At 41.9% G+C, this 141,869-nt stretch overlaps 9 protein-coding genes and 1 non-coding gene across 14 annotated transcripts in view; 4 read left to right on the forward strand and 6 right to left on the reverse strand.

The window, feature by feature from the left end:
• The first annotated feature begins 25,065 nt into the window (after positions 1–25,065).
• Positions 25,066–27,958, forward strand: LOC121317921 (probable G-protein coupled receptor 101). The gene is made up of 2 exons (XM_041254017.1): positions 25,066–25,569; positions 26,273–27,958. Exon 2 carries the CDS (start codon positions 26,379–26,381, stop codon positions 27,696–27,698), a length of 1,320 nt encoding a protein of 439 aa, XP_041109951.1. The 5' UTR covers positions 25,066–25,569; positions 26,273–26,378; the 3' UTR covers positions 27,699–27,958.
• Positions 27,959–29,692: 1,734 nt separating this feature from the next.
• Positions 29,693–45,557, reverse strand: LOC121318863 (transmembrane 9 superfamily member 2-like). 2 transcript variants are annotated; one of them, XM_041255998.1, is made up of 17 exons: positions 45,154–45,557; positions 42,715–42,782; positions 42,397–42,490; positions 42,030–42,157; positions 41,549–41,678; positions 40,907–41,034; positions 40,091–40,205; positions 39,907–39,986; positions 39,318–39,423; positions 38,613–38,745; positions 38,069–38,188; positions 37,836–37,893; positions 37,222–37,381; positions 36,790–36,941; positions 36,537–36,648; positions 35,948–36,119; positions 29,693–30,605 (listed from the first exon to the last, which is right to left on the reverse strand). In XM_041255998.1, the coding sequence occupies exons 1-17, from the start codon at positions 45,286–45,288 to the stop codon at positions 30,538–30,540; spliced, it is 1,959 nt and encodes a 652-aa protein (XP_041111932.1). In that variant the 5' UTR covers positions 45,289–45,557; the 3' UTR covers positions 29,693–30,537. The 2 variants fall into 2 exon arrangements, with proteins under 2 accessions (XP_041111932.1, XP_041111933.1); XM_041255999.1 differs by lacking the exon at positions 45,154–45,557 and adding an exon at positions 42,993–43,068.
• Positions 45,558–47,027: 1,470 nt separating this feature from the next.
• LOC121318865 (RNA-binding motif protein, X chromosome-like) lies at positions 47,028–52,862 on the forward strand. Of its 2 annotated transcripts, XM_041256000.1 has the most exons (9): positions 47,028–47,096; positions 47,928–48,059; positions 48,449–48,555; positions 48,645–48,792; positions 48,957–49,058; positions 49,462–49,579; positions 49,703–49,837; positions 49,962–50,053; positions 50,812–52,693. In XM_041256000.1, exons 2-9 carry the CDS (start codon positions 47,951–47,953, stop codon positions 51,126–51,128), a joined length of 1,128 nt encoding a protein of 375 aa, XP_041111934.1. In that variant the 5' UTR covers positions 47,028–47,096; positions 47,928–47,950; the 3' UTR covers positions 51,129–52,693. The 2 variants fall into 2 exon arrangements, with proteins under 2 accessions (XP_041111934.1, XP_041111935.1); XM_041256001.1 differs by lacking the exons at positions 47,028–47,096; positions 50,812–52,693 and adding an exon at positions 52,748–52,862 and having other exon boundaries at positions 47,155–48,059.
• LOC121319066 lies at positions 49,295–49,370 on the forward strand. Its single transcript, XR_005950652.1, has one exon. It is a non-coding gene; the product is annotated as a small nucleolar RNA SNORD61 (small nucleolar RNA).
• A 1,363-nt stretch (positions 52,863–54,225) lies between the features above and the next one.
• LOC121318866 (rho guanine nucleotide exchange factor 6-like) lies at positions 54,226–85,908 on the forward strand. 3 transcript variants are annotated; one of them, XM_041256002.1, is made up of 22 exons: positions 54,226–54,602; positions 57,698–57,781; positions 59,205–59,289; positions 62,080–62,201; positions 62,790–63,009; positions 63,455–63,525; positions 70,314–70,408; positions 70,757–70,852; positions 71,289–71,411; positions 74,450–74,588; positions 76,408–76,467; positions 77,725–77,871; positions 78,892–78,978; positions 79,637–79,718; positions 79,847–79,962; positions 80,333–80,512; positions 81,357–81,377; positions 82,546–82,642; positions 83,994–84,083; positions 84,749–84,848; positions 85,276–85,330; positions 85,571–85,908. In XM_041256002.1, exons 1-22 carry the CDS (start codon positions 54,438–54,440, stop codon positions 85,691–85,693), a joined length of 2,358 nt encoding a protein of 785 aa, XP_041111936.1. In that variant the 5' UTR covers positions 54,226–54,437; the 3' UTR covers positions 85,694–85,908. The 3 variants fall into 3 exon arrangements, with proteins under 3 accessions (XP_041111936.1, XP_041111938.1, XP_041111939.1); XM_041256004.1 differs by lacking the exon at positions 81,357–81,377; XM_041256005.1 differs by lacking the exons at positions 54,226–54,602; positions 59,205–59,289 and having other exon boundaries at positions 57,544–57,781.
• Positions 85,909–93,300: 7,392 nt separating this feature from the next.
• Positions 93,301–99,683, reverse strand: LOC121317922 (CD40 ligand-like). Its single transcript, XM_041254019.1, has 5 exons — positions 99,461–99,683; positions 96,683–96,820; positions 96,547–96,592; positions 96,085–96,180; positions 93,301–95,653 (listed from the first exon to the last, which is right to left on the reverse strand). Exons 1-5 carry the CDS (start codon positions 99,626–99,628, stop codon positions 95,265–95,267), a joined length of 837 nt encoding a protein of 278 aa, XP_041109953.1. The 5' UTR covers positions 99,629–99,683; the 3' UTR covers positions 93,301–95,264.
• A 7,226-nt stretch (positions 99,684–106,909) lies between these two features.
• LOC121318867 (transcription cofactor vestigial-like protein 3) lies at positions 106,910–110,850 on the reverse strand. The gene is made up of 4 exons (XM_041256006.1): positions 110,646–110,850; positions 108,948–109,204; positions 108,226–108,606; positions 106,910–107,964 (listed from the first exon to the last, which is right to left on the reverse strand). Exons 2-4 carry the CDS (start codon positions 109,183–109,185, stop codon positions 107,921–107,923), a joined length of 663 nt encoding a protein of 220 aa, XP_041111940.1. The 5' UTR covers positions 109,186–109,204; positions 110,646–110,850; the 3' UTR covers positions 106,910–107,920.
• A 2,468-nt stretch (positions 110,851–113,318) lies between these two features.
• Positions 113,319–122,689, reverse strand: htatsf1 (HIV-1 Tat specific factor 1). The gene is made up of 10 exons (XM_041256007.1): positions 122,591–122,689; positions 121,718–121,888; positions 121,047–121,245; positions 120,790–120,837; positions 119,864–120,018; positions 119,275–119,438; positions 118,861–118,960; positions 115,771–115,860; positions 115,263–115,400; positions 113,319–114,838 (listed from the first exon to the last, which is right to left on the reverse strand). Exons 2-10 carry the CDS (start codon positions 121,886–121,888, stop codon positions 114,521–114,523), a joined length of 1,383 nt encoding a protein of 460 aa, XP_041111941.1. The 5' UTR covers positions 122,591–122,689; the 3' UTR covers positions 113,319–114,520.
• A 4,331-nt stretch (positions 122,690–127,020) lies between these two features.
• LOC121317880 (phe13-bombesin receptor-like) lies at positions 127,021–130,124 on the reverse strand. Its single transcript, XM_041253976.1, has 3 exons — positions 129,703–130,124; positions 127,913–128,264; positions 127,021–127,371 (listed from the first exon to the last, which is right to left on the reverse strand). The coding sequence occupies exons 1-3, from the start codon at positions 130,122–130,124 to the stop codon at positions 127,021–127,023; spliced, it is 1,125 nt and encodes a 374-aa protein (XP_041109910.1).
• Positions 130,125–135,568: 5,444 nt separating this feature from the next.
• LOC121317882 (adhesion G-protein coupled receptor G4-like) overlaps positions 135,569–141,869 on the reverse strand; it is a 9,051-nt gene continuing 2,750 nt past the window's right edge. The window contains exons 6-10 of the mRNA XM_041253977.1: positions 141,717–141,860; positions 141,150–141,272; positions 136,615–136,736; positions 136,039–136,307; positions 135,569–135,681 (exon numbers count right to left, since the gene is read on the reverse strand). Coding sequence (XP_041109911.1) covers positions 135,569–135,681; positions 136,039–136,307; positions 136,615–136,736; positions 141,150–141,272; positions 141,717–141,860 — 771 coding nt within the window. The remainder of the gene's footprint in view (positions 135,682–136,038; positions 136,308–136,614; positions 136,737–141,149; positions 141,273–141,716; positions 141,861–141,869) is intronic.

Genomic DNA, 141,869 nt, shown 5'->3' on the forward strand with positions numbered 1-141,869 from the left:
GTGGTTGTTCTCCGGGGGGATTTCACAGAAGCAGCGGGGGACGCAAGCAAGAGTTCCCCGGCTCTCCACGTTCCCCGGACCGGCTTTGATGTTTCTACAAACTAAACTTGCTACCTTTACCCTCTTTGCGTATGTGTGTTTTTTTTTTCTGGATGAAGACTTTGACTGGGATATTTCAAAGCATTTCTGAGTGATTGCTTTCTTACAAGTGGACATGCAAGCTGTGTCTATGAAGCCTTTCTGCCTCGCAATAGCATTGCCCTCTCTACACAAGTATTTTAAACATTCACTGCACAGGGGCTGGTTTCACATCACCGTACGTGATCTAGTAACTTACATCACAGCCCAGATCTGTGAATGATGTCAACTTTCCGAAGCTATTCAAATTACGCTAAGCTAAGTCATGTAAGTGGAGACTACTTGTGCGTTAGGAAACTGCACTGAAAGACACTAACCATTTTAGTGAATCAGTTCGAAATGCACGCCAATCATCTAGAAGAAGAAACAAAGACATCTGTCCGACCTTTTGGCGCCTCAAAGGTCAATGTCATTTTTTTGGCCTGAACGAGTTGGATTCGGTGCAGAAAATTATTTCCAGATTTTCACACCTAGGGCCCAGATTTACAAAAAACCAAAACAGGCAAATTATATTTTTTCATATTTACCTCAACAGTATAACTGAGCAAAACACAGCCTTTAGTAACACATTGTTTTGAACAAACTGTGCACTAAAATAGTTAAAAGCTAGCCAAAATTCCATTTTCATTTCTATAGACATTGAGCTTTACAGAGTTACACACAGGGGCAGGAAATTGTACCACTTTTCCAGGAGAATTCCTTGAGGACCCTAGCCATAAAGCATTAGCACACTTATAAATGCATGACAGCATGGGTAACAGAACACATTAAAACATTGCACATGTATCTTAAAAAGAAAAAAAGACTTTACTTTTTATTTCTGTACTCCAATTTTTGTAATGCTCTAGAGCACCCATCAAATGCCTTAAGGACATGAATAATATAAATGATGACTGTATTAACACATTTAGAATTAGACTGTTCAAAAAAATGTGACACATAATATGAAACGAATATCCTTGTTATAATCTAATAAATGCATATGATCCCTAACCTCAATACAGTAGCTGGCTCCTTTCTGTCTGAAAGGTGGGGGGCCAGCACAGTATCAGCAAATCAAATTAAGAAAAGCCCATTTGCATTGTAAAAACCCACGGATAATCCTGTTTGACCTGGGAACCTGTTTTTTTATTGCCTGTCGGCCAGCTGTCCAATAGCAACTCAGCATATTAAATCCTGATGGTACAGTGCAAGGAGGCTTCCTGGAGACAGTGGTATCTTTTGACCTTTTCCCAGAGGTCAAAGAGAATTTAACACAGAGATCCCAGATTCTTCCATGGAGATAACTGGCAGTTTTTCCCCGCGGGGGGTGCCGCGTAGGGGATAAACACACAGCATGCATTTAGACTCCGCAAATATTACAGCAAATGAATGATTGCATCAACTACAAATTGACAGCATGTGTCACCAATTGCATCAATTCTGTTTTATTTGCTTCCAAGCCGGGGAAGTCCTGCTTGCAATCCCGAGTACGTAATGTTAGCTACTTCATACTTATCTGCTTTTTAAATAGAGACATTAAGCGGCTCAATGCAAGTTTATTAAGAGTCATGAGTGGGAGTTTTTCTGCCCTATCTAATTATTCCTTCAATCATGTTTTCCCCTGGTGGAAGATGATGAATTGCACGTACTGGAAACAGGAGCTCCCTATTTATCCACAGGTCAGACTGCGGGGCGGCAGAATCCTCTAGAAGCAACGTTAAATCTGTTCCGGGGACCTTGCCTGTCCAAATGGGATTTTTGCAGGAAAGGTCAAAGCTTAATTAACACAAGCTATCTGCAACACAAAAGAAGACATTTAACAGAAACAGCATCAAAATGTGAATACACCCAGAGTGTGGTATTCAAAATGAAGCAAGGAATGAAAGACGTTTAATTACACAGGCATTGCAATAATGACTTTGTGCTGGGTGAGATAGGGAGGTTAACCCAGAGCTTTAAATTGATATGTCTCATTGTTTAAAATGGTAAATGGCTGGTTACAGAGCAGGTTTATCCATCAGCCATAGATTTAAAGCCTTTCTTTAAACACTCAATAATAAAACGCTGATGCAAAACTAAATGAACAAACTGCCCTTGTTTTCGGATTCCACGCTGTCTGCTTGGGGTGGCGGTGTACAGTGGCCTGCTACTATTAACAGTATTTCTGAGAACTGCTAAATCCCGGAATACAGTAAGTGGCAGGGAGGCTGTGCGTATCTGTGGCTCTGCTCAGGTTACTGGCACAGCAACCCGTTACCAGGCTCTTTCAGCAGCTTCATCCTTTTGTAGGTTTTGTGCTTTATCTATACTTTCACATTTCTTCTTAGGCCTGCCATCTGACATCCCATCTTGCGGCTGGGAGTTATAAGCCAGTCCAGCGTGATGGCATAAACAGAAAAGAGCCCCTTGATTTGAGGAGAGCGCTGCTCAGACACTAAGCTAGATAATTGCAGGGCTGGAATTTCCAACAGCTCTTGTCTGCCCTTAGACTTGGATTGTGGACCGACAAGAAGAAGATTAAGATATATTTATATGCTTGTATGTATTTATATGCACTTGGGGAGGTACAAACATCATACTAGAAATGACGAACTTCTGTGTATGTATATATATATATATTAAAAAGACTATTCAATAGCATTTCCCAGAAGGAAGGTATGTGGCTATAGCCATGCATGCAGGTTATTTTCATTCAAATCTTATTTTATCCAAGGTCATAAAATGTCTTTTAATGCTATGACAAAAAAAATATTAAAACACCCAATATATTCAGAAATCTCAATAGTCAACCCTAATCACTACTAAGCAGCGGCAGTATAAAGCAGCCAATGCGTATCCAGACACATCACACACATCCCTGCTTTACCATATGAAATGTGACGCTACAAATACACCAGTGAACACAAACGCTGCCTGTGCATGTGAGCCTCATTAACAGTCCTTCCAAACTGATGCTGCTGATCAAGCACTTTGCAGAGCCCTGTCAGACCAATGCAAACCAGCCGGTTAACTCTGCAACAACAGATAGTTTCCCTTTACCCTGATGTAACCCCCTCCAGTTCTGATAACGCAGGTGCTTCCCCTGGCACGCTCTTGAACTTGTATCGGTGTTTGGCCCCCGCAACCCCCCCTCCCGGGACAGGGCCTGTCGTCTGTCTTGGGATTCAGCTCGGTCTCGCCCGACGCCTTCCACTACTGCACCTGTCAGCCATCAATAGACCTCCCCCTAGGATCTTTCAGCGGTCAGAGGACACGGTGATGCTGAACAACCTGCTTAACTCATCACTGCAGGACCACAAAGCAGCAACACCGTTTACCACATCACAGAGTCTGCTCTGTTATTAATTCAACAGTCTCAAAACTTATCACTTGAAACTACTTGTTTTTCGTGACTAGAGTGGGTGTGTGTGTGTGTGTATATATATAATATTAACAAAATATTACGGTTCAAGCAGCATATTAATATTTTATAAAAAAAAAAAAAATGCAGCATATAATAAAAAAAATAAATGTACAAATGTATAGGTTTCCCCAACTATGCAAATGTGTTTGGTAGGCTGTAGCACCTTGTAGTCTTTCTGTTTCATAAGAGAAAACAACTAGTCACCCCTCCCTCCCTTGCATGTGCACTGACAAATACACGCACGCGCACATACACACATGCACACGCACATACACACGCTCACACACACACACACGCACATACACACGCACACGCTCACACACACACACACACACACACACACACACACACACACACGCACACGCTCACACACACACGCTCACACACACACAAAGCGCAGGGAACAGGTCATCACCACTGATTCCCTTAAGAACGTGTGGTAAAAAATGACTGTGCAAAGTTTCATCACAATGGACAATTAGCTCTGAAGAGTTAGGTGTGTGACATACATGCATACATACACCTCCACTACACCCCCCTGCAGACTGTTCTACAGTTTATAATAAACTATAACCTCCAGATGTCTTTAGTTTTCTGTAGGCAACATAACTAATGGGAGAGAAGAGAGAGAAGTCTGCATAAAACCCTGGCTGGGATAAATCTCTGCAATGCCATGCCTGATATGCTACTATCAAACACAGTTCCCAACACTTAGCTGCTCACCAGCAGTTGCTGAAATGTTCTGCTGGGATATTAAGTAAATCAACCCGATGGCAATGCGCAGCACTCTCCCACACGCATTCTTAAGATTGCCAAATGTGGCGCGTTTAACACAGACACCTCCGTGCATTTTCTGATCACACCAGCATGCATGCTCTGAAGCTGGCCTAAACTGTCACCTTCATCGGTCTGCGTTTCTCGCAGCTGTCACCTGACACAAACATAAACAACTCTGCTTCCGAAGCGGCGTCATCTGCATTTAAACAGGAGGCCAACAACAACACCACCACCACAAACAAACAAACAAAGCTGCAACCGCTTTCACTAGCGGTGCAGTGAAAGACCACTACTACTTAAATAGAAGTACGCTGTTTGCCAGCAGCACATGTCCTGCGTTACGAGACAGTCCCTGTCCATAAAGGAACTCTTGCATTTGCCCTCCACAGCGTACCATACATAGTGCACCTGGACTCATCTGCGATGCGAGATGATAGCGTTATCTACTCAGTTAGCATGCGTGTGATTGTGACGTACAACTACAGCACTCTAAACTGACGTTTACGTTAACTTTACCATTCTGACTCCCAAAATCCCGACCTACAGTTTTCGTTTTGACCCGCAGGTGTCACTTCCTGTATGAGTTGCTGCATAATAAAAGTTAAAAAAAATAAAATAAAAAAAAAAAACACAAATCGACCGACGTTTTTTTTTTTTTCTTACTGTGTTGTTTTGGATAGTGTTAGTTATTCTTCAAACGCACGTCGACAGATGCGCTATAGCAGACTGGATCACCTTTAGGGTTTAGTTGTCATTCACATGAATTGATTTTAATGTAATGTTTTATGGTGTTGCAATAAATTATCCCGTAAATACCTGGAAGGTTTATAACTCAATTGCGACACAAATAATAATGTCCATTAACCGATAGGGGCTATAATAATGACAGGTTGGTCACACACACAATCCCCCGCCGGCAAACAGACGATTAAATTGAGCTTTAAAACGACAGGCAGTCCCATTTATCACCTCTATATGAAACAGATACAGCTTATGGAATGCGATCTACAGTGTATTACCCGATATAGAGGTCTGTATTCATTGTGCGTATTCTTAGGTTACGCATTTGAATTTTGGGTGCTATTTGTTGTTGTGATCTAAATCAGAAATTAACCTGAAAACAAATGTGTTCTAAGTTTATTTTATTTTATTTCTTAAAGGAAAGTATGAGTACTTAGAAAAGTGTATTTGCACCCCGGGGGAAAAAAAAAAAAAAAAGCCATGATAATGAATGATGATAACAAGAAAACAACTTGCCATATTTTCAAAGGGTTTAGTCCAATCTTTATCACCTCTGCTTTTAGAGATCGTTTATTAGGTGTAGCTTGCATTGCATTCTATAATTCACCTTCCTGGGCTTGCAAAGGAAATGTGTCATGTCACATATGCAATTAACCACAATGTGTCTGTCAGCCTGTGTAACATTATTCAAGTAGTTTGGATACCTTATAAAATAATATCTCTAACTCTACATAGGTCTCCCAGTCTTTGGATGTTTTTCTTTTTATTGAAGCAGGAAACGACCAAGACTGAAAAAAACATCTTCAACATGCATATGAAATTTGAGCTCCAATGGCAGTCTAAGGCTAGACAGGTGCACTCATGGCATATCTATTGACTGGTTATTAACATGGAACTAAACTTCAGCAAGTGGTTCATTGCATATTCAATACTCATTTGTGCCACCCAAACTAAAAAGTTCACAGAAAAATTATAACAAAAAGTATTCTTTGCACCAGTAAATAGTTACCTACCTAAAAACTTTTACTGGGTTCTGTATTATATATCTTGTTCTTTAATCTTGTGTGTTGTGTTTTATTGAGGACGTGCGTTGCAGCCTTGCAGCTGTAAGTATGATATCGCGAGGGCCTTTATTGAATAAGGGTTGGAGCGTAAGGGTTGCTGTAATGAATACCAATTACATTTTGAAATGAACATGTGAACTCAAATGAAAAGCTCTGCATGTCAAATAAGATGTGATTAAAGATAGCAGTGCTGTTGCAGAGCACAGATTTCCAGCGCTTTCTCGATTACACACACCTTCACATACACGTTATATCCCAAGGCAGCACCATGCAGAACACATAGCATGCCACGACTCCAGACACGTTGAATCATTTCAGATGAACACACCCTTCTATTGCAGGTTGTAATGACGCTTGGATCAGCAGAGTTTGGATCAGTTTCCCGCTGAAGAGCAAGGTAGCTCCTCTAACTTCATGTGTTGTGTTTTTAATAGTGTCTGTTGTAAGTTTTACTAATTGTGTATCCTCAATCCTTGTCATGTGGTGTTCATAATGCACGCCAGACCGCAACTCTGCTTTGCTGTTTCACAAGGCACAGTGCAGCTTCTGCATTTACCCTGTGGAAGACTGCTTTGCAGTGCAGAAAGGAACCCCTCAATCCACGAAACGTAATGATAATAAAAGCCCACATGTCATTTTTGTGCAGCTTGCTCTTTGGTAAGTTGCAAAGAGATTTTGCTTCACTTAGCCCACACTGTGATGGTGTCAAGTGTGGCAGGATGCCAGCACACAGGCATGGTGAAAACTCTGACAGCGCGGCCCCGGGGAAACCAAAAACAAGAGCATTTCAGAAAGTGCATGAGAGAGATAAAGGTCTCATCATTTTAGAGGATTTGCACAAGCACCCTCCTGGCTGGTAAATCATTCTCACTGCTTACATTTTTACAACTGCTGTGACAAAACTCGTTACTCGCACTCAGAACTGTCTTCATGAAGAATTTCTAGGCAGGTATTCCGTGAATCCATTCACTACCGTGTTGATTTCAAAACAAGAAGAGATGTCCTTCCCTCACCTTTACAATTGAGCATCAATCAGTGGAAATTCACCTCCGCATTGAATGTTTTAAAAGCCGATTGGAAGATTATTTCCCTCTCATCTGGCGTACCCAGGCCTGAAACTGACAATGAAAAGGACAAAAGAGGAAAATGAAAAAGAAAGGCATTCTAATTCAAATTCTCTCAAAACAAACCTTAAATATATTGCAATATTCTGAAAAATATATTTGCAATATATCTGTAATTTATTTTGTTTCCGCACTTTCTAAAATGCATTCGTGGTTGGCTCAAGGTGTGGTTTGCCTTAACAATGTGTTCTTATAGTGCTTACTCAGGAGCGCATGCTTTATGAAAATGTCTTTTTGATGTATGAGGTACGAGACTGAGATGGTTCAGTAAAGAAAACTGATACTAAATGTTTTACCATTGCAGGAGCTGGTGTGATAGACACCCTGCTTCAGAATCACCAGGGGATAATCATCAATGGCAAACCTGATATTTCCTGTCAGCTATTTAGTCCTGCGTGCAGAGGTAAGCAGTTACCAGTCATGTGATCCTCAGACAGAACCCCTGTGAGGAGGCTTGTCCCGTTTCCTGCCCGTACACATTCTTCTTTACCTTTGAACCGGGCTCTGCAGCCCATCTGTGAGCATCACGGGCTCCCCTTACACAACCCGCACACATAGTGTGGATGATAAATGGCCATTGACTTGCCAATGCGGCACAATATTTCAATTTCCTGCCTGGGTTGAGGTATTTCAGAGGTTGACTGGAGTTCATAGGCACAGTATGGTGCCCACTGCTCTGTGAGGCTGTCATTGGTTGACTTGAACCAAAACCTGAACACATCACTGAGCGCATTCCAGGGGCAGCTTCAGAGGTTGCCAGCTAACCACCAACAGGGCAAACGCCATGCTTCTGTAGCTCGCTGATTCAGTCTGTCTTTAATGTGGGCAGGGATATGTTAGACAGATGGATGGATGGAGAGATAAGTAGATATCACAAGTGCAGGTATTGTAGTCTGCCTGCATATATATTCAACTCTCAACTTGAATAAGAAGTTTTCTAAAAAAAAAATCCTTTCTTTCTTTCTTTCTTTCTTTCTTTCTTTCTTTCTTTCTTTCTTTCTTTCTTTCTTTCTTTCTTTTTTTTTTTCTTTCTTTCTTCTCCCATCTGCTTATGTGTGTGTGTGTGTGTGTGAAAGTGTGTGTGTCTGTGTGTGTGAGTGGTGCGTGCATGCATGTGTGTGCACATGCGTGTTTGTGTGTGTGTGTGTGTGTGTATGTGTGCATGCGTTTGTTTTGTTCTATATTTGCTTTAATAATGAATGGTCTGGAATTGTGCCTTCAATAACACGCTCCTGCCCAGTGTCAGTACAGCAGACAGAGTGATCCTCTCAAACCATACCAGCGCACCCCACTTACTGCCCTCTGCTCGCTCCTCCCCAGTGTCAGTACAGCAGATAGAGCGATCCTCTCAAACCATACCAGCGCACCCCACTTACCTGCCCTCTGCTCGCTCCTCCCCAGTGTCAGTACAGCAGACAGAGCGATCCTCTCAAACCATACCAGCGCACCCCACTTACCTGCTTACCACAGGTCAATGTACCAGAAATATCATGAATTGAGACCCACAGGCAGGTATTCCCACACAAAAACCCAGTCTATGCCAGGTACTGTCATACATTGATTCAAGTGTAATCTATAATATGAGTGTCTTTGGTTTCAACTGGAAACTCAATGGTTTCCATTAAAATGAGCATGGTAATGTGTGAATTTCTATGTTTCCAGCAAGCGCAGTGACTAGGGAAGCAATGTGGATGACTAGGTGGTGGTGAGTACATGCTTAGAGATGCTCAAACCGGCTGCCACAGCTCAGGTCCTGCCCCACCCAGTGACAAGGAGCCAGGGGGCTCTGGAGATCCTGTGGAGTCAAGATGTCCTGGTTTCGAATCCCCTTATAGTAAAGCACACATCAAATGCACCAAATAGGAAAAAAAAATGAAATTATTAAAATAAAACGTGTCTGTCTAAGATCCCCTTAGCTAGCCATGTCACTCACAACAAAAGGGCTTAAATGCTCCAAAGCCCAGCTGCAATTAATGGACCAGCAGCAGGAACTGACTGGAAGCGTTCAGCCGGAAATTTCACGCAGGCTTCCCTGGGTCTGCTCTGGTCAATCCCAGCTCGGATTATCAGAGAATTCCAGACTCATTGGAAGGGGGCTGGGGAGGGAGTTGCAGGGCACCCTAAAGCTGGGTTTGTCATCCACACAGCAGCACAGCAGTCCAGTTCTCCTGTATAGGGATTGATAATAAATGACAACATTCCTAAAAAAATAGCATGCATGTATACAAGCACTTTGATTATTAATGAGCTCAGAGCAGGGAGGGGTTGGGGTTCTTCGAGAGGAAGGGTTGGGAGGAGGGCAATATCCTGCTGTCGCTTGGATGGATATGGAGACTGTATGGGGAGGGGAGGTATGAGTGGAGCTCGAAGGAGTGGATTAAGAAGGAAAATACTGCAATACAAACGTGAGCCTTGAGTTAGGGTATGGAAAGGGGTTTGGTGATTTTGTTTCTAATTAAGCTATTATATTGCTTATTAGTTTTTGCCATTTTTATTAGGACAGACTTTTTTTTTTGAAGGAAACGCTACATCAGCTGAAGTTTGATGACGTGGCAACCGCCAGCCAGCCGGCCGGCCAGCTTTCAGAAGGATCAGCTTGCCAGAAGTACATCAGTCCTTGATGCTCGTGGACACCCTGGAAGGCTAATCGCCTGTCTGTTTTTTAATGAGCTCTTTCTTGATCAAAGGCCTTCCTCATTAGAATAGTGTAACCTAGTAAAGTTTAATAGTGTGGTGATGTAATACAATGTGGATATAAGCAGACTGATAGAGCGATCATTGTTAATGTGTAACAGCATGTGAGTGTATGTACACCATGTATATATACAGAGAGAGGGAGAGAGAGAGAATAATAGAGGGGCTTCAGTAAGTTACAGGAAAATAATTCCACGAGGGTTTCTGTGACGTCATAAATTACCAGACCGAAGGCCGAGTTTCTAAACTGTCTCGGAACCCCGAGATGGAATTGTTTTCCTGTAACTCACTGAAGAGGCCCATCTATTATTTTTTATAATTCATGGGTACCCTTGTGATGCTGATATTAAAGAAGTCTAGGTAGCGTAGTGTTTCAGTGCTCTCCAGACGCTCTGTGTCCTTATCCATTTCTCCAGTTTCTCTGAGGCACGATTGTACCAGCTTTACATCTTACATATTATTTTTTAGCGTATTCTCATTTTGTTGATCATTAATGAACATTTCTGTGCTGTGGGTGTTGTCAAGTGATTGAAAACGAGACATTTAGTGTTTGAATTGAAAGTGACGGTCTCGAGGAGTCAAAAGGGTCAAAGTTCAAGTATATTTTCCTCTAGAGGAATTATCACTGAAGTCACTACTGGTATTATGCCTTTTTTTAGAATGGCTCAGGATGCAAATCTAGCCTTCATCCATATATATATATATATATGTGTGTGTGTGTGTGTGTGTGTGTGTGTGTGTGTGTGTGTGTGTGTGTGTGTGTGTGTGGGTGTGTGTGTGTGGAGTGTGTACCTCTAGGGGTGTTTTGTTTTTTTATAATGTATGGGGTTTTTTTGTGTGTGTTTTAAATTTTTTTTTATAGTTATGCAATCAGGTCAAAAAAAAAAAAAAAAAGACAACAGCAGGGTAGCCAGAATGAATTTTCCGCTGTTCAAAGAAGAAAAAAGTGATTTTTTGGGGTTGTTTTTTTTTGTTTTGTTTTTTTTAACAGTATCACATAAGCTTAATTATATGTGCGCCCACCTTTGTTAAAGTCTCGTTAATGCCAGGGGCGTGCCTTAAAACTGCTAGTGTAGCGGTTTCTCATTTATTGTCCTCCTCTGCGGTGTCTGCGTTGCACGCTGGCAACATTTAAAAGGAAACATAAAACTTGATGTGGCCATGTATCTCTGACTGGGCTTGTAGCTGCTTTCAATGGAGATTAAAGCACCACAAACACAGTAGCAAGTACTGGCAGGCAGAGCTGAAACCATCAGGCCTCCTGGCAGGAGTGCAATGAGAAAATACACAGGCTCTGGACATGGAGTTGAAGGTTATAGCCCCTGTGCTGGATATTCAGAAGCAAAGTGCCCGTCTCATGTGTGGACAGTAAAGAATACGTTGGGCAAGCTTCACACAGCTTTCAATAGCACCTTCAAGAAAGGAAAACACACCCCATACAGTCACCAAATCAGAAATATAAACGACTCCCACATTTCATTTAGGGGTTTGTCAGTAGAACTGTAATCGGCGGGTTTGTTCTTCTATTTCGACTGCTTAAAACAACCTACAAAGCATTGTCTATTTATTTGTTGTGTTTATAATAAATGTGTTAATTGCTGGCACAGCCTCTGTCGTTTCTGCAGTGTAATTTGAATATGAAATTGTGTTCTGCAGCAATAGCCAAGGCAGACTCTGAACAGCGTTCACATCTCGGTACTCAGATCTAGCAAGAAATCCCTTTCAATGTAATTGAAGATGCTGAAGCTGAGACGGTGGCTGTGATTATTTTTCCTTCCCAAGAGCTGGCTAGCGATTTAAGGGAAATGAATTGGCTTTGAAACAGCAACACGCATGCAGGGTCAAACAAAATACAGTTAGGGATTCATAAATAACCTTTGAGAGTTAGGGGTTTCCTGTACACGAGAATCCACTGCACCCCCGCCAAGGAAACAAATAGCACGTCCAATAAACACATTGAATCTGCCGTCTAGATTTCAGAACGTCACAAATGATCTGTGCAGTGAGTTCCACTGCCCCAGTGGTGCAGAGCAGCTGAAAGCAGGGTGAGGGTTACAGTGTGGTTTGAGGGTATGAAAGTGACTATCGTGGCGTCAGTATAGAGGCATCATGAAGGAGCTGGTGCCAGCATGGTGCTGGGGGGGGGGGCAACGTCACAGCCTTCTCCACCCCAGAAGCCTTGTGGATGAGAAGTGGAATCTGGAAGATCCTGTTTTTCAGATCAGCTGCATATCCATGAATCATTCCCCCCACCCCTCCAGGCATTTCATCCTCTTGTATCATTGCCTTAAGAAGTGGCCAGCATTACTGCAGCACTAAGGGTAGCACAGCAGGATTTGTTTTCATATGCTTGTCCTTTGTTGTGAAAAAAAGAGAGATGTCTCTTGATCTGCGATTAAGCCCCCAAACCAAAATGATTTTAAAGCTAATCTGGAGTTAATTACGGTATTCATTATTTAAATGATAATTTTTTTTTTTTTTTTTAAATTAGTATTCAAGGTGGGTAGAACCAAGCAGTTAACTCACACTGACTGGTAAATCCGTGCCTTTTTCATTCAGATGTCTTATTTCACCTGGATCTTCTTGTCACTCTTCCTCCATGGCACTCTTGGTAAGTTTCATTAATTAAGATGTTATTAAAAATGAATATCGCCTGTTTTCTGTTTAGGTGCTGTTGAAAAGTTGGGGATGTTGCACCCATAATGGGCAGGAATTCTTCGATGGCATTTATTTCAGAGTGTAAGAGTGATATATTAGTAAGTATGTTGCTCAAGTCAGATTTAACCTCAGTCCTCTAGAGGTGCAAGTCGAATGTGTTTCATCTGTACTGGCAGACCACCTGGCTTGTTAATAAATTTAAGATACAAACAAGGGGCCCTGTGCCCTGATCATATCCCTCATTCATAGAGTTTATCCATCTGACATGAGCACGATGGCAGGGTTAGTTATGTAACCTTTCCCAGCTCTTCAGCTAACCCCTTATCAATACTACGCTACGGGCAGTGTTGTAAACTGTCAATGAGCGTCAGGGATGGGATCTGCCTGTTTTCTAGCATGCCTCCCCCTCATGCTAATAGCCCAAGTTTAGCTTGAAATTGAACTTATCCATCACAATCCTTTTTCAGTCCCCTGTTAACATGTGAATCCTTTCTATTTGCATGCATAAGGCTGCTTACAGGCCCCAGCTCTTCCACAGGCCCCCAGCATGGCAATGGTCTTTTGTTTCTTTCTGCATCAATCTAGATCAAGGCCATTAGAGGATATTTGCACTTCCTGCGTGCTTCTGGTTTTCACAGGCATGGGGGTCCGAGCGCTGCCCACCGCTCAGGGAAAACATATATACTGAGGATTGAGCTGGAGATCGGACAGGGGCTCCTCTCTTGTCAAGTAATGACGGATGATGATGAGGTTTGTCTTAGCTGCTGACTGACTGATTGATTGAGCCAGTTGCCCGGGGGTGGGGGGGCTGTGATCTCAGCAGGTAAACTCTTGTTCTCCAGCTGTTGCAAACCATTTCAATTTTAATTGCCTTTTTTTTTGGGCGGCCCTGTGTTGAAGCACATTTTCAGAGAGGATTAAAAGGATCAGCAGCCCGCAGCACTAAACCAGCAGAAAGTTACCAGCTTTTTTTACATTTGCTATTTGCAATATTGCAGTTTCTCTTTGAAAAAAAAAAAGCCTTTGCATTTGCTTGAAAAGCAGGCCCTCTGCATTTGTGTGCGCGTAGAAATGTTTCTCTATTTCTCTATATTGTAAGATAGTGTTATGAAAGCGTTACTGAATTCATTAGAATTGCATTATGCTGTCTGTACTATCTCAATAAGAGGGTTATGCAATGACCCTTCAGAGCCACGCTGTAGAGAGAGGGAGCTGGAGGGGGAGAGAACAAGAGGGCAGACAGAACAGTGTGACAGATATAGTACGTTATTGTCCCAAATTAATAAAAGTTACTGTTTTAGAAGCAAGACAGCCTCCGGTTTCTATACAGAAGTGAATCTAAGCAAGCAGCTAACATGTGGCTGGAACATACCTTATATTTACAAGTGTGCTTCTGCTAGTAAGTGCCCGCTGTGGTGCTTTGTGCATTAGAGAAATGCAGGTATATTGAGGACACTGGAGCTACACACCTTTGTCACATTACTCTTTAGCCTCACTTGCAGCACAGTAGATGGTAGCCGCAGTGGGACTCATTTAAGTCCCGTCTTTTTTTGTAATCAGACAGGCTGCTGCCCGGATGCATGTGTCTTAAGATCAACAGATCAAAATCAACAGACGCACGCTTGTGTTCGGGTAATGTGTTCAGTGGCTATAAAGTGACTTTGTGGAAACACATGTCCAATAAAAAGCAGCAGGTAGAGGTTCCAGGCTGTGAGAGGTGGGGTTGCAGGGCAGCTGAGTGCCTGGAGGTGTTGTTCCATTACCTTCTCAGTAGGGCCACACCGTTTGTCTCAGTGTGTCTCCATCCTCGGTGTGACGGCAACATTTTAACAGGGACACTCAACACCTCTTGATTGACGCCGTCCATAAATCCAGCTTGTCTTGTTGGGTCGTGGCGTGCTTTTACTGGGAGCAGGGCTCCTTCACTTCCTTTTATCCCAGGAGCTGTAGGAAAAGAAAAACTCCTCCCCTGGACACAACACTGGGAATCTTAAGTGATGAGAACAAACTAACAAAACCTCCATGAAGCATTTACATTTTATAAAACAGTTTTGCGAATAGAGCCCAGTATTTCTTTTGAAATGTCGGCCGCTATGTTGAAAATGTTTAGAGAAGTTTGTTTTTTTATATCTGTTGTGTGCAAAATCAATGGAAGACAAAACTAAACGCTGTGAATAGCTGGTTGAAGGATCGTGTAACGTACAGCCCTGCTGCTGGAACTTCTCCTTTCTGGAGGAATGCTGATTGAAGCAGGGAGAAATCTTGATTTAATTAAGCAGGAGTGGAAAGGCTTGCTGTCGCTGGGTACCTGTGGGGCAGCTCCTACTGGGATAAAATCTGGTCCAGACAGCTCCCAACGTGTTCATTAGACTCTGATTAGGTTTTCCGCAGGTGGGAAAGGTTAGCCGGCTCTGACAGTGAATAGTACTGATTGTGTTCAGCATAAAACACCATCTGTTTCGACAGGGGAAGAAGTGGGGGGGAAGTCTCAGCTACCAGTCTGTGAAAGGTCGGCTTTTTTTTCTTTTCAAAAGCCGTGCCCACATGGCTGGGTACAGAGAGAGGAGAGAGAGCGGAGAGGGAGAGAGAGAGAGAGGGGGGGGGTTGGGCTGGTGGCACTGCCATAGAAAATAAATCAAGGTCTTTACTGAGCTCAGGGGTCATTTTTAATAGGCTTGTTCATGATGAATACAAAATAGGTTGAAAACATGTCATGAGATTCTGTAGATTTTCCTTTAATTTAATAGGAGGGAATTGTACAGCACTGCATTTGAAGTAGTGTGCTCTTTTCACACATTGAGGACTGTTTTAAGGAGATTTTAGTTAGGGACTTAAAATACTGACCCCACAAAAGCGTGGAGGATCTGAAGTTCAGGGACCTTGGACTCTGACCAGCGCTTAGAAGCTAAGCATGGTTGATCCTGGCCAGTTCTGGAAAGGGTGAATGCCAGGAAAACCAGGGACTGTGTATAATACTGGTCAGTATTTATACCTTCTTGAGAGGTTTGCAAATCAGACTAGCAGTGAACTTTTAATTTCATTTGCTTTAAGAGAAAAGGACAGTTCCTTTTGCAGATGAATCCTTTTCAGTGTAGCTTTTGTTTGAAGTATTAAACGGCTGTTGGCAGAAGAACTGAGCAGGTTTGGGGATGAGAAACACAGAGATGAAGTTGTGCTTCTCCTTCTCGTGCATACAAATCAAACCCGATCCTTAAAACAGATTTTGTTATCTCTCTGTGTCGAGTCCACTTGTCTCCAAGCTTCATCTCTTTAGCGGGAGACACAGGAGAGTGTTTGAAGAAGCTTCTGGATTGAGTGCTAGGCTGCATTGCCAGGAGAGTGTTTGAAGCAGCTCCTGGATTGTGTGCTAGGCTGCATTGCCAGGAGAGTGTTTGAAGCAGCTCCTGGATTGTGTGCTAGGCTGCATTGCCAGGAGAGTGTTTGAAGCAGCTCCTGGATTGTGTGCTAGGCTGCATTGCCAGGAGAGTGTTTGAAGAAGCTTCTGGATTGTGTGCTAGGCTGCATTGCCAGGAGAGTGTTTGAAGAAGCTTCTGGATTGTGTGCTAGGCTGCATTGCCAGGAGAGTGTTTGAAGCAGCTCCTGGATTGTGTGCTAGGCTGCATTGCCAGGAGAGTGTTTGAAGCAGCTCCTGGATTGTGTGCTAGGCTGCATTGCCAGGAGAGTGTTTGAAGCAGCTCCTGGATTGTGTGCTAGGCTGCATTGCCAGGAGAGTGTTTGAAGAAGCTCCTGGATTGTGTGCTAGGCTGCATTGCCAGGAGAGTGTTTGAAGCAGCTTCTGGATTGTGTGCTAGACTTTACACATGCATTGAAACTGTGCATCAGCTACATTATATATGACATATATGCAGACTCCATGCATTTCTGGGGATAACAGTCTAGCAGGTATTTTTCTTTCCTTTGTATTCTGATATATTGGAGTCCCTGCAAACCAAAGGGACCAGTGAAACTGGCCTGATGAAGCGCTTGTGGTAATAATCAAACAAACGGACTGCTGTTGTTCTCCCACTGAAGCACCGGATGGCAGCAGAGGGGCACTCTGCAGAGCTGCCAACAGGGAACAACATGAAGGGGCTCCAGAGCACAGAATAGCAGGAACCATAGGGTGTGGTGGATTATGAAAAGTATCTGACCCACGGAGGACAACCAGGGTATGCTGGGAGATCATGGGGTCACCCTGCACTGGTGGGGTATGCTTTTTAAACTCCATCCTCCCCCGCACACCCCCATGGATTCTCCTCTATTTATACCACTCCTGATCTACAGTGCAGTGGTATGCTCTGTTCTTCTCCAGTACTCCCCTCTCTCCTTGATACAGTGCTCAAGTCCACTCCAATTCCTTTTTAAAACCAATTCTCAATTCCAATTCCAATTCCTTTTTAAAATCAATTCTTAATTCCAATTCCAATTCTCCTAATTGCAATTTTGATCAACGATGTGCTGGAATTGAGTAAAGGGGAACAAGAATTAGGATTTGATTTTAAAAAGGAATTGGAATTGCAATTGATTTGAAAGAACTCGGATTTCATTATGGACACTGGTCAGGTGTTCAGCCTGGATTTAAGCAGGCTGCTAGTTGGCGTCTGAGGCAGGTTGTGATTAATTGTGATATTCCTTCTCTCTACCCTGACACTCTCTAAGTTTTGGCAGGACAATACGAATATAACTCATTTCCAGCTAACCCCACGGCCAGATGTTCTAAAGATGAAGAAAGAATCCCACACTGTAAATGCTCGCCATTCCCTGAATCCGCATTCCTCTTCTGCTTCATGCTTCGTATTTGGTAACATTTTTAAGTTGTTGTGACAAACTCTGAGTTGCTTAGAGTTGACTTGGTTTATTGAGGAGGGTTAAGAGAAACAAAAAAAACTCCCTCAGCACATTAAGACATGTCAGCCTGATTTCAGACAGTCTGAAATGTGTGTACATAACCGTGCCATGGCTGAGCGCCCCTGCTGGGAAAAGGCACAGCAAAGCTTCTCTAACTGGCATACCTCTGGGATCGCTAATGATTAATTAGTGAGTGTCATTAAGTGAAGCAAATGTCACCCTAGCTTCCTGGGGAAGCTGTCACTCCGTTTCAGAGGAGTTCGGATCCCAGGGCAGCACAGTCTCCAGCCTGCAAAAAGACAGCGCAGTCTGACATCTGCTGGCAGCTAGAAGAACTGCAGCACTTTTTTTTCTCAACACAGGGCTGTTATCGCAGCTCAACAAAAAGCCCTAAAGAATGAAATAAACTCGTACATTTCCTCCAAAGCGTTACTTGTTCACAACCCCTATTGGAAAAGCAGGCACAGTATGCTGTTTATAATACGTTGAGGTGAATTGATTGTTTGGCCACCTCAATTTAACAATACAGCAAAAAAAATTAAATGTGTTACAGCTGTTTCTGCAAGTTGTAATGGTTCCTAAGGAATCAGTCACTCGTTTGTTTTGCAGCAGGAATTTAACATTAGCTTTGCCTTGACTCCCTGTGCTTTACAATACTTTCATTATGTGCAAAAGCGTTGCTGTTTGCAATCAAAATACCACCCAGGCTATTATTTCTCTCAGCTGACAGCAGTCCTGTCCATTTGAAGAGGTTTGCTTCCCCAGTTATTGATCTTGACCGGATACTAAGTGTGATCCCTTGCCTGCTGCTCTTGAACCCGTGTCCCGGGGTGCTGCGGTCCTCAGCTCGGTCCTCCGATTGTGATCCAGTCAGATCTGATCAGATGAACAGGACAGACTGGGTCAGTTCAGAGCTCCTGATGGGAGACCTGTGAGCAGGGATTCTCCCTGAATAGAGAGCTGCTTGCTGTTCTTATAACTCCTATTTTCTGAAAGGAGACATTTTCACTTTAACATTGACAAAACTAGAACCAAACGACCCAGTCGTCCAACTAAAGGCGTCTTACGCAATCTCATGCTGGTGGTGTTGTTGTGTTTTGGTTTTAAATTTAAATACCACTAGCTGTTGTATTTTCAAAAAATAGGACTTAATATGAAAATAGGTCTCTGTACAATGCAGACATACACACACACACACACAGATACACTGGCACACACGCACACACACACACACACACAAAGCAATATGTGACGCCTCAGCTGTGCAGATAACTAATCTTCCTAAAGACTAAAAGGCAGGTGTGTGCCGTGGACACAAAGGCGGAGATAAATAGGGGGCGGCTGCAGCAATAGGGATCCCACTGAGAGCCAGCATCCCCTCTTCCTGCACCGCTAACCACTCACGCAGAGCTCAGGCAGCCTGGGGAAGAGGCTGGGGCTCACAGGAAATTGCCCCGCTCTCTTTGCTCGTGCTCAGGGTAGCATGTGGCCACCTGCTCAATGGGTGACCCCTCTCCTTTATCTGGTTTGCACCCAAGTTCAAGTGCAGCAACAGTTTGCGAGCTCGGGACAAGAGAGACAAGTTCATTGGGAGTGATGGGCTGTCAGCCTTTAATGGGAATTAAAGGGGGGCCGTCAGCCCATCCCCTCTCTGCAAGTGCGTCTAATGGGGCTGTGCAATTCAACCGGGCTTTCTTTGTGTTTTAATTATTATTTTTTTAAATGTTGGTAGACACTCTGGTCTTGTGGTTGCAGGGTTGGACCTTGGAGAAAGTGTGGCCGAGGGAGGCAGTGTGGCATGGACTGGTCTGGGAGTTAGTGTTGCCTAGCGGTTTAAGCTGTGTGGCTTGGTTGTAATGGTTTGAGCTGAGAATCTCTCTGGCTGTATCTCGACCTATTGCCATGGTCATTAAAAATGTCTGTCCACATCTCTGGTTTACGACAGACAACTTCTATCATTAGGAAACTTTTTTTTTTCAATTAGATTTTTTTTGCAGCCTTCATTTTTGTGGTTAATGATTACCGTGTTTGTCATGCTTTTGCTCCTTGATTTAATACAGATTGACAATAGCGTTTGTTCACAGCTTGCCTGTGGTAGGATCAAACCAGTTAACACACTGGCACCATGCCCAGCACTGTGCGCAAGGTGGGTAGGTGAGTCTGCAGACCCGGCCAGGGACGCTATGAACGGCAGACGGAGCATTTTGAAAGGTTTGCTTGTCTGATAGTTTCAGCTCCTGTTTACTGTTCCTGCAGCAGACACAACAAGAAGCCCAAAGCATGTTTTGCAAATAAGTGAGGCCACCTAGCATGCCAGAGGCAGCTGTTTGATTTGGTCTTAGGATGCGTATTTTCAGGGAAGTTTGTCAGCTAGAAAGATTTAATTAAAGCGCACTTTGTTCTATTCTAGTGCCTGCTCTGCGCTGCCTGTCATGCTCTCTGTCTGTCTGAAATGAATGAGGCACCGGTGCTCAGTAGCTGCTCTAAGGATACTCAGTGAGAGGTCGATGGGGGGAATCATTCTCCCCTGAATGGGGTTTACATCTAAGAAGACACTTTATTTTTCTACACTTGAAGTTTGTTGTCTTTTGTGTCCATTATCCTATTCAGCTGTGGCTTTCATGCAGCTGTACTTCAACTAAAAAGTCTTTGTGCAGCATCCATGAATGCAGCGAATGTGTCTGTGGCAGGTAGTCCGTACACCAAGTTAATCTCTTGAAAGGGGCTATACAAGCACTTTTAAATTCTCTGTTCCTGATTGAGTGCGATCATCAATCGGGCACTTCTCTCCTTTGTCAGCCCAGACCACTTCTATGAATGTTAAGCACGGACAGTGACAATGGGTGCCAAGTGTAGCAGAAATAACCATCACCGCAGCCAAAGGAAAAACAGAAGTAATTACTTAAAGATTGTTTGGGGATCTGAAACCAACGCTATTGTGCAAGCAGGAGAAGGGCCCTTTTCAAGACAAGCATCGGTGTGTTAAAAAAAAAGAAGAAAGCAAAAGGAAAAAAAGCTTGGCTTTATTCTTTAAGAAAATAGATCCACTCTTTCAAACTCCAAACTTTGCTCCTGTAACAACACTTGTCAACAGGCTGGACTCTGATGATAAAGCTCAGTCAGTGCTATTGGCATGTTGTTTCCTGGGATAGTTTAAAGGAGAAGTGATGGATAGCTCAGGCATCATGGTATCTGGTCAGGTCAAGGGTTTGATCCCTGCCCTGGTTAACCAGTGATGGCTGGCTGCTTCTCCAAAGGGCTGCTGAATCCCATCCAGTCCCACAGCCTTCCTGAGGACGACTGGGGTCTGGCTGCAGCACAGACCAGGGGACCCTCATCAAGGAGTTGACCCAAGCAGAATGAACTCCAGCGCAATTCCTTCATGCATTTGCAGGCAGGGTAATGCTTTATGAATACAGCCCTCAGTTATTAGTATGCAAAATGTTGATTTTGCCCCAGTGAATGAAAAAAAGGGGATGAAATTCAACTCAATTGTTTCTTACACATGTTACACCAAAATAACTTAATAGTTTTCATGCCTTGCGTTCGGACACCCATACCGTAGTGTTCTCTCTGTTGAAACCCAGCCTTGGATTCAATCACAATTATAGTGGCCCTACAGAATTGTCTTCAGTGGCAATGCACACAGACAGTAGCACTACAGGGGCAATGCAATGGCACAAGGAGTGGCACCGCAGTGTAATACTTCTGTACTTTGACAATGATACCTCAGTGGCACAGTTATCATTCATTGCAGTGTTATTGTACCATGTCAGTACACAAAACATCCTTGGCAATGCTATGATCTGTTCATGGTTTTCCACTGGAAATATCATGACAACCAAATGGTATGGGTTTTCAGCTTTTCTGTGGGATGGTGAAGTACAAGCATGCCCATCTATGCTCTCGTATGCACCCCCTAACACACGCACACACACGTACACAGTGTTTCACACACACACACACAGTGTCTCACACACACACACACACACACACACACACACACACACACACACACACACACAGTGTCTCACACACACACACAGTGTCTCTCTCTCACACACATACACACACACAGTGTCTCTCTCTCTCTCACACACACACACACACACATTAACTATACATATCTTTCTCTCCCTCCCTGGCTCTCTCTCTCCTGTCAAGCTGCGACAATTCCTTTCCCCCTAAAAAGCGCTCTCTTTATCCGGTGCAGCAATTAACTGGTTGAAAAGTATAATAAGGGAAGCAATTAAGAGGTGACAAAGTAAAATGAACACCCCGTTTGCCATTAGAGGTCAAGTGAGTGTCCTTGCCAGTGAGCGCGGCAGCAGCGGCACGCCCTCTTTGAAAACCTGTGGTTTTCCTGAGCATCCCCACGGTCCCCTTTCCTGAGCTGTGCCGTACCGCTTGTCTCGGCCCCCACAATCTGAATCTGATGATGAGAGCTAATTAGGGGCTGTCTTCCCTTAAACAGGCTGCGCTAATTGCAGTTTGTTCCTCTCATTAGTGTCAAGGAAAACAAAAATGTGTTTCTTGTGCAGCAAGACAATGTGTAAGCAAGCCACGCAAACGTGAATACCTACTCTTAGAGATTTCCTGGCTGTCATCACAAGCTTGACTGCCCTGTTAATCCGCATTACATCATATAGCAGGAGATTTGAGGGGCCTCGCCTCACATGCTCACTTCTTATAAAACAAATTCCCTTCCAAATAACGTTTCAATCGTTTCAATAAAACACTGTCCAAAAATCTATAGATTGCTTTTGCAATGTGTTTTTTTATATATATATAAGAGGGCTCATTTATAAAGCTTCTGAATGTTTTGTTGCATTTCTTTTGTGCTTTCGGGTTCAATTTAAAATAAAAGAACGTGTTTAATCAGATTTTAATTCTGGACGCAAACACGATATAGTCTAAAGAAGCACATTATTGTAAAATGCTTTACAACTTTACACAGAAGAGTCGCTTTATATATTCAGCTCATCCTCTTAGACCTTATTTGTGCACCCAGCGCCCGAAGTGGGATATCGTTTAAATATGTCATAATATACCATGCAATAATAACAGAGATGTCCAAAAGTGCGCATCATTTATGGGCATAATTAAAAAAATGATCTTACCACCCTCACGTAACTTTGCTGTGCTTTATGCTTAATGGTGCAATGGTGCCATCTAATATAAACATGTTAATGCTAGTTCTGTCTGTAGAGCTGGTGCCTTTCTTATGAAGTGCAGTCCTTTCCAAGAAAGAATAAACATGTGCATCCCATCAGGGTCCAGACACCACTGCGTTTGGCATTGTCAGCCCCGCCCCCCCAGTTCTTGAGCTATTCTGGGGTGTTGACTTGTGCCCTGCCAGGACAGGGTGCTGTTCTCTAATGAAAATAAGCAGCCCTGTGATTCAGGTGTGCGCCTTGCTGTGATTAATTAAGTGTCACAGCTGCAGGTCATGTTGGCGCCCTGGGCACGCTTCTCCCTGTGTCTCTTCATCAGAGCAGCTTGACTTGAGAGATGCTTCTGTAGGAGAGATCCGCTGAGTCACGCCACCCAGAATACAGGGGCTCCTTATCCCACCTGTCTGTTTGTTAGGGCAGGGAAGGAGGTTTGATTGGTTCAAAGACCAGAAGGAACAACATTGGCCACCTCTGTCTTAAGCAGATCTCTCAGCCCTGTGCAACACTGAAACAAGTCCCCCAAATGGAGAGTGCAGTGTTGCACCAAATCAAGCCCCTCTGCCCTCTGCTTCACTGACAGAAACCGTTGCATTGCACAGCGCTGTGTAGCACTGAATCATTCCCCCACTGGCGCTTACCTCACGGCCATGTCGTGTGTCGTCTTGATTTCGACCCCCCTGACACTTCTGGTGGGTTGGAGGCCCCAACCCCCCTCCCCCCTGGAAAACTCTTTGTTGATTTCTCGATACAGAGGGAGAACACACAAGTTCAAACCAGTGTGACGTTAAAGATCTGTTTGCCTCTCCTAACAAGTGCTCACGTGATTTCTCTCTGATGATGGAAAATGGTTTGGATTGTTTCGTTTTATTTCTTTAGTGTTTTCAGGGTGTTCATTTTTTTATATTATATAAAATGTGTCTCATCTGATTTCAATTCTCGACATAAACGTTGAGCAGGGGGTAATCGTGTCCTATTGCATCACACACTAAACAAACACGGCAGCAGAAGCTTCACTTCGTTAGTCCTGTACGTATTCAATAAAAGACAGCATGAGCACTTCTTAACAGCTAGGATAGTGCTGAGTGATTATTTTCTAGCAGGGAAAATAAATATTAAATATAAGGCAAAAGTAATTTGCCTCAAACTGCTTACCATTGGTCAATGAAACAATTTAGAATAGGGTGGGAACAAAGACCAGGACTGGATGACGCAACTTTGGCCATCATTCCTATAGGACAAGAGTGCACAAATCCGGTCCATTATACCATAATCCTCCAGGTTTTATAGCTAGCGTTAAATAGTTAACTGAAAAAGCCCTGAACGGAATTAAGTAATTCAGCGCAATGGTGGCACAATGATCCGGAGTGCTCCGGACCTGCAGACCAGGATTGTGCTCCTCCTGGACTCTGGTCATGTTTCCAATGTAGCTCAGAACACACAGCTGTAAGCACATCGCTGATGGATCAATACATTATAAACTGAAGAGAATCGTGAAAGCAAATCATCTCTGAGTATAGCCCTGTATTTACAGATCCGGCCGTACTGTGGTTTCAGGTACTATGCTTTTAAATGCATGTAGGAATATGTACAGCATTACAATCTTTACAGAAAAAAAAAAACTATGATAACTAATTAGGAACATGTGGGGATGTACCATCCTGGACCAGGTTTTAATCGGGGCAATGCAATTATTAACTAGCAAGAACATAGCTGTCACAAAGACCTGGTCTGGACCAGCCCGTGCCCAGTTTAGAGGAATGTTTCAAGTCTATTTTGGAACAGTTGGTCTAGAGTGATAATTATAGGAATCCTGAGTCTGTAGCCCTACCCACAATGCAGTATTGATGAGAATGACCCACTGAGCCATTCACATTGTATCAATTACAAGCCTTAGTTGTATTTACTGGGGAGGGTGGGGGTTGCTTATGTGTATGTTGGTTTGTTTGTCTGTCTCTCTCTCTCATATATATATATATATATATATATATATATATATAATATATATATATACACACACACACACACACACACACACACACACACACACAAACGTTACAGGACCCCGGTCAATACAGGAACTGTGTGCATTCCTACAAATACCCTCGACTGCGAGTGTTTTTCTTTTAGCATTCTGTGTATGATATATGCTAGGCCGGTTCACACGAATCAAACACGAGTAACTCAGCAGTTAGACAAGAGGATTACCAAACTGGTTTAAAAACGCAGGTGTTAGCAAACTCCACAGAAACCACAGGGCTAGTATTTCTATTCACCACACACAATAAGTCTCCGGTGCTGTGTATAGCCACGTTTAAGCAATAATTAGGGCTAATTAAGTATGATGTAAAGTATAACAGGGTGCGGGCACGACATGAGCTAACAGCAGTCTCAATCTGATTGTATTGCATTTGTCTTTTCCGTTTTATTAATGCAATTTGAAAACACGGGTTGCGAATGAAGGATTCCTCGGTTTAAAGATAGCTCTTTTTTGTGCTGTGTCTTAAAATAGCATCCTCCGGAACAAGCCCTTATAAACCTCTGGGTCTCTGATGGTACACTCCCGTTGTTTAAAGACACAGATGCTACTGTTCTCCACAGATAACCTAAGCCATTTGGAAGGGGGGATAGCACCCAGAGAAGAGACCGTGCCGTTTTCAGACGAGCTAGCCAAAACCTACGCACCTGTGTGGTGTATCCTGAGGTTGACTCTCTAAAAAGAAAAGAAAAACAAGTAACATCTTCTGACTGTTAGTAAATATGCTGACAGTAATTGGGATTAATATTGACGAGCAGCACTCCAGCGCTGGCGACTAAAATGGGAGCGCTGTGTTCTAGCCATAGCAGGGCGCCGCAAGCGGGAGAGTCCTCAGGTTTGGGGGAGTGAAGAGATTCGTTCACGGCACCATCAGCATCAAACTCACAACAAAGCAGTAAGACACCCATAAAAAAAAATCCACCGGCAGGAGGTAAGATTACATTATTACCAGTTACTTACAAATATGCATGTGTGTTTTTTGTTTTTTTCTTCTATGTCCGGCTGATTTAATCCGATCTGGGAAATGGACAGGTTACAGTATATATCCCCATCCCTGATAATGCTTATCCTTTTTTTTTTTTTACCCCCGTGAATTAAAATGTAATTTTCCTTAATGCAATCCTACATGTGGAACACCATGCTGTTAATCGTTAATAGTACAGTCTATATAAAACGATACAGCCTAATAAAACAAGGGTGTGTGATTCAGCGTTGTCCGGCATGGCATACAGTGTAAAGCCATGTATATTGACAGCATGTATACATTTTTAAAAAATGATATGCATGGTGTATTATTTACTGTCAGCACTGTCACAGGCTTGTACACAGGTTCCAAATCAAAGCCCACACTGACAATAACAAGAGAGCTCGTTTCAGTGATGGCGCACAGCGTTGACTAGAACGACACATCCAGATGTGCATGCTTTCTGAACACCTGTCCTTAATGATTGTATGTATCGCCGAATGCAGTATTGCAGTTTCACGTTATACAGGAGCCTATAGTCCTGTAACAGTGAAGTTATAGCGTTAAAATTGCATCTGTATATTGATGCAGTGTATTTACATTATTTCAACTGCATACATTGACTGTACACCTATACAATCCTATGTTTTTTTTTTCTTTTTTGTGATAGGTTGCTGGATGAAGATTTAAAAAGAAAACACACACCTTACTGAATGTGGGATTTACTTAAGTTATATTTATTTGTGTAATTTAGCTTTTATTTACTTTGTAATTCTATGTGTTGTATATATTTAATATTCAACTGTACAATGCCCAGCTTTTTCGATCCCCCGCGTCGTTACAATTCCACTCCAGGCCGCTGGGATGCGGGTGGCGCGGCCTCTCTGTCCTCCTCATTGGTGAACAGCGTGGTGAAGATGGCTCTGCTCTCCCTCATTGTCTGCACCTCCCTTTTCGGGAACGTGGTGGTGCTGCTGGTGTTCCAGCGCAAGCCCCAGCTCCTGCACGTGGCCAACCGCTTTGTGCTGAACCTGCTTACGGCGGACCTCTTCCAGACGGTCCTAGTGATGCCCTTTGCTATCGTCGCCACGGTGCCCAACGTGTGGCCCCTGGACCGCCGGCTGTGTCAGGCTCTGGTGGTCCTTATGCACTTGTTTGCCTTCGCCGGGGTCAACACCATCATTGTGGTGTCTGTCGACAGGTACCTGGCCATCATCCATCCACTCTCCTACCCGGCCAGGATGACCCCTCGCCGGGGGAACAACCTGATCGCCTGCACATGGGTCCTGAGCGTCCTGCAGAGCACCCCGCCACTCTACGGCTGGGGGTCCATTGACTTCGACCGGCGCCACCACTCCTGCACGCTCGTCTGGTCCGCCAGCTACTCCTACTCCGCCCTGGTATCCATGTTCTCCTTCTGGGTGCCCGTCTGCATCATGCTGGGCTGCTACTGGATGGTGTTCAGGGCTGCCAGGAGGCAGAACAACCTAGTTCACCCGGTGCAAGCTACCAAGCACAGCCACAGCACTGCTGATAACCACCAGTGCCAAGAGAAGCATCAGCAGCAGCCGCCCCCGGAAGGCTCTGTCTACCCCATCAGGGCGCGCCACAGACGCTTCCATTATCACTGCAAAGCGGCCAAAGTGGTCTTTGTCATCATGTCTTCTTACATCTTCAGCATGGGCCCTTACAGCGTCCTCGGCATGCTCTTCATCAGCCCTAGCGTTCCCGTCCCGCCCTGGATCGTCTCCCTGGCCCTCGTCTTGTTCTTTTTCCAGTGCTGTATCCACCCCTACATCTACGGCTACATGCACCGCAGCGTCCGCAGGGAGTTCCTGGCCCTGCTCTGCGGCTCCTTCTGCCAGCAGGTGCGACCGCCGCGCAGCTCCGGAGCGGACAGCTGCTTCACGGTGACCGCCGGGCGGCCGACGCACACCCACTTCCCCGGCGCGGCTGCCAGGATCTGCCCCCTGAGGACCTGGGAGGAGGGCACCACGTCGTCCTCCCCCACCGAGGGCATGTCCAAGGACAGCAGGAAGGACACGACCTCGATCAGCTTCAGCTCGGAAAAAGAACTGAACATCCTGCCGAAGTGATAAGAACCGTATACAAAGCCACATGCTGTATCATCACCCGTACAATTTCGCAAGCCTCTTGCAGCTATAACATCTTGTACATGGCCATGCAGAGTCTACAAGACGTTGAGAGGCACCCTGAGTAATCTCACAAAGCCTCAGGGAGAGCAGCGTATGCGCCATGCAGTGCTGTAGGCTGAGGAGCTCCTAAAACCAGGGTATCCAAGAAGGCCATTACAGGTATTATATTATAATATTAAAGGACTAGGTGCTTTAGGGTTAAATTGGGTTGGCTGTTTAATCAAATCAACTAAACCTCCACTTTGACCCTATGTAGTCAACTACTTAATTTCACCTACTAAACTTGGACTGTTACTGACCAGGACCAAAATTTGGTCAGATCTAGATGTATACTAATTACATCCAAGCTTGCATGTATCTACATGTATTGTACAGCTTAAATGCTGGTGTACATTACCTGAAAAACCTGATCTGGTTCACATTATTAATAGTGTTTGAAAGTCTCACTGGTAGGTATTAGTGACTTTCACTATTAACTCCTCTGTTCTTCAATTTATACTGTTTTGATTCAATTGGTTTCAACACACCGGCCCATTGACAAACTCAGCAACCCCTGAATTAAGAAACGAGGACTGTACAGTAGTTTTTATACCCCTTGACTGGTTCGGTTTCCAAATTTCTACCATTGCCTCCCACAGAGTTGTCGCTGGGGATCCATGTTTTGGCAGGGATGTTTCTAGTCCTGTTAAGTGCCACACATATATATATATATAGTCTCTGTAATGTCTGTACATTTGTAATTTCTCAGAAAAAAGTCACGTCCAAGTATATTATATAATGTTTTATAAATAAGAACGATTTGTAAGAACTGGATTTTTTTTTTTCTACAGTATTTACCACTGTGAAAGTGTTTTGGTAGGAATGCTCTGGTGACATTATTGAAACCTGACAGCATCCAAGTGCCAATGAGTCTGCCCTCCTACACACTATTTCATTTACTCACTTGCTTATTTTAAATGAGGGAAAAAAAGTTTCTAATGCAATATCTGGAAGTTTATCTAATCTATTTAAATCAAAGAAAGTGGATATTGGTAAATATTAGCTTTTGTAGAAAAGTACCATATTACAGCTACACTTTATTTATATGTACAGTATATCATTTCTGTGTTTTCTATGGTTTACAACTTATGGCTAAACTGTTTATATGATGAACTCTTGTATGTTATTTTAATCTGAGAATTTTCTTTTCAAAAGATATGTCGACTTCCTGCGTGGTTCATAGGCACACAGCCATTATTGGTTGTGTTAAACAGGGTATTGGCAGGACTTAACAATTAAGACTTATCAGCTTTCAAAACAATTTGGATTACCATGTTCCTGTTACTGCTGAGAGGACTTTACATAACTGGGATGGAGGTTAACGATTCAGGTCTGCAGAGTGAGATTAAACAGAGCGCTGTGTATTCCATAAAAGAAGCATCTGTTTTATAATAAAACAATAAATAATAGAACGTTAATGCAAATTTGAGAGAGTGCATAAGCTAATCAAATCTTTCCATTCTCAGTCTCCTTCTACAAACCTAGCATATTGTCCACAAAAAAACCAGAGTCCTTGCAGTAGGGTCAATTTGTGTCATCTCTGGTAGATTGCAGAGATTTGCTTTTAGCACTAATTGGAGTGTGGAGACGAAAAGCTCAAGCAGAGACACACTAATGTACCTGTTCCCACGGACAAGCAGAGGCAGTATTTTCACCATCAATGTCAAAGAGAGGCGCTGCTCATCTGCTCCGCGGTGGGAGAAGGGCTGCTCTGTCAGTATGTACTTTGAAAAGATGCTTTCGTTTGAAATGCATGGGAGACAGAGTGGGGAAAGGTGCGTGTATAAAGCAGTGCTGTTCAGGCTTTCTGCAAGCAGAGTCCGTGAAAACATACAGCTTGGTGTACAAGTTTGGAACATTATTTCAATAAATAAATAAAAGCACAACAACTTTGGTAAAGGGCACTGGCATTTTAAAGAAATAAAAAAGGTTATTAAAGTATACAGGGTATTATTTACACGTATTCATCAGCTGCATATTGATGGGTAAAAAAAAAAAATTATATAAAAAACACACAGCAAAAAGAAAGAAAAAAAAATCACATTTTAAAAGACTTTTTAGCAGAGCAGTTGACATTATTTCCCCTTGAATAAAGGGAAGTATTTAATAAAAGGCTGAAGTAGTCTACTGTCCGATTCTCAGATGACGGCCTCGCGCAGGTAAACTTCATAATGTTGCGGGACAGACACCAATAGAGTGTATAGTGCATGCATTTAGATACCTGGTACTCATTAAAACATCAGTTGCAACTGTGGCTGACAGATAACCAAGTAAAGACTGTAGTTGTGAAAAGCTTTTGAGTTATTCTGCAAGAAAAAAATAAATAAAGAGTATATATGTCTCAATGATTTAAAAAAAAAAAAAAAAAAAAAAGCTGCTTCAATTTAAAATAAATTGATACATTCAACCCCCTCCCCAAACAATTTATAGAAACGGAATCTTTGGAGCAAACACAACCAACCAACACAATGCTTCAGAGAAAAAGAAAAAAAGAAAAAAAAAAAAACACCCCCCCAAACACACACAAAACTGTAGCAATAAAAACACTAGAATATCATTTTAGACATTCGCCAAACAAGTGACAAAAGTATCTTTAAATCTTAAATATGTCATGTTTTCATACAGTCTTACAAACTCCTCCTAATTTATACCAGTTACTGAAAAACAAGTGTGCACTGAACTTCCCCACTGGAAACTAAAACCAGGACCAAGGCAAGGCTGTCCGGGACAATGCAGAGTTTCAGTCCACCTTGACCACGCTGTAGATCTTGTTTACGAACCAGAAGCATGCGAAAAACCCAATTGTGCCTGAAAATAAAAGGAAAGGAAAACAAAACAAGTTACATGTGGTGTCTGCAGGGAAGCAACACCGGTCTAAATAATGCTAAGTTACATAAGGTAGGACAAGATTAGTGCGAGCCAACACATTAGCAATCACTCCATATGTGGAATAAGTTCTTGCAGAACTGCCTGCAGATTTATCTATATGGGTTCTAAAACGCTCTTCATTTGGTCAAAACTGTGACTAAAGTAAATTCATACAGAAATAAAAAGCACTACCAGCCAAGTTTCATCATGTCAGCATCAAGGTTAAGAACTAATAAAAGGCTCAGATTGCTCACAGCTTGTTACAGAAAACTGATTACTGGAGAGAGGCCCTGAACATATCCGAACATCACTTTCATCCTATTTGGGACAGGATACTGAGAGTAGCAAACCCCCTCTTTAAAAACACAACCCATTAAAATCACAAAGAGATGTGTCCCTTAAAACAAAATTCATGGCTGCTCAGACAGTCCTCAGAATGAATGAATTTCTAAGGATCAACGTGTGTTCCGGTACTTAAGCGCTGAGCCAGGAGGCCTTGCGTTGGAAAACAAAGGAGAGTGCTCTCGGTACTAACTGTCATACCATGCGGATTGTGAAAACAGAAATATGCACTGTAAAACTCTGTAAAATATATAGGTCTACAGAGAGACTCAGCATTTTATTTATGTAAATGGTAAAAACGAAGCTGATATGTAGCTGCACTGAGGATGCATGTATTTATATTGTAGATCTACTGAGGCTGTATGTATTTATATCGTAGATGTATGGAGTAGGTATGTATTTACATAGTAGATGTATTGAGGCTGTATGTATTTATACTATAAATGTATTTTGTAGGTATGTATTTATATAGTAGATGTACTGAGGGTGCACGTATTTATATTGTAGATGGACTGAGTAGGTATGTATTTATATTTGTATGGTACTTTCCAATATTAAAATAGGTTCCAGCCAAGCACTTTATATCCATACTTCTGGGAGTTGTATTTTTCTGCAATTAATTAAAAGCAAGACTTTCAAAATCCCTCCTCTTGTTTAAATGGGTTTTGCAGTTGTCGTTCTGTGTGCACTGTTCGTATTTCCGCTAGGTCATCACGAGGGTGGATTAAAAGCACAAGCAACATGGAGGCAGCCTGGTTATACATTTAGAAAGTTATTTTAAAAAAGAACAGTTATCTCAGCACAAGTAAAACTATTGCATCTTTCAACTGAGAAATGCGTCTCGTAACCCGTCAATCTAAACACTCGTCTTCTTGAGTGAAGCTATGAGAAACTACCATCAAAGCAGCCAAGCACCTCCGCCATGGTCTTCTTCAAGCTGCATTGACCTACATAAAAATAGGTTATACCAGAACAAACACGACCCCCAGCTGGAACGCCCTTATCTGGACCAGGTGCACAGGGAAAGGTATTTCAATAAACTCTGCAAACGTCGCTGCAACGCGAACATCACAGATCTTTTGTTGTTATCCATCTTCGTGTTTCGAGTGCAGGCCAGAGACGTTGCCATAACAGCAGCAGTCTAGGCTCCTGATGAATCTATTATAATTCATGGCAACAAAAAAAATGCTACTCTTGAAATATTTTTGAAGCATGGGAGAGAAACGCTTTGAATGAGACCCTTTCAAGCAGTCTTCTCTTAATGGTATCATTAGGGTTGTACATGACTACAAGGATGCTTTTAAAATATAGCCTGGTTATACTAGGTAAACAGGGAAAGTAAAAAGGGGTATCTGAACTTCTTTTTTTTATTATATATTTTGTTCTTGTTTTTCTTCTGCACTTACTTTAAAATGCTGCCCGCACACAGAATATATAGATCATCTCTTGGTATCGTTCTCTATAAAATACAATTCACTGTGTTCTTCATATGCATTCAATGCAGTGGAAAGCACCAGTCCTTTGTTTTTTTACATTTTCAGCAAGCCTTTTTTATTGCTTTGATGTGCTTTTGCATACTTGCAAATACGTACATACATACATTAAAATATGCATTATCAAGGGCTCATTGAATCATGCAGAGAATGGGGTACAGATAATATTTTTGCAACGCTGGTAAAGGGGAGAATTTAAATTCGACTGTGGCCGATTCATGCTCTTTTAAACCTCTGGTACCTTCAGATAAGGCTTGTGGAGATGCTGTTTTGCACGCTGTACAGCCGAGATGGATTCAGAGGAACACAGAGCCTATTGTCTAAAAAAACAAAAAAAAACCTCCACAGCTGTGGTGACTCAGTCACTACAAACACATTCTGCAGTTACTAAAAATACATATTTGTATACAATCAGTTTCCATTGAGCTTCAAGTAAGCCGGTTTCCATGTTTACCACATCTGAAAATATGCTGGCTTTTTCAGCTGAGCACACAAGAGAAGGCAAACCTGGCAAATAGTGACAAGCAGCGATGACAGGAACGGCTGGAAATCTGTGGCCGTGTATTGAACACCTGACGGGATCAAATTCCACTAAAACATTGTGGACTTCTTTGTTAATACCATGAAGTATACCGTGATTTATCTCTTGAATAAAACTGTTTTTTTTTTTGTTTTGTTCTTGGATTTACCTTTATTTTTTGGCAGGGGACTGGGACAGTATTAATGCAATGCATGCACCTACTATCTACACTCCCTTATAGCCATCAGGTGGAAGAAGACACCAGATACACACTTAAATTAAGGAACTGTAGGTCAGCACAATACTGATCACAATGCATGCATCTACTGTCTACACTCCCTTATAGCCATCAGGTTGAACAGGACACCACATATGCACTTAGTCTGGGAACTGTAGGTCAGGATAGAATACTGATCATGCTTTGTGAGCAAGTCAGTTATTGCATATACTGGACTCACACACACACTGTACACTGCAGCAAAACAAACAAACACTGCACACCTGTAGCCAGACTGCAGCAGCACTCTTGCCGTATAAAACATTATTCAGATAGAAAGCACTGGGCACGATTTCCATGGCATTATTATTATTATTATTCCTAAAAATGTTTTCCCTTCCGTCTACCAAAAGACTTCAAAGGTTTTACAGCAATACACTCAGCTACGCAACTCCTAAAAATAGACACCCCCCCCCCCCCCCCACCAGCTAAAAAAAAAAAAAAAGAAGATTTACACTTAAAAAGAACCCCACTCCACCACTGCATAATAATAAAAATCTACTCCAGGCACAGCACTGATAACGGGTGCAGATGAGTTCTTTGTGCTAAACTGTGACATCATGTACCTTGCTTGAGCCCTGCAGGTCATCTTAGTTTCAATCACAGGGTGTAGTGAGGGGCTGCAATACCCCTCTATAACCTCCCGAAATTAAAATGGCCACTTCAAAAAGTGCTCCTTGGAGAGGGATTCTAATTTAGATTTCAACACACATACACTAAAGCAATTATTTATATATTCCTCTCCAAAAAAAAAAAACAGGTCACTGCAGGAGCAATCCAGTGTAGCTTCTGTTTACTTATGTATGTACACTTGCTAATGCTGAGGAAGTATTTGCCTTTAAAGCTTTAACAATAATAAGACTCTGGGGTTTCTCCCACCCAAAATGAAGCTGGCTTTCCATTTCATTGCCACTGGTTAGGATGCTGACAGCCTCTCTGCTTGTAAAGCCACAGCTCATTAGTTTATCTGCTCTGTCAATATTGGCATGGTTCTCATGTGCATGGCCCCTTGCAATAAAAAGCATAGAAGCAAACAAAAAAAAAGCAAATGAGGAAATTGAATTAACTGGGTTAACAAATCATGTTTTCTCTAGAACAACATATACAGCCTTCACATTCAAATGTGTGAACATTTCCATTGCAATTCTCATAGGGTTTTACCTGGGCTGCTAATACAGCATGAGTATGTGCCGGCACACCTGCCTTTTTATTATTGTTCATTTGACTTTATATTCTGTATTTGTCTGGAAGGAAACGGTGCAACAAGAAATGTTACCCATAAATCCACACAACCCAAGCACGGGGTCTGCCAGCGATCAGAAATGAGCCCAGAACATCCTGTCTGTCTCACAGTCCACAGCTCTGGTGAAACACCAATATATTTACCCACAAGATAAAGAGCGAATTTGGACAGATTCGAAGGGCGAATGAGCCTGCAGTCTGAGCTACCCGGTTGTCCGTTCTGCTGGAGAGGGAGGTCCTTTATCTCCAAGAGAAAGCCTTTAAGCATCCCAAGAGTTACAGCTGCTCAAGACAGCAGTCACCCACCAGGGGGAGCTGCCACTCAATAGCCACTGACAATATCTTAATTGCAGCAGCAGTGGAGTTCCAGTCAAACAGATGTCTTAATCCTGAAATCACATCTCCTCTCCCTGTGCTACACAAGTTGGTTCGCCATAAATGGGACATAACCCACTGAACTTGACATCAAACCGAGATCCTTGTCTTGACAGCAGACTACACAGCATGATCGGGTTTTGATGCACTTCACATGAGCTCTTGAGAGCAGGAGCCGGAGTCAGGCTCACAGCGATCATTTTCTATTAGTAAAAGGGGTATTTCAGTCTGTATCAGACATGGGGAAAACATCAGAAAAGGAAGCATCCTGGTTTCTTACTGAGAATTGAATAGAAATGTACTATTCCTAAAATCTTATCTGTGTGATGGGCAAGACGTACTCAAACATGCGAACCCTAATCCATAGTGGTTATAACGCTATCAGTTACAAACCAAATGGAGTAACGCTATGGCAGAAACATGAGAGCATGCATTACTATTTTTTTCACTTGTCTAACCATATGAAAGACACACCACAATGAACTTGTACCGTAGTAGAAAATCGTGTTGCTTCTACTGGTCGCAGCGTTTGAGAACGTGCAACCATCAGTTTCTTTACTGGCTGGTGGGTGACCTGGTATGTACAACTGTTGATTCACTTTTCCATATTTCATTTGTTCTAATTAAACAGGCGAGTATTGTGATCATTGACAAAATAAACCCAGCTACAAAAAAAGGTAATTAAAAGACAATCGATATTTTGAACAAAGGATCTCCTGTTGCCGATCCTCGGCTCCTAAAGCATCGAGTGTACCTTTGGAACCAGTTAAACCTGCCCACATTCTTCAACCACACCCCAGAAACAACATCTCTGAAACTGCCAAACCAGTTTAGTTTATTTCATTAAATCAAATTACTTGCATAGCTACTGTTTCTTGAAAGCCAGTAAAATCTTAGTAAATCGTATGTGTGTTGATCACCGGTATTACTGGTAAATCCTTCCTTGTGTTTATAATCTAAAACAGGACCGGCATGTTACTGCTGTCTCACAACAGGGTGTGACTGCTCTTTACAGACTATTAAAGGTTCTTACCTGTAAAGAGGAAGAATATAAGGACCATGATCATTGTGTATCCAAAGTATAAGATAGTACTGGCTGCCCCTGTGATCTGTAGCTTGGAGAAGAAGTAATGGACTGCATAAACAAAGAGGTAAACAGCTGTGAAGCCGCTGGTTAGGAACGACCTCCACCACCAGTGATAGTCCTGAAAATGAAAAACAAAAAGGGCACATATTAGCAGATAAACTAGCTACGTTCCCATTAGATACACACATCTAAAAACTCACTGTACTATTCACATGTACCCCTGCCCGGTTTCCCATTTAGATCAACAGTCAATGTGAACCGATTTTATTGCGATGTAAAAGTTAAGTCATGCATGCAAAGCCGACATTTGCAAGCAAGAACGTTCATGTTCCCTGTAAGCAGTGTGAGTTTGAAATAGGAACCGACTCGCAGAGCAGTGCCCCCCCCCCCCCCCCTCGCTAACTGGAATACCCACGTGTCGAGCGGTACTTCACTATTGACGCAATCTGCATTATGTCTGTTGTGGGAGGGGGTGCCTCTGAAGGTTTTCTTCTTGGTAAAATGTATAAATGAATTGTCAGTGTTTAAGAATTACCTCTGCACAGAGATGGAAGTAGCACAATAGGATAGTAGCCTCCGAGCAGGTGATGAGGAGAATTAGAAATACCAGAAATAGGAAACCAAACATGTAGTACATTTGGTGTGACCTGCAAGAAAGAAAGAAAAAAAACACCATTTAGCCATTCATCCAGAATTCAGCCCCTATAGTTATGCCAATTATCATATCGATGATGATGACTGTGAATAACAATAATAATAATAATAATAATAATAATAATAATAATTACCAGATGCTGTTCAGAATGAAGAACAGCTGAATAAAAATGCATCCGAAGGGTAGTATGCCTCCCATTACGATGCCAGGCAGCGGCTTGGTGAAGAACGACTGCTCTGGAATTTGACGAGGAATCTGGTTTGTCCGCACGGGGTGTTCAATGGACTAAATAAATAAATAAATAAATAAATAAACAAACAACCAAACAAACAATTGGCCTTCCCAGTCCTGGTCTTTGATCCAATCCAGTTCTAAATTATTACATTTGATCATTTGAACTCCTTTATGTCCCTAAAAGTACTTAACTGTACCTGTTAAACCTGCAGTGGAATGACAGTGTTTTCCTCATCATAAAAAACACAAATACATTTTTGCCTGTTTCATAAAATGCAGGCTTTAAAACAAGTGTGTAGACAACATACATGATTTAGAAGACAGTACTTACTCTTTTTTTAAATCCAAAGTAAGCCCCTAAAAAGGTGAGTGGCACCGAGATGCCAAACCACATGGCCAGAACCGCCACCAGCGTGCCGAAGGGGATGGCGGCCGAAGAACCTTTCACCCAGAGAATCAGGTTCATGATGAAGAAATCAGAAAACACAACCCTGCAAGTGCATCAAAAGGAAATGAGCGTCACTTCTACAAGGACAACAGTCTGCTGAGAACTTCCAATTCATCAGATAGCTCGGCATTGGAGGACTTATAATTTCTGCATTATTAAATCAAGGCAAGATGTCTGAACAAATGCAAGCTTTTCAAAATGCAAGCAATTACACACAGGTGTCAAGCTTGGGTTATGGGAGACAATTCCAATTTATTTCTGTTTTCGGCCCTAGATGTGCAGGTCTGCATTGTTTTGCCTGTGCACATAAAAAGCAGTACCCCCAACAAGCTACAAAGATTCCCAAAACAGCCAGGAGAGTGCAGTCTGCAGTACAGTAATCATTCAGCACACCCTTTCTGTCGATAAAGACCTATACAGGAATGGCAGACGAGGAAGTTTGACACCGGACACCATGAGCAGTGAAGGGTGACTGAGAATGTGCCACAGTTACTCACCCTGGACACAAGAGTGCTGTCAGCAGAACATTGGTCTTCCATTTTTCACCTCCAAACGCTGAAGAAAACAATAAGAAAAACAAAATGATCATATTGGTTCATCATCCCCCATGCATGACAACTATACATCTGCTTGCAAGATTAAGCCATTTTTAAATGTCTAATGAGACAAGCCTGAAATCTCCCTCATGGTATAGTCTGTCGTAAGCTTCAGCTCTGCTTGACGCACTTACTTTTATACATCCGAGCAGACACATATCCTGCTGGCGTCCCCAGTAAAACCCACAGCACCATTGAACAAGTCATCAGAGCACCCCGGTTTGCAGGAGACAGGAAACCAAGACAGGCCAAAACTGGGTGGAAATGAAAAAACTTAAAATTAAACACATACATTCTTTCAGTTCAAATGAATTATTATTTTACAAGCAGAATTATAGACTATATTAATTATATAGTATTGCTTAAAGACGTGATAGTAAATACCGGGCTCACTGTTTACCAAGAGAGAATGGAGATATTTATAACGTTCAGGATAACTGAAGTTAACGGGGTGAAGGGGTGAAGGGACAATTTCACTCTCCAGGTGAAATAACCAACATAATAAAAATTTAAGCCTACCTTAAAGTAGGACTTGCAAGCATGGATCTCTTTAACTTTATCTAACATCAGGACATTTGAACCTTTCAAAACTGCCCATTTTACACCGATATAACCAGTGGACATGCGTAATGGAAGGTACAATGGCTTCAAGGCAGCGTGTCTTTGCAGTGTACTCACACAGCGTAATGAAGGTCATTATAAAGATCTGGGTGCCTTGGCCGAGGAAGACAGACAGCAGCATGCCCTTTCTTGGGGGCCTGAAGACATCTCCGTGCACCTGCTTCCACCCAGACTCCTCCTGAGCCTCCTCCTGTAGGGAGCAAGAACAGTAACACTCTACTAGCCACGCAACGGGACCCGACAGAAAGGGAGCTCAGCTCTGTTAGAGGTACATTACAGGATAACCACGAAGTCTACTAGGGCAAAAAATAAACACTGCACTCCAGTATGCAAAGCTCACGCAAACACTTGCACATGCGCTGCCACCATCTGACTGTTGTGTTCTGTGGATGCAAATGGGTTGCATTTAAATATTTACAGCATGCCAATCTTTGTGCAAGCCCATTGAAATAGCCAATGAGTGCACAGCCCCATGGGTTGACTGAGGGAAGCACAACTCTCTCCTTGCTGATTTCTAAGAGACCCAAGCCGGGTGTCTCCAAGCTCAAGATCAGGCTCTCTATAGTGAACGTGCACACCTTCAATTACTTCTACCAGCCAGGCTTGGTATTGAAGGGTTAGCCAACTTCATTTTGATGACCCTGGAAAATCAGTTTGGAAAGGTATTTGCTGGTCCTATGAACTTCGACATGTCATGCAAGAGAGTCTGGACAGCAGTGATCTTCCACCCTGCGTGCACATGCTGCTGCAAGACTACAGTACCTGATCAACCTGGTTGTACCTGGCGATGTCCTTATGCAGAGTTCGCAGCATGATCATTGCCACCATGCCAGACAGGAACAGCACAATAACCAAGGAGTTCATTATACTGTGGAGAAGTATGAGAATGCAAAAAAATTAACAGGGACCACACACAAACATAGAATACAACAAAGTACCTTGACACAGCAGGCAGATCTACTGACTTCCATGCAAAGTAGTTTTAGAAATTAGCCCTGCACCCACCCCTGGGTTTCAATAATAAATCCCCCCACAGGTGCCCGATTGCTCTTCCTGTCTCCTGATCATTTCAATAATATACTTCCTTGAGGGGACTCGATGGAGGACTAGAACAAGTCTAAAAATACAAATAGTTAAATCAAAATTGGACGAGCTGTAACAGCCTTCATACAGACTCCCACTATATTTCTGCATCAATAACGTATTCCTTTCAGTCCTGCTGTTTTTATTAATGCATGCGTAGAAAACCCACAAGTGAAAACCCCAGCCATGCCCGCATATGAGGGGAAACGGAATAAGAACAGAGAAAGAAAAGCCCATGTTAGTTTGAGTAATGCTGCCAAGTTCATACCTGAACCACTGAATATTGGTGTGTGGCATGGATTCAAGAATATAGTCCCACCGGGAGGCCCATTTGATATGATTGTCTTTCTGTAAATGAGAGAAACATCAGCTGTTTTCAGGTGTGCTGACATTTAGCAAAGTGTCCTGGTTTAATAACAACAGCATATTTTAAAACACGGGGGCACACTTACAACATAGTGAACAGAGTAGGTGTAAAAGAAATCCAATTTGCCATTGAAGTCACTAGAAATCTCCATTGGAGAACTGGATTCACAATTCAGATTCTTTTCATCAGTGTTCTTGTAACTAGAGATGGAAAAAAAGAAAATGTACAGTCAGTGCATGGTACACACACACACACACACACATATATACATAAAGAGAGAGCTCTTATGTATTATGGGTTGCTTCAATGTGAGGTTGTTTTATTCATTAACAGCACACATCAAACCCCTTTTAGTCTTTGTTGCATGTAAATCACAAGAGATGTTATACCCTGTCTAGCATGCCCTTAAATAAATAAAGCATACTTCCACATTTTTAATTTGTAAGCGTGTATGTCTTCATCGGTGTAAAATTAAAACATAAAAGCCAACCTGCCATTAAATTATTATATTACAGTTGATGCATTTCGAGATACTTTTAGAAATGTAATACAAATGTTAAGGTAAATGACACATGCTTCTAGCTGGGACTTCTTTACAGCATCACTAACCAACTGAGCCCTTTGAAAAATAATAATAAATCAGAACACAAGCTGTATTTATGTAATCTGACGTAACTTTTGCAGTTAAGAGTAAGTTATCACAATATAGTGGAATATAATGGAAAGAGATGTCAGTTAAAAATGCTCCAAGAAAATTACAAAGTAGAAAGTCTTCTAATGAGGACAATGGCACTTAATGGGTTAATACAATGCACTATAATCATATTACCTCTGCCTGGCAATATACAATAATGCATGGTTTTCAACTGACATTCCTGCTCAACCTTCCCCATTAAATTACCTCTTTGGTTCCAGCTTTGCAGCCACCAGCCGTGCTCCTTCCCAGCCCTCCCCCTCCCCGCTGTGGTATGTAATGGTGATATCCACATGATTGAAGAGGTAGAAGGTGTTCCTCTTATTGAACTCTGACTGCAAAACAATACAAGACAAAGCTCTGGCATTTGTATTTATTTTTTGTTCTCCTCTGGTCAAAGAATAACACCTGCTCAGAAAAGCACAACTGCAGGAGGTGGACAATTCCCCCGTTCCATTCCATTCAATTCTGCTCCAGCTGTAAAGTACAATGTGCAGAGGCCAAGGCTTTAGAAAACATCTACAAACGGGCTTTAGAAAACATCTACAACGGGCAATTTTAAAATCCAGTGTCAAAGTGTCGCGTGACTGTGGAGCCTGTTGGCAACCCCCAGTCACAAGTCAACACCAGCAGTAACGCAGGCTGGCTGAAAGTACGACCGACAGCTATGACCACTTCGCTGCGTCAAAAAGTCTGCGAACTCTGGGCTTTTTGTCTGCGAGAGAAGTATAAACCAGCCTTAACTGATCTGACAACTTTTTTTTTTTTTTTGGTATACTTATTATGCATAGTTTTGACCACAAGATCAAGATAGCAAGCTGAGCAAAAAAAAAAAAAAAAAAGACTCACGTTAATAACGCAGGCATCTTTAGGTCGACCATCCCGAGTCACGTAGCACCCAATGGGGAACCCGGGATTGCAGTATTTTTGCCCGTCTTCAACATCATAACACCAAGTGACTGGCATGTTATCAACGATCCTAATAAAAAAAAAACAAGAAGAAAATCTGATTCAATGTCACTAATACGTGTTCTCCATTTTGTTTCCTATTGTACATTCATAAAATTATTTGAAGTGTTTTTATATCTTGGAAATTAGAATTTGTTTAAATTGGGCTCGCTGTGAAATCAGCAGGTGGGGTTTTTACAGCCTCATTGGTACAATTCCTTTAACATGGATTCCAAAGAAAAAGAAAGTAAAAAGGATACTGAAAGCTTGCATTAAACAAATACCAATCTGCCAAGCACACAGACCACACAGAGGACCCACCAACAACAGACTGCATATCATTTCCTTCAGGGTAATTGTAATAATCCACAGCTTTACTCACCAGTGGTGCTGATAATTGAGTTCTATCCCCTTTTTGAGAAAAGACAGCTTAACCTTGTCATCTGCACTGCTGGGATCGTATGTTTTTTTGCAAACCGGCTTGCATTTTTCTTCCTTCATAAAAATAAACTGCAATTGTGGGGAAGAAAGTTAGATATTCACTTTGTGTATATCAGTAAGTACATGCAGACTCAATTGCACATATATATATATATATATACACACACACACACACTGGATTGTGCAGTTTTGCATATATTTGAACATAAACAAGCTGGAGCTGTACACATACGCAGTGGTAAATGTTCCGTGGACAGGAGCCAATATCTTGAAATAAACAATCACTTATTTCATGTTGCATCAAATACCTTGTAAGGTGAAGACTCAATTCTCTCCCCGAACAGCACCTGGCCAAGGTTTTCTGAGGGCCTCCTCTCAGCTGCGTCTTGACAGAAGTCGAAACTTTAAAAAGACAAATAAAAAGGAACTGCTCAAGCAAATTCCAAAAGTGCAGCCAGGCAACACTTCACAAGCTTCACTTTTACCAGGTCTAACAACGTGTGTGATGATATTATCAAGTGAAACACACTGAACAGCATTGTCTACAGTGCAGTTTCTCTGACCTACACCCTGACAGCATCTGTAGATTTAATAATCCCACCATCAATCCTGAATCTCATACTTACGCATCGTATTCATAAGGCAACACCGATTCTACAGAGTCCAGTCTGTTCACAAAGAGTTCAAAGACAGACTGAAATTAGAAAAAAAAAAAAAAAAAAAAAAGGTAAAGCTGAGGCACGCTTAATGTGTAAAATATAATAACACATCTTAGTTGTAGAAAATCTAATTTAACCCTTTCAGTCCTGAATTATTTTTGTTGCACTGAAGAATAGGAACTCCTTTATGAAATACACATGAGAACAGGACAAAAAAATATCCATTTAATATATTTCTACAGTACCTCAGACTGAGACCTAGGGATCCTGTGAGGTTCCAGCGGCATGTGTTAACATACGGCACTGAGGCAGGACCCCGAGTTTAATGTGATCTGCATGCTTGCGAAACATGCTTTGTTTGTTTAAGCTAGTTTGCTTGCCACACCCTCCAGGATGTCTGTTACTGCTTTACTTCCTTCTTCATTTTACTCCTGGAGTGTCTTCAGGGTCACAGCATGTCAGTGACTGAAGTCAGCCAATAGGGGAAGAGGAGAATCTCACTCTCTAATACAGAAGCCCCTGGGGAGATTCCACCCTTTAACTTAATCAGACCCCTAATATGAGTGAATGGGCTTATATATGTAAATGACAAAGAGCACTTCAGAGTTTTGTTCTGGCGTCTGATGTGCACCACACATTTTTGTAAATTTCTCTTTGCAAGGGATGTGTTTCTACAGGGGTTGGAGCGCTCCACACTGGTTATGGGAGGTGGAGCAGCATTTTTCTAACAGATACACAGTGTTCCTCATTTTCAGTTTTAATCTTTAAAAAAAAAACATTAATTTTTCAGTAATTTTTCAAATATATTATATATATATATATATATACTTACATCTATTATATATATATATATATCCATGTGGTGGGTGTGGTTATATAGATAATATATGTATATTATATACATATATATACATATATATATATATATATATATGAAATACTGAGGGTTAAAATCTCAGTATGCACACTTTACATGTGGAATATGCTGCTAGCAGTTCTGGTTTCTGATTAATAATGTCCCTGGCATGTATGATGAACAGAATCTGTGCAAGTCGAAGCCACCTTTTCCCAAGTTAGCTGGTACTTTGCGAACGTTTGGGCAATCGCTGTGCTGAACGGAAACAGTATCTACACAAGGTATGAACATCAGCACAAAACAAGCCAGGTTTATTCACCTTGAAATCATGAAAAATAAAGAAAATTGACTGGGTGATGCAAGCAATCGCGAGATGCATCAAAAATCACACTGGACATTTACATCAATGCATTCCATATAAGTTTACCAACTAAAGCATCCCCATTTTCTGTCAAATATTTACTATTAAGATTGTCGGCGTTGGACTGTATTTTAGCTGGTGGACAGACAGTACTTTCGCACGAAGTCACACATACCTCTCTGCAATAAACAGTGGCTGTCCAGCAAAGCACAGCGCTCTGACAAACTCATTAACAGTTTTTGCTTTTTGTATACTTCAAAATAATTTAATGTTTCGAATATTCATAAACTGATTTATGTTTTCTCCCCATTCCTCATCCACTAAAAAAATTATATTTTTGTGCAAGTATTTCTATTTACTTTTTGATCAAGACAGTAGTTACTACGCCCAGCAATTGCAACAGTAATCAGACTGATTGGCCAACATAATCAGTTGCTGAGCCACGTTTGAAAGTTATTGATCCTCCGAGCCTAAACGTCTTGTGTAGGTCTGCTTATTACAACGTCAGAGTCATAATAAAACAGCATTTTAATTATATTAAAAAATAAAATAATTTTTAAAAAGTGTATTTTCTAGAAATTAAAACCGGGAAAATATTTAAGACAAAAATCGGGTATCAATCAGTAAAAATCGATGACCAGTTAAAAAAAAAAGTCTGTAATTTTTCGGTAAAAATCGTAATAAACCGCAAACGCTGAACACTGCAGATAAAGTACTCAAATCAATCATTTATGTATTTCAGTTTTACTTATTGGATATTATAAAACAGAATTGTCCGACTGAGTAAGCCCGGAAAACGTATAATGATATATACAGTGCTCTAGTTATATGAGAAATGGATAGCTGAGCCATGAAAAACATCCATATACAAATACGTTACCAAAAAAAATGTACATTCAAAGTAGTCACCAAGGTTGCAAATAACCGAATACTTCAAACAATCTTATATCGTTAGTGTACGTAACATTACAAGATCGTTAATCAAGCCGCTTCAAAGTGCCGTGTTACTGTGTATGTAACGTATTACCTATCGGGCAGCACATCCTGCTAGTAACCGAAGGGCCCGTCACTATAGCAAAACCGCCTCATAACGTTAAACAAAGCCTTTTAACTCATTATATAAACACAGCTGTGCCCTAATTGTAACTAAATATACAGTATAGCATTAAAAAAAGAAACTCTCGTTTACCTTGCAGTTCGGGCTCCCTTTCCCTTCCTCACAGAAACTGACAGGAGCCAACCCTGGAAGATAGAAACTGTGGCTGCAATTCGCTGCTAATATCGTGTAGACAAAAACCAAAAGGGACTGGCGATAGCGCTTCATCCTGCTACCAGGCTACACAGCACACTGCTGTCTTTATATTTACAGGCTCCGCGGCGACTGGCATGCAACTGAGCGGGTTGCACTGGCTCCCAGTTTGCAGAACCCGTTTTGGAAAGCTGGCGTTGGGGTGGGAATGTCTGGCACTCCCTCGCGGGCTGCTGGGGAACAGAGAACGCAAAAGGATTCTGGAACGGCACGTTGTCGCACGTCATGAAGAAAGGGCCAGGACGATGGCCGCTCTCTGTCTCTCTATGATTCGAGGGTTTCGTACCAATAAAAAGACCTTTCTGCTGCGTTTAATGACTTTTCACTGTGTCACTACCACCTGCTGGGCTGGCGTACTAACCACGGTCTCACTGCATTTCCTCCGCCTCCCAGTCTTCCTTGTTTACCCAAGATTACGAGCTCCGCTGTATCCAGTACATATGCCTGCCCTAATCTGACATATTAACCCTGTGTCTAGAATCAGCTTACATTGATGCAGAATCACCGATTTAAGCACCGTTTTAGTGTTAAACATTGAGAATAAACATCAAACCCTATCCGACAGAGTTAAACTGCAATTAATACAACTGGGTTGTATTAGTAAATAGGAAAATTGCTTAAAACGATATGAATCAGATAATAGGAACTCTAGTGATATATGTATTGATCTTAGTTAATTATTAACCCATTATGTACCCTTGTTCTCATAACGATATTGTTATGAGAACGTATTCTAATTTTGCTAACGCAAAAGTTGCGTCTAAATGTAATGTATGAAATGACATACTGTTATTTAATGGGTTAAAATAATAAGTTATCTGTCGGATGGGGTTTTGTTGAGAATATGTGAGTAACCCGGACATTGCTATTGACTGATTGCTTGTTTTAAACGTTGGGGGGTCGATCATGGGTTTCCTTGTTTTCTCTGTTGTGTTGTGATGTGTTAACGGCTGTCGAATCGCCGCACTTTCAGCTTGAAGGGCTGCTGTCTGAACATCTTTCATTATATATATATTACTGGTATGTGTGGTTTATTTGTGTACATGTATTGAGGACAATGCTTGCAAATACAGTAACATGTCTTTATAAACGCTGTGGTATGACTGCTCGTCCCCTCATTTTTTTTTTTCTTGAAAACTTTAACCTGGTGATGTTCTCATCAGGACGCCGTTGTAAATGATCTAGTGTATAAGGCTTTCCTGAATAAACGATTTAAAAATAAATAAATAATCGATCCCCAACCACTATCCTCGAAACGAAAAATACGTTTCTATAGAAACTAAATATAAGCCTTATATATAAGTTTTTAATTGTTTAATTATTGTTGGGTTTTTTTTTATATATTATTATTACCTCAGTAAGAGTCTGCTGAATGTGGACCAGAAGACAATTAGTGGTTAGTTAGTGGTTATCTAGTTCTCTACAGATTAACTGTTATTATTATATAACGGTACACATACATTAAAATGTAAATTACATATTGACCGTATGCCTTAATTATAAACAACACGGTAGCAACACAAACTGGCTTTCCCTTTTGTCTGTTTCTACAGAACATTAGTGCTTTTTAAAGCATTATTTTTTTAAGAAACACTTATACGGTACCAGTGTTTCGGAACTAACGTTGCTGATTTTGTACGATGCGTTTGAAGACACCCCGGCTTGCTCTTGATTTAAATCTTCAGCGATCTCCCTGGCGACGCTCCGGCATCCACTGGCCGGGTATGTGACTGTGTAACCAATCACAGCCGGCCACGTGACCACTATAAAGCGCCGGGCCCCTCCGCGGCTTCTCATTGCGGGTTTTGAGTTTCACCGGAGAGGTGAGCGGGAGTTGTTATTAATTAAAATTGGTTGTGGTGAGGGCGGTACCGCTGTGTGATATGAAATACATATGTGATTGTGCATGTATAGAAAAAACACACGTGCTCCGAAACGCTTGATTTTGTATTTTTTAAGAATCGTTATTTTTATTTGTAACTCCTTTCCAAAGGGTTGTTCGGTGCTGCGCTAACTAGCCCTATGAGTAGACGCCATTTTAGAAAGCATTATAATTGTGGAGTGGTTTATCGCGTTGTCGGTGACGCGTGTGTGTGTGTGTGTGTTTTGGGCTGCGCTTTCGTTTTTTTGTTTTTTTTATATCGTTTTAAAGGCTGTGTTGAATTCGGTCTGTGTTTTCTTCGAAAAGGAAAGCCGGCTGCCCGGAGCGTCATTCTTTTGTAGTCCGCCATTTTGTTTCGTGGACCGGCACATTTCGCGGCCTGTACACAATACCTGTAACACCAGGCTGTGTCACTGTTAAGAAAAACAATACCGATTTACTTCGCATACAAAATGAAATCTATTACATGCTCCTATGTATTGATTGTTTTAAACGAATGTGGTTAAGGCGTTGTTGGAAGGGCTTGCTATGTTCTGCAATATGAACGTGTACTGCGCGTATCAAAGTATCGGTATGTATTTAAGCCCTATTTAAACAAAATAACTCATAGAGGGGTGTTAAGCACCTCTTGCATTGTGCTGGTTTTGACCATCGAATGTAACCTAGTATTATAATCCTTGCATTAAATGTCAAGTCGAGTGTGCTGCAGAGCGAAGCCCTACGCATCCCGATCAGTCCAGCAATACGCGTTTGTATACCATTTTTTTCTTAGATTATAACAAAAAAGCCACAATCATGGCTGAGGCTGACCGACCAGGGAAACTCTTCGTTGGCGGCTTGAACACCGAGACAAACGAGAAGGCCCTCGAACAGTATTTCACCAAATACGGCAGAGTAGTCGAAGGTAGGTCTGAAACGTGTTGCAGTTAACCAGGGGCAGTTTGTAAACTAATGTTGCACGTGTTGCAGTGTTTCTGGGTGCATTTTCGCCTCAGGCAAACTTAGTAATTGGTCGGAAATGCTTAGCAACTTGTGTTGGAATTTTAGTAACTGGTTATATAATATTGTAAATGCTTAAATTGCGACATAAGTGAAACGGTTTGAATTGTCAAACCTAGAGAAACATTCGACTTCTCAAGACACACTTATCCTATACAGGCTGTAATGAAAATGTGGCTTTGATCAGTTATGACCTGATGATGCCTCTCAGGTTCTGAGCTTACATGCTTGATGCATTACTGTTATAAGGTATTGTGTATGTCAGTCTAACGTCTACTTTTTTTTTGCTTTAAGTGCTGTTGATGAAAGACCGTGAAACAAACAAATCCAGAGGTTTTGCTTTTGTGACCTTTGAGAACCCAGCTGATGCAAAGGATGCTGCAAGGGAAATGAATGGAAAGGTATTGTCAGCAGCAAATTCCATATTGTCATTTATACATAACCTGTGCACGCCACCCCTACCAGTGTCATTTTAAAATTAATTTTCTAGACCCTTGAGGGCAAACCGATCAAAGTAGAACAAGCAACAAAGCCGTCATTTGAATCTGCACTTGCTAGGCGGGGGCCACCATCCCTTCATCCAAGGAGCCGCGGACCGCCGAGAGGACCTAGAGGCGCTCGAGGAGGACCCACAAGAGGTAACTGCTGTAGGCAGCGTCTGGTATTTGTTTGGGTGTGACTGAAATGTGGCTTTGATCAATTATAAACTGATGTAGCCCATCCTTTCTCTAAAGTTCTGAGCTTGCATCATGTGAAGACATTTATAGGGTTTAATATTGTATGTTGGTGTTTCTCCTCCAAGGCATGTCATCTAGAGGTCCACCACCAATGAAGAGAGGGCCTCCCATTCGCAATGGTGGCCCTCCGCCCAAGAGATCTGTTCCTTCAGGACCTATGGGACGGGGTAAGTGTCTTGGCTATTAAAAGGATTTGTGCTTAAGTAGCAGCTGCTATTGGACTATATAACAAATTTTACATCAGTGTGTCTAGGCTTAATCGTTGAGATTTGTGTACATCCTAGTACTGATCTATATGGGTATTTTAAATCATTTTGGCAACTTGAAACGGTAAGCGCTATACACTTTAGCTCAGCACTGTGAAAATGCAACGCTGACAGTGCGTGTCTTTGTACAAGTGTGGGCTGTGATGAAAAAAATGGCTTTGATCAATTGTAAAATGATCTTGCCCATGTTGTCCTCTAAGAAGTTCTGAGCTTGCATCGTGATTGTCATAGATTTGTAGATGCAATATAATACGATCTATTTTTTTAAACCTAGATAAGGAAACTAATCTATTCTTCACTTTAGCTCCCATGTCTAGGGAAAGGGATCCTTATGGTCCACCTCCTCCACGCAGAGACGCCATGATGTCCAGAAGAGACGATTATCCATCTCCAAGAGATGACCATTATAGTACCAAAGACAGGTATGTTTAGTGTTTCACCATCCTTACAATTGTGTGGCTTTATGACCTTTCAGGCTAGTGTTGAAGTGAGCATTTGTTTTGTAGGCTGTTGCAGTTATTTATAACATGGCCTTTTTTCTCCAGTTACTCAAGTCGGGATTACATCAGCTCCAGAGATTCAAGGGACTATGCTCCACCACCAAGGGACTACGCTTATCGCGAATACCCACATTCCAGTTCCCGCGAAGAATATGGAGGATCTATGTCACGGTCATACAGGTATTTGGTCATCTCTATGAATATACACAATGGTACTTGTTATATCCCCCTCCCCTTTTTAATTAATGTACTGCACTTTTTTTCTCTCCCTCAAAGATGTCTGTCTGGTTTTTTTCATATTTAGTGACCGTGATGGATATGGGGGTGGCCGTGAGTCTCGGGGCTACCTGGAACGTCCCAGTGCCGGTTCCTATAGGGAGCCGTATGACAGCTACGGTAAGACTAGCTATTTGTAGTGCATCTACACTAATGCTTGTGTAGAAATGTCCCCCAATGTAGGACCTGAAAGTGAACATGAAATAATACCTCTGAATTTCAAGCCATTTTCTATCCTGAAACCATGCAAGGTAACTTGCTGTGCAGAACACAATTCAACAATGTCAATTTCTACAAGGAAGCTTGCACTTGACCTTTGCGGAAATCCGTTGCCACGTTCCCAGCTCAGAAATGGCAAGAGAAAAATGCCAATCTGGTGTTCTGCAATACCACCTGGAATTTCAAAAGGAACGAAAAAAGGAAGGCCAAACTGCTTCTAAAGGAAACCTGCTCAGTGGCATGTTGGTTGTTGTTTTTTTTTTTTTTTTTTTTTTTTTTTTTTTAATCCTTGTAGTAAATGCAATTGCCACCCTCCTGTAAATTGATGCTGGTGGACAGTTAAGGGGGTGCTAAATTTAATCTACAGTCCCTTCTAAATTTATTTCGTGGGGGTGGGATGGAGTGAAAACTTGTCTGCTGGTTTGAAGGGTTATTTTTAAATCATATTTGGGTGGTGGAGGGATCTAAAACAAACCAAATAGTCACAAAACCATAACTTAAGTCACTCAAATCCTACCTGCACTTCAGGTGTCCTGTAATGACTAATGGGAGCTACATTTTAAACCATGAATCCAACCACATGCAACAGCAGTAAGAGAAAAAAACAAAATGTTTAACTTGATATAAACATGCCATTACCTGACCCATTGACCCTGCAGGTAACTCGCGCAGCGCCCCACCTTCAAGGGGCCCTCCACCATCCTACGGTGGAAGCGGAGGAAGCAGTCGCTATGACGATTATGGCAGCAGTTCCCGAGATGGATATGGAAGTCGTGACAGTTACCCCAGCAGCAGAAGCGACCCGTACTCAGCCAGCCGTGGCGAGCGTATTGGCAGGCAGGAGCGGGGGCCAGCCCCACCACTCGAGAGAGGCTACCCTCCTCGTGATTCTTTCAGCAGCTCCAGCCGTGGCGCACCTAGGGGTGCCCGAGGAGGAAGTAGATCTGATAGGGGCATTGGCCGAAGCAGATATTAAAATGGACCACAAAAAAAACAAGCCTGAATCCTACAAAATGTGTTTCTTAGCTTCAAAACAAACAAATGAAAAACAAACGGAGACTGAACTTTGAGGGAGGACTGGACAAAAACAAAACCAGGCTTAAGCTTTTATTTATTGTTGAGCTTTCCCCTTCCCCTACCCCTTATCTGTTTCATTTGAGAAGCGTTAAATGTTTAGAATTGCCTTTTTTTTTGTTAATAGTACAGTAAGTTTTTTAAACAGTGATTTGTGTGCTTGTTTAAAAGCATTTTGTACACTAGTGCTGTTAAATTTAAAAAGTATTCTTTCCCTGGAGTAACACATGCCTTCATTTACAAATAAAGTTTTTATCAAAATGAAAAATGGTTGGAGAGAACTAAATTTCAGTACCTTGTATACAAAAAGCTGCATTTGCCTAAAACTTCTACTGCCTCTTCCTGAAGTTCAGCTGAGTCCCATAACCCCACCCTCTCTTCCCCCCATACTGCCTCAAGAAAGTAACTGGAATCTTAACTATGGATCAAATTGCATAAGTCACTTTTTATAAATGCTCAGTTAACTTTTACCCATATTTAACTTACCACTTGTATGGGCCAATGGTTTCCCTGTATGGAACATGGGCAAGTGTTTCTCACCCAAACTCTTTACAATAGTGTCTCCGTTCAAAAGGATCTTCGTCATGCATAAAGAATAAGCTATGATGGCTTACAGCGACCTAGCCAAAGAAAACTACAACAAACGCAAGTGAGTCATTTCCACATTCAGCAGGTTTAAACAAGTTGCCTGTGAAACAGCAGATGGTAAGCAAAGCAAACCTTTTTTTTTTTTTTTTCCCCCCGTCTAAGTGCAATATGACGTGAATAGCCTTCTCCACAGTGGTTGGTACAGTTACGCACACTGTGCTACATCAGTTTTGAAACTATTACCTCAGAGGGCTGACATCAATCCTTCACAATGAAAAAGCAATGCTGGAGAGCAGCGCAAGCCTCCCAGATTCTACATTTTGCAAATAGAGATTTGATCTCAATATGGCTTTGTGGTATACTTTTCTATTGACAATCTTAAATGCAGTGCTCCAAATGTGCCGAAGTAAAGCGCCTGAGGAAGTGCTTAAATGGAAGGCTGTTCATATTCATCCTAAGTGTTTTATATGTATAAGTCAAACCGTAAAATGAACTTTATTTAATTGATTGTGGATTTAAATGCTAGAGCTCCAAGTTCAACACCTGGGATTAAGAACGGTTCTTGGATAATGCAGTAGGTGCAAGCTGTTCCAAAACATTTTGTGGCACGACTTCATGCCTTTTAAACAGGGAGTAAAGGCTACAGGAAAGTGCTATATTTATATTTTAAAAGTGGCACAAAGTGAAATCTATGATGGCAATGGTTTGGAAGTCAAACTAATCTGGAAAAGTGAAAAAAAAAAAAAAAAAAAAAAACCAAAAGCAACTTAAATCTTGGTTTAATCTTCTGAAGAAAAGGAGTATATTTACTTTGACTTGGGACAAGAGCATGTGTGTTTTTTAAATGTGATCCTGGGTAATGTAAGTGGTATTTCATTTTCTCTTTGTTTTTTAATAGTTACTGGTGGTCTAATGTTCGCTTGTTTATTGCAGGATGATGTGCTGTAGGGGATCGATCTGCTAAATTGGAATTTCTTCAGCAAATTCAATCTGAGGTTTGACTGAGTAAACCAATAAAGAGAACTACATGGTAAGCTTGTTTCATAAATATTGGGATTGTGTGTGGTGGGTTTTGTTTGTTTTTTAAACTGACTTTTTTCACTTAAGTAAATGTATAGTGCTGGTTAGGTACTTTCAATATTCATGTTAATCTTAAACCCTGTTAATTTTAATGTGGGTCATAGAGGGGTATTTGCACTATTCTTTACCCCACCCCCCACCCCACGCCGAAGCAAGCAAACTTTTTGAAATCTAAAGGAAAAGAAGACATTTAATTGAGCTCCTTCTTGAAATAGTATATGGATGTTTTGATACCAGACCATCTTGGAATGAAATGGAATGTTTTAACTGGATTGATTTAAATGTAAAATTTTTGGTAATGACACAACGGTGTCCACTTTGCACAGCAATGCCTCGACGACAATGATCTACAGAGTCGCTAGGCGCTAATGGACTTGTACCTACGAGCTAACTTATGGGCGCAATTCAAAGCAGTGGAAGCTAACATTGAATGTGTTCATTTAAGTTTTCTTTTATAACATGTTTCAATAAAGTTTTATTTTGTGAATGATATTGTTCTGCTCTTTCTAATCAGCTGCAGCACCACTGAAAGGTTGTACATGTGTACACACATTTTTGCAGACATACCTGGTGTGTGCCAGAGTAACAGTAGTTAAGAGATAGAGGGGTGGGGGTCTAATAAATTGATTTATAAAGTGATGGATCTTAATGTCACTGCCATTCTAATACAAAGTAAAATAAAAATATTATAGGAGAAAAATACTTTGAACTTGCACTAAGGTGTGTCTTGAACATTGGTTGACCAATTAACTGACCTGAAATAAGAGGTTAGAGCAATCAGACACAGCTTGTGGGGGGAGGGGGGGGGGGCTTCACTAGAACTTCACTCTAGGCAGTGAAGTTTGAGGTACTGTACTATTGCATTTTCTATCTGGAAACGACAGTAAGCCAGTTTGGAATATCCAGGATACATCAATGAATTGGCATGAAGTCTATGTGATGCTGTATGTGTTGTGACCTTTGTATCTTTCTGAGTTTCAAAACTAAAAGGACATCGACCTAGCAGAATCTGTGTCCACTGTAATATATTTTATGTTCTATAAACTTAATGAACCGGTATATGTTACATCCATTGGTCAGTGCACACTCGCAAAACAAGCCATGTGTGAGGTATAGAGACAAAACAAGTCGCTGAGACCCCGGTCAGTTCGGAGTACTACTAGCTGTGTTTAAATGCACGTGTGTGTGTTTGTTTAAATTTTTTAAATGGCTTTTCGGGAAACGAGAAGGGAAGTAATTACTATGATCTTTTTTTTTTTCCTGCTGAACAAGATCATTGCTTGCCCACTTGGTCTCTAACCGGACATCCAATCAGCAACTCGTGATGCCAATAATAATATACTGAAAAAAAACAAAATCTCAAATGTTGGCGATGAGTGGCGCAGGAGCCGCTGCATTCTGCTAAACTTGTTAAACGTGGTTGTACAGTTTTTGAAGAAAAAAAAAAGCAGAAGTGCCGATATCATCGCGGATGTGGGTTAGATCTTTTAACAACTAACTGATCTTGTTTAGCGGCGTGTCACAAGCCCGGCCTGCAGCAGCAATGAACCCGGAGGAGCAGACGGTCACTTGGCTCATATCCTTAGGGGTTTTGAATTCACCGAAAAAAATCATTGCAGACGCAGAGGAGTTCTTGAAATCGTGCTTGAAAGATGGAGTGGTGCTCTGCAAACTCATGGAGCGGCTTGTGCCGGAGTCTGTACAAAAGGTAAACTGAAACCTGCCAAATACGGGAGCGTCATACTTCATTTTTTTTTTAAACTGGGTAGAATGATTACATTAGTGCGAGGAAATATTGCATTATTAAACCCATACATTATTTTCTCTGTAATTCAAGCATGTGTTCTGGCTGCAGGGTTTAAACGTTGCAATGGTTTAATGTTTAAAACAAAGACGTTGGTGTAAATAAATCCAGTAAGGAAGCACGCGTTGGTTTGACTGGTTGTGACTCTCAAGTCGTTCAGAACTCCGACAATGAAAGCACGGCGCGTGTTTTATTACTGCTTGTAACTATTACAAATTGCCATGAAATAAATCATTTTTAAAAAATTGCAGATTTAAAAGAAAATGCAGCCATCATGTTTGACTCTTCAGTGTTTTTAACTTCCTGTTAATTACCAGACAGGTTTTAACGCATTTCAAATGACGCATAAACGACGCACTAATAATAATAATAATAATAATAATAATATATACAAAGTCATATGTACGTTTAAAATAATAATTTTAAAAAACCTCAGAAACAACACTTTTACAATAGCCTGATATGCTTGTAATGTTATCGGTTGTTTTCAATACAAAGGGCGTGTTACTTCCTTCAGTTTTAGCATGCAGAATGCTGGCAGTGGAGTGAAGCGGTCAAGTTCAAACATGAGTGTCCTAAGAATGTGAGCTGCTGAAGGCTGCGTGTCCTTACAAAGACATGCTGCAGGCAATATAGCAATGCGATGCAATGCAGTGTACCAGTATAATACAGTTCATTACTGACTGCATTCAGTGTTAGCTATTGGTAACCAGCAATACTACTTTAAAATGATTGTAGGAGCCAAATTGCCGTTTTGTATTTTGATCATAAAAAAATAATGTATTCTTATTTTAGTGTACTTAGACGTGTGTAATTGTTGTTATTACTGTTTATGGCTTGGTATGCGCTCCTTTTCTGTGCACTGTGCCCTCAAGTGGTAGTTTAGTTTATAGCTAATGATATTAGTATTATTTTAGAATGCGGTTTTGAAAGTAAACGGTAAAAAGAAAAAGAACACAGGTGACGCAATGAGTTTTTGGAAACGGAGGAGCAAATACAGTTTTCGACCGTTGACATAGATTAATAAAAAGACTGTATACTTAGAAATCATTAAAAAAAAAACGGGCATTAAGAATATAAAATGAGCTAAGGATAAAGGATATAAATACATAAGGATAAGAACATAGTTAAACTGGAGAACATTGGTTTATCCTTTTGGAAACTGTTCATCGGGACGCATCCCCCAACTCAACACCACGCGACCACCCTGACACTAAAAACAGACATAATGAAGCGTTCTTTGCAATATTCGTCCATTCTTCTTGGCAAAATTGTTCAAGCTCTGTCAAGTTGGATGGGGATTGTTGGTCGACAGCAATCTTCAAGTCTTGAGACAGATTCTCAATCGGATTCAACTCCGTGCTTTGACTGAGCTACTCTAAGACATTCACTTTCTTGTTTTTAAGCCACTCCAGTGTCGTTTTGGCTGTGTGCTTGGGGTCATTGTCCTGCTGAAAGGTGAATCTCCGTCCCAGTCTTAGGTCTTTTGTAGGCTGAAGCAGGTTTTCCTCAAGGATTTGCCTGTATTTAGCTGCATCCATTTTGCCTTCTACCCTGACAAGCTGCCCAGTCCCTGCTGATGAAAAACATCCCCATAGCATGGTGCTGCCACCACCATGCTTCACAGTAGGGATGGTGTTACCTGGGTGATGTGATGTGCTGTGTTGGGTTTGCCCCCGGCATAACACTTTGCATTTAGGCCAAATAGTTCAATTTTTGTTTCATTGGACCACAGACTTTTTGCAAATTCCAAGCGGGATTTTACATGGCCTTTTTTTTTTAGAAATGGCTTCCTTCTTGCCACTCTTCCATACAGGCCAGATTTGTGTAGTATCTCAGCTATTTTTGACACATAGATAGTTTCTCAGGCATGGAACGCTGTAGGTCTTTTAGAGTTGTCTTTGGCCTCTTGGTGGCTTCTCAGTTTGGGAGGATGGCCTGCTCGAAGCAGATGCTGGGTGGTGCTGTATGCCTTCCACTTTTTAATGATCGACTTGACTGTGCTCCAAGGGATATTCAATGCCTTTGAAATCTTTTTATACCCCTTCCCTGATCTGTGCCTTACCACAACTTTATCCCAAAGTTGTTTTGAAAGCTCCTTGGTCTTCATGGTACTGTCTTTGCTTTGAATGCACTACCCAACTGCGGGACCTTACAGAGACAGGTGTATTTAATCTGAAATCGTGTGAACCACCTTTATTGCACACAGATGGACTCTATTTAACTTACTGTGTGAATTCTGAAGGCAATTGGTTTCACCTGAGCTTATTTAGGCACGTCACAGCAAAGGGGGTGAAGTTTTTTTTGTTATTTCTCAAGTTTCGCATCATGACTGGAGTTTGGAGAAAGAGAAAGAGCAAACCTCGTTGTTTACACAAATACAACAGTAAAATGTTTAATCATTTTAGCCGACCTGAATCAGCACCAGCAGGAATCAGCCTGGGCCCTTTAACAACCCGGCAAGCGCGCATGTTAGTATTACCGCGCACTGTCAAAGTAAGCAGTGTTAGTTACTGTTACTGCCTTATAGAAACTGACTGCTTTGCACAGAAACGCAGCTAAATGATGCTCATGCACCGTACTGCTGCCTACAGGAACAGTACAACTGATATCGTGTGCCCCGACCTAGATTAGGGCTGGATACAAATGAAGTAATCAGCCTTGTACATTATTCCCGCGACTGTAAACGATGGCAGTTGTGTTAATAATTTAGGGAAGTCACCCACTCTTCAATTTGAGGACTCTCCGCATGTTTCAGCCGGCACTGTGCGTCACATCCTCCCGACAGCTTCCTGGTGTGTGAGGAGGGGGGGGGTTCTCAGTTACTTTCCTAACTGAACCAAAACAACACACACCTGTGGCAGAAGCGACGCGAAACGTGTTGTCAGTGTGTGTTTAAGATATCAGTTATGATGGAGTGAAAATGCAAGCTCTCACTTGTTTTAATGTGTATATTTTTGCGATTCAGTTTGCTGTTATTATTATTATTATTTTCTTAGTTCTGTCAGGAACCGAAAAGCGAGGCAGACTGTCTGACCAACATACGAGAGTTCCTCAAAGGCTGTTCAGCGTTAAAAATTGAGGTGAGTTTAAATTCTAGTGTTATGCATCAGCAAGACTTGTGTTTTTATTGTATTTGTAATGTGTAATGTGTTTTAAACCTTGTACGACGAGTCAGCGAGGGCAGTTTTCGGTGATATTTTGTTTAGTTTTATTAAATGTTCTGTAGTTTGTATTAACACGAGGGCGAGATGTGTTGCGGAATTGGCTGATCTCAATTATAATATGCACGCTTTGGGTAGTAGTGAGCCGCAATATTACTTCTGTACTGTAATGCAGGACATGTTACAGTGTTAGTAACCTTCGCTTCGCATAGCCAATGGGACTGTTTGTATTAAATGCGTGTACGTGTTTGTGAGTGCGTTGTTTTTAATATTACTTCAGTCTTCCCCATACTGCTGTACATGTATGTCACAAGCCCCTATTTGTTGTAAGGCATAGTATGTTAAGATTTAAACCAGAGGTACCCAAACGGGGGGGGCTTGCTGGCTGGTTTCAGGAAGGTGCTGCGCATGCACATATTCTCTGCCAAGCAACCTGACAAATCAATGAAGTGGGGCAAGCCCACCTATTATTGATTGCAACAGAGTAGAAAACTCCTGTTTGTGTAATCTGACCAAAACAAATGCTGCTTACTGACCGCAGCTGAACCCTTTGAGAAATGTTCCAGGATTGTCAGCTTATTGAGTCCCTGGGTCCCCCCGGTGTACACTACCACAGTAACTGGAATCGAAATGAAATCGGCACTGCCAGTGTGCATCCATTCATGGGTGGTGATACTTATCATCCCAACATCTTGTTCTGTTGTCATTGAACAAAAAAAAAGTGCTGTAATATACAAGGTGTTTTTAAAAAATGCACCCAAATGCACCCAAATGCAAGCAATGCGTTTCACTTCTGCTCTGAAGTTGACAAAGAGGAAGCAGCAGACCCCACGGCCTGTTTGCAAAGTTTCCAGCTAACAGTTCGAATCAGCAGGTCTTTTGTTAGTTTTGTCGGAGGTACTGCTGTAATGATTGTACCCTGTAAGGATTTCTATCCCTTGGTGACAGCAATGTAGTTGAGACACCCGTACTTGCATGTATTTTGAACTGGACATACTGCAGGGTCTTCCATTGCTTAGCAGTTTGAACCATTCCAGCTTTTAGTGTGAGCTTAATTAGACACACCTTAGTTTTATAAGAGACTCACCACTAACACTCACAGGAAAAATTTGGTATTGCTTAAACTGCAATGGGAGTCACATTTTTCCTGTACTGCACCTCAGTATTAGAAGCCAAGTCTGCAATTGTGTTATGTGTCTTTGTCTAGTCTAGTACAGTGTATATAGTGTTCAAAAAGGTTTCTTGTTTTTAAATCTTCAAGTGAGCAGGGAATCATCTCTCATTTGAAAGTGTTCTCTTTGTATGTAGTTTTTGCTAAAGGACTCTTCCTCTGTTCTGGCAGGGGTTTGAAGCAGAACACCTGTATGCAGGGGAGAACTTCAGCAAGGTGCTCAATACGCTTCTGGCTGTCAACATTGCCACACAGGGTAAGGTAATAGCAGAGCGTGTTTTTTGAAACGTTTGTATGCTCAAGTCCTGCTTTGATCAAACAAAAGGACTGGACCTTGTTGACTGCCGACCTTTCATTTCTAGTCTTGACGGTCAGCATGCCCTGCAGTCTGTTCCCAGGAGCAGTATAAATAATGCACTAGCTTTTTTTATTGCCGTGTTTTCTTCACAGTGACATTTTGTACAGCATGATTTTAGTAAAGCAGCGCATCAGCCATTCAAACTCATTGCTTAAAAATAACTGCAACGTGGTGTCTGTATCGACTCTTATGCAAAGTGACTTGTGCTGGACTCCGTCCAGGTCTTTCGCAGAACACAAAGGTGCCTTTCATAGATCAAGCAATAGCTCCCTCAATAGCTCTGTGTGCTTCACTATTAAAATTAATATTATTTTATTTACAGCATACATTGCTTTATTGTAATGTGTTGGCACCCCATTGTGTAACTGAACTGTCTTGAGTTACACTCCTCTTGTATGAGCCCTTAACGGAAATATCACACCATATCTAATCTACAGAATTCTTCTATGTTGTAATAAACAACCAGTATATAGCATGCAGATCTCCTAAGGTTTGTAAAAGGGGTGCCCAGTTTATTCTGTAAACTTTCTATTTATTATTTCATCCCTGGTTTAACAACTGGTAGTTGATTGATTGCAGTCCAGTCTGATTCCTCAGTGCTGTACAATGCTCTAATAATAGAAAGTGCCTTGGCAACAGCTCTGCCAAACCTATTTTGTGCTGTGGAAAAGCCATTGTAGCACCTCTGTGCATATTGTCTGAAAAGAGCCACTGTACAGCTTGGTAATTAAACCTGGATGGATATCTGAATCTCAGCCAAATGCTTGCCTTAGTCACTGCATAGCAAGCTGCATGCATTGCTAACTGTAATGTGACTTAGTTGACTTTCTACCCAGTATGGTTTCTCGTCTGTGGAACTGCCTAGCAAATCTAGATAGCAATAGTAAAGTTACTTCTTGAGTAGATAGCTCTACTTCAAGCAAGCTGCCACCCTGCCTGACTGGATAACTGACTTGAACTTGTGGGACCTGTCGTGAGACACTGGACTTTATCTCACTTCCCCAGCGAGACAGTTTGTGAGCCGCACTGTCGTGCCAGCCTGATCGGGAGCTTGCTGTCTGTTCTCAGCTGGATTTGCCTTGCCAACAATCTGCATCATTCCCTGTCCTTTTTCAAGATTGCCACAATAGATGGCTCCTATTTAGAAATAGAATATCAAGGTAATCCAGATGAACAGACATTCTCTTTATTGAAACCTATATAGTTTTATTGCTGGCTATAGGTTGCTTTAGAGATTTGTATTTTGGGTTCAGAAGGTTTTCTTATGCAAAATCACTTATGCGCTGAAGGAAAGTCATGCAGGCCTGTGTATAACGTGCTCCTGGGGTGCCTAACCTAATAAATAAATGTTGTTTTGGGCTGCTTGCTCTCCTTGCAGCACATGAGAGAGAAGACGCCACATGCGTCCTTTTTCTTACTTCTGATATGTGTTTGTTTGTTTGGTTGTGTCAGATCTCGGAGGCTAAGCAGGGTCAGGCAAGGTCAGTGCTTTAGTTGGAGACCTCCCTGGTACAACAGCTGTTCTGTAGGATGTTTCTCTGTACATCTGGTTCAGAACTCAACGTGTCCCAGTACACGTTGTCTAATGGTGTAGCAGTGCATACTCTTAAGAGCATACAACATAACAAACTGACTAACTGTTTTAACTGAATATGCAGAATTCCAATTTACACGAAAACTATATTTACATGTATGATCTGTTCTCTGAGCAGTGGTCTTCTCTGTTTTGAAGACATTGCACAATTGACAGACTGACTGCTCACATAGGTAATTGCTGCGGTCAGTCCTGCCCTGTCCCGCCCCGCCCTGCTCTGGAGATCTCAGACCCTGTCCGCCATACACCACGTTATTTAAGACTCTATTTGCTGATCGACAGTTTTCTTTCGGTGTTTCCACGATGCTTAGTGCTGCAATAGATTTATTTTAGTACTGTTATTGCTCTCACAGTAAATGGCTTAATTTGTGTGGGAGTTTTATTACAGCTGTTTTACAAAAGAATAAAACAAAGTATACAGAATTAAATTAGGATCATAATTCTGCCCTGGCTGTATACCAGTAACATGTAATTGTCAAAGTCATTTGTTTGGTTGCTGAAAGCAGATAGATTCCTGTAGTGTTTTTTTTTTTTTTTTTTTCTCTCATTGTTTTAGTTGGCGAAGTAACTTCATTACAGCAGTAAAGTGTAAAGTGACACAATGTTATGTTGCTGTTTTAAAGATATCAAATACTGTACACAACTGGATAAGAGTACAGGAATCAGAAACTGAAAGGCAAAGCTGGAAGTCTGATACCAGCATTGGGAAGATTTGTAGAATTAAATAGCAAACTAAGAACAAGACCATGTGTTAATTCCTTTGCCAATGAGCAAGGCGCCAGCTGTCTGTAGAGAGCCTGGTTTGTGACGTGGACACCTGTCTGAAGAGCTGAGACCCACCCGAGCTCGTTTTCACGTGGGCCTACAACAGTAATTTGATGGCTATATCTTTTAATCATTCTTAAAAAGTAGTATTCATCAGTGCTCAGAAGTTTACCCTCGCTTTTGTTTTTGAAGTTATGGGTCAGTGTGTCTTTTTTGCGTTCACGAATCAAAACATTGAACTCTAAAATAAATACATTGGTATTGTCCTCAATTTGTTGAGCCTCCCGGCTCCTTTTGTTTCTTTTTTGACTGTTTCTTTTTTTCAACAGATCGAATAGTAGAAAGATCATGTCAACGCTCCAACTCGCAAAGTCATAGCCAACCTGCCTGCTCCCAGAGTGCATTGTCTTCCAGAGCCACCAAGTCTTTGCGCAGACAATCAAGAAACGGGGTAAAGAACAAAAATGAATTATAGCCGTCACAGCTGGACCAAAGAGATGTGAAGCTAGCTGCGATTTAAGCCCTATTAAACCTAAGAGTACGCTGGATGAGTGTTAGAGTATTTTCTGCTGGATCTAGCAAGGACCGCAAGCTGGTTGTGAAGATGAATGTAGCTGGTGGTTCAAACCCGGGACTAAGCTCTGAGGTCCTGAGTTTGAATGCCCGCTTGTCCTCGGCTGGCACTGCCGCAATGTGTGTGACCCTGTGAGTCATTAGGGGTGCGCCCCTTGTTCTGGGCTTTAGTCCCCACACCAGTCAGAACCACCCGACTGGAAATGGGATGCCACAGTGCTCATTGTTACCAGTTTGTGACACTTGCCTTTCTGGGCTTGTTGCACACTTACAATTTCTATACAATAAGTGTGGGTGTGAATAGGAACAAGAAGATATATATTTGAGATGATTTTGCATGGGATTCTAGTTCAAGTTTAGGTCCCTGACATTGTTGAGCTGATGTACGTGCTTTTTTTAAATATGTATAAGAATGTAAACTGTCCGGGAGCTGTTTGAAACCCTGTATTTTTTTCTCTTCTTTAAGGAAATGACGGAGAACGGGGCTCAGCAGCAGCAGCAGCAGCAGCAGGCGGTGGTGAAGGCCCGGTTTAACTTCAAGCAGAATAACGAGGACGAGCTTTCCTTCTCCAAGGGCGATGTGATCTGTGTGACGCGCATGGAGGATGGCGGCTGGTGGGAGGGCAACCTGAACGGAAGAACGGGCTGGTTCCCCAGTAACTACGTCAGAGAGATCAAATCATCAGGTAAAAAGGGAGGGGTTGTTATCTTCCCCAATACCGGGTCCCTTTGACTGGAGTTGTGGAAATGTCCTCAAGTACACATTGATCTATGTGTGGTCTTAGCCAGACTCTTAGTGGTCCTGCATCACCACAGTCACAGCTGGCAATTAAGACCCCCTGTGGCTTGACCCACATTTTTTTAAAAGGATAACATAAGGGTAACTGTATATTATAAAGACATTTCGGATGTCGGCATCACATTAATATAATGGTCTGCTAGGTATTATTTGTATAATATGCTACTCGTTTTTGTCGTGCCACATTATCAGTGTTGTTTGAGACGTATCGCCTGGCACCCATTTAAATGCTCTTACGTTTTGTTGTGGATTATTATTGAACTATTTTACAGTAAAGTGATCTTTACTGCTGTAGTAATCCTCTTTTTATTTCTCTGTGTAATTTTGTGCAGATAAACCTGTGTCTCCCAAGGCTCTGAAGGGATTCGACACACCTCAGCTTACAAAGAATTATTACAATGTGGTATGGCTCTTTTGAACCTTACACAAAACAATTTACATTTGAGTTGTGATTAATCTGATGTTTATTAATCTGAGAAGGAGGAGGGTCCCCAAGTAAGTTGGTGTGTACCAGTACGAGTGGTGCACCTGACGCTGTCCTTCCCCTCTGGGGCGCTGTTCTGAGTTCCTCATTCCAGAACAAAGCACTATATCACTTTAGCAACATAATCTTCAAAGAAAAAGATGCTTTAAAATTAGAATTTTTGTCAGTTTGCAGGTGAAATTAATCATTTGAGTTGTAAGTCATTATTGCAGTACGTAAAGGGTTAATGGGCACAGCATTGCTGTCGTCCCAAACAAAACGGCGTTGGCAGGAATTCTTGGTCATGATTGTTCACAGGCTAGGATTTAAAATCTGAAGAAACCTGTATTCACACTCTCTGCTCTTGATTCCCACATTGTGGTGTTATTGTAGGCCGGCCTTGCTCCCAGGATTGCAGCTGCAGCTATGGCATGGCACTGCACATGGGTTCTGATGACATTATAGGCCATAGATCTGTGATGTTTGTAGTACGCCTCTCTCTCTCTTTCTCTCTCTCTCTCTCTCTCTCTCTCTCTCTCTCTCTCGTGGAGGATTGTGGGAAGGGCTTGCAGAGAGGTGGAACGCCGGTGCGGTAGGACCGGGAAATTTAAAACTTTATTTATTTATCTATTTATTTATTTATTTATTTATTTTGTTTGTTTGATAGTTACTTAGTTGTTCTTTTTGTGTGTTTGTTTGTTCGTAGGTTAGTGGTGTGTGTGTGTGTTTGTTTGTTTGTTTGGAGGGTGTTTGGAGATCCCGTTATGGGGTCTCGTTCAGGAGGGCTGGGGGCTCTCACCCGCCGACACGGGGTCCGTTGCCTGCCTGACCCCGGGGTTTCGGTGGAGGAGTGCCTGCTGGCAGTAGGAGAGGTGGTGGGGTTTGAAAATATTATGTCGGCGTCAAGAATGAATAAAGCGCTGGTAATATTTTTAGTGGAGGTGTCTCTGGTACACAAGCTGGTAGAGGAAGGATTTACAGTAAAAGGTGAATTTGTTCAGGTTTCCCCTCTAGTAACCCCGGTTACGAAAGTTATTATTTCTAATGTGCCTCCGTTTTTAAAAAATGAGCAATTAGAAAAGAATTTAGCTCGTTTTGGTAAACTGGTGTCCCCGATTAAGGGAATCCCGCTGGGGTGCAAAAATAACAGTGTTAGGCACGTCATGTCGTTTAGAAGGCAGGCGTTTGTCTTACTAAATGATCCTAACCAAGTCATTAATGTTGCCTGGAATTTTAACGTGGAAGGGATGAATTGTGTAGTTTTTGTCAGTTCCGAAACGATGAGATGTTTTTACTGTGGAGAACAGGGACACCAGAGGAAAGCCTGCCCGAGAAAGGAGGCTAGAGCGGAGACAGGGCAGGATCAGGGCGATGCTGGCGGGGAGGAAGTCGGGGGTGTTGGGGGTGAGCGGGAGGAAGAGTCGGCTCCCCCAGCGCAGCCGCAGAGCGAGCCCGTGCTGACCGAGGAGGGGGCGATCCAGAAGGAAACCGGAGCAGAACCACCAACACCACGGCCTCGCACAAAGAGACCCAGCCGCAGCCTGTCACTGACGGGTTCGGAGGATAATACCGCTACTACTGAGAATGGTGAAGAATCATTCAAGGTAGTAGCGAAAAAGACACGAATTCAGCGGAAGGCTGCAGAGCTGCCGGATGGCAGAGCGCAGCCAGTGCAGAACTCCGAACCCGTGCAGACAGGGAGACTGCGGGCTCCAGGCGGGGCGTCAGTCCCTCCCAACGCGGAGGAAGAGAGCACAGCGCAGGGTGAGCCGGGCGCGGTGCAAGACTCTCCGCTAGCTGAATCTCAGCCGCCTGAAATAGTGCCGGCTGTAGCAGAGACCGGTGTCGGGGAGTCGGAGGGAGCTGCGGAGGAACGGATTCTCGGGGGCGAGCGAGAGGACAGCGCGGATGAGATGGAGGGGGAGCTCTCTGACTCCTCGCTTATCTCAGACATCCCTGATAGCCAACCCGTCAGTAAGAAAAAGTTATACACGCTTGAGCAGGTAAATGATTTTATGATAGAAACAAAAGGGAAAAGGGGAGTAGAAATAGAGAGTTTTTTCCCTGATCTAAGGTTATTTCTCCACTCCGCTCACGTTATAACAAGGAAAGCCACAATAGAAGAATTTGATCAGCCAAAACGTTATAGATTAAAAAAAATTGTTCAGAAAATTAAAAAGGATCTTAAAAGTGGTTCAAAATCTCTTGTTTAAAAATGGCTGTGTTTTATGAAACTTCTTTTATTACTTGTTTTAGTGTGTTAGTTTTTTTAGCTATGATGGAAAGGTGCGTTTTTATTTCTTTTAATCTAAACGGCTGCAGACAGTCTTTTAAGAGGGCGCAGCTAGTCGAGTTTTTAGAGCAGAAGCAGGCGGGGGTGGTGTTTCTGCAGGAAACGCACTCGGATCAGGAGAATGAGGAGGCGTGGCGAGCGGAGTGGAAGGGGCTGTGCGTGATGAGTCACGGCGCTAGTACCAGTGCAGGAGTAGCCGTGCTTTTTAAACCCAGCCTGGGGGCAGTTTTACTAGATATAGATGAAATCGAGAAAGGGAGGATTTTAAAAGTAAGAGCTAGGCTGGGCAGTACAGTGTATGTTTTTATTAATATTTATGCCCCCAATAGAGGGGGCGAACGAATTTTATTTTTTAAGAAATTAAAGCAAGCTCTTTTTAATATTAATAATAATGATGTGGTGGTAGTAGGAGGAGATTTTAATTGTACTGTTAATTTTAATATTGATAGAAATAATGATGAACCACACCCTCAGTCCTCCAGAGAGTTGGCTGCATTGTTAGAGTCCAGTGACCTGGTTGACATATGGAGATGCCTGCACCCCAGTTCAAGACAATACACCTGGTCTCAGTATCACACAGACTGTGTATATAGAGCAAGACTAGACCGGTTTTATACTTCAAAAAACGATTTAAATAAATTTATCAAAGCAAGAATCATCCCCAGTAGTCTCTCTGACCACCACTGTCTATTAATTACAGTATTAATTCAATCAGAACCCCACAGAGCATCTTACTGGCATTTCAATGTAAAATTATTACAAGATGTAAAATTTAAGCAACAATTCAAACTTTTTTGGATAATTTGGAAAAAAGAAAAAGCACAATATAAAGATTTAAGACAGTGGTGGGACATTGGCAAAATACAAATTAAATGTTTTTGTCAACAATATACTATAAATGCAACCAGGTCACTGAACACAGCCGTGAGAGAACTGGAGTCCAAAATCCTCCTCCTAGAGGAAAGTTTAAATTCAGAATTTAAAGAACAGACCCTGGAGAACCTAAAGGAGCAGAAAATCGCGCTGGGGAGCTTGCTGAAGGAAAGAGTGAAGGGGGCGATTGTGCGTTCCAGATTCATGGAGTTGAGAGACATGGATGCCCCCACTAGTTTCTTCTTCAACCTGGAGAGGAAGAGAGCGGACAGTAGACAGCTGTGTTGTATCAGGACTCCTGGTGGGAAAGAACTGCACACCCGGGAGGAAATCAGCAGAGAGGCGGTGCGTTTTTACAAGGAACTTTATAATAAAGAACTGTGCAACATAGAGGACACTGAGCGGCTGCTCCAGGGGTTACCCAGCCTCAGTGAGAAGGAGCAGATTCAGCTGGACGCACCGCTGACCCACCAGGAGATGACCGCCGCTGTCAAGCAGCTCTCCAGCGGAAAGGTTCCCGGGATCGATGGACTGCCAGCAGAATTTTATAATAATTTCTGGGATATAATGGGGGAGGATTTGCTCCAGGTTCTGAGAGAGAGCCTCAGCCACAAGGAACTGCCTCTTAGCTGCCGTAGGGCAGTGGTTACACTGCTGCCCAAGAAGGGAGACCTATGCCAGCTTAAAAATTGGAGACCTGTGTCAATTTTATGTTCTGATTTAAAGATTTTATCCAAAACAATCGCTAATAGATTAAAAAGTGTTATTGGAACTGTAATACATATGGATCAAACATATTGTATACCGGGTCGCTCTATTTTTGATAACTTGTTTTTTATTCGAGATTTTTTAACTGTAAGTGATATTTGTGATTTTAATGTAGGAATGGTCTCCCTGGATCAAGAGAAGGCTTTCGACAGAGTCGACCACACCTACCTCTTTCATACACTGGAAGCCTTCGGGTTCGGTCCTGGTTTTATTTCTTATATTCGGCTTTTATATTCCAACATTTTTAGTATTTTAAAGATCAACAATGGGCTGAGTCAGCCCTTCCCAGTGTGCAGGGGTATAAGGCAGGGCTGTGCCCTGTCTGGTATGCTGTATTCACTGGTTATAGAGCCCCTGCTGCACCTGCTGAGGGTCAGGCTAGCTGGATGGACAGTGCCCTCCTCGCCCTCCACACCCTCCTCTGCCACAGTGAAGGTGTCTGCCTACGCAGACGATGTGACTGTGTTTGTGAGGGGGGATGCAGATGTCCAAGCGCTGCAGCAGACTCTAAATGAGTTCCAGAGAGCATCTTCTGCCAGAGTAAACTGGGCAAAATGTGACACCTTCCTGTCAGGCGGCTGGGATGAGGGCACCCCTCCTTTCCTGCCTGAGGGGCTGAAATGGAACAGAACAGGTATTAAAGTGTTGGGGGTGCACCTCGGAACAGAAAACTACATGAAAAAGAACTGGGAGGGTTTGTTGGATAGGGTGAGGGGGCGGCTGCAGAGGTGGAAGGGACTGCTGGCTCAACTGTCCTTCAAGGGCCGGGTGCTTGTTATTAATAATCTGGTGGCCTCTAGCTTGTGGCACAAGCTGGTATGCTTGGACCCACCCCAGGGCCTGGTGAAGGAGATCCAGAGAGTGTTGCTGGAGTTCTTTTGGAGCGGGAGACACAGTTTGAGGCCGGCAGTCCTCTACCTCCCTAGTGATGAGGGGGGGCAGGGGCTAGTCAGCATTGCCAGCAGGGTGGCAGCCTTCAGACTGCAGGCGGTTCAGAGACTCCTGTACACTGAGGAGGAGGCTCATTGGAAGAGGCTGGCCTGTTTCCTTCTCAATAGATTTGGGGGGCTGGGGTTAGGAAAACACCTGTTTTTAATTGAGAACACCAGTTTTAGTAAAGCAGGACTTCCTCCTTTTTATCAAAGTATTTTAAAAGCCTGGCAGCTGGTGAGGGTGGAAAGGGATGTGGAGTCCTTGACAGGGCAGGACCTGTTTGAGGAGCCCCTATTTTTTAATCCACTCTTTCCAGTTAAGTTCCTCCAGTCGATGACGCTCTGTGCCAGTTTTTTAAAAGCAGGTGTAACCAGGATGGTCCACCTGTTAAACCTTGAGCTCTCCTGCTGGCTAACTGCCTCCCAGCTAACTGCACAGCTAGGCTGGCACTCAGAGAGGCTTGCAGAAAGACTGATGGGTGAGTTGAGGGGCTGCCTCTCCCCGCGGCTCAAGGCAGTCCTGAGGGAGGAGTTGTCCAGAGGCACAGAGCAGAGACAGCTTTCCTTATTTCCAGGGATGATCGTGTCACCAGCAGTAGGTGAGGAAGGTGAGGGCGGTGGAGAGAATGGAGGGACTTTGCTTAAATTGCAGAATGTGGAGGAAATGATCTTTCACACAATGAATGGAAAACAGATATACAAATTGTGTGTTAAAGCCACAGAGTATAGTAGGCTAAGGGGTCTGGTAGACTCTAAGTGGCGAGCTTACTTGGCTGTAGAGGAGGGGCACAGGCCGGTGTGGAGGGTGCTGTACAAACCGCCTCTCGCCAAGAGAGTGGGGGACCTGCAGTGGAAGATTCTACACTGCATTGTGTCCACAGGCAGGTTTCTCCATAGAGTGGACCCCAGCATCAGTGAGCAGTGCGCTTTTTGCTCAGCAGAGGAAACTCTCTTTCATGCCTACAGTGAGTGTGAGAGGCTGCGGCCACTTTTTAATTTACTGCAGGGAATCCTGAATAATTTAGGGGTCGTTTTTAGTAAGGAGCTTTTTATTTTTGGGGTTCTATACAGTTTTAAAATGAAAAACAGGTGTGTTCTTATTAATTTTTTATTTGGACAGGCAAAATTGGCTATTTTAAAGACAAGGAAAAATCAACTCTCTGGTTCTGGACTGACCAGTTTAGTGGTTCAGTTCAGGGTGCTCGTGGTCAGCCAGATCAGAGTAGAGTTTGAGTATTTTAAACTGGTCAGTAACCTGGAGGACTTTCAGGAGAGGTGGTGTGTGGGAGACGCCTTGTGTGCTGTGAGTGAGGAGGGGGAGCTCCAGTTTTTGTTCTAATTTTATTTAATTTTTGTTTTACAGTGTTTTATTTTGGCTTTTATCTGTTTTCAACAAAGAAAAAAACACTGTTTAATATTGATTTTTTAATGATCCTTTTATTTTGTTTAAAATCTGTTTTTAAGGAGAACACGATATATTTTAGGATTTTTTAAATTTTGCTCAGGCAGTAGGAATCTTAACTTTTGTTGTGTTTTACCTTTATTTGAATTTTAATGGATTTTATTTGGAATATTTAAATAAAGGATCTTAAAAGTCAAAGTCTCTCTCTCTCTCTCTCTCTCTCTCTCTCTCTCTCTCTCTCTCTCTCTCTCTCTCTCTCTCTCTATATATATATATATATATATATATATATATATATATATATATATATATATATATATATATATATATATTTATTTATACTGTTTTTTGTCTCAAGTCTGAATAGTGTTCTACCCAAGCATTGCAATCTTCTATGTTCTGTATAAGAGCTGCAGAAAATAATTAAGGTCCTTTTTTTTTGTTTGTTTTTTTGTTTCAGGTAGTGCAGGATATCCTTGAAAATGAACGCGAGTATTCGAAAGAGCTTCAAACTCTGCTCACCAGCTACCTGAGGCCCCTGCAGTCCAGTGAGAAGTAAGTCAGAGTGGCTGTTGTGTGAGGTGCATGAGGGTATTGAGTTCAATGAAACCTGCCACACTGGCGTTCTTATCAAAACCAGGGCTGGGGTCAATTCTCTTTTCTCAACTCAAATTCCAGTCCCAATTCATTTTTAAAATCAATTCCAAGTTTGAAGGATTTGGAATTGATTTTAAAAAGTAATTGGAATTGATTGAAAGGGAATTGAGCCCAGTCCTGATCACAGCCCACAGTTATTATGTAATCCGTGGTCTTCGTTTGACCTTGAACTGTTTGCTGATTGACGTATCAAGCCTGATGTTTCCATTGGGTGGAGTAACTCCATGTTTACATTTTCTTTTGAAGGTTGGCTACAGCAGATGGTACTTGTTTAATGGGGAACTTGGAAGAAATTTTCACTTTTCAGCAGAGTATTTGTCAAACTTTGGAAGAATGTACAAAGTAGGTGCTGTGAAGCAAATAATTATTTTCACAACTTTTGTTTGTTTGTTTGGGGTGTGTTGATGATATCTGAGGGGGTGGGGAGTAATGTGTAAAAGGACCTTCAACCTGTGTATTTGGGTACCTTTTATGTCAAGTAAAGACACATACATGTAGTGTATATAGTGGTTTAATTTTCTAAAGCTATAAATCTCCATGTATGAAAAAAATTATAAAACAATACAGATTTTGTATTTGTTTTTTCAATATTTTGGAGTACAGGGTTGCAGCCTTTGGATCGAAAACTTTGTAAAACAGGCCCATATATTTGGCATTTTTTTTTTTTTTACAAACTATTTCTTATATGTCGAGCGTTTTCACACTGAATGCACAAGCTTGATTGACGCAGGTAGCTTTCTAGGCTTCGGGGAAGCTTCTAACATGCCCTGTGTTTCAGGCTCTCGGAAGCTCAGCAGAGGATAGGTGGCTGTTTGCTGAACCTGATGCCTCAGATAAAGTGCCTGTACCTGACATACTGCTCGAACCACCCCTCTGCAGTCTGTGTGCTCACTGATCACAGGTAAGCCAGGGCTACTACGTGAGGGATGGTCCTGCAATATTAGTGCTAGTTGGGGTCTGTGACTCGAGCCGGGAGACTTAATCCTTAAAATATTTTAAATGGAATACTTTACAATATGATCATACTTAAACAGTGTATGTATTCATAATCAATGCCATGTACTCGAACAAAACACACTTATATGTTTATAGCGTGATTTATTAGATTTCATTTTTTCTAAAAGCCTACTGTGATAAGCGTGGTCCTCCAGACTGCATGTCACTTCTTTTTCTAAACTGCCACTGGGTGGCACTCTGCACATTCAAACTTTCTTTTCTTTTAAATTGTCCGGTACCTGCTGGTAGAGTCAAATATTGACACCCTGTCATTGTAAATTATAAATGGAACTGTCATTTATCTGTAATTGTATACATTTAGTAAAAACTGGCTGAATGGATTAGTGACAAGTTAATTCATTATTAATTTAGCATTTGATGATAAAATGTAGTGAACAATACAGCAATACGTTTAGGCGTTGGTCAGAAGTACTGACACCCATTCAGTATTATTCATTAGCATTCAGTTGGACATGCTTTTGGTTTTGTCACAGCCTCTGGGTTATTTTTATAAAATATTTTGCACAAGTCTGGGGAATTGCTGTTCTTCACAGCAGAGGACTTTCAGCTGCTCTGTACTTGAAGACTTTGTCTTCCCCAGCCTATTGAACTCGATCCTGCAATGCTCGATTGGATTCAGAACTCGATAGTCCAGGCTGTGCACAGGGTTAAAACAATGATTAGGGGCTCCTCAGTGTACCTGTGCATTACACTCGCAGCCCTGGCTTGTACGCATGTGAAAACTCCCACCATTCTAAAGAAGATAAGAATATCAGATATCAACGTCCCTTTGATCTACATTGACATCACAACCTGTCTGTGAAAGTAACGTTCCTGGTAACGGTGAAATAATTTTATCTTTTATTGAGAGTGCTGTTGAGAGATCAAACACAGGAACAGCGGCTCTTTAACTCATGCAGTATAGTATTGATGTGGTTGAACTGAACAGGTAATGTGTGTGTAAATATATACACACACGTTCTTTTAAAGAGCAGAAAGTACCTAATCTGTTTAAGAAGGTTGAGTCCTTTAACCCCATATCTCAGATCTCCAGGTACTTCCTAGAAAATGGTATTGGTTTAACAAAAAAATGCATTTCTGTAAATGTGTTTCTTTTTTTTCTTCCCCTGGGTGCAGTAGCCTGTCAATTTAGTTCAGAATGGCAAGGGGATTTCAGTCAGGGCTTGTGTGCTTGCAATGTAGAAAGCCCTTTATAAATGGACACTAACTGTATAGCCATAGAAGGGTAAACTGTGGAAAGGTTCTCCCAGGAATCTTATTTTAGTATAAAACAGAACATGTATGAGAGACACTGCAGCTTCTAATGATGAAAACACACGTAGAAATGTATTTATTAGTTGGATATATATTTGAAATATCCCTTTTAAAAAATAAAAAAATAGAATAAATGGGTAATTACTGTATAATACATGCAATAAACCTGAAACTTTTTTTTTTAAATAAAAATTCTGCTGTAAATGTATTCTTGTATACAAGTTAAAGATTTCGGTTTCTGTTCACAGCCGCCATCGCAATGTGTGTGATTTGTAGTACGTGACTCTTCAGTTACCACTTGATAGGTGTTGCATAGCTAGCAACAGTGTTTACAGCAAAATATGTAAATTTGTGTGCAGATCCTCTGCATTTTAAGTGGTAAAACTGCTGGTTCATTTGAAAGTTATCAGTTAGGGTTAGGGTTAGCTTTCAGTTTAGAACTTGGAGGGGGGAAAAAAGTGTTTACTATATTTTGAGAGTAATGCCATCTGGGGCAGGGCAAAAATGGTGATGTTTAAGAATTGCAATCTTATAGTAACTTGGGTGCATGATGGTTGTGTCTGTGTTGGGGAAAGCACGGGGTAAGGGCTTCTTAATCTGTGGCTGGCGGCTTTCTCAGGACGCAACACGTTTGGTTGTCGTCAGGTTTCGGTGAGGTAGACGGAAATGTTAACCTTTCTGTTATATTTAATAAGAATTTGACACAGACAGGAAAAACGACGACAGTGTTTTCACAGAATTTACTTCAGACGTATTTATTTAAAACTGTTTGTTTATGGGTAGATCTTGGGAGTATGTATTCTGTGTTTTTGTAGTGGGTGAATTCACCTGTAATTTAGCATCCCCACGAGGAGAGCTTGTATGAGTTTGCAAATACGCAACCGCACCTGTCCCTGGTAATGTCTTATAAACCAAGCTGGCAACTTCATATGTTCAGTGTTATAGAAACGCCTTGGGCAAAATCTAACGGCCCCCTTCACTTTGACCTAAGACGGACGCTATATTGTGGTCATATAAAATATATTCCTTGGTTTAAAAGCGATAAAGACCTTTTGAGATACTGGTTTTATACTGTACACTCATGAATTCCGTCTGTCAATTTTGATCGTGCAAAAATAACGGTCTTGTGCAATTGAAATGTTTTTCATTTATTAGTGAAACAGAACATAAATTCCCCCAAATAGTTTGTCATCAGCGTTTTAATAAATGCAATCAAAAAATGCTTTCAGGTGCTAGATTGCAGGTTAGAGGAATGTTATTATGTTAAGACAGGGGAAACTAGACATTGTGAGTCATCACCACACTGGGAAAGGCACCCTTTAAGTAGGTTATCTTGGCTTTTTTAACCTTTTTGTGGGTTTCTACGTACAGGCACCCTCCTCGTGTTGATGATTAAAGTTGGTGGAATTAGATTTAAAAACAAATTTAAATACTGCCATGTCCATGTGGCATAGAAGAAACACGAACAGGAGGAGGAATTCCAAACAAAGTTGACAGATTTATGAGAATCGCAGAATTCTGTTGAATTTTTTCTTTTTCGCCTGTGGTTTTCTCCTTGTAGCATTGTAACTTAGTGGTACATCTCTTCATACCTTACCTCCATTAAAGTACAGTATTCAAGGCAATACTGTGAAGGTAATGGGGACTGTTCTTGCTTTGTCTTTCCAGTGAGGAGTTGGATAAGTTTATGGAGAGCCAGGGTGCTAGCAGCCCCGGGATCCTCACCCTGACCACCAGTCTGAGCAAGCCTTTCATGAGACTGGACAGGTACCCCACCCTGCTGCAGGAGCTGGAGAGACACGTTGAGGTAAGCCAGCCCTGGCTGTGTTGTTAACATTAACACTTTCGTACATGGCCACCTCATAATGGGGACTGAAAAAAAAAATCTATTCTAGTCTTTATGTGGGGACCTGGAAGACGCAAATGCATGATGCCCTCATACAAGGTTGCCACTTTTTCTCCATATAAAGCAATGAAAAAAAAAAAAATTAAATATATTTCTGTCCAAAACTACAGATTATTTTTTCGCTGGACATCGGATCAGCCTGTGAAAACCTCTTTGTAGCATCACGGCTTCAGCTGTTAGTAACCAAATAAAAGCGCCAATTCTGATCGCAGTTTCTGGTCAGTGAGAAACATGGAAACATGTCTGCACCTTTGCTGTAGCAGGGTGCTTAATTAGGATAAAAATTTAAAATCTCAGACTGATCCTATGATCTGTGAATGTCAGCCACAGTTTGTCCCAATATTTAAACAGGAGGCATCAACATTATGTAACAGCGCCTTGTTGTACACGCTGCAGCCTGTCTGAAAACCTGTTTAGTATATATATATATATATATATATATATATATATATATATATATATATATATATATATATATATATATATATATAATCTGTTTAGGATTTGTGATTAAAGCCAGATTCTTACTTCACTCACTGTAGACCAAACACTGTGACACCTAGACTACCCCAAGACTAATTCAAATACATTTTAAACAAAATGCAACCCTTGCTGAATACCAGCTCCTTCCCTGTAATGATTCAAGTGTGAAAGTAGCCCCGTTATCAGCTTCTCGGATCAGATCTTTTCGGTACACAAAGGAAGCTGAAGCCTGTTGTCGCTGCTCGGATGTGCAGATATGAAGTCAGGTTTCTTGTCACAATATTGGGGGTTAGCTGTACAGGCAAACAGTAGGGGAGGATGTAGTATTATTTTCTTCATTTTCTTTTTTTCCTTTGCATTGAAGTTTCAGTTTGCATTTGAGTTTCAGGTGAAATTTCATTTTATTCATTTGTAATGTCATCTACCAGTTTCAGTCTGATAAATTCTGAAGTTGACATTTCAGTAAGACAACAGTGGGGGGGTTCGAAACATCCTGATATAATGTATATATCTATTTTATTAAATCAATTATTCACATTTTTTGTGCACTTGCATTACCTTTTTTGGTAACTCTTTATATTGGCACGTGGCATAAATTTATCTTAAATAGATATGCAATTGCATATTAAATTAAAGTTAAATTTATATTTAATAAATATGCAGTTGCTGGTTTCTTGCTAAATGTTAACCAAATGTCGATTTTGAAAATGTAATTGCATGTCACGTCCATTTATATTAGGTTTGGGTACCCTTGAAAATATGTAATAATTCTCTATTGTTTAAATGTTTTTAATTGAAAATACAGTTAATCTGACTTAAATGTTAATGGAAAGTAACACGGAATAATTGAATGTAAATTTAATATCAATTGCATGTCTTAAATATTAATTTAATATGCAATTGCAAATCTATTTAATAGTAATTTATGCCACAATGTAAAGCGTTACCCCTTTTTTCTTTTTGATTTTGCTGCTTTTTGGTACACGGCGGTTTTCCTTTTTCAAATTTATATATATTTGTAAAAAAATGAGTATGTAGAATCGGATTAAATACCAGACCTGCTGTTAACAGCTTTGCAAAAGCATTTGTGTGCATACAGGCCTTTAAAATGCTGCTAAGAGAGTCCGTCTTGAATGGGTTTAGCAAGAAAACAAACCTGTGTGTAATGTAGCATAAACGGCAAGTTGTATTTTTTTTTTTTGCATTTTCATTTTAAGTTCATTTTATTTTTCAATAGGAGTCACATCCTGACTACAGTGATATCCTGAAAGCAATAGCAGCGTTCAAAAATCTTGTGGTAAGATGACTTCCTGTTTGTTTGAGGTACTGGTAAAAGTGTGGTCTACATTAATCCATCTCCATCAGCATCCAATCACACGGGTCACATGCAGTGAATTAAAAACTGCCTAAATAGAATATCACAACTGCTATTGTCTTCTGTACGGCTTGCAAGTTATTTTACTCAAAAATGATCATTTGGTTCCATTCAAATTTGGTAACTTAAAATAGCGTCTTGGCTTCTCATGCCACCAAGTTAAGAAGCTGCTTTTAATAAAAGTTTGTTTCTGTCCTGGTCACTAAAAACTTGTCCTGTTCGAGGAAGCTACACATTTTGTACTTCTTTTATTCCATTTATTGTCCCCTGTCTATCAGAGTTGTTTGCTAAGTGGATAATTTGAAAACACGGCTGTATGTTAACAAAGCTAGTAAGAAACATCTTCAATGTGGACTTCAGAGTCTTTAAATAACCTTCAGAGTTGTTTCACAACTCTTTTGTTACAGTTTCAGTTTTTAAACAGAAACGTAGTTGGCAGGAAATCATTCGTCTTTAGGTTTATATGTGTATTTGTAACAATACATTGTAATCAGACAGCAGGTGCCTTGAAAAGCAATCACATGTGGAAAAAGTAAACAAGTTGATCGCAGAAAGAGATTGTAATTCACATGCCGCTGTTTCTGAAGACCTAAACAGTATGCTTTGCATGTGTGCATCAGACAGTATACATGCACAGGGAAGACGTGAGTCAGATGTTTTCCGGTAGTGGCCCGCATTGTGTCTTTCTGATGAGGGGGTGTTCTTTATCAAAGGTTACATTAGGGTTGGTGATTCCACTGGATTTGCATGCTTGGTTACAGTCTTTTGGTAGAATGTTAGGAGGCTGCTTTTATCATAACAATTGAAATGTTAAACGCTGATTTAGAGAAAAGAAAGGGGGACTCCCCCCAAACTCCCCCCAAACCCCCCCTTTTTTTTTTTTTTTTTTTTTTTTTGCGGAACACAAAATCAGTACCCATTTAACCTTACCCAAAGGTGGGTTGAGAGTAGTAGAGTTTATATATATTTTTGGTTTCTGGCATAAAATAATAATTCCATACCACATATGTGAATATTTAAATGGCATTTTAAATCTGCAGTTATGTTCCATCTTTTGCATGTTTGTTTGTTTCTGTCACTACTTGCCTTTGTTTGTGAACAGAGAGAACAAAGCAAAAAAAAAAAAAAAAAAAAGCATGCTTGATAAAATACCCGTCTTCCTCCTCTCTCACATCGCAGACGCAATGCCAGGATCTCCGCAAACGAAAAAATCTGGAGCTCCAGATCCTATCGGAGCCGATCCAAGGCTGGGAAGGAGAGAACATGAGGTCCTTGGGCACCGTCCTGTACATGTCGCAGGTCATGGTGCAGAGCGGGGCAAGCGAGGTAAGGACCGAACTCGAAGCTAGACAATAGAGACACACTAACTCGGTACTGCAAAAACGAAATTGTTGCATACATTTATAGAACTGTAATGTATTCTGTTTACTTGAAAACCAACATGTATTAAAAAAGAATGCATAAATAAGTAAATAAAATGTAAAAAACTGAGACAGACTGGTTTAGTCTAGATTTGCCCAGTGGAATTGTTTTGTGCTCCATTTATTTTTATTTTTTATTGAAAAGGAATTTGCTTTGGAACAACTGGCGGTGAAGAATTGAATTGATTTTTTATTTTTTTTATATTTAATGAATATCGTTGAAGCTTCCGGGTATGCCAGCTTGCAGGGCTCCTTGGTATCAGAACTGAGAAATAAAACTAGATCATCAGATCGGATTTGCATAGGCCACTATTATCTAAATATCTATCAAAATTACCACAGTGGAAAAAAAAAACCTAAATCATCCATAGTTTAATTTCTTAGTTTCACACACGCTTGCATTTAAGTAGAGCAAGAAAATAGCTTCCCACGGTTATATTTAATTTAAATGATCAAAGTGGAAAACCACCCCCCTGTGTCTCATTCCACAGTCTTAAACCTGCAATAAATTCACTGAAAAAAGAAAAGGAAAACATGTTTATAGTGAGAGAGAACATACAGTCACCAGTATTGTTGACATATTAAAAGGAAATGTAGCGCTGTCAACGAAGACCCGAGTCTTATCAGGATTATCCATAAATGCTGATGACGATTAAGAACGTTAACCAAGAAAAACAAGTTGACAGCTCCCTTATTGGAAAGATACATTTTATATTGTAAAAAAGAAAAAAAAAAAAAACACCATTGTACTAAAGAGGATTGCACAGGCCCTATACTTTAGGGGCAAAAAATGTATTTGATATTTGTTTGTTAAAAAACTAAAAGAATAAATAAGTTGTAGGATTGTGTTTTCATATTTTTAATAAAACTTTAGTCGCATGTGGACAGATGCAAAACTGAGCTCCTGGTTGTCTTTTTAACGCAGGATAAAGAGGAGCGATACTTCATGCTGTTTCCCACTGTTCTTCTGATGCTCTCCGCCAGCCCGCGCATGAGTGGGTTCATATACCAGGTAGGTGGGTAGCTCGTAGAACAGAACAGACCCTCGACGAGACGGTCCTTTAGATGGATAGCTTTAGATTCAGCTCCTGGTTCAGTAAATGTTCTTGTTGTCTTTTTTTTCCCCACCACGTGTTGGACCGGACCTGCAGTGATCCGGTTTCACATGTGAATCTAGAAGGGTCTATAAATAAATAAATAAACCAACCAGGGGCCACTGTGTTGAAACATTGCGTTTACAGTAGGCGAAAGTGGAATTCAGTCCAGGTCTTTGTCATTCAGATCTTGCACGTTTTAAAAACGATACAGATATGTATCTTTTTGCATTCATCTACAGAAGGTAGAGTACTGTGTCTGTTTTTGTTCTGGTTTTGTATTCCAGTAAAATGGAATGCCAATGCTCAGAAAATACGTTTCCCATTCTCCTAGTAATTAAATGACACTAATGACCTGTAAGGTTATATATGGATGCCTCATTAATACATAGTTTAAGTGTTTACTCATTTCTATTACACCTTTTAAAATTGGGTGTAATAAAAATCATTTTACCGCACTATGAATTTTTTTAGTTTAACATTTTCATTGGCTGGTAGTGATTTTATAATGCAGTTCAATTTAACTTAATTAATCTGCAATGTGAAAACAAGACCGCCTTCTAATCTCTTTGTCAGGGAAAATTGCCGTTAACAGGGATGACTGTGACCAAACAGACTGACGACAGCGAGACAAATCAATATGCCTTTGAAATCACAGGTCAGTGCCTCTCCCTTCCTTACGAATCCTCATCAGCTGAGAGCACTACTTGTAAAGCCTCAGAAAATATGGTAGAACACGTTCCTGTTTTGTTCACAAAAACACTAAATCGTTTTTTCCCCATGCAGGGAACATGATTGAGCGCATCACCGTGTGCTGCTGTAACCAGCAGGAGCTGCAGGAGTGGGTGGAGCACTTGCACACTCTCACCAGAGGGGGCAGTCCAGGAGGAACAATATTAAAGGTACCAGACACCCATTTGAGCTGCTCTGCACAATTATAGAGTTAGAGCCTCTCTGTGGTGCCCGCCTTTATTGGGGGGAAGGGTTGTGAAGCTAAGTGACCATCCATGGCGAGTCCTGTGTAGTCAACGCCAGGGCGGCTCACACTGTGTAATCAGGTAATCGTCACGTGCATTAAACGTCAGTTAGAAAGTATAAGAAGTTTGTGTCCTTAACTTTTTAATATCATCTGTTCCTGTGGTTTTGTAAAAGTATCTGACAGACAGTTGCCTATCTAGTCCTTGCTTAGCTGTGCTATACAAATCCAAATGTCATGTTGTATTTTATTGTACTATATTGCATTGCGGTTACTTGCTCTAAACCCATTTGCAGAATGTGGAAGGGAGGGCCAGCTCTGCTGTCAGCATTCCCTCCCACCAGACCTTCTCTCAGGTGTTCAGCGCCTCTAGCCGATGCCCCCTGGAGCCCCCAAAGATGGCCAAGCCCTGGTCCCTGAGCTGCCTGCGACCGGCACCTCCGCTCAAGCCCTCCGCCGCGCTGGGATACAAGGAGGTAAGGACTTCTTCCTGATCGCTTTCTCACAAGCTGTTTTTTTTTTGTTTTGTTTTGTTTTTTTGTTTTTTTAAATGGTCTATTGACACAGTTTTAAAAGTAGTGCTTCTGGTCAGTCTGAGACGTGAGTTGCTATTTCTACAATCGGGCAGCCTATCCAAAAACACCATTGCACTCTCTAGGTTTTGAACCAACAGCAAACAAGTACAAATAAGCAAAAGTACAAATAAGAGACTCCACTTCTGTGTCTGTAATTATTCATAGATCAACCCCCCACCCCCTTTCTTCTGCAAAGTTCAGTGCCGTCCAAAAACAAATAAAAAATTCTACATGACCTCTTCCTTTTCCGCCATATACCAAAGAGAGATGAAAATCTGCAAACTATCAATTTCAAAGCACTGTTTTTTCAACTGACTATAATCTTTTGCTCCTTGCTGGTACATCATTTCTGAATTGAGAGTTGACATGTTAAAGCACAAGGTCAACATTTTACTCTTTCGGACCGTTCAATTAGAGTCTGAACCACATATATATCTAAATCCCTATGTCTCTCTCCCCTGTTTTTCCATGCAGTCTATCTATTTCTGTCTGGTTTTGTAAATCAAGTTCACACTGATTTCTATCAGCGAGGTTGCATGGCTTGAGTTTCTTTGGGAACTGCATAAGAAGATCCGTTTGGTTTCCCCTCCAGATACTGCTACCAGTGCTAACACCAGCTAGGGTGGAATTGATCTGTTTGGGGTTGCAGCGGACAGGATGGGGGTGTGTGAAATGATTGGACTGTTTTATTCACCAGCCTTTTCTCATGCACATCTTCTCTTTCTTTCCATTTTCACTACTGTAGAGGATGTCTTATATCCTGAAGGTAAGGCTAGATCGCTGTTTGTGCGTGTCTCATGCTACCAGGTGTGTGTATTTGCTGTGCTGACTGCTGTGTTGTGGTGGTTTGTTTTATTTATGTATTTATTTATTTATTGCCGCCTTCACACAGGGCTCCAGATTGCAATTAAACTAAATATTTTAGTAGCTTGATTTCTTAACTTGGGTGACTTTTTTTGATGCTTCTTTCTTTAACAGACATGTGGTAGAACTGTTGGCTTCCATTCCTCCATCCTGACTTCCAAACCAAGTTATAAAATCAGGCTGCAGAATAAGTTGGAGAGTTAGAAATCTATGTGCGAAAAAAAAGATTGAAAATGAAGGCTCTGGAGGGACCAGGTATCCTAGCAACTTGAGACTGGTTATCTCACCAGGAGGGGGGATTTCTAGTGTCAATTTATACTTTGAAAAACGAGTCTGTCTGGAGCCCTGTCATGTCTTGCCGGAATTGTCCCCTTTTGCAACTTGTTTCTCTGTTTTTGTGTGGTTTTTTATGTATATTTTAAATAAGCGATATAAAGGTCATTTCAATACAGAGCATGGGGATTGGTATGTTCACTGGTTATAAATTGCTGTACTGAAGTTTCAGAAATATTTGAACTGCTGCACATTTCACTTGAGGAATAAAGTTCCAGATTCTCTCGGTTATGGTTATTTTTGGGGGGTTACCAGTTTGGGTTCCACATGTACAGTAATCCTCAACATCCCATTATATAATCAAGTGTTGGGTGTATTGCCTGTGTTCTGCCAAGCCAGATGCACCCAAGACATGCTGGTTGTGTAGCACAATCACAAGTAAAAGATGACACCGCTTCAACATACAAACTCTTTGTCAGCCATAGTCCTCAAGTACCCCCCAACAGTCCAGGTTCATTGTTTCAGTCGCTCAGCCACCCTTAATTGTCCTCACTTAGTACATACACCCAGCAACAGGGAAACGCATTAACCTGCAGATGCGCCTGTAATGCATCAGGTCAGTCAACAGACTTTTTACACTTGTCATTTTATGAAAGTGCCGTTGCTAGCCTTTGCTGCAGTCATTTTTTTGGCAGGGTAATTTGTCAGTGTGTTACAGAACATTCTGCAATAGAATAGTTTCTCTGCACTTCCAAACCAGGCTGCTCTCATTCTCCCAATTCACTGCTCTGTCACAGGACTCCAGTAAAAGCCCCAGGACAATGAAAAAGTTTCTTCCCAAGAGAAAAACAGAAAGAAAGACATCTTCTGATGATGAATTTCTGCTCAGGAAAAGTAAGTTGGTGTTTTATTTTCTTTTTTAAAAAGATATAATTCATATCTCTGTGCCTCCTTTGTTAGTATGTGTACTGTATATACAGTGCCTATAGTAAGTATCACACCCCCCCCCCCCAGATGTTTTCACAACCTGAAATTTTGATGCATTTAAATGGGATTGTTTTCCCTTTGATTTACACAACCTACTCAACACTTTTGAAGAGGCAAGATCATTTTTATTGTGAAGCTACAGTTAATGAAAAATAAAAAATAAACTGAAATGTCTTGGTTAGATAAGTATTCACCCCCTGAGTCAATACTTGGTAGAACCACCTTTGGCAGCAATTACAGCTGTGAGTCTTTTGGGGTCAGTCTCTACCAGGTTTGCACATCTGGATCATGCAATATTAGCCCATTCTTCTTGGCAAAATTGTTCAAGCTCGGTCAAGTTGGGTGGGGATCGTGGGGGCACAGCAATCGCCAAGTCTTGCCACAGATTCTCAATCGGATTAAAGTCCGGGCTTTGACTGGGTCACTCTAGGACATTCACTTTCTTGTTTTTAAGCCACTCCAGTGTCATTTTGGCTGTGTGCTTGGGGTCATTGTCCTGCTGAAAGGTAATCTCTGTCCCAGTCTTAGGTCTTTTGCAGACTGAAGCAGGTTTTCCTCAAGGATTTGCTTGTATTTAGTTCCTTCCATTTTGCCTTCTACCCTGACAAGCTTCCCAGTCCCCAGGCTTCTCTGACCAATGCTTCTCTTACCTGGCTGCTCAGTTTGGGAGGACGGCCTGCTCTAATTATTTAAGAGCTTGTTTAGCATAGTCATAGCAAAGTGGATGAATACTTATCTAATGAATACTTTTCAGGTTTTTATTTTTAATGGATTTGTTTGTTCACCCACCCCAGTTTTTCACACATTTAAAGTGTTGAGTAGGTTGTGTAAATCAAATGGGAAAAAAAATCCAATTTAAATGCATCAAGATTTCAGATTGTAACACAACAAACTGAAAATGTCCAGGGGAGGTTGAATACTTCCTATAAGCCCTGTATACTATGGATGCATCTGTAGGAATCTGTTCAAAAATTCATGCAAAAACTGCCTTGATGGGTCTGGCACAGTGCCGTCTGTGTAAGCTGATTTCATGTCCTGATCTGCATCTTCAACCCCATGAGGGCCCTTGCCAGACTGCTGCCCCCATGCCTCTCCCAGAAGCAGAACTCAGCCAGCGGAGGCAATGGAATACCCCCTTAGGTACTCTCTTGGGCCCACATTTCAAGGCTCTTATGAGCAATGCATTAAACTTACTTTTGTTTTCTCTGCCTTTTAATTTGCTCTTCGCCTGGGTTTCTTGGCATCTCTCTTTTCATAGGTACTGCAGCTCTTGAGGAAGATGCCCAGATTCTGAAGGTCATTGAAGCCTACTGCACTGGAGCCAGCTTTCACCACACCATCAGCTCCAGTAAGGGAACTGCCCTGGGACTTCACTCTGTCCTGTTTTGTGTAATATGGGTCTGTGTGTGTGTATGTAATGCATTATACTTTTACCAAAGGTGAAAAATCGTAGAAATGTCAGTGGTGTAGCTTTTCACTTCCCTCCCAGTGTTAACTATGTTGCAGTTTCAGTACCTTATTGGCCCTTCATACCACAGTGCTGGTTCTCAGAAACAGGATCTTTAACATCTCTGTACTCTACTGTGTATCTGTACAGGATATTTAAACAGACTTACAATGAGATGCAGCTTGTAGACTGGGGCATGTGCCAGAAACCTTTAGATGGGAGGTCCTGATTGCAATTATTATATCTGCATTTACCACAGTTTGACCACAAAAGACAGTAAATTGAATTCCTCTAATTTGAAACGGGTTGGTTTTGATCTTCATAAGAAACAAAGAAAAGGAAACGCTGGCTTATTTTTGTTTGCTGAACAGGATGCTCTCCAGCACAGCTCAGACTCAGGGTTCGCTGCTCTTGCTTGGGTATTGCATATTCTTTATGAGGAGGGGGGATTCATCTTTGCAACTGGAATGATTTAGCATTATGCTGTCATTTACTGTCAACGTTTGTGTATTTAACGAGTCGCAAAACATAATTCACACCCACACTCAACTCTTCTTTATTCACAGCTTCTCGAAAAGAGCCTGTTCCACAGGTGCTACTGCCTGAAGAGGAAAAGATCATTGTTGAGGAAACCAAGAGCAATGGGCAGACTGTCATAGAGGAAAAGTAAGGAGAACAGTCGACCGGCCACTGTGAAAACGAGTCGCATCTCCCAGGGCTAACCTGCATAAATACTCTGGAATGTTTAGCTGATTTCCTGTGCTGTTCCAGGCTTTCCAGTACACCTAATTGGTCACACATGAGTTTGTTGTCAGTCCACAATGACTATTTCAGCACAACTTATAGTAAAACCTGTTCTGTTTCCATTTTCTGTTGGGATTTACAGGACTGTCTCTCTTGAATTTGACGTACTGCGCTTGAGTTAATTTCTGTGTGTGTTCTAATACTGTGCTTGGATACATTCAATCTAGGAATAGAAATAAAATGGCAATAAATTCTGCGATGCAAACTGATGCTCCTAATCTCTTTTCTGTATCGTATCAGTGCAGTATAACGCCTTACCTGTATCTTTCTTGTCCTGCTTCCTCCCCAGGAGTCTTGTTGATGCTGTTTATGCTTTAAAGGACGAGGTACATGAATTAAAGAAGGTAATGGACCCTATAGAAGTGTTTATTTCACCCCCGCACCCCAAGTGAGAAAAGAAAATTGTAACTCTAGTACTGGTTTTAAGGTTTCTATTGTTCTTTCATCCCCAGCAATGAAAAGAGATCTGTACATGGTCTTTTGAAGGCAGGCATGTGGAACCTAATGCTCAGCACTGTGAAGATTCCCCCTCGCCATTTCAATGAATTACATCTGGTGCATTTTTTAATTCTTTTTTTCTTTAGGAAAATAAAAGAATGAAACAGTGCTTGGAGGAAGAGCAGAAGTCTCGTAAGGAGTTGGAGAAAGTTGTGAGGAAAATGATGAAGCAGAAGAACGACTGCACCTGGGAGGACACCAGCCATTAACTCCACTGTCCACGCGGTGTTGTGCCTGTGTGTGCGTCTCTGTCTGTCTGTGTTTGCTCGATTCCTTGAAAGCTGCTGGCAGTTTCAGCGGATTAACGTTTTCAAAATGGGAATTACTGGGAAGTGAAACTGGATCGAAGTACCACTTTCTGACATTCCCTGTGCTCTGCATTGGAAATTGTGTTTTTGTTTTTACCCTTTTTTTCAGTTGGGGACAGGGGGTATAGACTTTGTTTGAAATGAGAAAAAACAAAGTGTTATTGCAGACAAACAAAATATTTCGCCAGCTCTCTCTCTCTCTCTCTCTCTCTCTCTCTCTCCGAATACCTCATTCGCTTCAGTCTCTGACTTGGACTTTGCAGTAAATTACTTTGGAATTCCTGCCTTGCAACTCTTCCAGTTGCCCTTGCTGGGTGCTGAGAAGAAGCTGTCTGCATGGTCCACTACTGAAGATAAAGAGAGAGTGTAACCGCTGCCTTCTGTCATTCTCAGTTTCTGAAAAATCTTCAATCTGTGAAACCAGGGGCCGGAGAGCTATTGAGTGCCTCTGAAGACTTGTGTTATAAAAGCCATGTAAAGTTCAATGCATCAAATGATGCAAAATGCCAGCAGTGGTCTTGATAAATACGCAATTGCATGCACAGCTTTTTAGATAGGAGGTATGAAGTAGAAGTTTTAGCCCCTCCAGGATCCAGTCAAGGTCTCTGCATTGGGCTGTTGGTAGTCCACCAGACTTGACGGTTTTAAAGTCCTGCAAGCAGCTGTTTGAATTAGCTTTTGATTATGTGGTCTTTTTATAATATATATATATATATATATATATATATATATATATATATATATATATATATATATATAAACTGTTCTCTTGAAGTTCAAAAAAATCCAGCTTTGCTAATGTTCAAAAAACTATCATCCAAGTAACCCCCATGTACCGAAAACGTTCTGCGTCCAACTTCACTGCGGTTACATTTTAAACATGTGCTCGGCTTGTGGTGTTTGATGTGTTAATGCGGTTCATTTTAACATGTGCTTTGATGGTGTTATTTTTTAAATGTATCTATATCGCTCGATCCTGCATGTGTGTGCATTTGTACAGTATATGGTGGGTAGTGATGAACATAAATTATGTTTTGCAGTCTTTTTGTTGAGTCCACAAAGCTGTCAGGGATATCTATTAATCTAATATAAATGTATAGTATAAAAAACTATAGACAGACAAATATGTACATTCTTTTTATATGCCAAAAAAAAAAGTTATTTCCTGCTATTCTTTATTTGAAGATAATCAAGAAATAAATCAAACTTGTCCTATTTATTTTTCATTAATATTATACCATTTTCAAAATACAATATTCTTGGTACTCCTGTGAATTGCGCTGATATTGGGGTGGCGATTTGGGTTTTCTTGCTCACTGTGGCGACTGCCTTAAAGATGCTGATTCACTCCAGGTTTTACTACACTAGTCATAGTAAAACCTGGAGCTGCCAGGATTTACTGGCGTCTGATCATTAAAATTCTTTGACACACCGTGAATCTTGCTATGCAATGGGAGTCTTACTTCTATCCCTGTACTACAGGCTTACCATGTCAGATATCTGAAGGCTGTCTGTCTCCCTGCTCGCTGTTTAGCAATCCTGTCTCTGTGGCCTCGTTACGCTAAGTGGGGTGCTGCAGGGACTGTCTCAGAGCCCTGTGCGATGGGGTGTGTCTGTCCCAGTCCCCACCCCCCCACACACACGCACACCCCTTATTTCTACATGTTGGTGTTCTCTCGCAGCTGTGGTCTGGTGAATGCACACAATGCATAAGTCCGGGTGGGGGTGGGGCTCGACCCCACTGCCTTCCGCCCTGCACTTCACCAGTGAACCCACTGCACTGCATCCGTCCCCACGCTAAACAAACCACAGTATAAAGAAGCAAACAGAAATGGCATTCCCTGGTACGCACGAGCGTCCGACCGTTGGCTACTTGATGAGCTGCTGGATTATTTTTGCTTTTTAGCAGGACCCTTGCATTGCTGGAGGACACGTACGGTTCTGCAGTAAATAAATAAAATGGAACCTCTTTGCAGGCTGCTCTGTGGTAGCCATGAGAGTCTTCCTATATCTGTTTAAGTCAGGATGCAAATGAATGTGCGTATTTGGGTTTATAACCCTCCAGTGCTGGATGGGTTTAGTGGGAATTCGCTCTAATCTGCAGCCTTTTTTATTTACAAGTTTACTATTTGCAGATGTGTACTATGCAATATTATAAATATTATTTTCTGACTGTTCTTAATTATGACAGGCATTTCTTTTTAATAAAAAAAAAAAACTGTAAAGAAATGTATGGTGTTTTTATTGCCTTGAGCATCATCATCACACCCACCACCATCCTTCTAAGGTTTTTATTCACTTTACAATATTTCCAAGTGGTCTGTGGCAGCAAAGTTGCACCAAGATGCAGTACAGTAGAGTCTATTTATAATCTTGGCAGGAAAAATCTGTTAAAACCTACATGCTACCGACAGTGAAACGGCAAGATAAGCAATATCAGAGATGGCAGGGGTTGATAAAATTGTGTTTTGAGTTGCATTTTGCAGAGTAGACAAGATGAAGTGAGAGAGGCAAATACAGGAAACCCACAAGTCACAGAAACTTGTAATTAAAAAAAAAAAAAAAAAAAAAAAAAAAAAAAAAGCATGGATTCTTCTGTTCTTAGATGGTGTTTAGATGTGTAATGAAAATGATCAGGTGCCAGGACTTGGCCCCTTGCTAAATCCCTCCATCGTTACCTAGATCTTGTTTCAAATAAGTATTCAGTTGACCAGGTGCTTCACTGCTTGATTATTTTTGCTAAAACTTCCCAAGAGTTCTTCCAACTAGAACCCTTTTTCCCCCTGACATGGCTAGATTTTCTCAGAACAGTTTACATTCATTTATCAAGGTTCATTCAAAGGTCAGGGTGTTTTGAACGCTGTTGTAGTAGACTTGCAGTAATGTGTGCAAAACCTTCAGGAAAATTGCACTATCTTGACGCAGCTCCAGGCTACTTCTCTAAACCGCTCTGGTATGGCAGATGAAACCTCAAAACAGCTTGCACTAAAAAATGCACTAGCAAACATTTAATACCAAGAATTGATGTGTGATTAAAATGAATTAATACTGTAGGTGTTTGCTATTTCCTGTGATAAACAGTTGCTTGCAGTACTGACTTGATGGAAGTGGTCAACAGTCCAGTACTGGAGGTAAATTTCTTGTTCGTTTTCAGTTAAGTAAGCCTATGCCAATCTTAAACAACAATGGACCTGTTATTTAATAATTAAAAAAAAAAAAATACTCTCGCTCGCAGTAAGCTCTTGATGTAACTAAAGAATGCTCTTCTTCCTGAGAGGTGTAGAGTGAAATGTTGTGACAGGAAAGACTGACAAACATATCCTGTCAGAAGTGTTGAATTGGGCTGGCCCAAGCAGGGGGGGGGCGGGGGGAGCAGAATGTCACAGTTTCCATGAAGGGGAGGGCTTGAATCTGCGCTGCCTTTACACTGCCTGGAAAAGTTTGCCTATAGAATAAGCGACTATCTCAATGATTTACTCTAAATAACTCGCAGCATGCCACTTAGGAAACATAAGTTCACCTTTTCACAAAAATGCAACCTTTTTAAAAAAAGATCTGAGACTGGTGATGGCTTTTTCAACATGCCTTTACTTTTTTATTTAATCTGAAAAAAAATAATGTATTTTCCTTAGCCGCAGAAGAAGGGCCTGCCTGTATCACAATGTGCTGCTCTGCCCGTTGCCTTGTTTCAGGGGTTCTGGATTAGTCTTTTGAAACCCTTCAAAAAAAAAAAAAAAAAAACAGAAATGCACAGAGTTCTGGAGCAATAGGCAAAATAGAAATACATTGTGTTATTCCCATCTATTAAATAAATAACTAAAAATGACATTGATGAACTGTCAGACAGTCTGTGTTAATGGACAGTCATGCGCAGGGTGCGTGCTGGAGTGTGGTGTTTAGTAGAGGCATAGTCTCTGTCAATGATGGCTTTTGACCCTGTACAGTTATTACTTTGGTCTATTTTGAGCACAGAGGGGTATTCTACGAGAAAGATGAGCCTGCTGCTGCAGGGGGCCAGTTCTCTGATAAAACTCATCAGTCTCATCTGCAACCGACCCAGGTGAGCAATGCTGTAATTGTCTAATTGTCTCAACAGCTTATGGGCTTGCACCTTCCTGCAGCAAAATATGTGCTTCTTATGAAAAGTAAAGGGTGGTCTACAAAACTTTAATGTGTTGTGTTGATTAACTTTTTGCATTCTTGGAAACCGAAAGGAGAACGACAAGAAATAAAACAGACTTCAAGGGCCTTTTTCTTTGGAAGGTCTTACAAGCTGAAATGTTGTAGTGTGTGTGTGTGTATATGAAATGTTTTTGGTTCCTTTTTTATCACTCTATCATTCCTCCTTGACCATGACATGCTTGAGTGACTATGACTGAAGCATACTGTATCCCACTTAATCACTTAATTAGTGAGCCAGTTGATTGGACGCTGGATATGGAGTGATTTCAGATGTTGAATTGCAAGCTTGAATAAAAAGCAATAAAGTAAGTCACAGAAAAAAAAACCCAAAAAAACAATATGCCACATTTGTCAAGAGAGCAGCGTCTTCGTGCAATCGGCATGTTGGAAGCTGGACTAGGGCAGAGCACTGTGGCTCGCTGTCTTGAGTGCTCACAGACAGCAATTTCAAACCAAACGAGACGATATAACCAGACGCACTCTGTCAATGACTCTGGGAGAACAAGAGTTACAACACCTGCCCAGGATCGACAGATCATTCTGCAGCATCTTCGTGATGTCAATTGTTAATCAGCACAATAAAAAGTCACTTCACCTGCTCTAAAACAGACTTTGTCATTTTTCAAACACAGCTAATGAATTTTATCCAAATATAACTGATAGGTTTCTTTTAATGCTCAGTTCACACACACACACACATATATATATATAAACTGAGCATTAAAAGAAACCAAAAACATTTTGTTAATGTCCATTTTATATACCTTTTTTTAAAATAAATATGTTATAATAGTGATAAGTTTCTTTTGATACTCGATATATATGTTGAGAGAGAGACAGAGATGGGTAGAAAGATTCCTAGAATGTTTCCTAGTTACTTTGTAGCTACCATATTTATTGTGACCTGTGTACTGCATCAGTGAGATAATGAAGGAACCACATTGTGTAACATTGTGATGAATGACAAAATGCCCGGCCTCCTACAGATTCATATCTAAAGGCTGGAATTAATCATGAAATAGAATCGTAACCTATATACATATATCATTTGCAGACAGGCTGACTAAATACAAGAGTAACGCAACTGCTATGGTCACAATCAAGGGTCTTATTTTCCAAAGTTAACAAATTGATTTTCAGTAAAAGTTACTTTAAAAAAAAAAAAAGCTTTTCTGCTTTTGTTTTTCACATTGAGTTCAAGTTACTGTCCTTTAACAACTCGGGTATCTTTAATCCTAATTTTACCAAAGATTTCTGCTGTTTGGGGTCTGTGAAAGCAGCCATATAATCAGATTTTTATAGTGAGTTTGTCACTTAATGGAGAAGTTTAGAAATAGCAGATATTTATTTGTAAAAAACATATGCAGAGACATGACTTAAAAGGTTAAAAAAAAAAGCTGTCAAGATCTTTATCTGTCTTTTGTAGCAGCATGCACTCTCCTGCCAAACATAACAGCTTTGAAAAGTAAGCGACCACGAGCACAAAAGTGCAGGGGAGCGAAGCTGAGCGTGTGATGGGTGTGGGATGAAGCAAGCGCAAAAGTGCAGGGGAGCTGAGCTGAGCGCGTGATGGCTGTGGGATGAAGGGGGTGTTTAGCTGCCTCTAAATATAATTATTTGGAAATTCATGAAGTATAGAGGCAGAAAGAGAAGTGTGACATGTTTGTTCTTTCAGTAAAATCCATCGCTGGGTTTTGATCCTGGCCATGTACGGCAGGGTGAAGTTTGTCGTGCCCTGTGGACTATCAAGGGCTTTTGGAGCCGTACCTATTGTGTATAAATAAGTATATTTCTCTATTCGATAAATATCCATTTTAGTAGGCCAAAGAGAGGTAGATTGTGTGTCTATTTAAAATGTGTCCAATATACAAATTTGATGACATGCCAACAACAGGCAGATTTACATCCACTCTATTTCATAACAGGTTAGTTGCAAATAGTAATAGACCGCCTGTTTGTAATTGTTGTCAAGTGAAGCATTTCCCAATGCTGCTGCTTCAGTACTTTGTATAGCTGTGTACCTTCTTACTAAGAGTTTCTCAGACCCCTCCTTGCTCATCAGGGGGTCCTGTCTATGTCACTGCCCACACTAGTTCTGGTTTATGTCAATCAGAATTTCAGTTTCTCAAAGACCCGCAAGGTAGCACATCCTGTTACAGCTCTGTGCACCAAAAGAGCGTTTCCATGGTACTGGTTACGGTCACTGAAACACACAGCTGGCTTCTAAGAAATGAAAGCCATTAAAAAAACAAAGACCCCTCAACTCTTTTTGTTTGTTTGTGGCAGCGATATTGCTTTGGTGTGGTAAACACCATCAAGCCCATCGTGACCCAGTTTTCATAAATCTGATCACATAGCGACCACATTGCATCGATTGGCAGCAATTATTACATTATTGCACAGGGATTACAGCTCTACCAGTGGTGGAGAGAGGAGTGAGACAGACTCCACCCTGTAGACCAGGCCACCGTTGAGTCTCTTAACAGAATCAGGAGAACTCCTTCTATTCGGTGCTCTGGTGGTAGACCTCCATTGTAAAATCAATGACTGCCTTATGTCAAAAACCTAATTCTTATTCAGAAGATCTACCGGCTTCAGCAAGAGAGAATTCTCATCTTTGACCGAGAGTAATCCACTCGCCAATGGATCACCAGCCAACAGGTCTGATCAACAGGAAGCCTTGCCAAGGCCCCTCCAGCCCAGCTAGACATGTGGAGATGTGCTGGAAAGGGAAGTGGGAGGGGCAGCCTCTGCATCTAAATCCGTCTGACCAATGACATGGCCTTAGAAGCAGTAGATCTTCCACGTCAACTAAACACACAGCATTACTCACACAGCCCACCTCGATTATAAATAACATATGTGGGAAAATATATCTACTCACTATGAAATGCAATGGCTGGTCCCACAAATACTTCCTAGTTCTGAGATCGGTCCAATCACGATGCACCAAACGCAGGACGTTTACAATAATAATCTTCTAACACAGCTGCCCGACAGCACAGGAAGAAGTCTACAATACATTAGAGTTGTTTATCGTTCCTTAAAAATATGATTTAGAACAGGGAAAACTGCAGCTCAGAAAATGATGCCAGATTTTTTTGGATTAAATGAAAGCAGGAACTATAGAAAAAATGTAAAACATGACGCAGAATTAAAAACAATGTTTATATAAATACATTTTCCAAAAAATGAAATACTCATGACAATATAAAAGAAACATATTGACTTACAGAATGATACATAGAACAATTTTAGCAACACATTTGCAGTTAACATAAATGTAACATACATTTAGTACTTTGTTTAGCTTTCACACCGTTTATGTGAAAAAAAAACTGAACAATAAATTACTTCACTTTTTACTAATCGAAGATACGAGAACACTAACATGTACACTCCAGTGGTTTTACAAACACATTGTGAGTCAGAGAAAAAAATCCCAGTTCATTCCGATGTAACTGTGTGCATGTGAATGCACTCACAAAGAGCGCATGGCACCACGCGATATTCTCAAGTCCCATAAGCATGTCTCTTGGAATGAGCATTTTGGTTTGTCTGAAGTTCAGTGTCAATTACAAGTCGCTGATATTTCAGTTATTGACAGTTACGCATTTACAACAAGGATCAGAATATTTTGTGGTACCCCCCCCCCATTTGACAGATTCAGTGCTGAGAGCATGCACAAAGAATAGAAGAGTTATCCTTACAAAACACTGGTGAAAATCAGGCTTGAATGTGACTCCCAAATGATTTAAATCATTGCACCTCAGAAAGCACATGGGTTTAGGCTTATTCGATATGGTATAGCCCTTATTCACAGACATAGTTGACAATCGTTACCAGTGAGGGGGGAGTGGGCATCAGTGTTGAATTTTTTGCATCGTCTGTAAAGGTGATGTCAAGAACATAATAGGTAATGACAAGCAAGGTGCAAAGCAGATTGACCAATACAAATCAAGCTGCTAACTGGGGCAATAGGGTTGAAGTCGATATTGGATCACAGCTAGGTTAACCTGTAAGTGCCTGGTCGAGATCCAGTGGAGGCTGTGCAGCATTTCAATCATGACCCGCAATGCTCCTGAGTGCACCCGATCAATAATGCCAGCTTCACAGCACAGCACGTGCAATGGTAGTCCAAACAAGCAGGGTCTGGTTGAAATCCTCTGCAGGCAAAATGAGTCCCTCCAGATAACTTTTTGTCGTCGATGGTCTCTGTAGGCACGTCATATGGCTGCGTGATACCAGATGATAAGAATCAAGGTAGATTCATGCTCGCTGTCCACGCGGCTTTGATTAGAAGGTATTTTTTTTAATTTGATTCCAGGCCGGGAAGCTCATCCTTCTTTAGAGTATGGCACCCAACTCGTCACTTTAAGAAGTCAGGCAGTCCCATCAACTCGTCCCTTTAAGAAGTCAGGCAGTCCCATCAACTTGTCCCTTTAAGAAGTCAGGCAGTCCCATGCGTTGACTGTTTCCGTTGTAAAGCGTTCAAGTATCAATGGCATTTTATAAACCCACTGTACTGTGCATGGATTTAACAATCTGTGTCTATGCTGGCATTTTTACAAGGTGAACTGTTTCTCATTCTGTGTCTGCCAGGGGAGACTACAGGGGACTATATACATTCTATCCAAAAATAGAATTAAAAAAATATGTTCTTTGGTAGAAAAATAAATAAATAATGATATATTTTTAATTGGTTATTTTACCATGGAATGAACATAAATACACATGGACTTGCATCATAGCTAAGCTGTAGTGCTACTGTTAAAAGCACATCTTTCCAAAGCATTGGCTCCTGTCTTTTTTTTTTACACCTGTTCAATTAATTAAACTAGAGCCAGGCAACTAGATAGAACTGACAAAAACAACTAACTCTCTTTAGTTGTGTGTTTTTCTTCATTTTAATTTTCTCTTTTAAAAAAGTGGGGTTGGAATTAAACACTGGGGCAAACTTTTTGAAAACATGCCCCATTTTTTTCCCTACATATTCATAATAAATTATTATAATATCAAAAATCAGTTAGATTATGATTCATAGTTCTAGTGCTCATGATGTCATCGTTTATGCATGCATCATGAATGATGTGTTTCAATAGAACTAAATCAAGAATACTCCTACTTTCTGTACTGTATACAAGATTTAATTAGTTTTTAAATATTCAGTAGAAACATCTCAGCGTGTCCTATATTGTTCCCTGGCTCTGTTGACTGGTGTTTAACTTGTACACATGTTGTCCAAATTGAAGCCATAGCCACTGGCTGCTGGTTGTCTTTCTAGAAAAGTCTATTGCAGAACTAATCCAAACAGTGTTGCCGTGCCATTCCAATGCAAGACTGATAAATCAGACACATTCACGTACACTCGGTCATCCTCCTTCAGTGTGAACATCGCTCCCTGATACAACGTGTGCAGCTCAGGGTCTGGTTTGGCAGTTACATCGCGACCCGGGGTGCTATAGGACCTCAACAGTTGGGTCTCCTTTCCGGAAATATCTTTTTGCACAATGCATTGGCTGAAAGGACTGGCTCGCGGCTTTTTTACGAAGGTGGTTTGAGAATAGATATAGTAATTTCCAGGTCTCTTGATCCGCAAGGAGCCAGTGCTTTCCTCATAGATCACGGATCTGGTCGTCAACAGCATGTGGTCTTTAGACCAGAGTTTAATGGTGTTGCCTGCATGAAGAAAACAAAAGCAAGAAGAGTCAGGGTTATTATTATTAGTAGTAGTAGTAGTGGTAGTAGTAGTATAAGGGGGGGCTGATACTCACACTCCATTAAGAAATATTTATCAGCAGGTATTAAATAAATCCATTCATTAATGTGTCGATTTCAAAATGAGTAAAGCTGTCCCTCCCTCACTTTTACAACTGAGTACCAATCAATGCAATCACTTCAGAGGTTGTAAACTGATAATGAATATTGTTGGTGCGATAGTACAAATGTAAAATGAGAAACAGCATCAATAAAGATCATTATCCTTAAATTCCGGTTGTAGATTACTGCTACAGGAAGTGGAACTGGGTTACATTGCAATGCCAGACAGTTGCCAGAACTGAACGCTGCGCACACATCACAAGGTGGAGTTCAAACAGCTCTCTCCTTACCTGATAGGCTGGTTAACGAGGAGGGAGATCGAACGGTCAGCTGAGCAATTAATTTTTGGTCTTGGCTGTCCTGATTCTGATCTGAAGGGAGTTGACCTGAAACAGGAATTCAGCAAGTTAAACCACAATGCAGCATGCCCTTTGCTGTGAAACCATGCATGTGTACTTCCACACAATTACAATGTTAGTCTGCAGAGTTACGATGTGCTTAATGTTTAAAGCTTTTTGCACAATATATGCGAGTACACAAAGGGTTAGGGTTGTATCATCCAAAACGATTCACACATTAAATACATTGTAACCATGCATAATAACATTGTAATTGTGAGGAAGTGCACATGTATTTACTAAGTAGCTAATATGTAAATACACAGTAACGAGAGACACAATGCAAAGTGTTTACCCAAACATCTTTAAATAACAGTTCAATTGTAGATAATAACTAAATAGACAATAACACACCTTTCGCCATTTCAGCTTTCTCAGTATCCCTCAGTCTTGAAATAATCTTGAAATGTGAAAAGAGGAGGAGAATAGGTTAGTAACCCAATTTATCCAAGTATGTATGCTCATAATATTTGAAAAAAACCTCATTTACCTCTGGAAGTAGCTTCTGAAAATCCGTGACGACCTTCCCACAGTCCAGGTGTGTATTTCTGATGTCGCTTGGTTTTTCACATTGCTTTATTCTTTTCAGTACCACCATATCTTCATGGTAGCTCATCAGAGTCTGGACCTGTAACACACACACACACTTAGTCTACACACACAGTGTACCACAAATATACAGCAGCAAAGCGAATTACACAAGTGGAGCTATTCCAGAGAATCAGAAGTGCTGTTAATTACAATGTAACTACGCCTGCACTGGACTGCATTGGAACTACACCTGTACAATCTGAGTTTTGTTAGGCGTTTGAGGCTATTGATTAACGTACACCAACATTCAATATGTAATTAACCTTGTAGTTAAACAGTAATTACACGGTAACCATGTGCGTTTTTCATTATAATCAGTGACACTCAAATAGTATCTCTGTTTAAAGCATTATTGCCTTACATAACATTTCGGTTTGTGTTTAATAGTGGGGATATATCATATCTTTATTGAGGTTGTACTTCATGATATGTGACCAAAAGCACCAAATAGCTGCTTGAAACGATGATGTAAGAAATGTTATTGCCAGCTGTAATGGCTACATGTCACTCTAAACATGCAAATCACACAGGAGCCTCACAGGACTTCCAGTCCGAGTATAAATATGTGTAAAAATCCTGTTCTCATGTATACTCAGTAAATTAGCTTATTCTTCAGATAATTCAGCAGTGAAAGGGTTCCACTTTTTAGTCCCTCATTAATCTTTGTATCTCGTCACACATCAAACAAAGCAGCCCACCAACACATGATATATGAGGTACATTGTACTGTGGCTCTAGTGCATTGCCACACTGCTAGTAATCAAGCATGTCATGCAATAGCTATGGACTGCATTGTAACTACATGTGTAATTACAATGTAATAAATGCTCTTTCGACGCAGGTTTCTCTTCTCGGCTGAGTGATCAGTTTAGATCTCCCAGCCCCTTTACTTTGAAGAAGCTCACATTGTGCTCCTTATCAGCTTGGTTTCACACTTCCTCTACCCCTGTTTTCAATTGCTGTTTAACAGAAATGCTGATTTGAAAAACCACTTCTCCCCCAAACCAGGTAATGCATTTCACAGTGTGCCTTACTTCAATTTCTATAGACTGCTTCAGCAAAATCAATGCAAAATGTCTGTGATTTTTAGCCTTATTTCATATTATGATGTTTTCGATACATTTTCATATATTTATAGATACGGTTCCTTTTAAACTGCTACCACTTAGACAACATGTTTTTTTCCTTTGAGAAATATATTGAGCACTATTTCAGCAGCTGTGTTTGTGTTGTTTTAAAGGTAACTCAATTATTTTATTTTTTTTTTAACTATTGAAATTCACTGGATGTTTGCAATGGTAATTGATCCAGTTTAAAACAAACTATATACATTTATAACGGTCTTCATTTGATTTCATTGTACTGGACAGTTTTCATTGAAAGGGGAGAGAAAGATGTTAGCTGATTGTTAAAAAAAAAAAAAAGAAAGTCAAAATACTCGACACATTGTTATCAAATACATCTCTAGGCATTAAGAAGGACGGCCCAATAATTAGCCAGGTTATGCAACTTCCATCAAACTTCCACGTCTGGCTGTTTACACAGAAAACATGTTGTGCAAAAAACAATGTTCACTTGTGGATTTCTGACTTTGTACTTGACTGTTAATCACTGTAATCCCCTTATTGCCAAGCTGAGAACAAGTCCTGAGTCAGACATGACAATACAAGGAGACTAACACCAGACAGATTCAGGATTTCATATTAACAATACAAAATAAACTGGTAGCACACATGATAGCCCAGACAACACTTACAGGGACACAACCAATTATGATCATAGCTTTCTATTAAATATCAAAACGGGAATGGTGACAAGCTATCCAGTTCATGAGGAATAATAATAATAATAATAATAATAATAATAATAATAATAATAATAATAATAATAATAATAACTAAATTGCAATCTGTCTTCTAGAAGCAGTAATATATGTTTAGATTGTACTTGGCAATGTGGAAGGACTTGCATCTTGACTTCTCTTACTAGCGATTAATAAGAAGGGAGAATAATTCTGCAATCCATAGCGATCTGGGCGCAAAGTAATGCTCTACCAGACTAGTTTATGGGTTTTACAGGAGGTTTTTCATGCTCATTTGAACAGAGTTCCAGGTTATGCCAGACTAACCACCCTGTAACTTTACTTCCCCATTCGATTTTCATCCTGGGTCCTTTGAGGTCAAGCTGATCAGACCCCAGCCAAGCCCATCCCATCCCTGCTGGAAATCCCCATACCTTGTTGTTTGCCCATGACGGTGAACAGCAATATCTGGGAACTGAAACCCCCTGGTTTCTATAAATTTCACTAAAGAGAAAGCGTGACTGCCGAAAAAACGTTTACTTTTATTTTCTGACCAGCGTTACAATCTCTTGAACCATTAAAGCCATTTAGACAGACTTTTAATCAAAATGTTTGTCACAACGTTTCTTTTATTACAGTATTTCTAAATCTCTTGAACCAGCAGGACCTGCTTGAAAGCCCTTTACCGCTACCATCCCTGAACCTAGGAGTACTTGCATTGTGCTACAGCAGAGAAGAGTCCACCAAGAACCCTGAAGCACACACACACCTAGACAGAAAAGACAAGCCTCTGCTATCAACACACCTCTACTTTTTACTGTCTGCAAAGAGATCAGGAGCCGCTCTGTTAATATAAGATACCGACAGCAGTCTTACCTCGTCCATTCTTTTAAATATATACATGAAAAGGAAGGCTGATCCCACCATCTGAGCCAAAATCAAGAAGCCCAGGAAGCCAATGAAGGATTTCATGACTGGTAGTGGCGCTCTGGAGCTGGGTGCTGGCGGCGGTGGAGGCAGAGTGGTGGTGTAGGTGTTTATCATGCTGTTGCCTGGAGCAGGTGCAGAGGAGATGAATGGAGAAGTGTGTGCTTCAGAGCTCCGTGCTGTACTGAGACACTCCTTGCTGAGCCTCACTGTTAAATGCCACTTCCTGGATGCTTTGCCTTGTAGTGTCTCTGCTTTCTTCTGACATTTTGAACCTGCTGAATGCACACGGCATGTTATCACACTTCACACTTCTTTCCGTGCGCAGTTCCACACATTTTCCTGTTCTGTTGAATGATTGAGCGTCATCGGGTACTTCGAAGCACCCATCTTGAGCTCCGGGGTTACACACATGGCTGCAGCTTGCGGTCTTCTCTTGCTGGGCTGTTGGTTGTTCCACCTTTCCTGTGCTAGTCATTGGATGGAAAACGAGATTTAGCTGGTATAGTTACCAACCGTAGAATTCCCTGCTTGTCTCATCAATATGATCACTGTGTTGTCCTAGTACAGTGCTCCCTCATTACAAGCTATCTGTTAAGCCAGTATGATAACAGCTCATTATTAAGCCACTATGGCAGCATTCTCATTCTGCTCATGCATTCGCATTATAATGTGAAACACAAACAATGCCAAATTCACCATTACACTAAATTGCAATTTGTATTCTTGTGAAAGACAAATTCAATTGTTTATGTGGCATAAATAGGAGCCCCTAAACGAAACTTACTTTTATTCTTTCTGGGTACGGAAGCAGTTTCATTTTGTTTCTTCTGGCGTGAAATAGGGTTCTATATGATCTGGGTTTTATTTAGCGTTAAGTCCCTTGGGTGACCTTTGATCGTTTCGCTGTAATTTTCAATGTTCATTTGAAACATGCATGCCTTTCCTCGTGTGCCTAGTTTGTACAGAAAACTTACAAAAATTCAATCAGCTGCATTGCATCCACAAAAAAAAAATATATAGTTTAGTTCCAAAACACTTTCGGACACACACAAGGAAACCAGATGAATATCGGGCTTGTTAGTGCTGCCCAGTTAACGGGGTCGTGAAACGTTTTACACACAGTGAGTGATTGTGTTTTTTTCATTAAACAAATCAATTCAAGTTATTACACTCCAATTACCCACAAACCTTGCTGCAGCAGCGTGCTGCTCTGAATGACTGTCTCTCTCAGGGTCACCTGCTACCTGTGGTTTTCTTTTTATTTGGAAGGGGGGGGGTTATCTCAGATCTTACATCAGTTTGATATCCGCCAAGACAGCAGAAAGCTCTGTAACCCTCAGTTCCCAGAGTGTACAAGTCATACCAGTCTCTACAATCAACGTATAGACCGAGACACAGACCCGTTTTTCAAATACTGCTGCTGCTGACCAGTCTGTGCGTGAACTTTTGTTACAATAAAGTACCGAATCCAAGATGATTTTATAATGTACAGGTTCATACACTGTGTGTAGGGTTACGCTTATTGTCATAAGAGGCATCACCTCTTGCAGTTTGGGCAGTTCACGCGACAGAGATCATATTCATGAACACTTAAAGATTTGCATTGAACTTTAGGCATCTTGTGTTTTATGCATGATAAGACATCTATACCCGATATGTGCTTGTATTTTGTAAAATCTTGATGTTTTAATTTAGCGTATTTTCCTTGTCCCTTTTTGCACTCTGCATGCTGACTGCGCCCCATCTTATCTTGCAACCTCTCTAGGGTGTAAACTGCTTGACTTCTGATAGGAAAGCAGTTGACATCCTTCCTTCACTGCAAGGTCATCATCTCATTGCACTGAGCAGGCAGTCTGTAACCATCAATGCCACCAAACCAAGCTGGGCACGGGGGAAAAATGAACCCACGCTAGACATCAACTAGTGGAAAATATAGAGCCAGGGGTTTCTTATAGCAAGGGATTGAAACGTCAGATGCTGCAAGACTAGTGTGTAACTGTACCACAGCATGACACAACAGGACTAGAGGCAAGCCATGATTCACTTAGCATTTCCTTCCAGGTAGTTTCACTATTAATTCACTTCAACATGAATACTTTTCTTCTCTCTATCGCTTCTTTTTTTTGTTCTTCTGTGAATACAGATTTAGGCTAACTGTTTTGTTTTCTCTTAGGAGAAATACAGGATCCCATTCACAAAAAAAAAGCATTTGGAGTAATCTGACTGCTAACAGAACCAACAGTATTGACTGCCATGTGAAGCTGTGGGCTGCAGACTATGAAACGCAGCACTGGCAATAGTTCAGTGAAAGCCATTGTGCTGTGATTAGAATTGAAGCTAGTTAACAATAATAGCGTTTTAACAGACATTAGCTGAACTATGGTGTGTGTGTGTGTGTTTGTTTTCAATGCACAAATCCAGTTATAAAAGTTCACCACAGTAATTTTGTAGTGTTTTTGCTTTTTTTTTTTTCATTCTTTTCCCACGGTTATACTATGCATTTCAATAGGTTATCATGTTTTTTTAAAAATGCTTTACCATACCTCTCTAGGCTGTGCAACGCTTCCCTAAGCTTTACTGCACTTTGACTGGGCTTTAATACACATATTGTAATGCTTTTACTGTAGAACATCGTAATCAGGGCAGCTTAGCCTGCAGGCAAGAAGACAGCCAACGAAGAAATTAGATCTTCGAGAATGATTGCTAACATAGTAAGTGTGAAGCAAATGATTGAGCTGCTCTGTATATTCAAACACCTCCACATCTGTACAGGCAGCAGCCCAACGCATGTTACCTGTTACAGTCATTGCTTCTTCACCCTTATAGATAAAGAGGATTGCTGCTCAGAGGTTTGTGGCTTTGAGAGGGGGGTGGGCTACAGTTAAAGGTGTTGGAGGGCTTCTGATTCTTAGTGGTTAGAGTGCTATTACAGTAACACAGTGCTAATACAGTAACACAGTCATGCTGAACCTTGCAGCTTTTTTTGTATTTTGCATTGCAGACAGCAAAATCAGCCTACACTTATCTATACACTGTTATTCTCATAACAAAATCTATCTTCCTGCAGATTCATATCAGGGCCTTTGATAACATTGTGCATGGCTTACTTTTAGGTTTTTTTAAGTTGTTTTCCATTTTCAAAGAAAACAGGGCCAAGGTAGAGCCTTTCTGGAGATTCATTAAAAATGTAGGCATTACTAAATAAATCATGAGAGAGAGAAAGAAGAGGTGTCATCCGTGCTTCACAGCGTTCATTTCCTGTGATTTTTCTGAGCAGTTTCTCCCAGGCTCGGGGGCTTCCCCAGGGCACTGCTTTCAGACGCTGGCTCAGCGGATGTGTCTGCTGCAGGTGTCCAGTTTGCTGGTCACACTCGTTTCTTGGTTTCACACTTTAGCGTAGCCTTCCAGCTGAATCACTTTACACAGAAAGAAGAGGACCTTCCCTCCACGGGAACTCATTTCTCATCACTGCGCTCTGTTGAACTGTTCCTGTGATTCAGCTGTGGAAAGAACATTTCCACTATCGATGTGCTGGTACTCGGACTCATACTGGTAATTGCCTTTAAGTATTTACAGAACACCAGTCAAACGTCAGCGCCTCAGACGAGAAGGAAAATTCACTTCCAATCGGCTTTTAAAACCTCAATGTGAATCGCCACTGAGTGGTACTCAATTGTAAAGGTGAGGGAAGGACAGCTTTCCTTGTTTTGAAATCAACACATTAATGAATGGATGTATTCAATACCTGCTCAGTAAGAGAGTCAGCACTCCCCTAATTTTCATGCAACCAAGTTTTTTTGTAGAGGTCACTTTGTTTTAATGAACTGTTAGCTGTTAGAGGTGTAGTCCTCTAAACACTGGCAATATTACAATTCTCCTCTATTTAGATCTATTGAATAGACCCTGGTATGCAATCTGGCTATGATTGCACATTTTCTGTAGGAGACAGCGGTAGACACCATCAGTAAAAGTGTGACACTTTTTAATCGAAGGGCAGATACTAGGCTTTAGAAGCCATCGGAATGAGGCAGTCTTTTTTGGTTCAGTCTGCCCTCATCAAGCTGGGTCAATATGTATTGTATTGATCATTTCTTAAAAAGTACAATCAGCTTTCAAACAGCATTACAGTCTCTTGGACCGGGAGCTAGCGCAGTGCCGGAATTCCCAACAAGGAGAACATGACTCCAGGGTGCTGTTAGATCTGGTTCAGCAACAGCAGGACTTAAATAACACAATGCTGCCCCCTGTGGTCTGTACCAGGTACTAGAATTGCAAGGCATTAAAAAAAGCACTAGAAATCTAAATAAATCCTCCCATACCATTCAGCCAGTATTTATCATGAATATAAACATAATGCGCCTCTATGTGGGAAAACAATTTGTTTGTGCTGTCTGACCAGTGTAATAGAGCAATGGGGCTTGTGTGTCAACCCACCCCACCCAGATAAACAGCTTTAAAACTAATTCCATCACTCTTACTATGGTGCACTGCCATTCGCTATGTGTTTCCATTTTTAAAACCTGTCAATTCAATCAAATTTGGCGTCCAGTCTACACATGATCTGATTTCCTTCCAGGGGTCATTCAATTCATTACTGTTTCATTATCATGAACCACAAACAGAGGAATCAAATAGTTGTCCCCAGGATTTGGAGCTGGGCTGAGCCAATTGCATGCAACAGGTCAAAGGATCCAACTCATCTTTGTGTTCTGGAAGTTCCAAGGTGGGGGAGGGGGGGCAGTGGCATGTGATCATGCAGTGCGCTATAGTGGCATGTGATCATGCAGTGCGCTATAGTGGCATGTGATCATGCAGTGCGCTAGAGTGGCATGTGATCATGCAGTGCGCTAGAGTGGCATGTGATCATGCAGTGCGCTATAGTGGCATGTGATCATGCAGTGCGCTATAGTGGCATGTGATCATGCAGTGCGCTAGAGTGGCATGTGATCATGCAGTGCGCTAGAGTGGCATGTGATCATGCAGTGCGCTAGAGTGGCATGTGATCATGCAGTGCGCTATAGTGGCATGTGATCATGCAGTGCGCTAGAGTGGCATGTGATCATGCAGTGCGCTAGAGTGGCATGTGATCATGCAGTGCGATAGAGTGGCATGTGATCATGCAGTGTACTATAGTGGCATGTGATCATGCAGTGCACTATAGTGGCATGTGATCATGCAGTGCGCTAGAGTGGCATGTGATCATGCAGTGCGCTATGCTCCAATGGGGAGTTTGCATTCTTAAATCTTAAATCTTAAATCAATCTTTTCCTGACTTTGAGCTTAGCTAGAGATCCTACAGTAAGTGAACAACATTCCTCATTCCAATGAATCATGTGAAAATGCAACCTTTCAACTCTGCCAGCCCCACCTATGTTACATTTACAGTACATAAGCAGAGTTGAAAGGTCAACCTGTCACATGATTTGAATTGAACAGGGAAGGCTGTTCAGTACTCTAATTAAATTAAATGGACCAATTAAGCTTCTAATAAGCACTTAATTGGTCCAATTAAGTAATTTAGAGTACAGTTGGAACAAAAACTAGCTGGGACACCAGCCCCCCCAGGACTAGGATTGGACAGTAATGATGCTTCTTAAAACCAATGTTCTGATGGCAATTACAAAGATAGAGCACAAGGTGTCAGCAGAGGTTATACTTCTCGCGTAGCCCTGACTACCACGTTTGATCGGAAAGATCAGATTTAAAAAAGAGATAGACAAGCTCTCACAAAGCAGAAGTTGGGTCTGCTGGAGAAGTCTTCTACTGGAGACCCCCTAGGTTAATGGGTATAAGAAAAAAAATACAGCAAGTGTTTAGAATCATGTATGTTTAGAAAGGTGAATGTTTTATTTATATTCCAATTAGCGGGTTCTGCATACACTCTACACCTTCTACTGGAGACCCCTAGTGTAAGGTATAGAAAAACTACAGCATGTTTAGAATCATGTTTAGAAAGGTGAATGTTTTATTATTCAATTAGCTGGGTTCACAGACCCCAATTAGCACTAATCATGGACTATCCACTGTTACTTTAGGTAAGAAAAAATTAAGATTCCCATTGCACAGCAGTTTGAGCCATTTCTGGTTTTACTATGAGTTTAATAAGACACACCTGTGCTCATTACCTGCACACTGTACATATTGAAACCTGGAATGGGTGAAACTGATATGCAATAGGAGTCTTATTTCCATCCCTGTTGTGGTTCAAGATTAGTGCAAATGGGGGTGAAACAGGCTGCTACATCTCCAGTGAATGATTTGAATGTGATTCTGAAATCACACCTCATACCTAATAAATAAGGTGTGCTTACATTTCACTGAAACTCACCTGCAGCTTGTCATCCGATCTTCAGCTGAGTTTTTTATCAGTCTTTCTTCAGGTTCACCTGAAGCCACTGGGAACCTGAAAATCAGGTAGAGCAATCATGTCTGTACATCTCTGAGTGGCAGAGACCATACAGCAGTGTGGCTTCAGTCTACAATTATGTAAGTTCGAAGCCATTCATGTTATAGAAATTTCCCAATCCTGTTTTGCAATAACGTGTATTGCCACTCGTGTCATTTGTAATGCAAAATGGTTGTTAGGCAAAGGAAAAGTTCCATTGCCCACATCCTTCCATATGTCAATATAGTGAAGGATCCTCATTGACACACATGATATATATATATATATATATATATATATATATATATATATATATATATATATATATATATATATATCTGAATTGTTAATAGCAGTAAACACTATCCAGCTTAAGAGATATGTTTTAATTATTAGAAGCCACATATTTTAAAACACAAATAACAAATATATTCCTTCAGAATGCCACAACCAAACGCATCATTTCCTTCACACGTTCACATCAGCAGCCATGTCAATCACACAATAATGAGGACAGTAAGCAGCTCTTCATTTCTAGCTGCCAGTACTAGTCAGTATTATCCACAGGGTGAACCAGTACATCATGCCTCTGTGGCATACCGAATATTTAAACATACAGTACATTTGGGCTGCAGCAAGCAAGACACAATTGGACAATGCTGCTAGTTGCTTGGCAATGACATAGCATACCACAAAGGGTTAAATGTGAAGCAGCCAATCTTTTTTTTTATTTCTGTACATTATTAAAAATGTTGTTATCTTATGAGCCCAGACAAACAATAGTAGATCTGCAAGTGTATATATATATATATATATATTATATATATATCTATATATCGATATATATATCATATATATGTTTATATATTCTGGAACGGCTTACTGGGCTATATGAGACCTTGAATAGTACATTCATAACTTCCTGCTGCTGCAAGTATACTCCTGAGCGGTGCTCGGCTTATTAAAATGATAACAAAAATTACTGGGAGGAAATAATGCTCTGAATATTTATATCCCACTACCCTCAGGAACAATGTGCTAGCACCCTTTTATAACCCAAAGCCATACACTGTTATAAACATTTGAGCAACACCTCCTTATATGACAATAATACAGTCAATTTACTGCTTCGCGCGCAATTGAAAGTACAGTACTGGCCTGATCTATGTCTGTAGCCTGGTAAAAACAAGTTTCAGAAATAGTTAGATTTATAGATTTAGTGATTTATACCGTTTTTTGTTTTTTTTTGGTAATCAATAGACAAAATAAATTGGAACTAGCCCCAATTATTAAACTGACCCAGAACCAGCTGGTCATTTGTGAATGCAAAAAACTGCTTCCATATACAGACAAATTGAGCATACCTGACAATACCAATGCCATTCAGAGAAGCCCTCTTTACCAAAGATAATTAAAACTACTGCATTTACACTGCTGTGCAGGGAAATTTAACCAGAGATGTTATTAGCTTAAGAAACAAGGATTAAATACAGCTTAAAAAGTACAGCCATCATTCAATAGTCACGGCGTTCCTATTGTTACACCAGCATTAGCTATTTGTTCGTTTAAAGCAACATTCCTTTCTGCAACGTTTCCACATATCTGTAGATATTTATTCAACACCTGATTTTTATTTGTATGTATGATTTCTTCATTTCTTCATTGAAAACAAAGGTTTTCTTTTGAATGGCACTTCAAAATGGGTTTGCAATACTGCAATTTTCTGTTCTTCTGGGTCAAGCATCACTGATAAATCTTTGAAACCAGGATAAGCGCTCCGGAGCATTTGAGCTGTTATTTTGCTTTGTTTTTTCAATCAGTATTTTGGCAAGAATAGCTGGCTGCAGCGTTGAGTATTCCAGCTTTTGTGATGCCGTCTCTCTGTTCTATCCTGGCTCAAAGTGCCAGCCTGTGAAAAGCAGTTGTTCTTCGATTGTGCTCCATAGAGTTGTGCTTTGAAATACTTTGTGATTTTCACATGCCTGTATAAAGCTCAGATGCCAGGCTGGTTCATGCATGTTCTAATACCAGTAGAGGTCCTTCTTCTTTTCCGGAGCTTGGATCACTGAAAAGGAAATATGAATATGCATATGAATATGAATATGCCACCTGCCTGAGCTGAATTTATTGACAATCACTATTATTACCCTAAAGAAATACCAGCAATGGCAATGAATTTGGAACCTCGCCACAAAGAAACCGCCTGTGTAGTTTAGTAATGTTCCCTGGGCCCAACATACTGTACCGTTCATGTTTTTGCAGCATGCTGTTCAGAATTTCCGTACACTTCCAGTATGCTAAATTCCATTTAAAAGGCTTCCAATACCTGAGTCGAGGCTCAGTCCTGTTCCCACTGCCTCCCTGAAGCGTGCTGGAGGGTGCCCTGCACAGGAGAGGGGCTGCTCTGGTTCGGAGGCCACGCCCAGGCTGTCGCTGATGGTTCCCCTCTCACTGTGCAGCAGGTTGAGGAAGGAGCTCGTTCCAGGGAGCTCCTGGCCCATGGGGTGGGGGTACACACCCAGAGGAGGGCCGAAGCTGCTGCTGTCCTGCACAGGGAAAGGCCAGGGGCCGGGAGGCTGGCTGGGGGAGCTATGTAACCCCTCTGAGGAGGTGCTGAAGTGAATTCGGGAGGAGGTGGGTGCAGGGTACTGACTGCCGGTCCAGGAGGCACCGGGCAAATCCCACAGCACTGGTGGCGAGGGTTCACCTGAAACACACAACCCAGAGAAGGAGAGAGAGAGTGAGTGCGGATGAAACACGCAACAACATAGAGAAGGAGAGAGAGAGAGAGCGCGAATGCAGATGAAACAGACACCCAGTCAGGCCATGGGTTTCCTGCTTCAAAACGAATAGCTGAATGGATTTGCTTGAAACGCTAGTGAAGGACTACCCTTTACTTATATCTGTGGAGCTTGAAGATCTGCACCTGTGGATCTACACTATCCAAAAACAGCTGAGTGGTGACCCTCATTCCAGCCTCTTGTTGTTCATTATGAGATTTGCATTGCTAATTGCTTTTATTTGGATGTCAAAGCACCACATAGTTACCATGTTTGTTGGCAGTGGTGGTGGCAGCGCTGGCAGTGGAGGAGATGGCTCTCCATCCCTTGTTCCTGGTGCTCAGGTCCTTGGGTTTTTTGGTTTTGTTGAGGGCTCTGGAGAAGTGCTCGTCCACCACGCTGTTGATGTCCCCCTGAAAGTAGGTGAAGAGGACACAGTGGGACTGGCCCTCGCTGTCTGCAGACTGCTCTATTCTCGTCGGGGGGCTTCCATGCTTCCCATCCATCGCAGCGGCCCCTTCACTCCTGCCAACCAATCAAACCATCATTAACCCTGCAGGAAAAACACTTTCACTGTGTAGCAAGGGTCCAGGTGAAGAGTCACTCCCCTAGGGTTAACAGGAAGACTTAAAAACTCCCTACATCGCTTCAACACAACAACCTAGAGCACTAGGAAAGACTTGACTATAAGGGGCAACCTTTCCCACCACTAGGTTTAAATGGTTACAGATCCTGCTCTCAGGTGGCACCGCTGTGTTCTTGTTATTCAATTGAACAGCCTAGTCTTGTTCTAGCCACATCTTAGATTGTGTAATTTCACCCAGGAGGAGGCTGGAACAAGGTCCTAGTTTTGAAACAGTCTAAAAAGTACACAAACGAGTGTTGTTATCTACAGGAGCACAATATGAGCTTGCTCACGCACACCAACACGCACACACACACACATGCACACACACAAGCACATGCAAGCACAGACACGCACACAATGCAATCCTGTAGCCATGCTACATCTTCTGTTGGCTGCAACTGTAAGACACTGATAGTGACAAGTGACGTCACATCACTAAGTACTAGTAAAAAATATGAGTGGGGCTACTGATGTAAATCAAGACATTGTATAGAGTCATTCCAGGGGTTACTGTGAGCTTATATCTGATCAACACCTATCCATGGTTTTCATAAGCAAGCCTGCTATGAATAACAAAGCTGCTTGAAAAGTCTAGAAACGCTATACACTTTGAGTCTTAATAGCGCTGTCTCTGACTACACTCCAGTGGAAGACTTCCAGAGTTCCTAGATTGAGGAAATACATTGATGGATAGCAGAGATTCTCAAAATATGGATTACAAATTACAATTTAGATGGGTTTTGTTTGGGTAGAGGTATAAAAATATGAATCATTTTTGCATGCATTTTGTACGCAATGAGTCAGTTACTCTCTCCCAGCAGTTAAAGCACGTTCATTCCTATCGTTGCGCATTTTGTCTATGCAGATAGAGAGACCCTAGCTGCTCCCGCGCTGCATTGACCCGCGGGTTACTTCGCTTCGAGTTCCACAACCCGTTTCACACCTAATCTACTTAAACCAGGTCTGGACCACTTTAAAAACAAACACACGCTAATTCCAAATTGCAGCGATCTTCCATCAATATGAAAATACTGAACATTAGAAACTATTCATTTAGAAGAAAAAACCCGCAGATATAACGCCACTGAGAGACACGTACTGCAATATCTTTAAATATATACATAGGATTGAGTAGCTGCATGCGAATGCTATCGTAAAGCTAACCCTATACAAATCTTTAGCAATTCTGTAGTCTTCTTTTGTAAATGGCTCCCTAAAATACAGCTAGCAAGTACACATTCCTGAATGCAAGGTCATTGCTAGATAAGCCAGCCATGGAAAACAGGTGCACTCGTATAGTAGTCAATTCAAAAAACGACATGCTTTTTTTTTACTTGCCTGTGTGAGTTTTCTTCTTCGCTGTGACAGTATTCTTAAACTGGGTGATCTTCGGCGATACTGTAAGTCATACTAATCCTCAAATCCCTGTTTCTTCAGCAGTGTAAAGACAGGCTATAGAAGTGAGCGCCTTCTTCTCGTGCGCGCCTCCTCACCTGTAGAATTTCGAGTTCTCCAAGGTGCTGTGAAATCAGAGAGAAGGAGGATTGCTAATTTGATAAGAGCACCGAGGCTGCGTCCCCTGGCTCTTGCAGCCAATAGGCTTCCCCGCTGAGGTTCGCGTGGAGATACAGGTGTTGCTTCTGTCAGGTATGAACAGAATGCGCCCCGTCAGGTTAGCCTGGCTGTCTGGCTGCAGGGGGGTCATTGTTAATAACACGAATAAAGCTTCGAGCAGACCACACACACATCCTGCTGTTATTTTTGGTTCAGCAGTCAGAATGTAAGGCTAACCATTTTTACAATTCACTACTAAAGCTGTTATAAAAAATAAAAAAAAACGTAGTCTTATTTATTTTATTTTTTTAATCTGCACTTACACCTGAAGGTTTGTGCATTGTTTGGTTACTCCAGACAAGCATCTCATCTTAATGACGTTCTTGCCAATTTAGTTTTTATATAACTTTCATATTTATATAGAAATGTGCTCAAACTGAGAAAGGTGCCCCCTACTAAAAAAACGATAACATGCCTGTACCCCGATTTTCTAAATAGGATTACAGTATATCCTACATACATATCCGTGTGTTTAAAACGCGCATGATAGGCGTACGTTTTCATAACATGCTTAATTTATTTCATATGTGTATTTTAAAGACAGACAGATATATAGAGATACACAGACAGACAGACAAGATAGATTGATGTAGATAGATAGACAGATAGATAGATAGATAGATAGATAGATAGATAGGAGAATGTGAAGGGTTATTTTACTTGCGAAGAACTTCCTTACAGACAAATAAAACCAATTATATTGCAGGACAAGCAATTTTAGGTGCATTATAGAAATTGCAGGGGCACCAGTAATTGAAGAAAATGGTCTGCTGCTTATAATACGCGAGGTAGAGTATTCAAGAGCATTGAAATGAACGGTAAATAATCCCAGCGTCTAATAAATGAATGTGAAAGGTTCGAGCTCTCAAGAGACCAGTTACTTACATGGAAGCATTGCACACCGGATTGCATTTTAATACTGCATCGTTAGAGACTCAAATTCACTTCGTTTTAAAGCTTTTTTTTTCTGTCAGCCATCCATAAATTGGGTAACTGGGTACTGCGGCTGTGCCTTTTCAGAGCAATTCCTGTAATGAATTCATCTTTTTAAAAACAGCTGCATTGGTTCAGACATGTGAAAAGTTGAAATCTATACACAATTTTCCTACATTTTGACTGAAGGTTATTGGATTTTAAAATGTTCGTCGGTACACACGTGTGATTCAAAGCTGACCAGAAGGTGACAGCCTCCACTAGTACTACACAATGATAGGGACAGGAGTGAAAATAGGACAACTTCCTTTTCTTTTAAGCAGCTGGCAAGATCATAAAGAAGGATGCCAGCATGCTCAAATTTGTCAAAAGACCAAAACACAACCCGAAACGGGCTGATTATACTTTTAAGGTGCTTTCACAAAAACACGTATACAATGCTGTTACGATAATGTATGCATGTACGGCAAAGCAGCCTCTATGCTATAGCTGGGACCTCTTTACAAGGAAGATGGGTGGCTCTCTACTGAAGAGAAATCAAGCACATTGCCTGTATGGAATGGAAACCAATGGAAATTATTTTGTTTTGTTTTTGGTTTGTTTTTTTTGGTTTTTTTTTTGTTTGGGTTTTTTTTTGTTTGTTTGTTTTATTTTGTTTTTTTTTGTTTTTTTTTTGTTGTTTTTTTTTTGTTTTTGTTTTTTTTTGATTTTTTTTTTTAGTGTTTTTTTTTTGTGTTTTTTTTTTTTTTTGTTTTTTTGTGGTTTTTTTTTTGTTTGTTTTGTTTTTTTTTTTTTTTTGTTTGTTTTTTTTTTGTGGGTATTTTTTTTTTTTTTGGTTTGTTTTGGGTTTTTTTTTTGTTTTTTTTTTTTTTTGTTTGTTTTTTTTTTTTTTGTTTTTTTTGTTGTTGTTTTTTTTTTTAATTTTTGTTTTTTTTTTTTTTTTTTTTTTTTTTTTTTTTTTTTTTGTTGTGTTTTTTTTTTATTTTTTTTTTTTTTTTTTTTTTTTTTGTTTTTTTTGTTTTTTTTTTGTTGTTTTTTTTTTGTTGTTTTTTTTTGTTTTGTTTTTTTTTTTTTGTTTTTGTTGAAAAGTTTTTATTTTTTTTTTTTTTGTAAAGAATTGTTTTTTGTTTTTGGTTGTTTTTTTTGTTTTTTTTTGTTTTTGTTTTTTAAACACCAGGTCGGGCACTTTGTTTTGATTTGATTTTATTAAAACAGCTGCTACTGTACACATTGCAACACAAACAGAAATACAAAAGAACAATGGAAAGCAGGCGCCAAGCCGCAGCTTATCGTCAATCAAGTCTACGGGAAAGCCAGCGATCTGTGAATGTCAAATACATCAGAACGTGTACACCTCTGTCCGTGTGTGTGTTACACGACAATTAAGACTCCTGCTTTAATAATGATACAGCATCACAAGCAACTTGAACTGATGGACCCAAATATATCGAAATGACAAAAACATTGATAGAATGGAATTTTTATTTATTTTTTGTTTTTTTTACAAAAAAAGAAAAAAAAAAACACTGATCATAAAGTTTGGTATCTTCCAGTCACGGTATTTAAAGGGGCAGGTGATGGACGCAATTCAGCGCTAGGTTCAAACGTGTGTTTATATTGCTGTCATTGGACTGTATTGACAAAAGACATTTCAAATGTTTGGATTTGATAGAGGACACAGTGTAGCATTAGAGTTCGAAAGGCCAGCGGCTCAAAAATGCACCTTCAAAGACACACTTACTTTACCTTACAATCTTGAAAAAAATACAAAAAAAGAAACAAACGGTTGCATACTTCATACATCAGCTTTGAAAGCCTCCTGTTTTAGGCGTGGTGCAGCAGGTATAATGGGTTATTTTATTAGTCAATTATTTTGCAAATGCAAAAAGAAAAAAACAAACTATTCTAGAATAAACGTCCTGCTTATGATAATGAATTTGACACTTTCGAAATGCAAACCTGTTGCACAGACTGTATGGTTATGTGCTGGCTAGTCATATGTGTTTGACTCTTCATAACCAGCTCAGTTCCACTGCAGCTCACCAATCTCCAGCTCTGAGAGTTACAAACCAAGCAGCAAGACCCCAACGCTCACAGACCCTGGCACACAACACGTCTATTGCACGGACACAGCAGCAGATCTCAGTGCCACTGCCACGTTCTATTAAATAAGGCGATGGTCTCTTTCATATGGCAGCTCGTTGAGGCCATTGGGGAAAAAAATGATGTCATGGTCATGAGATAATTGATCTCAGGATCGCGAGAAAAATGGGAGTCTGGAAAAGAGTTCTCTATCTCGGGATGGGGTGGGGGAGAGATAATCGTTTCCGTTTTCTCGAGATCCTGAGATCCCGCTGGCCTCAGCGAGCCATCGTGTTTTCACCCCTGCTGTACACAGAAAAGCACATCACAGCCGACACTCAACATCTGTTTATTATGCAGTGGTTAAAAAAAAAATGCAGAAAATCTGATTAAAATGAAAAGCAATGAGAAGAGGAAAGATCAGGGACTGCAAAACTAGGGCATTTTTTTTCCTTTTGCATCAGGGGCTACTGGTACAGCACTTTCTTTTCAGTCCCTTCCTTGTACAAATGGGATCTCGGAACAGGAATCGCTGACGGTTCCGTTATCCCACTCAGCACAGACCACCCTGCTGTTCCAGCGGGTTATTCGTCCTCTTCATTTACACCCTCCCTGTCATCCTCGCTCTCTGCCAGGCTGCTGTCTGTCGACTCGACTCCAGGATCCTCTGAAACGCTGCTCCCGTTCCCCTGGGTCTCCCCCTCTTCCCTAACAGGCCCCCCAGGCTCAGGGCTCCTTGCTGGGGATACTTCCGTGTTCTGCGTTAGGGGCTGGGGACCACCTTCCTTGGGGGGCCCCTCCCCTTGGGGGGCCTCTTTCCCAGCAGACACAGCTGAGTTGTCCCCGAGGAATGAGGACCATCCTTTCAGCCTCTCGTCCCGCTCCCTTGATGTCTCCTCAATCTACGCAGAGAGGACATAAAACCAAGAGTTCATGTCAAACTACAATCAGTCATGCATTTCCTCTCTCTCTTTCTCTGCATGTAGGCTTGTCTCAACAGGAACAAAGCTGTACATGTCTGGGCACACTCAGCTTACAGTTAAAACATAAAAAGCACCAACTGAAAAAACATTTTGAAATGTATTCGAGTATTATGCAATTCAGACCTGCACATTTCATAATATTTTAAACAGGTTTATAGATCATCACTGGAAGTGTAACGGAAATCCGAAATGTTTGCTCTGTGCGAATGCAAGCTTACAGCACACAAAGGAGAGTGATGTAGAAGACAGGGAAGCTACCTTGTTTGATCATCTGCCTGTTAAGAAAAGCTCTTTTAAAGTGCATTAAAACATTAGCAGGAGAGGAATACGAATCCTACTTTACCTGGTAATCCGTCTTCCCATCCCACAATTCTGCAGACAGCTTTCGCCCCCCAAACCAGCGACCATTCAGAGCCAGCTGGCAGACATCCGCCTCCTCCGGCTCTTTGAAAGCTACTGAAGCCACTCCGTCCGGGTGCCTCTGGGACCAGAACCAGGGGGGGGGGGGTTAAGGGGGTACATAAAACTAAAACCACTGTTATTGGGCTGGGAAATGGGTCATACAGATATACATATGAATGTGGCAGTCTGGCTCTGGGGATGCAGGTACAATGTAGAAAATAAAATACAGGACAGGGATGGAAATAAGACTCTCGTTGCACCGCAGTTTGATTTACTCCTGGTTTCACTGAGAATTTAACACACCTGAGCTTGTTACCTGTGCACCGTGGCTAATCAATTTTAAGACCTGGAATAAGGGAAGCTGCTATGCAATAGGATTCTTATTACCATCCCTGTGATATAATATTGCCCACAATGGAAAATCAGACCCAATCAGCCTCCATACTCACATCAAAAATGAGGACTTTCTTGACTTGGCCAAACTTCTCGCATTCTGTCCTCAGGTCCTCTCTGATCTCATTGAGCACCAGCGGATCCTCCTGTGAAACAAAGCAGCATTCAGACTCTGATCAGCCATCTACCTCACCCCTCAATGAGCCAAGCCTGCCCCGCTGGGAGCACAAGCCTAAAACAAAAACTGACAGTGAGAGACAAGCAGACCCCGAGTTCAACTAAACCCAACAGGAGCATTTCCACTGGTCTGGAATCTGTGGGAGAAAAGGGTTTAAGAGAGCAGTGCAAAGTGTGAAAACAGCAACACAGTCTATTGAGTTTTACAAATGAGCTGCTGGCATTTCAGCAAGAAAGAAGAAATACATTCTAATAAATGACTGTAGTAAACACCCTCCAACAATTCCCACAAAGTCTAGGATTTTACTTTATTAGTATGTATTGCCCACATTATACTTCCTCCATAACATATAGAACACATAATAAATACGATATATAATAAAAATAACTGGGTTTTTACTGTGCGAATAGAAAAAAACGTGCTACTGCATCAGAAAACTGGAAGAAGACACGAACACGTTCCCTGTAGAACAGGATTGCAGGAGATCACTCACAAACTGAGTCTGTGTCCACTGAAGACCAGCTGGGGCCTGTCCCAAGCCGACGTGTTAATACTCTATTGACATTTCCTACCGTACATAATGTATCATCATCACGTATTGAAAATTGTCAACGAAGCGAAGAGCAAGCACGCGGGCTCAAGTTGCGCTGATTGCGCAATATTTAGGTTGCGTGGCTAGGAGAGCTCAAACATGGAGTGTATAAATTGTGCAACACTGGGGTCTTAGACCTCGATGTAGCTTGTTTGGACTGGCAGGCATCTCTAGTGCAGATCTAAAAAGCTTTCTGAAAGCCTTTGTGTTCAAGTAGCATAATCATTGATGTTGCTGAGCACGGCTCTCAGATAATCTAATTGCACACAGCTCTTTAGCGGACCTCAAAATACAAGCGGGCTTCATCAAGTGTTTGTTCTGAGAGAACTTGCTTGAAACAGACAAATATGATGGGAACAGAGAATGAATAACACACGGTATCTGCATCAGTTCATGCAGGGGCCAGCTGCTAAAAACATAACATGTGATATTGTAAGAGCAGCAGATGGGCTTGAAAACAAACAGGGGGGTGATGAATTCCCATTCATTTCTAAAACATGCAAACCCATCACAGAAGCAGTGTATTTCAACAATCTGTAATGACAACATTACAGTTGAACAAGTATACAATAAAAATGATTGGAATTATATCAAAATAATTTCTATTGTACACCATTCGATTAGAATGATACACTACTGTATTACAGACACTGAGGCTAACACAAATGTTTTTTATTATGGTTAATCGAGCCGGTAAGATTCATTCTGCTGTTATTTTTTCCAATACAAACTATTCCTAGCAATTTCAATTTAATATAGGAATACAGCTCAAATTTCAGCCCGACTATGGTAGTAGAATAACGCACTGCATGTACCAGTGTCCTTGAAAGTGACATGACTTCCCTTCCAGTTTGAAACTAAATACACCTTAATTTAACTGTTCAGTATAAACTCCTCAAAACTGGTCTCAATGATCAACAATCACTAAGAGCTTGAAACACCAGTAACACTACAGCAGCCGAAAGCTTCCCATCATGACACCAAACCTCCACCAAAAACGATACTTCATTAAAACACACAGCGGCAGACCCTGAAACTGCAACTCCAATCAGAATGCTACAACTGATCTCGTCTGCTGGGTAAAGTTCCCCTGAACTAAAGAACGAAACGTGGTGTCTGTATAAACTCTGACACGCCTCAAAATCCAGTCATACCACACACAAGGCCAGCCAGTTCGGCTGGAATTGAGTTGAGTGATTTTTAACAATTAAAAAAGAAAAGGGTGTTGATTTAAGTGACTCATACGTGCAGTACGAACGTGGTTTCAGGCAGACATTTAATAAATGACAGCACTGTGAAGTAGAAGAGGGAGTGGGGATGAACAGAGCCCTGTTTTCAAAGAAAGTGAAACAGAGCAAGCACCTTGAGAGAGCAGATCTTATATGCAATGTGGGTGACAGAAGCAGCAGGCTTCACTCACTCACACCATGTGCTACACAACCATGCAAGCACAACTTTGTACAATGCAGGCCTTTATTTAACACAGCTAAGGATTCTATTTTAGGTACTGCGTGTTTTCATTATTTTTTAGCAATGTACAAACTTGATAAATAAACAACATGAGAAGGTTTAAGACGTCTACATAACTCAGGTGTTTGAAACTAGTTTTGTAAAGTCGAGACGTTTAAGTAAAGACTGGAGGACCTGACTCATTCTACACGCTTAATGTCGAATGCGTGCCAGCTCTGGGACCCAAATGAAAACTCAGATCCCAGTGAGAAAACTGGACAATCAACTTGAAATACATTTCCAATAAATGGGTACCCACAGCCTGAAATAAATCACATTACTTATTTAATAAAGACTCTTACCAGCTCTTCTGCCTGTAACACTTTGTCCTTTCAGGAATGGAACTGGTTCAGTGGAATCTTAACCTGCTGGGAACTCTGCCTGCTGTTAACATGTTGCTTGCGCCTTAATAATTATTAGCAAATATTTTTAAGACATAATTATTTCTCTTTTTTTTTTTTTGTTTTTAGAATTTTAGAATCTACCCATTTTTTTTCATTTTTCCCCACTTTGGAATGCCCAATTATTATTATTATTATTCCTTCACCACGGCGATTCCCCACACAGCTCGGGGACCCGAGGCTCAGTGGGCATCCTCCAATCCCACAGGCCAATCGCCATCTTTTTACACACAGGAACATTAAGGCATTCAATACACAGAATGCAGATATTGCCTCTGTTTGGATCCTTAAAACAGACCCCGGGGTCTCAAAGCATTTCACAACAGTACTGGGCTGTGACACAGTGATGTGTGTCAGTGCTCCCTGCATGCCACGTGGGATCCCATCGCTAAAGATCATGACGTATTTAACTGAGCCCACAGCTGAGCCCAGTAGTCCTGTCGAACAGTGGCAATACCGAGCCTACCTCAAAGTCCTTGGGGTGGAACATGTTCCTGATGATCAGAACCCGCTCATGCCTCAGCCGAGCCTCGCCAGCCTTCTTCTCTGGCTTCCAGTCCAGTTGCCTGGGAGTGGGGAGAGATGTTAAATGTACTGACACACGCAACACAAACCCTGTTACTGAGACAGAAGAGGAGATGAAACTGTCCGGCTCTTATGCGGCACCCACTCTTGCTTCTGCTCGAGGATAAAACAAGACCCATTTGCCCTTGTGCTTGTTTACAGTCTCTCACAGTAAAACTGCTTTGTAATGTATTTCAATACTGGTTGTGATGTGGACCACCAAGAACTGGGCTGAGACACCCCAACCCAGAGCCTGAAGGGCATGTCCACCCACCCCACCTGCTCAAACTCAATAGCCGCAGTTTTAAAAGCATACTTCTGTTGCCTCAGGAGCTTCTTGCGGTAGTCTTTGTTCTTCTTCTTCTTCTTGCTGGCGTCGTACTGGCCCTTGAGCTCGAACTGCGCCGCCTCCACGTGCAGCCTGTACCCCCGGATCTCAGACTCATCGATCAGCTTCTCCGCCAGCTCCACCGACTCCTTCTACAGAACAACCAGGGCACAGAGCCAGCAATCACAGGGTTTGCAGCAGTAACAGCGGGGCTGGAAATAAGACTCCCATAGCATAGCACTTTGATCCATTCCTGGTTTTGCTATGCGTTTAACAAGACACCCCCAGCTTGCTACTGATGCACTGTGGATAATCAAGCTCATATTAAAACCTGGAATGGGTGACACTGCTACGGAATGGGAGTCTTATTTCCCATCCCTGAATAAGCAATGCCATTTTTTACTTTTCAGTGCCAATTCCTCAATGATGTGCTGGAATTGATTAAGAGGGAATGGGAATTGGGATTGGGGATTGATTTTAAAAAGGGTTTGATCTCGGATGGGATCTGGAACTTCAGTTTTTCAATAACGGGGTCACTGACTGTGCCAGCACACACAAGAGCAAGTCGGTTACTGACCTTGAGATAACAACACAGCCCATCTCCTTTCTGGTTCCCTTGGTTATCCCTGTAGAGCTTCACTTTATACTCCTCTGTGATGGGGTCTCGCATGATAATCCCACACTTGGACATAACTTCCACAAATTCATCAGGGGTGATATCCAGCGGCAAGCCTGATGGAGAAACAGAGAGAGAGGTGTGCAGAAGAACAGAGAGAAGTGCAGAAGAAGAGCTCGACAGAGACAGACACAGAGAGGTGTAGAGAAGAACAGAGATAGAAAGACAAGCAGGCAGGCAAACAGAATCACTTAGAGAGAATAGCAGACCAAAACACAAAGACAGAGGATGCCAAACCTTCCATTCAGATGCATTCAAAAGACTGTTTCTACAGAAAAAAATAAATCACTAATCTTAGCAAGTCTACTGTATTGTGTAACAGTCACTTACTGTAATACAGATAGACAGTAATAGCTGTTATTAAAGTGACCTGAATTACATGGTCATCAGATTTTGCCAGGCAGACTTTATCTCAATGTCACTGAATGAGTTTCTCTGCTGTCTAGTCCCATGACTCCCTGTGGTGCCCGGTTCATTCAGGTTCCAATGTATCTAGCTGTCTAGTCTCGTGACTCCCTGTGGTGCCCGGTTCATTCAGATTCCAATGTATCTAGCTGTCTAATCTCGTGGCTCCCTGTGATGTCCAGTTCATTCAGGTTCCAATGTGTCTAGCTGTCTAGTCTCGTGGCTCCCTGTGGTGCCCAGTTCTTTCACGTTCCAATGTATCTATCTGTCTAGTCTCGTGGCTCTGTGGTGCCCGGTTCATTCAGATTCCAATGTATCTAGCTGTCTAGGCTCTGTGGGTACAGTCTGCATTGCCTGCGTTCACAGATCTGACTTGTGTGACGATTGATATTACTGGCAGCGAGGCCAGCGATCCCCCTTACCTGACACATAGACATTTGTGTTTTTCCCTTCGTCCACATCAAACCAACCTGCAAAATAAAAACAAGGAGCCGCTGCTTTTAATAATCATACACCGTAAAAATAACAATTAAAAAGCAGCATTCTTGTTATTACTAAAGATTGCAAGAGTATCCTCACACAGGATTACTGCAGCTTCATACTCTTTGCTGCATATATACTTATTGCTGTCCAGCAACGGACTGTCACTACAGATAAAAAGGAAAGCAGCTCTCCTCACCCGGGTCGCATTTACGCTTCTCTCCTTTCTGTTTGCCCTCTTTAGCCTGTGAAGCCTCAGCGCCACCTGCTGGTGGTTTCTTGGCATCACCACCCTGGGTAGCAGGGGCCGGCTTATCAGCCAAGGTAGACGTGCTCTCAGATTCCTCCGTATTGAAGCCATAGTTGGCGTGGTAAGTTGCCAGAAAGTCTTCTGTTAACTGCAGGGTGAAATTTGAAGCAAGACTGCAAAAGCCTGAAGTACAAAGTGAACATTTACACCAAAATGTTCCCTTATGTTATAGTCAACAGGGATGGAAATAAGCCTCCCACTGCACAGCAGTGTGATCCATTCCTGGTTTTGCTAGGAGTTCAATGAGACATAGCTGAGCTTGGTATCTATACACTGGTTCTACTCAAGCACATATTAAAACCTGAAATGGGTGAAACTGCTATGCAATAGGAGTCTGATTTCCACCTCTGAGTCAAGGGAAAAATTGCAAGGGATGACTGTGATGCCCTATACTGGACAGTTCAGTATGATCCCTTAAACTGGACCAATAAAACGAGACGCAGTAAAGTTACTAACACTAGGGGCCATTTTTTCCCGCATTCTCTATGGTGATGAAAATGTATTGGATACACCCGCTGGATATTTACAGACCTGCCCAAGAGATCTATTCATACACACACCTTCGGGAACCAAGCCCTCTTTTCGGGGTCCCAGTCATACACCGTCCCGTCTTCGGGATCCACGTAGGTGTTGGGGTCCTCTCCGCCCCCCTCCTCTCGGCTCCCCCCGTACAGCTGCTGCAATCGCAGCTGCTCGTGGAATTCGTTGTTTCCATCAGATTTGCCGCTCATCTATTCGTGCAGCAAACAACACACATTGTGGGGAAAAAAGGCGTGTTTATTTACAGATGCAACACAGAAGGCCATTCCCTTTAGGATCTGCTTGTCTACATGACCCTGTGCAACACTCTCCAAAAAGAGTTGGGGGTGTGGAATCATCTTTTGAATGTTTTTCAGTATGATCTCCACCTTGTTCTTCTAACGAAGAGGACGATAACACCTCGCCTGTACGCCTTGTTTACTCGCTAGTTATATTCGCAGTCTTTGGGGAACGCGTTTTAAATTGTTGAGGGGTACAGCAGCTTTAAATGCACGAATAATAACTACCTTGCACCTTGCACAATCATTACTGACAATCATTTAACATTGAATATGCGATCATCCGAAATGCTCAGCGAAGACACGCGTACTGTAAACTGTAAAACTTACTTAATGAATATATGATAGCTACTCCATGAACTACCTCTATAAACACGTAATACTAACCAACACACGATACAAAACATTTTCAACAAACACAACTCGATTATGAGGGGGAAAAAATGTCAAAACCTGACAATAAATTGCACAAAATAACACTGTACACATGCACACAACATTGTGATTTTCTACTATCCCAAGCGGGATGAAAGACCAGAACCTCGACGCTGGGTTACTGATAACGTTCCCAGCTTGCACAATTAAAGAGTTTACTAGTATTAGTGTCTTAATTACCTCCGAGTTTGAAAGAAAAACACAGACCTACATCCACAGAGGAGCACACGGAAATACTTCCGAGATCGTAGGGAGGAACTTCCGGTGCTGCAGTCTGTAGACACCACGTGGTTACAGAGATTGGCTGGCTAGGTAAATTACAAGGATTGTGTCATACATGACTGGAAATGGGTAGGAGTGGCAATTGCTAGAAGCTGTTTTTTTAATTTCATTTTCTCGTTTGTCCAAGCCAGTTTTACATAGGGAGGCACTTTTGGGAAACCGTAAATGCACGTCATAGAAATTAAACAACTCGTGTGATTTGCATATCTTCAAGGGTCTGTAGTAGGTCACATGCCCCACAAGGTGGCAGCACAGTCCTTTTTGTAAATTGGCACCCTCACCCGCACTGAAAGTGACTGTATTGTACACCTTAGAGAAAGTTCCCCACCTGCGAATTGAACTAACAGAAGTGTGTGCTACATGTGGATCGGGCCGTTCTCTGCGAGCCCATAATAAAGGCACTCCCAGCTGTAAGCAAGGAAATTGTTTTGAGGTAAAATGAAAGAGATACATGCTCCATATAAAACGAGCCTGCCGATGAAAACCACCAGTCCGTTCAAGAAGCTGCTCGTCTGATTATTGGCTTGAGAGTTACGGGAGTGGATCCAATTAAGAAGTACGGCATCGCTACCAGCCTTTATCTCTAAACCAAGGGTAGCATCTGAGTTTAATTCAATAGCGAAGGATCTGGTTGGAACAAAGTCTTGCGATGGAATGGATTGGAAGTGCCGAGGTTGCCTGTCTTAACCCTTCGTTTGCTCTGATAATGTTAGTCTTTCTCTCTAAACAGAAGCACAACACTGCGGGTTACACAAGCTATTAGTTCGTTCTGTATACAGTAATTAGGTTAATGAGTTAACTAAACAGCCAAATGCGATTGCCAATAAACCAACCCAAGCCCCATAAACTCGGGTTGAGAACGCAAGCTGCATGGACACAAACTGTTGCAATCCAGACTTGTTTTGTAAGGCTAGATGGGAGTCCGCGGTTATTTGGAGGTATATGAACGTGGTGTGCTTTGAATGGGTTAAAGCAGAGAAGGAAGGCAAGCACTCATAAATTGCAATTGCCGGAGAAGTGCATTTATCAGGGCTGTTCAGCCTGAGGAGAGGCGTACAGAACAGCGTATTGCTTCATTAAACTCAGCCGGGCGCAAGCAGTATTGACTTTGTTCAATCCAGTCTAATACATCTGGAAAGAGCGCTGACAGAGACAGGTATATTTTATTGTACGGCTTTTCTCTGTTTACGATGCAGTGGAGTGTAGCCATAGATATTCTATCCCCTCATGAAATATGTATGTGTCAAACTCTAGTTATCTCATTGGGATCTCACTGCAGCTGTTGCTGGCTTCAATTAATAAGAACAAAAAAGAAAAAGTTGAAAGAAAAATGAAGCGCGTACTTTGTCACACAGTATTAAGTTCATATAGGGTCGTTCATGCATCCAGGGACGCCTTACAAAACTAACCAAAAGCCTCGTCAAAAAGGCAAGTCTTAGCCTAAACTAATGTCTCTGCAAACTTAATTAAACTGGGATGAAATTTCTACCCTTCAGCAATATATTATATTGTATAGATATGTACAATATCGGCAGTGTTATACAGAATAAAGAAACAAACGCTCTCTAATCGCTCTCAAGTTTGATTACTTTTATTACAGTACCTGTGTTAGTCTTTCTAATCCAAACAAAAAAAAAACTTCAAAAATATCAGCAACTTACAATGGGAAAAGAATAGCATTTTGTACTAAAAAATCACAGATTACCCCCAAATTTGTAAAGCACAGCATAGTATAAATCAGGTTTGAGAATGAGAGAAACAGTCCTCTCCTTGGCTTTGGTTGCTCTATAATTGAAGGAGGGCATCTTTCAGATTAATTCAAGTGCATGCTGAGTAATTCTGGCCCATATTGTAGAAAAGCTAACTTTTCTCAGTGTTAAAGATAGTTGCAGGAATGAAGCGCTTTACTGAATTCGAAATTGAAGTGGAATAGATGCGTTGGTGAGCCCCCTGAGGCTGTTATCAGTCGTGTAATACCCCAATGCTGCCTCCATTGCAGCAGGGAGGAGCAGCCTTGGCATTCGCACTGCCGTGGTTTTGCTCCTTCATCTCTCTATCTCGCTCTGCACCAGACAGTTATACATTGTGCCACTGCAGCAGAAGCAATCTAATCCGGGACTGAATGCACTTTATCCCTTAGGAGCAGTAATCACTGTGCTTTGCATAGTCACAAGAGATAATCCATTTTCAGTCAATCGGCCCAGTGGGTTTAATTGTGTGTGTGTGTGTGTGTGTGTGTGTGTGTGTGTGTGTGTGTGTGTGTGTGTGTGTGTGTGTGTGGAGGCTTGTCCATTACTTGTACTGAAATCCTTCATGATGTCACTGGGATAGGAAGTATAAAGACTGCTCTACACAGTAAGATTGACAGCCCAACTTAATGACCTTTTTTTCCCCTAGAAGAAGCAGACAGTGACTCAGGGAGTGAAGGGAGAGGCGGGGGGGCTGTGACTCTCTGGACCTGTCACGCAGCACTGCTCAGGGTGATGCTGCTCCCTGCAATGCACAGGGGAGACTCAACTCCACCCCCCTGCTCTGATCTCCAATCAAGCCAGAGCCAGCAAACACCAGGAGTTAGTGATAGACAGGGTAAAGCAGACCTCTCTGAAAATAATACCAGCATTGCTCTTCAGGTCACCACTTTCACTGCTCACTTCTATAACTGCAAAGCCCTTACAACACCTTCTAGTGGCAGGATAATTCAAAGTGATGCTCAGAAGCCCCAGTACAGAATTAGTGTGTTGCCACAGCAGTGCCATTGAAGATTATTATATAGTACTACAGTATTCACAATACTGTCATTATTTGCCCCAGTTTTTTCTCTTGGGTGTGTTTGTTGAACTGAAGCCCCCTGTGCATGCACAAGTAATGGGCCAGCACTCCATAGAAACAAGCCTGCACAAGGAGTTCATTCTATACAAATACTGCTCTCTTTATTCACAAGGCAAATCCAATGCCATGTGTTGGCTCAGGGGAAGGTGGGGAAGCATAGCAAGAAAAATCCAAGCAAAAACAGTACTAGGGAATCACACACAACACACAAGACACAGTATTAAATAGCACTGGGGAATCACACACAACACACAGGACACAGTATTAAACAGCAACATCAGTACCCCAGCCCCGTCACTTACAAGTGTTCAAATAGATAACATGCTGAATATCCCAGTGAGTCCGTGTACGAGCTACCGTGACAAACAGTTACAAGCCTCACAGAAAGGGAAACGGAGAGGGGACCCCAACACTAGTGCTGCAGATGCGAATGGGAATCATGTCACATGCAAGGCAATGTGTGTGTATACATCTGAGTCTGTTTAGCAACCTTTGATATTAGTTGATATCAGCTTCTTCAGTGCATCAGTCTGTGCATTTGAAGATAGAAAGTATTTCAGTATTACAGGCACACATATCTCTCTATACAGAACATATACAGAACAGAAAGAGAGGCAGGCAGACAGCAATTAAACCAGGAAGATTTGTCTGCAGTTAATTTTTAATGATGGAAGTGTTGAACCTGCAGCTGATCAATACGGCACAGTGGGTAAAGTCATCAGCACAGCAAGCACTCGCTAATTACTGCCTTTGAACTCAATCCCTGTAAGCACTCAAATCCACAGCTTCATCCATAGAGCAGGATGACTCAGCATTAGTTGGTCCCTCATTTGTTACCATCGTGTTCCCTATTTTTTTTTTAATATACGTTATCATTTTTTTTTTGTGAATGACCTAGTCTTTAACTGTTTGTAATACAGTTTGATATCTGAGGAATGGCTCCAGATTGTTCTCTGCTTCTCCCACAGCAGCCTATGGAAGTGTCACAGGTATCAAACTTTATTTCATTAGACAGAATTTGAAATATATATATATATATATATATATATATATATATATATATATATATATATATATATATATATATATATATATATAGCCTTGTTGGTAAATTCCTATTAACAAGCAGATAGATGCACAGCCTTGCCTAGGCTAGATGGATGGATAGATCCCTGCAGACAAACCGAATAGAGAGACAGACAGAACACACAGAGATTCCATAATCATCCAGACTCTGTCCAGTGCTTCCTCCCCCCTGGGGTCGACAATAGCCATGACCAATAGTCTGTATGGATGGCTTCCAAGCAGCATCTGAAGCCGAACAATGATAATGGAAGAGACCAAATAACAATGAAGAGCTATTTTGCATGTCGCCACTAGGGGAGCTGTCTGTCTTGCTATAGAAACAGGATGCGCTTTATATCAACCAGCCACAAAAGTGGAAGAGAAAGCTATTCCCCCCCCACCCCCAAACTCCCCCTGCTCCTATTACTTGTTCATCAGCCCTCAGAGAGTCTCACAGTAGCCATGGTGATGCCGGTCTGGCTGTGTGCCAGGCTGTTTTGGCGGGCATCCCGGCACCGGTGGCGGCACGCAAAGCAGAGCTGGGTGTTGAAGTGCTGGCAGAAGGTCTTGCTGAGCCAGTAGAGGGCGAAGGGGTTCACTACGGAGCTGCTGAAGGCCAGGGCCCGAGACAGGAAGGAGGCCAGCAGGTGGCTGATGGAGGAGTCGACAGAGGAGCTGTAGGTGAAGGAGCGGTACAGGTACAGCGCGTGATTGGGCAGCCAGCACAGAGCGAACAGGAAGACAAGCACCAACACCGTCTTCGCAAGACGCTTACGAGACTCCATCTGCAACAGGACCAACAGAAACATGCGCTTATACTATCACTTCATCAAGGCTTTCTTTCTTTCTTTCTTTAACATGTTCTATAACAAGCAAGGTAAAGTACCTTCAGCTTCAAAACAAATCCCTCAATTAAATCTTTATGGATGTTTTCTAACTCTTGTGAGAATGTGAATCATTCAGTCGCAATCTGCTCTGTTTAGAGATGTATTTGGGAAACTCTCCCTGTCTGCACAGATATCTATTTATAGCAGATCCAATCAGAAATCTATTTCCTAATCAAATACCAGACACATAGTAATCAACACTCAATATAAAAATATAGACTCTTGGCAAAACACTTGAAATAGAAACATCAATATTTAATAAGTTATGACTAGGCCAGGCTGTGAATTAAGGCTCGCTGACCCCAATCAGCCTGCGTTAATAATGTTAGGAACACACTGAGACCTGAGTGAACCCTCTTGTATGTTGAGGGAGGCCAGTGATTGCACATCATGCTCACAGAGACCGGGGGCCAGTGTAAAGTGTGTTTCCTGTAAGCACCTGTTTCCGGATGTGCGGGTGTTCCTCCCCAGGCATGTTGCTGGCACTCCTGACCAGAGTCCTGGCGATCAGGACGTAGTAGATGGAGATGATGGCAAGTGGGACGAGGTAGAAGGCGAGGAAGCAGAGCAGCGAGTGCGTCTCCTGCAGGGCTCTCTCTGAGACCGGGTAGGGTGCACACGTCTCGAAGGTGCTGTTGATTCCCAGGACAGTGAATGAATACAGGTCTGAGAAGACAGCCTCCGGGACTGCGAACAGCATGGACACCATCCAGATACACCCCGCCTTGCAGCACGTCCACAGCATGGCGTCCGAGCCCTGCATGTCCATGGGCCTGACGATCGCTCTGTACCTGAAATGAGACACAGCCACCCTGCTCACTGCAGACTAGCAAAGAAAACACATCTCATAGTCTTGGATGGGTTCTTTTTTGTTCATATTTTACATACGACACTGAGCATCAAAAGAAACTTATCACGTCTATTTGGATAAAATTCACTAGATGTGATCTACAAATGACAAACTCTGTTTTAGAGCAGGTGCAGTGACTTTTTATTGTGTAGATTAACAATTGACTTCATAAAGATGCTGCAAAATGATCTGTCGATCTTGTGCAGGTGTTGTGACTCTTGGTCTCCCAGTTCATGGCCTGTCATTGACAGAGTGTGTCTGGTTATACTGTCTCGCCAGGTTTGAAATTACTGGCTGTGAGCGCCCAAGACTGTGAGCCACAGTATGCTGCCCTAGTCCAGCCTGCAACATACCAATTGCATGAGCACTGCTCTCTCAGAAGTGGCATATTTTTTTTGTGATTTTCTTTATTGCTTTTATTCAAACTTGCAATTCAACAGCTGAAATCGCTCCATATCCAGTGTCCAATCAACTGTCTCACTAATTAGGTGAGTAAGTGCATATGCTTCAGTCATAGTCACTCAAACGTGTCAAGGTCAAAAACATTTTGTCAATGACCATCATTTATATACCTTTTTTCGAATATAAATGGGTTATAATAGTGCTAAGTTTCTTTTGCTGCTCGATATATTATTACTAAGAAAACAGAGCCCTCCACCCCCAGTGACAGATAGCCATTTTTCTTTTACAAAACAAAAGGGGGACGCATGACATTATGATGAAATTGTATGAAACTGGATCTTTTCAGCTAATATAACTGCATGTTCTTTTCTTCTTTAACATTGACTGAATGATACAAGAGGTCAACCCAAGCAAAAACTAAAGGCGCTTTAATAAAAAATGAAGCATCCTTCAGCTTCATTTGCCCTTTCTGTGGCAGAATGCATTCAGAATTTATAGAGGCACTACGCTTGCAAAAGTAATTTTGCAATTTCACCATGCTTTTCCCATGGTTCTACTACGTAGAAAGAGGACCTCTCTGTGATTTGTAATCCTTACTCATGATCATGCTTTCACTACGCTTTATTACACGCCCCTGTTGAAAAGAGACATTTCCTAGAAAACAGAACAGTAATTACGGCTCCACTGCTGTATTTGTATGGGTTGAATCCATCCATCACTGACGGGGAGAAGAAAAGCTAATTAAAGAAAAAAAAATCTTTCATTTACCAATCAACCATTCTGATCACAATCCCAGGTTTAAAAGTGATAAATTGTTTTAAATTCAGATCAAAAAACAAATAAGTTACTGTTTGAAAAAACAAACCATAGCGGTACTTGTGTTGTTATGAGCTCCGAGGACTCTGATGATAACAACAGAAGCTAAACAAAGAGAGCGAACCCGTCACTGGGACCACTCACAGCAACAAACCCATTACCTGTCAGCGCTGAGGGCGGTCAAGGTAAACACGGACACGCCGACCGAGGCCAGCTGGATGAAAGAGATGATCTTGCAGCCAGCTCTGCCGAAGAGCCACCTATCCGCAAAGTAGCGACTGGCGTCCACCGGCACGCAGGTCAGCAAAAGCAGCAGGTCTCCCACAGCCAGGCTGGCAATAAAGATGTTAGGGACTGTCTGCATGGACTTGATCGTGACAAACACTTTAATCAGAATGACATTTCCTAGGAGACCCACGGCGATGATGGTGCAGTAGATAGACAGGACCGTGCAGAGAACGGCCGGTGCAAGGGGCGCTGCTTCAGCTGGCGCGCTGTCCAAGGTGCTGAAATTCTGAGCGCTGCTTGAATCACCGGGCTCGACGGTGCTGAACATTGTCGAAGTCTCGTTGGAAGAGCCCATGTCGAAAGATAGTCACAATCTTCGTGAATCTTAATTAACATTAGAACTGCTACACATACTTTAAAAAAAAATGTTCTGTATGGATTAATGCTTACTTCAGTACTGCAAAGCCAGCCCAGAGTGTAGTTAATCAGACTTCTTGTCTCGTGGTCTAAAGTAAGTAAAGTACAAAGTGGGTGGATAATCTGTTGATTGGTGACTGGTTTAGTTTCAGCGCACGTTACATTTCACATCAAGCATGGGGCGTTTCTGTACTGAAATTATATTGCATCCTTGAATTCACAAAACACAACTGAATTGTATAGCCTTCTATTCTATATCGTTTGTATAAACTATTCGCTCTGTGATGTTTCGTGTTATAATAGGTATACACCAGATGTCAATGTGCAGAACCATATTCAATAAAGGTGTTCTTCTCGCTCAGAAGCACAGCAGCGCATTTAACTCGTGGGGGTTAATTGCTGCTTTTACCTCCACGATTTAAAATTATTGTTGTTTTGTTCTTCTGTTTGCTGGTTTGTTTGGTTGTGTTCTGACTGGAAAGGATGTTACCTGTGTGAAATCCCTGCTGTGTTCATTAAAGCAGCCCCTGACACGACCCCTCTGGATCAAAGGGCTGTCAGGAATGAGAAAATAATACAACTGATACAACAGTACCACTGCGCGGTAAGTGAAAACACAATAATAAGATGGATTTAACCCTATTCATGAATGTTTTATACACGAACAACCATCCACAGTCCAAGACAAACAGTGTTGTAAACAAGTCGGGCTTTTATAAGTGTATTCAAACTTTGTTTTAACCGTTAAATTGATCGGTATGTTTTTGTCAGTATCTTTGCCCAGATGAGCTCAGCAACACATATTGTATATTAAATAAATGCGCAGGATGCTTTTCACAAAAATGTAAACACAATAAACATTCCAGTAAAAAACGGGTCTGTGAAAGTCAGTTAACAGTCACTTTAATGTACTTCCTTCCCAACTGTTTAAGCGATATTGCTGTAGCTGGGAAAGCTTTTTAAATAAAAATGTCCCCTTCAGAGATTAAATTAATTGGTTCAATTCAACCCAAATAAGTCAAAATAATACACACCGCTCACCCTCCTTTCCAGGGTCCAAGCTTCACAACAGTACAGAGCTGTCATTTAAACTGACAGAGCAACTTATTCAAAAAATCTACACTTCCAGATAAAAACTACTGTAAAAGGCTTTCATAGAGAGAGCTGTTCTCACTGTACTGTATGTTTCAAATATTGAATTTCACTTCAATGAATAGTATTTTGACAGCGTCTGAACGGCCTCATACATTAGACTACCACAGAAGCACATCGGGTAATGTTCGTTACCGTGACCAGAATTTGTTTTTCCAGGTCCACTTTTGGGGCTGTGGGCTCCAGGGGAATTTCCCCGCTCTTTCGGCGTGCCTGCGCAATTTGAATACATTTACTGATATGTTTTATAGTTACGCATAAAATGCTTATTTCTTGTCAGTCTTTCTGTATCAAGCACGTAGTGCATTCTGAGCACAGGCCGTCCTTCTAAAAGACTTTTACCTGGAGACCTCAATATTGAATATTTTTGCTTTGTTATTTTTTTTTCTTGTATCTGATATTCTTTAAAGCCGTATGTCCTGCTGTTATATTCAGCTGTCAACAACAACCGAAAGGTCTGCTCTGTTATGGCAAGCAGGGACCACACATCACGCGGCTGAGCTGGTGTGAAAGCTTTTAGGAAGCGCAGTCATTGTTGTCACATCGTTTGTTTTCTTCTTGACCGAGATGCTCCAAGCGTGTTTCTTTGTGGACCTCTCAGACGCTTTGTTGCATTCAAGCCAGATCTAAACTTGATCTGAAGTCTGATACGCGGAATGAATAAGCAGCGCCGGGGGTGAGGGGAACTAGAAAGGTCAGGTATCTCTGCAATCTTCTGCTGGATTTCCTCAGGGTACTTCAGGTATCAGAGTCGGCAGCGTGTGTGTGATCTGATCTCCTCAAACTCCATTATTGACTAAAGAAAGCAAGTTTCTCCAGTATATACAATCACAAACTTCCTTTAACATGCTTACTGCATTGTGCAATTTTGATCCCCCGGGATGCAACATTTCAGCCCTGTTTGATATTTCTAAAAATCTCTTTGAAGTAGCTGAAAAGATCCAGCTGCAGGGCAGCCCCCTCCGATAGGTGTATCCTGGAAGCCCAGACTGCTTCTGCAATACCAACCCGTTTATTTTAGTTTTATATTCATTCTTAAGATTTTAGAATATGTTGATGCTGACTACTAGTCAAAACATCAGTAAAAAAATATATACTTTTAGTACTGCAATACCTATTTTTATTAAGTGGTTTATGTTTTTTTTTTTCAATGTACTCACAGTGCCAACATGTGTGCAAATACTGTGTGTAATCACAGTATAAGTGTATGTTATCTGATACAGCAGTCTTCACAAAACAAGCATTTACTACACTTTACTCTGTGAATATCATACTGTGCGTGCATCTAATTTAGCAATACAATATATAATAATGTTTCTATTACAACAAACTACAATGTATACAAATACAACAAGGATGTGTCCATTACTCTGCCTGGGTTTATTTGTGGATTATGTGTACAATATTTTATGATTTCAATAAAAGAGTTGCATTAGACCATTACATATTTAAGCGCTTTGCTGAACAAGGTGTTAGCATGCATGCATTGCATTTGTATATGTACACAATTAACAATCGTTTTCTTTTCCCCCATATTTGCGAATGCAATTAAAAGGATGTATTGTCACATAAAAAACAAGGCATTAAAAACAGCACCAGAAATTAAGAGCACATGATAAAATAAAATTTAACTAAACAATAATGGAATAATAATAATTAGTGGCAATTAAAAACAAACTGGCACCCACAAAGGGCAGGTTCTGCAAGGCTGGATTCAGGAAGATTAGGCAACCTGAACATGAGCCATTCACGTAAACTGGGCGAATGTACCCCCAAGAGACTGGATGGTGTATATCTACCGATATATTCAGTAATTATATATGTTCTAACTATGGTTCTCCTCATTGCTATACGACCAGCTCAGAGTCCAGACAGCACCCTCTTGTGGTACAGTGGTGGAAATGTTAAGACTGAAGGAAAGAGGTGAAGTTCAAGGCTGGTGCTGTGGTCCTGGGTCCAGTGTTCCTGACAGGGAGCAGGGGGGAGAGGGGTCACTTCTTCCAGCAGGGCTGCTGGCAGTGCACTTCCAAAGCATTCGTCTGAACTCTGAACACGATGGGGAATGAGGGGCTGCTCCTTGTGGAAGAGGCTGTCGAAGAGTTTTCATAGACCAGATCTAAAGGGAAACAAAGATCAAACAGAGAGATCTGTGTGTGTGTGTGGGGGGGGTGGGGGTTAAGAATTTAAATACTGAGCTTAAGACTTAAATTAGTTCTTAACCCTAACCCTAACATTAACCATAAAAGCAGTGTCTCAAAGAGAGCATTTAATATGGATGTCTCTCTGCCCCAGGTAAAGAGCGTGGCCCATCTGTCTGCCCCAGGTAAAGAGCGTGGCCCGTCTGTCTTCCCCAGGTAAAGAGCGCGGCCCTTCTCTCTGCCCCAGGTAAAGAGCGTGGCCCGTCTCTCTGCCCCAGGTAAAGAGCGTGGCCCATCTCTCTGCCCCAGGTAAAGAGCGTGGCCCGTCTCTCTGCCCCGAGTAAGGGGCGTGGCCCGTGGAATATGCCCTTGGAATATGCCCCTGCAGTTTTCTTATTCCCCTTTGGTAGGTTCAGTCCATCAAAATACAGGATACGAAACAGTTGTATGATATAAAACCAAGATATAAACTAATTGCAATTGGAATTTGATTTATTTATTTATTTAATTGTTCATCTTTTAGCACATTACAAAATCCATGCTCTAACTCCACCCCACCCTGATTAGAAACCCTAGCAGGGCCAGGGTGTTTCGAAGCTGACTATTGTGCTGCTTGCTGACTGGACATGCAGTAGCCTCCCCCAGCCAGGTCTGGCTGTGTTTCTTACCCAGTTGGGATCCCACGGTCGAGATGAGCTTCCTCCCGGAGTCAGACCCATTGGAGGTACTGCTAGTGGAGTTGGACTTGTGAGACTTGACCGATTTCACTGAGGGGCTGCGAGCCACTTGATTCGCTCTGGACCGGCCGTATGTACCAGACCTGCTCCAGTCTGGAAAAGAAAAGCCACCTTTCTTCTTCTTACTATTTGTATTAGCAGCAGCTGAATCAGTAATTGTACCAGACTTTGAGACCTGGTTTGTGTTACATGCTTTTTCAACTCCTAACACTATGCAGAACTTTCAAGACCTTAGACATTCAAGACCTTAGTCATTAGACGGGCAAAGCAATTTAGTTACATCAACACATTGCACGTTGCTTGCCATGCCACCACTAGTTATATCTATAAAATATAAGAATACAGAGAGAGAGAGAAGGGAGTTCCAGAGCCTCCACCCCTGTAGAGCCAGAGGGATTATATTTAATAGTAAAATACCTGAGTATTCGTTGAGCCTGAACCTGCCACAGCACAGGTGGATCCTCCACTGCTTGCGGACGTTCTCTTTCAGCAGGCAGTGAAACACGAAGATGAAGAATCCTGGGACGACAATGCAGCCCTATATTGCATTAACAGCATAGCCAAATATCTCAAGGTGACAGCACAGCACAGTGCAGCAAAGCATACTGAAAGCATGCTAATGCATGGCAGACTAGGTAATGTAAAGCGCTTCACTGCGTTTATCCATTTTCAGAGTCTGCATTTGCTCTTACCTTGCAGGGAGTTGCAGATGGAGAAGAGGTAGAGGAATGGCACCTTGGCGGGGCCCCAGGCGAAGCAGCCAAAGCCCCATGTGAGCCCCAGCAGGAAGGTTAGGCTGACCACGCTCTTCATATTGGACAGGTGCCCGCTCTGGCTGCCTGCCGGCTTCCTGGCCTTCAAGCTGTGGATCTGGACCAGCACAACAATGAACACAGCCAGGTTGCACACCAGGATCAGCAGGAAGTAGGCCACCACTGACACGTAGAAGGCCACGTTGTCCTGGACCCAGCAGCTGCAGGAGACCCATGCAGAGAAGAGCAATTAATCACCCGGGTTCAATCCACACACTCCAGGGGTTGGCAACATCATTAAATCAGCCACAGCAAGCTTGCTTTAACTGATGATGTGACAACTGACTTTTATTCGTTTATCACTTCAGATTGCTAAAGCCTGCTATAAGCCTTGTTGTCAAGATTTTAATAGTTACAGTAAAAAACTGAATTACAGCACAACAAATACAACGGCTGCGAACCCCTATTCTCTTCAATCTTTTAAAACAATACCCTGCCCAATGAAGGTGAAATCTAAGCACTGCACGTATTTACTGGCCTGCTGGATACAGGGCCGCCAGGGTTAATCTCATTTATAATGATAACAGAAACCACAGGTGCTACTCACAACACATCCTCTGGAGTCTTGGATGGGCTGACAGATTCAGCAGACACTCCACTTCCATAGAAGTCTTTGTTGATCACCAGTACAATGCTGACAACTACCAGTGGAACCCCTGTACAGAGAGAGAGAGAGAGAGAGAGAGATAGAGAGAGAGCGAGAGAAAACATTTGCATGTACTTTGGGAGGAGGGACATCCTCCAACACATGACACATCAGCCTCTTTATTAATCAGACACTTTAGGCTTTTCAACTTAGATTGCAATGCATTCCGGTACGTTTAACCTGTCTTAGGTACCTTTCACTTGTCTCTTTTCTTTAAGACAAGCAGGACTACACTTACCAGAATGCATTGTGGTGTTACTTAAAAAATCTGAACTGTCCCAGTGAACAGTCATATGGTAATCCATCACCAAGACTAACCCTAACCATAGCACTTCAGACAAGCTGAGGCCAGGTACACAGCACTCACCCCAGCCAATGGAGCAGAGCTTGAGGATGTAGGCGCGCACGTAGATGTTGAAGACCTTGACGAGAGCGAAGTACATGTGCACAGCTGCCAGCAGCATCCAGGTGAAGGAGGCCAGCAGGGAGTAGTGCAAGGTGACAGCCAGGCAGATGCACATGCCATGGTTACCAAAGGAGGCCAGCCAGGTGTTGAGCAGGAACAGCAGGTTCAGCAGGAGCAGGGCGGCTGACAGGTTCATCAGGATCTTCGAGGGGTAGTCCTGGCGTAGCTTACTGGCACGAGACAATGAGAGGGCAGGGAGATGGGCAGCTAGTTCCCCAGATTGCCACTAATCTTGGACAGAGGTCTGTGAATGAGACAGTCTGACGGTCTGATTGCCACTAACCCTGGGACTGCATTACTTGATGTGTGATCAGTTACAGAGGATGGAGTGAGGACAGGGAGGGAATGGGGATAAGAGCACAGGGAGATAGGGAGAGAGAGATCAAAAGAATGAGAGGTGAGGAGAGGAAGCAGGGACAGAGATGGGAAAGACGGAAGGAGAGCTCTATCTGTTCCACACTGAGTGGAGATACTCACTCGAAGGCTATGTAGGACAGCAAGGTGACAATCAGGAAGATGGAGGACAGACCACAGCCCACGTACGTGATCATGGTCATAATACGATCATCCAGGGCACTGATTGGGGTCCTGGACAGGTCCTGCACAATCAGGACAGAGGAAGGCAGGGTCTTATTTCTAAGTAACATTTATAAGGTGTTTTGGTTTTTTTGCACTCTACAAAGCCTTCCATTATCCAATGTCAAACATAATGCATTGCCAAACATTCAACTTTGTTTGAAAACTACACTTTGCATTGTTAAATACAAATATTATTTTGTAATTTTTTTTTTTTTTTCAAACAACATCAGTCTACCTGGCTATTTTTACTATGCTATCTACAAGGTGGAAGCCAAAACGTTGTAGTTAATTATTAAAATAGTGCATTTTCAGCTGATCAATTAACTTTTCTTTTTCATTGAGTATTTCTGGTGATTGATGAGTATCCTGTTGGATCCCGATTCTCCTTGGATAGAGAGCTGTTTGCTGTTTTTTTTAATTCTATATAGTTAGTTAATTAGTTAATTAAACTGATCCTTTCCAGAGTAGCCCCAGCACAACTGGTGAGGTGTTTCCATCGTAGTACTGACCAGGTCTGACCCTGCTTAGTCTGGTCCCCTCCAGGGTGCAGACTGTAAAGAGGGAGAGAGGGGGGTGGAGGGGTGGTGAGGGTGACCGTAGACTGTAAAGAGAGGAGAGGGAGAGAGAGGGGGGTAGGAGGAGGGGCTCCTCGCTACTCCCAAAGACATTTCCCTCGAGGGGGAGGGGGGGTGAGGGTGACTGTAGACTGTAAAGAGAGGAGAGAGGGGGGGTGGAGGGGTGGTGAGGGTGACTGTAGACTGTAAAGAGAGGAGAGAGGGGGGGTGGAGGGGTGGTGAGGGTGACTGTAGACTGTAAAGAGAGGAGAGAGGGGGGGTGGAGGGGTGGTGAGGGTGACTGTAGACTGTAAAGAGAGGAGAGAGGGGGGGTGGAGGGGTGGTGAGGGTGACTGTAGACTGTAAAGAGAGGAGAGAGGGGGGGTGGAGGGGTGGTGAGGGTGACTGTAGACTGTAAAGAGAGGAGAGAGAGGGGGTGGAGGGGTGGTGAGGGTGACTGTAGACTGTAAAGAGAGGAGAGAGGGGGGGTGGAGGGGTGGTGAGGGTGACTGTAGACTGTAAAGAGAGGAGAGAGAGGGGGTGGAGGGGTGGTGAGGGTGACTGTAGACTGTAAAGAGAGGAGAGAGAGGGGGTGGAGGGGTGGTGAGGGTGACTGTAGACTGTAAAGAGAAGAGAGAGGGGGGGTGGAGGGGTGGTGAGGGTGACTGTAGACTGTAAAGAGAGGAGAGAGGGGGGGTGGAGGGGTGGTGAGGGTGACTGTAGACTGTAAAGAGAGGAGAGAGGGGGGGTGGAGGGGTGGTGAGGGTGACTGTAGACTGTAAAGAGAGGAGAGAGAGGGGGTGGAGGGGTGGTGAGAGTGACTGTAGACTGTAAAGAGAGGAGAGAGGGGGGGTGGAGGGGTGGTGAGAGTGACTGTAGACTGTAAAGAGAAGAGAGAGGGGGGGTGGAGGGGTGGTGAGAGTGACTGTAGACTGTAAAGAGAAGAGAGAGGGGGGGTGGAGGGGTGGTGAGAGTGACTGTAGACTGTAAAGAGAAGAGAGAGGGGGGGTGGAGGGGTGGTGAGAGTGACTGTAGACTGTAAAGAGAAGAGAGAGGGGGGGTGGAGGGGTGGTGAGAGTGACTGTAGACTGTAAAGAGAAGAGAGAGGGGGGGTGGAGGGGTGGTGAGAGTGACTGTAGACTGTAAAGAGAAGAGAGAGGGGGGGTGGAGGGGTGGTGAGAGTGACTGTAGACTGTAAAGAGAAGAGAGAGGGGGGGTGGAGGGGTGGTGAGAGTGACTGTAGACTGTAAAGAGAAGAGAGAGGGGGGGTGGAGGGGTGGTGAGAGTGACTGTAGACTGTAAAGAGAAGAGAGAGGGGGGGTGGAGGGGTGGTGAGAGTGACTGTAGACTGTAAAGAGAAGAGAGAGGGGGGGTGGAGGGGTGGTGAGGGTGACTGTAGACTGTAAAGAGAAGAGAGGGGGGGTGGAGGGGTGGTGAGAGTGACTGTAGACTGTAAAGAGAGGAGAGAGAGGGGGTGGAGGGGGTGGTGAGAGTGACTGTAGACTGTAAAGAGAAGAGAGAGGGGGGGTGGAGGGGTGGTGAGAGTGACTGTAGACTGTAAAGAGAAGAGAGAGGGGGGGTGGAGGGGTGGTGAGAGTGACTGTAGACTGTAAAGAGAAGAGAGAGAGGGGGTGGAGGGGTGGTGAGAGTGACTGTAGACTGTAAAGAGAGGAGAGAGGGGGGGTGGAGGGGTGGTGAGGGTGACTGTAGACTGTAAAGAGGGAGAGAGGGGGGGTGGAGGGGTGGTGAGGGTGACTGTAGACTGTAAAGAGAGGAGAGAGACTGTAGACTGTAAAGAGGGAGAGAGGGGGTGGAGGGGTGGTGAGGGTGACTGTAGACTGTAAAGAGAGGAGAGAGGGGGGGTGGAGGGGTGGTGAGGGTGACTGTAGACTGTAAAGAGAGGAGAGAGGGGGGGTGGAGGGGTGGTGAGAGTGACTGTAGACTGTAAAGAGAGGAGAGAGGGGGGTGGAGGGGTGGTGAGAGTGACTGTAGACTGTAAAGAGAGGAGAGAGGGGGGGTGGAGGGGTGGTGAGAGTGACTGTAGACTGTAAAGAGAGGAGAGAGAGGGGGTGGAGGGGTGGTGAGAGTGACTGTAGACTGTAAAGAGAGGAGAGAGAGGGGGTGGAGGGGTGGTGAGAGTGACTGTAGACTGTAAAGAGAAGAGAGAGGGGGGGTGGAGGGGTGGTGAGAGTGACTGTAGACTGTAAAGAGAAGAGAGAGGGGGGGTGGAGGGGTGGTGAGAGTGACTGTAGACTGTAAAGAGAGGAGAGAGAGGGGGTGGAGGGGTGGTGAGAGTGACTGTAGACTGTAAAAAGAGGAAGTAAGAGGGGTGAAGGGGTGGTGAGGTTGACTATAGACTGTAAAAAGAAGAGGGGGGGTGGAGGGGTGGTGAGGGTGACTGTAGACTGTAAAGAGGGAGAGGGGGGGTGGAGGGGTGGTGAGGGTGACTGTAGACTGTAAAGAGAGGAGAGAGAGGGGGTGGAGGGGTGGTGAGGGTGACTGTAGACTGTAAAGAGAGGAGACAGAGGGGGTGGAGGGGTGGTGAGAGTGACTGTAGACTGTAAAGAGAGGAGAGAGAGGGGGTGGAGGGGTGGTGAGGGTGACTGTAGACTGTAAAGAGAGGAGACAGAGGGGGTGGAGGGGTGGTGAGAGTGACTGTAGACTGTAAAGAGAAGAGAGGGGGGGGTGGAGGGGTGGTGAGAGTGACTGTAGACTGTAAAGAGAAGAGAGAGGGGGGGTGGAGGGGTGGTGAGGATGACTTACCATCAGCACTCCAAAGTGGGTGAGATGGTCACACAGGCAGGTGGTGTTGTTCACACTGGTGCTGTTCATTCGACAGCCCTCAGCGCTCCACCCTCCCCACCCATCTGTAACCCAAAAATACACATGCTGTCCTGTTAGTATATAGAGACACACACCCACATTATACACAGGATACAACACACACTGTACACAAAAATACTACACACAACACACCTGCATTAAACAACAGTGGCTAGCTGCATAAAACACTTTATTAAATTTCCCCCTTAGTTCTTCCCTTAAGTGCTCCTTGAGTTTAAGGGTGTTGCAGAGAGCAGCTCAACATATTTCAGTAGAAATTATTTTTTAAGTGTTGTGCTTAAACTTAACATTTAAGGTGTCTTATGCAACCAGCCCATTAACTCTAAAAGGCATATTGAAAGCTTTACTTACTGTTCCCATTCAAGTCCCAAAACACACACTCCACTGATTCATTGTACTGAGAACATAAAGAACAAAATAAAGATGTCACAGTATCAGTACCAACATGTAGAAGAGAAACAGTGTTCTCAGTTCCAGGCACATGCACGGTACGTTTCTAGCCTTGAAATAAAGCAGGCAATTCTAAAAGTGCTCAGGTTATTGTAGGATCTACTGCTGTAGTTGCAGGACAAATACACTGCTTTCTGACTTTCTGAAGTGTCACATTAATGTGAATAACATACCATTAACCAAGTGTGTTAATGTAGTTTCGGTCTTAGGGGTTAGGGTTAGGGTTAGGGGTATGTGCATTTAACAGAGGTGTGTCTGGTTGGATAATCTCTCCCAGACTAGATGAAACAGTACCATATAAAGAATAAAAGAAGTCCACCTATATTTCATTTTTCTATACTCCAGTGAGATACAGTGAAATGCTAAATATAAATATAGTTATTTACAATAATCAAAACAAAGAATAGCACCAGTCTACTATAGTAACTAGATTATTTAAATGTACATTGAAAGAGAAGGTACTTCACATTTCTTTTTTAGTTTTAGCCCAACCTGCTCTTGAAACAACATTACAGCCTTTTGAAGCCCACAAACCCTCAGCTCTAACCAGCAGAGAGGGACTGGCTGTGCCTGGTCACACTGTACCTGATTAGGCTTTATGTGCTGGAGAGTTATTGTTACTGGGTCTGTCAGATCACGAATCGTGACGTTGGTCGCGCTGGCAGAAACAACGTACGTGTTCAGGATTCTGTCTCTAAGTATCGAGTCCTGAAAAACAATAGAGAAATGCAGTTAACACCAATTGAATAACACCATGCAATTAACACAAATCGATTACACCATGCAATTAACACCAATCGATTAACACCATGCAATTAACACAAATCGATTACACCATGCAATTAACACCAATCGATTACACCATGCAATTAACACAAATCGATTACACCATGCAATTAACACAAATCGATTACACCATGCAATTAACACAAATCGATTACACCATGCAATTAACACAAATTGATTACACCATGCAATTAACACAAATCGATTACACCATGCAATTAACACAAATTGAATAAACACCATGCCATTAACATCAATCAATTAACATCATGCAATTAACACAAATCAATTCAAATAAAATAAATAAGACCAACTACTAAAAATTTTATTTGCCAATGAGTTTGTCCTTTTACCCTGGTTACTCACCTGGAAGAGCACAGGTTTCCCATAGAAATGGAACTGGATCCGGGCCATGGTTCTGTTGCTCTGTTGAAAAAGGTGTTTTTCCAGAGAGCGAGGCAGGGAAATGTACGCCACGGTGTCGTCGAACGGGTCCTGATTGAGGAAAGTCTGGTCGGG

The sequence above is a fragment of the Polyodon spathula genome, chromosome 7 (genome assembly GCF_017654505.1).
Source record: "Polyodon spathula isolate WHYD16114869_AA chromosome 7, ASM1765450v1, whole genome shotgun sequence".
NCBI classification, from domain to species: domain Eukaryota; kingdom Metazoa; phylum Chordata; class Actinopteri; order Acipenseriformes; family Polyodontidae; genus Polyodon; species Polyodon spathula.

What these genes read in the sequence shown, in the direction of transcription:
- LOC121317921 (XM_041254017.1), top strand. Translation starts at nt 26,379, where the DNA reads ATGTGTTGTATATATTTAATATTCAACTGTACAATGCCCAGCTTTTTC.
- LOC121318863 (XM_041255998.1), bottom strand. Translation starts at nt 45,288, where the DNA reads ATGAAGCGCTATCGCCAGTCCCTTTTGGTTTTTGTCTACACGATATTA. An exon ending in AAGATGCCTGCGTTATTAAC is followed by an intron (nt 41,035 to 41,548) that starts GTGAGTCTTTTT and finishes ATTGTTTTGCAG; the next exon opens with TCAGAGTTCAATAAGAGGAA. An exon ending in ACTTTGGATTTAAAAAAAGA is followed by an intron (nt 36,942 to 37,221) that starts GTAAGTACTGTC and finishes TTATTTATTTAG; the next exon opens with TCCATTGAACACCCCGTGCG.
- LOC121318865 (XM_041256000.1), top strand. Translation starts at nt 47,951, where the DNA reads ATGGCTGAGGCTGACCGACCAGGGAAACTCTTCGTTGGCGGCTTGAAC. An exon ending in TTCAGGACCTATGGGACGGG is followed by an intron (nt 49,059 to 49,461) that starts GTAAGTGTCTTG and finishes TCTTCACTTTAG; the next exon opens with CTCCCATGTCTAGGGAAAGG. An exon ending in CATTATAGTACCAAAGACAG is followed by an intron (nt 49,580 to 49,702) that starts GTATGTTTAGTG and finishes TTTTTTCTCCAG; the next exon opens with TTACTCAAGTCGGGATTACA.
- LOC121318866 (XM_041256002.1), top strand. Translation starts at nt 54,438, where the DNA reads ATGAACCCGGAGGAGCAGACGGTCACTTGGCTCATATCCTTAGGGGTT. An exon ending in TGTCAACATTGCCACACAGG is followed by an intron (nt 59,290 to 62,079) that starts GTAAGGTAATAG and finishes TTTTTTCAACAG; the next exon opens with ATCGAATAGTAGAAAGATCA. An exon ending in TCACCACACCATCAGCTCCA is followed by an intron (nt 84,084 to 84,748) that starts GTAAGGGAACTG and finishes CTTTATTCACAG; the next exon opens with CTTCTCGAAAAGAGCCTGTT.
- LOC121317922 (XM_041254019.1), bottom strand. Translation starts at nt 99,628, where the DNA reads ATGATAAACACCTACACCACCACTCTGCCTCCACCGCCGCCAGCACCC. An exon ending in TATTTAAAAGAATGGACGAG is followed by an intron (nt 96,821 to 99,460) that starts GTAAGACTGCTG and finishes TGTGTGTTACAG; the next exon opens with GTCCAGACTCTGATGAGCTA. An exon ending in GAAAGCTGAAATGGCGAAAG is followed by an intron (nt 96,181 to 96,546) that starts GTGTGTTATTGT and finishes TTCCTGTTTCAG; the next exon opens with GTCAACTCCCTTCAGATCAG.
- LOC121318867 (XM_041256006.1), bottom strand. Translation starts at nt 109,185, where the DNA reads ATGGATGGGAAGCATGGAAGCCCCCCGACGAGAATAGAGCAGTCTGCA. An exon ending in CACCACTGCCAACAAACATG is followed by an intron (nt 108,607 to 108,947) that starts GTAACTATGTGG and finishes TGTGTGTTTCAG; the next exon opens with GTGAACCCTCGCCACCAGTG. An exon ending in AGGACTGAGCCTCGACTCAG is followed by an intron (nt 107,965 to 108,225) that starts GTATTGGAAGCC and finishes TTTCCTTTTCAG; the next exon opens with TGATCCAAGCTCCGGAAAAG.
- htatsf1 (XM_041256007.1), bottom strand. Translation starts at nt 121,888, where the DNA reads ATGAGCGGCAAATCTGATGGAAACAACGAATTCCACGAGCAGCTGCGA. An exon ending in GAAGCGTAAATGCGACCCGG is followed by an intron (nt 120,838 to 121,046) that starts GTGAGGAGAGCT and finishes TTTATTTTGCAG; the next exon opens with GTTGGTTTGATGTGGACGAA. An exon ending in AAGCTCCTGAGGCAACAGAA is followed by an intron (nt 118,961 to 119,274) that starts GTATGCTTTTAA and finishes CCCCACTCCCAG; the next exon opens with GCAACTGGACTGGAAGCCAG.
- LOC121317880 (XM_041253976.1), bottom strand. Translation starts at nt 130,124, where the DNA reads ATGGGCTCTTCCAACGAGACTTCGACAATGTTCAGCACCGTCGAGCCC. An exon ending in ACCGCCCTCAGCGCTGACAG is followed by an intron (nt 128,265 to 129,702) that starts GTAATGGGTTTG and finishes GTCTCATTTCAG; the next exon opens with GTACAGAGCGATCGTCAGGC. An exon ending in ACCCGCACATCCGGAAACAG is followed by an intron (nt 127,372 to 127,912) that starts GTGCTTACAGGA and finishes GTCCTGTTGCAG; the next exon opens with ATGGAGTCTCGTAAGCGTCT.